At 39.7% G+C, this 134,493-nt stretch overlaps 1 protein-coding gene across 2 annotated transcripts; it reads right to left on the bottom strand.

The window, feature by feature from the left end:
• Nucleotides 1-52,153: 52,153 nt before the first annotated feature.
• TTC39B (tetratricopeptide repeat domain 39B) lies at nt 52,154-127,474 on the bottom strand. 2 transcript variants are annotated; one of them, XM_069880051.1, is made up of 19 exons: nt 127,440-127,474; nt 104,051-104,085; nt 79,930-80,034; nt 77,971-78,102; nt 75,966-76,042; nt 75,030-75,097; nt 73,180-73,244; nt 72,916-73,021; nt 71,474-71,539; nt 67,670-67,778; nt 66,734-66,801; nt 66,587-66,646; nt 66,119-66,280; nt 64,977-65,068; nt 64,544-64,664; nt 62,366-62,477; nt 58,964-59,081; nt 57,126-57,242; nt 52,154-56,047 (listed from the first exon to the last, which is right to left on the bottom strand). In XM_069880051.1, exons 3-19 carry the CDS (start codon nt 80,022-80,024, stop codon nt 55,951-55,953), a joined length of 1,665 nt encoding a protein of 554 aa, XP_069736152.1. In that variant the 5' UTR covers nt 80,025-80,034; nt 104,051-104,085; nt 127,440-127,474; the 3' UTR covers nt 52,154-55,950. The 2 variants fall into 2 exon arrangements, with proteins under 2 accessions (XP_069736152.1, XP_069736155.1); XM_069880054.1 differs by lacking the exons at nt 104,051-104,085; nt 127,440-127,474 and adding an exon at nt 95,247-95,515.
• Nucleotides 127,475-134,493: the final 7,019 nt, after the last annotated feature.

Genomic DNA, 134,493 nt, shown 5'->3' with positions numbered 1-134,493 from the left:
AAAATGCAAAAGCAAAGTCAATAGTATGAAAGAAAAGAAAGACCAGATGTTCCTGTGGCTTGACTTAGTGAGAGATGAAGAAAACAGATGACTGTTAAAAATTAAAATGAACTCAATGCTATACCATGCGTAATACGCTACAACCTCAGCTATATTTGCTCTTGAAAAAAAACAGTAGGCAAACAAAAAATTTCCTTGAGGATACTAGTATCGGAGTGGTATGCTGTCCTGGGTTTCAGACCTGTAGTAATCCTAAGATTCTACCAAATTTCAGAAAAACTTGGAATGAGTATTTATCCACTCTGTGTCGTGTAGGTGGCTGTGGATTATCTTGTGTGTTTGTGTTTGTGCTTGCAGGAACGTAGCTTCTAATTCACCATGATTAATGGTCTGTTTGTATTGTGCGGTAGTCTGGTTAGGATCATCCACATAACTGTACTTACAGGGCGATTTAAGAAGTAGTACCTTATTTTAAAGTATAATGACTGATCCATTAATCCAATGCATAATTGCAAAAGCGGTTTTCAAACAAGTTTGACTACTCAAGCAATGAACTCGGTATCATATTTCTTATTCTACTCCTTAAATACAATTAATTTTTTTAGTCTATCAAGATCACATTACCTAAAAGATAGACTAAAATTGATGAAGTTTTGCCTTGAGAAATGCCAGAGCACTGCAGAGAAGACATGCTTTTTGCACACATATTCACTCTTTTTATTTCAACATTCATCCATAAGGTAAAGAAGAGTTCAGTTTCCCGTGAATGAAACTTAAACATGGTATATGTTCCTTCTTAATTAGTAGCTAAAATTGTGCAATCCAGACTGTTGATACGAAGGTTATCAGTCAAATGTTTTCTGTGAGCTTTCTTTAACAAAGTGTAGACATAATCAGCAACCTTACTTCCAGGCTTTTATTTGGAAAAGAAAAAAATAAGTGTACCTGAGCACACAGCAAGAACAAACACCCCACCATACCCCTGCCACTGCACCTCCCCATCTCTTCTCTTTCATTGCATTGATAAGCAATAGCCTAAACCACACATTTTCTGTCATCTGCACATTCAGTCAACACTCCTGTAAAGAAGATGAGGTTCTTAAAGTAACAAAAGTCTCACGCTCATCCCAAACCTGAAGGCTTTACGTAGGAAGATCTGCTGAACTGTGAGGGAAAAAAGGCAGAATTATTTGCCAAGTATTTACTACATTGCAGAAATTTTATTCTATGAATGACAGCATGTGGATGCAGCAGTTTGCTTTTCAGTCTCTAATGCAAGCTGAGGAAAACAGGATGAAAGATCATATTTAAAAGGGGAAGTATTAAATTTAATTTCTTCTCCTTCCCTGGCTTATATACATTCTGGCATAAAGATTTATTGTTCTTCTGGCTATCACAAATGTGAGAAGGTCCATGAGTGCAATAATTTATGTTCTTCCTAAATATAAATATTCAAGATCAGCAATCCAAGGTCAGACAGTGAACAGTAGAGTAAGGGTAGATATGTTAACAGAGAGCTGATCCTGCAAGAGCTGTCAATCCTCTAGGAGGAGACTTGTCTAGTGATTCCCACGATAATCATGTTCATGCCATCAAAAAAACAGCACACTTTCCATAAAGGAAATAAGGATGATCCGTAACTACCATGTGGCTTGTGGCTGAGGTCACTGCCTGGGGATTCTTTGCATGACTGTGTACCGCCCCCACAATTAAGAGGGTAATGCTGCTGCTCCTGCCCACCACCTTCATCCACAATAACCCAGAGTTTATAAGCAAGAAGTTAATAAGGACACTCATAATGAAACACTCTGCTGGTTATTTCCTCTTTTTATCCAGAAGTATTTTCTGAGCATTGCCAAGCATTATTATCCAAGAAATCCTTTGATTTCTCTCATAGGAGATTGAGGACCTGCTGGTTATCAGGTACAACCTTAGAGTCTGCAGACTCCCTGTAGCATGTGTCCTACATATCCTCACAATTTGGCACATAGTCCTGGGCAGTTTTGCTGACTTTCACAAAGAACCCAATGGTTGGCCTGGCAGCCCTGAGATTCAGACAACACCTACACCCTTACAAGTATGGGCACACCACAAAGCAGCCCCTGAGATACGGTGGTACAGAAGTGTGAGTGAAGAGTATTGGGCTTGGTTATATTTCACAAAACCGTTCTGGTCCTTGGGAAAGAAAAATGCTGAAAATTATATTTTACCAGTGCTAGTGAGTTTTATGTGACAAACATTTAACTCTTCCTGTAATCAACAAAAGGAACGTCAAGGGACACTCCAAACAGTGTGGCAGAGGTTTCTACACTAATGAGTCCAAAATGATAAGGTATTACACTGTTGATGTTTATTTCCTGATAAGCATCAGAAAACATTCTTTTCAAAAGACTATTGTCACAGAAACTTGCCAGCATTTTAAAGAATGCCTCAGAGGTCTAACCTTTAGGGAGATATTTTCAGCTCCAGTGACAAACAATTGACCTCTTAATTTATGAACCGTGACATGGCTGTGCTGTTTGAAAAAAAAACAAAAACTGTGACCTAAAGGGAGTTTTAAACTGCATACACTTCCACTGAAATGATAGAAAGGCAAGCTGTTAATTTTCAGGGAGTATGGGATGTTACCCAGATCCAAACCACTGACAACAGCTACTTACCAAATACAAGGAAGCTTGTATTTACCCAGCTGCAAAGCCTCAAACAAGCAGAAAAATTACTGTTATTTACTTCAGATTGCATTAGAGATTTAGTTTGGATTAAGTACCAAGGAGAATCTCTCTGCAAAAACAGCTGCCCTTCAGCTTACAAGTAACTAACATGGCAGAGACATGCCAGCGTGTCAAAATATTCACTAGATTGAGCATAAAATCTAAATTTAGAAATTCTGGGTACTGGTTTCAGCTAAAAAGCTTTAGTCCAACTTCCTGGAAAGCATTTTATGTCTCAGTTTTCCTGTCAAGCCAAAACTCTTCTCACCCCAGGTCATGTTAAACTGCCCTGATCTATTGATGCCCAAGTTGAATCAAAGCTATTCAAAGGCATGATTGCTCTTTAGGAGTCAAGGTGTATGTTTGTGAAACACTGAGATACTCAACTAGAACAAATTATAGAGAATAACAATACTACTTGTTTCATATATCATGGAAAACGCAATCTTATTTTGCTAAGATTGCTCCCTAAATAAGTGTAGTCATTTGATTAAAACGGTGTAGTCTTTTGGCAAAGAACAAAGGGGAGAAAGAGAGTAAGAACATTAGGTTTTGCCTATGTTACAGCAAATAAAACTTTTTTTTTTTTTAATAAAGTTGGAAATCTAGATGAATCATTCTTTGGGAAAGGCAGCATTTCTACAAAATCTGACTTACATTTGCAAAGCCTTCCTCTCCTAAAATTTCCATAACTGTGTCCTTAACATCTGAAGTTATTAGAGGAAGGATGGTACAGCACGTAACTCATTTTACAGTAAGCCCTGTGGATCAAGTGAGGACGAATCACTTGCTTTTGTGGAGTTTATGCTGAAATTATACACCCTATACCTTAGCACAACTATAATTTCTCCTCATTTGGTGCACATAGGCTCACTAGGAGCAATTTCTGGTTTTGTTTCAAGTCACAGAATCACAGAAAGGTTTGGATTGGAAGGCACTTTCAAAGATCATCTAGTTCAACCTAATATTTACTGTAATAATGATAATGCTCATTGTGAGTGTTAATTCTCACAGACAGTCACTGCAATTGTCCTCATTTTCCAGTTCTCAGCAAAGCAAATTTGAAAACTTTGCTGTGTAGTTCCCTTTGCTCCTGCACAAGTAAAAGGAAGCGTAGCTCTGTAGTGGTGCCCTGCAGGCAAGTCAGCTGGGAATTGTGATCACTCATTAGGTGTTCAGATGCAAAAGGAAAGGGCAAGAGGAGTAAAAATCAAGTGCATACTGAATCTAGGCAGTAACTGACATTACGTTTTAAAACTTCTCTCTTTTCAGTGACTTAAACTCAATATATGCTCCACATATTTGTGAAAAAAAAATTGTCTGGTATTTCAATTAAAAGCAAGCAAAACATTGGTTTACAGATGACAAATAATAGAAATAACTATTAATTGACCCTTAGGTACTGTCAAGGAATGTGTCTAAAAATAATCCACTTCAGGTTTGCATACAGCTCCAGGAAGTAAAGCCAGGTATTGTAATGCGACAAGTATTAGCACTAGAACCTTTATTAATCTCACATAACTTCTAATGAAATTACTCTAATGTATTATTGTCTTACATAGAGCACAGCTGTCAAGAGATCAAACATGCAGTGTCACTGCCAGTTGCTTCACTAAAAAACACATGCAATGTATAATAGCCTTGACCACAATGACAAAATATTAACGATTTTGACTATAGAAGAAATGCTAAACATAAAGTTGAGAATGACATTCTGGAAAAACAAACTAATAAAAAGCCCTACAACAAGGCAGCATGAAAATATTTGGTTTGTGTCAAAAATACAGAATATTGTCTGAAATGGAAGTTTGATGCAAAGGTGAGTAGCATTTTCAGTAAATATGGTGGGTTATGCTCTCAGTCTCTGCAGAGGAATAGTGAGTGGACATCTTTAAGGACTTCAGCATCTTGGCAGGCCCTGCAATCCTTGGCCTGAATACACCTGGAGCTCACCTACACTTCTAAGGTTTCTTCAAATTATAGAATTATAAGGATCAGCATATATACTGCAAATCATGAAAACACCTCTTCATCCCTATAGCTTCCTTTACAGAGATGTGAGAGGGACTAGGCACAGCTGGCCACTCAACAGAAACCTCTCTACATGCCCTTCAGGACAGCCTCACTGCAGGGAGCATGGCCACTGGCTGGACAATGTGACCATCAAAGGTGGCCTGTCCCTCATTGGATCAAGATACTAGAGATACATAACAACATAGTAGGAAGAGAAGCTCAGGGTACCACCATTCTTGCAGAGCACCTTCTGCAGCGTCTAAAGGCATGCTTGCATGTATAAGCTTCATTACAGAATTTCAGTTCTAGAGATCGTAGTTACAAATACTTGTGCTTCCAGCATCTACAAAGGTATCGATTCTTCCCATTTCCTTTCTAGGCTGCTGCTGTACACTGCTTATCTAGGATAAAAAGTAACAGACTGTTTTTTTCAAATATTCAGGTAGCATAGTATGAAATGCTTGGCAGCAGCTAAGACGACTAGCAGCATTTCTAACTTTTGAGGTTGGGGACAGTCTGGCCTGTCACATAGATGCTACAAGCGATGACTAGGATGAACCCTTTTCCACTCCTTCCTGAGACAACCAGTAGGCCTACATGCAGCATAAAGAGGTCTTGATCACTGTAGAAGTAACAACTTCGGCACAGTTTAGACTGGAACTTGATGAAGGAACTGGAGGTTAATTAATAGAGGAAACAGAATTCAACTTGTAAAGAGCTGGACTATTCTTTAATGTACTTAATAAGGGATAGAAAAAGCAAATTTTTTCCCCAGCAAGAAGCACAGGAGAGAAAGGGTAAAATCTCCACATTCAAAATGTAGTCAGACACAACAGGCTACAAAAAAAACCCAACATAGATGAAGAACAGTTGCATGCTGGTAGTCTGTTCACTCCTTGTGATGATGCTCACAACGAGGCTTCAAAATGCATGTTCAAAATGCCCATGTGTTTCCTCTGTTTCCTTAAAGTCTCTTGTGTCTGTTGCAATCATTCCACCAAAGCCCCCAGACTACACAGCCCCATTCATGCAGATGGAGAATTGTTCTCACGGTTTAACTGCTATCCAATTTACTACAAACTGACAGGCTTTGAGGAATATTACTCCATTGCCATTAAAATAATACCAGTGCACTCAGAAAATGTTTCTTAGTTGTTTTAATTGAGATCAATCAAAGTGAACTTAATGAGGCTCTGAACATTTTTGCCCAGTCTTTGAAAACTGAGCCTTTGTGGGGGCAGGGCCTTTATTTCGGCTGACACGCATTTAGACCACAGCTGGAACAACTGGATTTTCATCTCAGTTACTGTTTCTAAGTTTCACTGACTTTCCTTATTTAGTTCATACTGCCACTGACTATTTGAGAACTGCAAAAAAAAAGGTTTCCAAATTATATCACGTATTTTATTTCATTTTCTGCAGAAAGTTACAACTTGTGCAAAGGCAGAATTCTTCTTGGAAGCATAATCAGGTAGGACTAACACATAACTGTTACCCCTCCTGACCTCAACTGGCAGCCCCAGCAAATCCACACATTTTAGAATACTGAAATAATCCAGTGCTTACCCTTGCACACACTACATACAGCATCCAGACTGAAAGCCAAGAATGCTAATCTCCATAAAGAATTCCCCTGCCTTCTGAAGTTTTCATTTTTACTTACAACAATGTTTTAGTAAATGTGATAACATATTCTGAAACCATTGCAATCCCTGTTTGGAAGGTATGCTGAAGTCTTTGAGCACAGGATGGTGCTTTAATCTGCTATAATCCTCTAAAAAGATTATTTTCTGAAGAATTTTCATATTCTGTCATTCAGCCAAGATATTATTAAAATGAGAGTTTAATTAGGGAAAATTGAAGGAGGATTTTGAGATACAGGAAGAAAAGAAACCCAGCTTGTATGAACCTGGAGACTGCTTGGGGAAATCTGCAAAGGTGTGTTATTTGAATTATAACAGCACCAGATCTGATCCTTGCTTGCAATAAATTAAATTATCAACTGGAAAAGTGAAGTTCAGATTTCTCCAGAATATCGCCACTGCACAACGTGAATTCCTGCAATCTTTTTACTTTAACACCAAATCCTCGATGTGGCCCAAACAGTATCCACTGTTGTGTGGACAGATACAGACCTAAGGATCCATCGTAACTATCAAGGAAAGTACAGAGAATGAACAACCTGGGCTCCTTGAAAGATAAAGCCAAGAAGAAAAGAAAAGGAGTGCATAACGAAGACTGCATTAGAAAAGGAGAGCCTGAAACCCAGGCACAAGGCATGGCCCACAGCTCCATCTTGTACAGCCCAGGGTACACGTATATTTTGGTATTTTTAGTGAATAACATGCTAGTGCTAAGATGTGATCTGTTAAGGACAAAAAAACTACTTCCCACACAGATAAAATCCAGCAAGAACTTGACAAGAAATTATGCAAGCAGTACAATTAAGTGAAGTCAGCAGAAGCAAGGAATGATGTTTTCCTCTTTTTTTTTTTAATTTTTATAGTATCTTTTAGGATGACAGTAGACAATACAAAGAGGAGGAGAATATTCTCAAGCAAGAACTTACGAATGCCTGAGAAAGGGTCTTGAAGAAGTGGTCTGAGTTGTATTAATTTTATGATCTTCCACCTCTAGAAAGGGGAATTGTAAAACACACATCACAAAACACCTAGACAACTTACAAAGAGCAGAGATTTTCTAAATCTTCAGCACATAGTCACATATGTAGGTGCTAGTATTTTTTTAAAAATGTAGCCAACTCTTCATTCTCTTTCTATTTTGTTGTTCTTTTTCAAGTTTTTGAATTACTGCTTGTAGCTCTATCTCAGTTCCTCCTAGAAGCACCTAGTTTTTACTATCAGTGTTGGTTTATTTTTAAAGCCATTCCTGAATTTTTATTTTGCAAACTGGTTAGCTAGTATCTTCATTTCCTAAACCTCTGTGTTAATTTTGGATACTTAGATGCTTTCTGCTGGAGTTGAATTAACATCTCCTGCTAGTTATGGTTTCATTTTTAGTTGCTCTTTTTCAAAACTTCAACAACACAGGGAGTTAAAAGTCATTCAGCTTCCCTCCTGCACTGGCCAGAGGGTCTAGTCAGTTAGAAAAACACTTAAAGGAAATAAATCTACCTAATTGAAAACCTCTTCCCAGCTGAGGTTCTTTACAAGGTACCAGTCAATTATAGACTGGTGCATCTCTTCACTTGGAAATTTGTCCAAACGCAATTTGAAATTAGCCAGACTAGGTTTGAGTAAAAATGCACAAAGGATCTCCCTGAGAACTGCCGCGTGCTGGCCAGAAACACTGGTGTTTCTAGAGAGAGGTGAGTGTTGTGGAAGAACAGAAATATGAACAAGTGACAAAGAACATTCTCCCATTTTCTGACTTTCTCCTACCAAAAAGTCAAGGTTACATTCAAATACCAAGAGCACACAATTACAGTAATTGAGAAAGCTGCAAAATTTCAAGGCCACCAACACATCCTAGAATCACAGAACCACAGTATGGTTTAGTTTGGAAGGGACCTTAATTCTGGGAAAGGCAGGTCCTGCCAAACTCACCTGATCACCTTCTATGACAAGGTGACCCGCCTGATGGATGAGGGAAAGGCTGGGGATGTAGTGTACCTGGACTTTAGTAAAACCTTTGACACCATTTCTCACAGTAGTCTGCTTGAGAAACTGGCTACCACTGGCCTGGACAGGTGTCCCCTCTACTGGGTTAAAACTGGTTGGCTGGCCGGGCTCAAAGCGTTGTGGTAAATGGAGCTAAATCCAGCTTGAGGCCAGTCACAAGTGGTGTCTCCCAGGGCTCAGTGCTGGGTCCAGTCCTGTTCAACATCTTTATCAATGACCTGGATAAGGGGATTGAATGTACCCTAAATAAGTTCGCAGATGACACTAAGCTGGAAGAAAGTGTCGATCTGCTGGAAGAAAGTGTCGATCTGCTGGAAGATAGGGAGGCTCTTCACAGGGATGCGAACAGGCTGGATTGATGGGCTGAGGCCAACGGGATGAGGTTTAATGAGGCCAAGTGCAGAGTCCTGCACTTGGGGCACAGCAACTCCAGGCATCGCTACAGACTTGGGGAAGTGTGGCTGGAAAGCTGCCTGGAGGAGAAAGACCTGGGGGTGTTGGTTGACAGATGACTGAACATGTGCCACCAGTGTGCCTGGGTGGCCAAGAAGGCCAATGGCATCTTGGCTTGTATCAGAAACGGCGTGACCAGCAGGTCCAGGGAAGAGATTCTGCCCCTGTACTCGGCATTGGTGAGACTGCACTTTGAATAGTGTGTTCAGTTCTGGGCCCCTCATTACAAGAAAGACAATGAGGCTCTGGAGCGTGTCCGGAGAAGAGTGATGAAGCTGGTGAAGGGGCTGGAGAACAGGTCTTACGAGGAGCAGCTGAGAAACCTGGGGTTGTTTAGCTTAGAGAGGAGAAGGCTGAGCGGAGACATTATCACTGTCTACAACCACCTGAAAGGAGGTTTTAGTTAGGTGGGTAATGGTTTCTTCTCCCAAGTGACAGGTGATAAGACAAGAGGGAATGACCTCACGCTGCATCAGGGGAGGTTCAGATTAGACGTTAGGAAAAATATTTTCACCAAAAGGGTAATCAGGCACTGGAACAGGCTGCCTAGGGAGGTGATTGAGTCCCCATCCCTGGAGGAATTTAAAAGACAGGTAGAAGAAGTGCTTAGGGATATGATTTAGTAGTGAATAGATATGGTTGGACTTGATGATGTCAAAGGTCTTTTCCAACCTAGAAATTCTATGATTATATGATTTAAAGATCATCTGTCCATCCCATCTTCTAGTAGATCAGGTTGTTCCAAGCTTCACCCAACCTTATCTTTGTATGGATTTCACAGGATGGGTTGGGGCCACATCTCAGGTGTCTGTGTTAGACTGAAATATCCAATTACTTTATTCATCCATCCATACAGAGAAAGAGAAGAGGAAGCATCTCCCCCAGAGTCTTGGCAGAGCTATTAAAGACCTACTCAGCCTTAACAGAAGTACAATGTGCAGGAAGCAGCTATGAATGGATGTATGCACCTGAATTTGAGTTGCTCATCCTAGACCTTCACAGCTTTGGCAAATGTCATTTTCCAGACTGCAATCAGAGTCAAACTGAATGATGTCAAAAAAATAATCCACCTGAAGGTCAAGCCTGCTCAGTTATTTAGAGGCATCTGTGTTTGCAAGCCCAAAAGAAGGGTTTTACCTGTGGGCACCATGACACTACGCAAACACTCCCTGGTTGATGCTGAATGAGTTCACTTGGCACCCAGTGGTATGCGGCCATGCCAACATGGAGCTTTGCCCTGGAGGGTAAGCACTGCTTTAAGCAGGCATAATGAGCTGAAGCATTACACTAGCACCCACTGAGAGCTGCAGTTGCATCCATTTGTTCCCACCTCTCAGCAGACTGTGACCACCCTTGTCCAGATGTCACTGGCCCTGAAGCAGGGTTATCAGCGGAAATGGGTTTGGTGCTTCTCAACAATGTCAGCACACAAGATGCAGGCTACTTTCAGATTGCAACCAAAGCAGGTGAGGGTTTAGAACTGAAAACCAACATGAATTTAAGTATTGTGGATACTTAAATCCACAATACCAGAGCTTTGTTCTGACATGATTAAAGCCTTTATCAAAAAGAAAAATATATTGTGAGTAGTGAGAACATAAACTGAATTTTCCAGTGGTTGATTGTTGGTTCATTTCCTGAAAGATTTGCTCTTTAGCCATCCAGACCAAAGACAGTGCCCAGTGAAACTGAAGTTTTGCAAAACTGAACTTTTCATAGATTTTGAGGAGAGAGAATACTTTCCTCTGCAGCTGTCATAATTAACAGCTCTAACTTCCTAACAGTTAAGCCTGTTACAAGCTTTAACAATAGCATTGGATAGTTACGAGACTTTCAAAACTGAAAGTCATTTTGTTGAATACCTTTTTGATTAAAAACATTTTTTAAAGAGTTTTAATATCAAAAAGGTGTAGGCTGCACTTGAAGTTGTTTCAGAAGGTTAGAAATTTAAATGCGCATCACAGGATCATCATTATAGAATGTACCAAACTCCTCTTCACTAATGTTCAAATTTGGAATCAAAGGAAGCCAAAAGCATTACCAGTGGAATTTACCGACCTATTCAGACTTGCAGCCAATAGCTTTATTAAAACCGGCCAATGCAGACTTCAACAAAAACACTTTTAAGAGCCTAGGCAAAAGCTGTAGTTTGATCCTTTTAAATCACAGGCTCAGGTCACATATGTAAATTACATGGAAAGGAATTACACAGGCAATATCAAAGGCCTCATACCTGTGGTGACGGATATCATCTTGGCTCATGGTCTTCATAACATACTGTATTTTACTACTTCGAGGCTCCTGTATTCTGCTAATTGGTCTTGCAACCTAAGAAAAGGTAGAAAGAATTGTGTCTGAAAAAGTAATTGAAGTAAATGAGATTGAAAGCACAACCAAAGCAAAGTTTGTCCTTTTTTTTAATTTCCTTTTTCTTTTGAACCCCCCCCCCCCATTCTGCATTTCTGCATTTCCATGCATTTAACATGATAGATTTGAGACTGGCCACCATACTAAAGAAGGGGCAGATATGTTCAGAAGTGAGGAGTTGGAGCCACTTAAATGGGAACGAAATTTACAGGAAAAGCCATCCAAACTTGCTCAAGCATCTTTCTCTTACTGAGTGTTTAGACTAAACTCATGCATCCAAAACATACATCCTCCTAACATTGACTTCAGAAGGAAGTTAACAGTGTTGTGTGCCACTGCTGGAAGATCCTGGGAATGGCCAGATCATTGCTGCAAGGGCAACACTTCATTCATGCAAACCAGCATTGGACAGACCTATTCTCCCCATGTTTACTGCATTGGCCCCAGACCACATGGCCTGATAGCCAAGTCAAGGTCCACAACACCATGGTGGGAAACTCCTGGCCTTAATTTGGGTGCATAAGAAGCTGAAGCCCAATGGTAGATATGAATATGGTGGGAGCTGGTGGGACCTCAAGGAGCTTCAGCCTTAGCAGATCTGGCCCCTGTGAACATCTGCAAACAGTACTCCTTCCTCAGGAGCAACGTGGGCTGGGCTGGCCTCCCAGTATGAAAGGAAAGCGATCTCCTGTGAACTGAAGGGTTTGGCTGGAGACAGAGTGGAAGATGAAGAAACAGCTGACAGTGTGTTTCTTTCCTTTTACCAAGCCTGCTCCCTTCGTTCACAACCCTGCCACAGCACTTTTACAGAGAATTCAGATGTCAGCTAAACCTCATCCTTCAAACACTTAACTCAGATGTACAAGCAAGCATATGGCATTTTGCTTGTGGCTGAAGAAGGCAGTGACTTACATATGCTGTTATCTTGCTTGTGCATCTGGTCTGAAAAAAAATGCAAATTAGTGTGTCATTTAGAACAAATAAAAACTGTTGGAGGAAGAGGAGGGTTGTTAGTACACATGAGGGAAGCAATAATAACCTGTTAATTACTTTACATTAGCAGATTTTAGAAGGCATCCTTTACACCCTTGATCTCTCTCTACTTTATCTCCCCAACATAGCTAACTTCCTCCCCAAAAGCTTGCAGAAGCAAAGAACTGCTTAGTCACACTTTTCTAGCTTTCAGGGAAGTAATGCAAATTACATTTATAAGCCTCATCTAAAGTTTAAGCCCAGTTCTTAACCAGACCTTAGTGTTCTACTTAAACAAAATGTCTACCCTAGTATTCATTTTAAGCTGCAGTTGGCCAGAAAATGCCCCTTACTTTCCCAACCTGTCTTTCCCTTCTTCCTCCAACACTATGTGGGATACTGACCAACAAGACACCTTACAAAAGACATTGTTTGACTGAGTAGAAACTTTTTTTTTTTCGTTCTCTAATACCGTGCCTTTATTTCCAAAACTGGCCTGGGTTACATGTAGGACAGCTGAGACGATTGATAGGAATGTTATGAACAGAAATGCAGGCAAACTGCAAAACCAGGTTGTGGTCAGGTTTGAGGTGGAAGACCATCTCCACTAAAGCCAGTGAGAGCTCTGAAAGTGATATTAGTGACTTTACCCTTCAGGACCAGGCTTTACTCCGTAGGGTTACAGAATCACAGAATAACCAGGTTGGAAGAGACCCACCGGATCATCAAGTCCAACCGTTCCCATCAAACACTAAACCATATCCCTCAGCACCTCATCCACCCGTGCCTTAAACACCTCCAGGGAAGGTGACTCAACCACCTCCCTGGGCAGCCTGTGCCAGTGCCCAATGACCCTTTCTGTAAAGAATTTTTTCCTAATGTCCAGCCTAAACCTCCCCTGGTGGAGCTTGAGGCCATTCCCTCTTGTCCTGTCCCCTGTCACTTGGGAGAAGAGGCCAGCACCCTCCTCTCTACAACCTCCTTTCAGGTAGTTCTAGAGAGCAATGAGGTCTCCCCTCAGCCTCCTCTTCTCCAGGCTAAACAACCCCAGCTCTCTCAGCCGCTCCTCGTAAGGCCTGTTCTCCAGTCCCTTCACCAGCTTTGTTGCTCTTCTCTGGACTCGTTCCAGAGCCTCAACATCCTTCTTATGGTGAGGGGCCCAGAACTGAACACAGTATTCGAGGAGCGGTCTCACCAGTGCCGAGTACAGAGGGAGGATAACCTCCCTGGACCTGCTGGTCACGCCGTTTCTGATACAAGCCAAGATGCCATTGGCCTTCTTCATAGATTTTGATTGAATGCAGAGGAGCCAATCATATCAACTAGATTAAAGACCCTTTAGCTTAATCACTGTTTTTTGTAAATCTATGTATAAATTAACATCCTTAGCCAAAACATTTTAGAGTTCTACTCTCAGAGTTTTTATTTTGGATAGCCCAAACAGGTTGTGCAAACTGTACTGTGTTTTAAGAAAATTAAAAAAAAAAAAGAGAGGGAGAAGTTATCAAAGAAGATGTAACAACAAAAATTCTTAACACAAACTAATGTCCTATCTCCTCCATATTACCAAGTTCAGCCCATGCTTTCTGATTCCCAGTCTTCATACAAGTCATAGATATAATCCTCTGGACTCCTGTTTCTGTCCATTCTGATCCCACACCCTGACAATTTTTAGCACCTTCCTCTCTGCAGGAGTCCCCAACAGTGAATCCCCCCTCAGTTTCATGAGCACCACAGGGCAAATCCCATATACATGTCAATTTGCATATACATCCTGCATTTGGACATCATCATGAGATACTCTGACTTGCAGAGGTGCTGAGCATTTGACATCTCCCAACTGCAAGCACTAGATGTGAAGGGTTTCAGGTGACAGTGTCATACCAACAGAGATTTGACAACAAGACCAGAGTCAGCATTTTAACAGTCTGCACATTTAAAAACCTTTACTGGCAGTGTGCATTAAAATTAAAATATTTCTGGTTAGAAAACTTCAGTTACCTTAATTCAAAACACTAGTGAAACAGCTGCCTGTCCTACAGGTCAAATGTCCAACCTGTAGTCCTGCAATGAATAATCTTTGTCTTGGTGGATCTTTCCACTTGCATGGAGCCTCACTGAAAAATACCTAGTTCCACCTATTCCGAGTTTATCAGGGGATCCAAGCCTCATATTTATCTACAATTCAACAGAAATATAATTAGCAGTACCTGTTTTGCAAGCAAAGCATAAACCTTCCCAGTGCCACAAACTCAGACAAACAGATTGTTAACTGCATTTAAAAATTACATGCAGCACAGTACTCTCAAACATAAATACTTCTGTTTTGCACCACATGTTGAGGGATCCCTGCAGTGCTATCTAGCATCCAGCCAGGACCCAGCAGTGCAATAGCGTTTCCACTGCTCTCTCATTTTGGAAGGCTGAGTTTGGGCAGGCAAGAACTGAAAACCAGAGGTCATCCATTTCTGAATCTGGTTTATGACAGATGGTAACAATCAGCTTTTACTGGTAAGCACAAATGAACAGTGATGTTTGAATTCTTAGCATCCTCTAGATAACATCTCATGTAAACAGAAGTAATTGCATATAAGAAATGCATTTAACTGTATTTAAAGGGACAACCTCTCTTTCAGCATTCCTTTCTGAAACTGAGATCGTGACTTCTTGAATATCCACAGATCAAGGGGCCCCAAGCTTGCATCCTGCTGGATTAACCAAGCCTGTTCTTGCTAAGAACACTGCCAAATACTGGAGATAACAGGATATGGAGCATGTATATCACCCTCCATAAACAAAGTAACTGCCAGAATAACTATTCATGCTGGCTTTGCACAAAATATTTTGATTCTCTAATGAGAACAATCTCTCTTCGCTCCCTGTAGCAAATATATGCGTAAAATCAGGAGGCCCATGTTACCATCTGTATGACTAATTATCGCGCCATTTCCAGCCTTGCTAAAACGAGATCCTAGTGCACTGAAAACTGTATTTCTGAAAGATGAGGAGTGGGAGGAACAGAACAGGAGAGTTCAAAAAAGTCCCAAACTGCTAATAATTGCATATGTCAACAGAGTTGACACTTGTTACGTCATTTACAGTTTAACAGCAAAATAAATATATTGCTTAGCAAATCAAAATTAACAGTGCTTACTGCAAAGAAACACATTTCTTCTGCTAATGCTGTGCCATAATTCTTTGCTGGTTATGCTGCTGAAGCATTTGCTTACTTTGGAAGAACTTTACCCCTTCCTCATGAGAAAAGTGTTTTCCATATTTTTTGCTATGAGCACAGGGAGCTCAGGGGTAAGGGGCCAGCCCAGAATATTTTTTGTAGGAATGCCAATGTAGTACTTTGCTAGCTTGCAGTTCTATTTCCCCTGCTTCTTTGTTCTCTTCCATCCACTACCATTTCTTTTACAGGAATGTGAAAAAACCAAAAAAGAATAGGAACCTCAAGTGTACAAGAGAGACAGAAACTGGGAATGAAAGAAGTCTACAGCAGCAGAAACTCTTCTCCTCTTTGGTGAGAACACCAGTTCTTGTCCGCTACAAATTGCTTTAAGGTATACAGGGAATTGGCAAAATTATTATCTCACTAGAGTCAAGAAACTGAAGATCCAGGCAAAAGGGGTGTTAAAACAGGCTTTTGGAAACTTTTCAGCTTTTTGCCTAAGCTTTTGATAACAGCTTTTTATCCTGATTTGTAATAATGGTTTGGCTAACACTTTGAAACATCTTCCTGTCAGTCAAAGAAGACATGCTGACAACACAAGTGAGAGCCTTCTCCTGGGCCAGGAAATCCTTCACAAGTTAAAAACTAGCACAGAGCAGGGCAACTACTCCTGATGCTTCTTAGGAAAGAAAAGAACCTCTTAAAAACAGAGAGGTGGGTCAGCTCCTTTTAAAAGCCAGGAAAGTTGAAAAATAGATTAAAAATCTGATTTGAAAGCTCTTTTACAGGTTATATTTTCATAAAAATAATGTAATAATGATAGTATCAAAGCTTCTGTTTTCTATCTAAAACAAATATTTACTACTCAGACTTCACTGCATACACTCCTTTCAGTGCATGGATACTCATGAATACATTAAAACTCACTTGACTGTAAGATTTTTTTTTGGAGCAAGAAGAATGTAGGCTGATAAAATGTCATATTAATAATGACACATGGCAAAGTAAACATGTTTATAGTCCTCCTTTGTACTTCTGAGAAGTGAATGCACCTCCTCTCCTGTAGAATAGGAAGGAAAGTTTGTTGATTCAACACAGATGCATAGTAAACTCTTGAAGAGAAAGTACTTGTTAATAGGATATTCAGTTCAAGTTTCTCATGGTCTATCATCCCAAGAATACTCTGCCTTTAAAAAACATTCATTCATTTGTATCTTTTTTAAAAACAGTAGACTTTTTTTTTTTTACCCAGAGCTGAAGGAGTGATCAGACTCAGTTCATTATTTCTACTTGGATATTAAAGCAAAATAATGAGTGGACAGACCTAAGCATAGGCAGAAAAGCACATAACGTTTCACTTACAGCAATGTTATTAATCCTTTTCTGAATCAGCTTCCTGTGATTAGATTGGGTTTCTGATGTACAATAATGATTTTTTCAAATCACACCCAGTTGGTGTGACAGCCATAGCTAGTCCCTTCCAGGACTGCGGTCTCCACACATTATACTGGTTGCAATACATAGCTCTCGTGAGATATCTCCCCAGAAACGAAGTCCGAACAGTGATACTCATGATATCTAGCCTGAGCTAATAAAATTTCTCCATGATAATCACAGCTGTAGACAGCTAGATTTACATAAATTCCACTGAGACCTCACCACAGACTATTTAATAGGCTATAATTATAGTGCATCCTAGGCTATTCTGAAATCACAGCTAGCCATGAAATATCAGTCATGTCTCCCTTAGATCATATCATGATATACTGTAATTGTTTTAGGGAAAACTAGCATTTTTCTCAGGGTTACTGAATGCCCAAAGCATCCAGCATCCAGCACGTGACTTGCCTCTATCATTCATCATTTTCTCCAGAGGCAGATGCGAAGCTATGCTTTTGGTAATGGTGACAAAGAAACAGTGTTAAGACCTCTGGTGTAACTCACGGCATACAGAGGTTTAGGACAGTAAAAAGAATAAAATTCCGTGTTTCTTCTGACAGGTGCCTAAGCCCCCAAGGTAGACAGAAAACATATCAAGTAAAGGCTCCATTAATTATTTCCAGTGCATTGCACTGTATTAATTAAAGTTTTGCCCCAAGCAAGAATTTAAGTGCTTCAAAATGTTACATGTGCGCAGAGTAAAGTTAGAATAAGGCCAACAGTTACTAAAGTAAGCCACTTTCTATGCTCTCAGCTAGACGCTAAGCAGGCAACATTAGCTTGGTCTTTGATCCTATATTAATGATATAATGAAAGGAAGGACAAGCCAACAGTGATTAAAATAACTGCAGGTAATTACTCAGCAACTTAGGGAATACAAATAGGAAAAATGTATGCTAAAGTAAAACACATACCTGTGTAAACTGTTATTTATTAGAAGTAAGTCACAGGTGACAGAGACAAAGCTTCAACCTTAAAGTTGCCAGAAGCTGCTATTTTAGAAATACTGAATGCCAATGTACATGTTATGATGTGATAATACCAGCACTTAGACACTTTCAGCAACAGGATCCTTTGACTGCTTCACCCTACACAGATGATTGTCTCTCTCTCAAACCTCTCTGGTATAATGGCTATTTTCTACTAAATCTACTGCTGTCTCGCTCCTGAAACATAAGGATTTTTAGGCATGCAAGCTTAAGGATTGTTGTTTCAGTCTTAGAACTTTGCTTCCATGTAAATAGTAGAGGCTCCTAGAATGACAGATGCAAGTCCTGGAGTTTGGAACAGAGTCTGGACTTGGAGAAATCCAAAGTTTCTGGAGAAATGCTTGGGGTTCTTGGGGTTCTCCCCACAGCAGACCCTGACTTGCAGGGCGCAGCTTCAGAAAGGCAGCAGAACAGGGAACAAGTTGGCATTCATATCAGTTCCAGATGCACCAGCTGCTTTCTATGCCAGTGGAAAAAATCCATTCACATGCAAAGATTTGCTTTTTATCTCCATGCATCTCATTTTTAGCTCACTACAGCTAAAAGAAGGAGAAAAATACAACAGGAGCTTCTCAGTCATCACTGGAAATATATTGAAGACACTCCAAAACCTGTAAAATCAGACAATATCAATACCAGAGATGTATTTTTAAGTAACTGATATTTTCCTGCCCTGAGGAGATCGCCATGCAGGAGCAAACACAAAGGCCACATTCTGCCAACAAAAGCTGCTAAGATATTTTGCACATGCAAAGTCTCATTGTCTTCAGTGGGTCTCCTATCCAACGGTTTTAAATATTACTACATCCAGTTTTGTCAAATGGTTACAGAAAGTTTCTGCTTGTACAGAAATGGAATTTTTCTTGAAACAAAATTATTGGGATCTTGCCAGATGGAGTTTCAGTCATTCAGTTCATTCTGACCCAGAATTACCTTCTTCTAAAATGGACAGTAACAAATACATCCATTCTAATCCATCAATTCATCACTGTTAAAAGATTTGACACACACTTCTCACTAATAAAAAAACCTCCTGAGTAAGCACTCTAGTACATTCTACATTTAGTAATTCTGAAAGTTATTAAATAAATTGTATGAACTGATGCATTTCATTCCTCTTTTTCACAGAACCAGAATAAACAAAACATTGAGAACATCACAGAGCAAACTCAACCTAGTAGTAGTAAATTGTCTTAAAGGACTGTCTTTTCTTCCCAATTCAGATGAACCTATATACATAGTCACAATCTGAAGCACAGACTATGCAAGAGCATAAAAGTTAAGAGCCACTGCCCACAGCTTGTCTGGTGCAGTGGTAAAGCAATTTGTGCTTTGTCTCTAACAGCGTTCATGGCATTGTGCTGATAAGGGGGCCTAGGATGTGATTTATTCCTGGAACAGATGAAGATGAAATTCCAGCTGTGTTACATGCTCTTTGTTGAACCATCTGTAACTTGGAGTCAGATCCCTACAAGAGGCTGGGAGAAACTGAAAGGATGAAAAAGAAAAGCATCTCCAGAGACACAGCACCTTACAGGCTCTAGGGCACTTGGCAGTCAGATTGGCTTGGCTAATAGTCTTCTGTGTGAGAAAGAACATATGGCTTTCACAGTTAAAAAGTTCTTGGAAAAGCATGTAAGAGAAAGGAAAATTAACCTTAAGGCAGCTTCATTTGGTGAAAGGCAAAGTATGGCAAACAATATCTTACCTGCCAAGAGCTAAAACAACCCCAAAATTTCTTATTGGATCTAGAAACTGAAAATTACAACCAATGAAATAAAAAGTAATTGTAGTGGGCCATATGCTCCCATCCATGGAGAAATTCTTCCAAAGTCATACAGCTGACAGAAAGGAAAAAAAAAAAGGCAGCACCATTCCCTCCACCCCAAACCCCAAGTACCCTTTGGTGGGTTTCCACATCTCCTCAACCTGTTGAATCTGGGAAAAATACACTCCAGGGCATGCAATGATCATCTGTCTAGAAGCAGTAAATGACCACATCGCATTTGGGAGCTGATATACATAAGCTGGAATTCGCAGTTGTCAGCTGTCCATGTACAGTTGCAAACAGACTTGGGCAGAAGCCAGTCTCCACCTCCAATCCAATGCTAAAGAGAGAAACAATGTAGACAATAAGAGAGTTTTAGTTCAAATGTAAACATCAGCCCTAAGAAAACACACTACTGTGATATAACTCCATAACCACGGATAAAGCATACTGATAATATCCTTCTTTAGCAGTTTTTCTCAGAGACATATCAATCAGAGCTTCTCAAAGGAGAAAGTACTGCTAAAACAATGCACTTTTTACCTAAACTCATAAACAGAAATGGCTAAGACAGAGTAGATGGAGCTTACCACACAAATAGAACTTTAGTCCAACTTTGGTAACATTTATCAAAATCAAACTAGGCAGCTAAAATTTGCCAATTGTTTCATTAAAAGATAACAAGGTCCTCTTTTGGATTTTCCTTTTAGTAAATATTGCTAGTAGATAAGTCTGTCATATACATGTAACTCTACACAAACACAATTTTCCACTTGGTCAATACTGTTTTAGACAGTGAAATAACAATTCACATACCAACACAGATTCTGAGAAAATCAGTTTGCTCTATAAGTACATCTGAGAAGAAAAGTCAGCCCCTAGGTATACAGAAACCTCTTCTGGTTCAGGAAGATGTGAATTGGAAGAACCAAAGACTTAGCCAGCATGGAGTGCAGGAAGTGGAACAAAAAAGCTGAAATGTCATGTAGTTGTCTCTCTATTTCTATACTCTCTTCTCAGCATCCACTTTCGGCGTGGAGGGAGGCAACTCTGGGGTGGAGACCCTGCACAGATCCAATGTATAGTCATTGTATTTTTGTAGTATTTTGAAAAATATGGTTATAAGAAGAAAATGAGAAGGAAAATTAACTCCCTTTGAAGCCATTAATAGCAGGTTTTTAGTTTGTTTGTTTGGTTTTTTTCATTAGTACCAGTGTTTACTCTTTTGTAGAAAGAGCAGTTTTAACCACTGTCTTTTCTGAATAAATCTTTTCATTTGCCATGGACATTTTACATCTGGAGATAGTAAATAAAAAAGCATTGTCACATAAACATCTCGTCCAGTTGCAGTGAATTTCCATACAGCACTGAGGAAACTTCTCTGTTCTCTGAAATTAAAATACTTTTTAAAACAAACAAACAAACAAAAACCCCAATTCAATTAAGTTGCAGCTGTATTACTTGAAACAGAAAATACAGCTGTTCTTAGCAGTGTTCATCTGATCACCCCCGTATCCAAGTTATTTTTCGAAAGAAACAACAGTTTCTTTCTCCATTTCTTGTTAATCTGCTTGCATTCTCTCTCAAGGTCTTATTTAGCTTCAAAAGATACCTATTAAAGGTAATTATAAGCAAAAACAAGCTGATAGACAAAAATCACAGCTAAAAATAACTACAGAAAGCTATGCTTTTGCATACTAACCAGAGTACCATGTGTTTTCTCTGTCAATTAGGTGTTGTCTCTGAAGACACGTACATCTGCCAGACCCATGGATGCTGAATCAACGCATCTTCAAAATATGAAGGATGAAGATAGCAACTGAAAGAGAAGATTTTCGGAATGTCAACCCCACCACACTCTTATTCTATGTGTTGTGGGTAGGTCCAGACTTGGCTGTAAATAGAGCTTACTACTAGCTAGGGGTGATATTTTTCTTATAAGTCTCAAACACCCTTGATTTTTGAAGTAAGAAGAAATGTTATTGTCTTAAATATTTCTGAACTTTTTCAGATGGGTACCACAGGCCAGGCTCTGAATAGCAGGTGGTGTGAAATTACCTCCAAAAGTCTAATCTTACATTTGCTCAGAGACAAACAAGAAATTACTACTGGAAATCTTGTACTCCTGAAAGTTTGTGCATGAAAACTCCAGTTGTCATGTTATCTTCTTAAGGCATTAGTGCATAGTGAAACTATCTGCCATGAAAAAGGCACCCATTTGTTACAGACCTTGGAATGTGTTCAACTTGGCTTATAGGTACTATGAATTTTGATAGGCCCAGTAAAAATTTCTCCAAAAGTATCTCCGGTGGAAGGCTAAGTTGCACTATACAGTATGGACTTCATCAGCTGAGGAGTAAATCTAAACAAGATTATAGTGCAGTTGCAGTGCTTGATAGAGGTGCCCAGTGAACAAAGTGAGAACTCTTACAGAGAAGGCAGCAATTCCCACCTAACACTGGAACTGGGAAAATGTGTGAGAGAATAACATCTACGCACTCTAATGAAAGAACAATACCAATGAGACCTCCTCCTCCACTCTACAGACCAAAACATATTCTATTATCTAACCAGCAAGACCTCCAGACAGCGGGAGCTGGGGGAGTGATAGCTGCAAGGTGATGTTGCCGGTCTTCCGGGATAACTGAGTTGCAACTGCTTAATAGAGAATGTAATTATGACAAGAAACCAAAGACTGATGAGTGAACAGGATAAACCCTGGCTAAACACATGGCTCGTAGGCTGTAAATGTTGTCTTTCATATCAGATCCCAGGAAGTTTTAAGGCAACACAATGGTGGTCAAAAAACTATAAACAGTCAAACCCTACAAGGTCTTTATCTTGCTTCTTAAACTGTGGCAACCGGATACATGTTTTTTCTCCATGGCATATTTAGAGTAAAATATACTGGCCAAAATCAGGAAGATGAATAATACTGAAACGTTTTATCTCACAAAGGTGTGCAAGCTAAAAGCTCCAGAGAAGACCTCATATATCAAGTGATAATTTGTGAAACTGCATTTTTGAAGTTTTTTCTTGCAATAACTTCCCAGAATTGAAAGGAAAGCAAGGTAAATTAAATTAATACCACGGTGCACCAACACAAGTCTTGCAATTTCTTCCAGAAAAGGATGTGTTTAAGTCTACATTTTAAGTAGTGACCCCTCATATATTTCTTGTTAGAAATACAGCATTGACTTTGCTCCTCAGGTGTTTCCATGAATAACTGTATATATTTTGAAGAGTTATTTCAAATGGTCTAAATTATCCTGAGAAAGAACACAAGAACTGATGGAGCTGGTGAAGGGGCTGGAGAACAGGTCTTATGAGGAGCGGCTGAGAGAGCTGGGGTTGTTTAGCCTGGAGAAGAGGAGGCTGAGGGGAGACCTCATTGCTCTCTACAGCTACCTGAAAGGAGGTTGTAGAGAGGAGGGTGCTGGCCTCTTCTCCCAAGTGACAGGGGACAGGACAAGAGGGAATGGCCTCAAGCTCCACCAGGGGAGGTTTAGGCTGGACATTAGGAAAAAATTCTTTACAGAAAGGGTCATTGGGCACTGGCACAGGCTGCCCAGGGAGGTGGTTGAGTCACCTTCCCTGGAGGTGTTTAAGGCACAGGTGGATGAGGTGCTGAGGGATATGGTTTAGTGTTTGATGGGAACGGTTGGACTCGATGATCCGGTGGGTCTCTTCCAACCTGGTTATTCTGTGATTCTGTGATTCTGTGAAAGAAGGCTGACAAAGGTGAACACCAGTGAACACAACTCAGCAGTGGAAAACCTATTTTTTTAACAGAGTATGTGTTGAACAAAGCCTTTCCAGAGCAATTATATACAGTTGTTAGGACATCTTTTTCCAGAGGAGGATTTACTGGAATTTATAGGAATATGAATCTATTTAGTGACATTCCTTCTAAACCTCCATAGGATTCCTGGTTACAGATTTTTTTGCAAAGCATCTTTTTCTGGTCTTTGGAGGACAGAATTCAATTACCACATTCTTCAGACAGCTAAAAATGTTGTTTGCCAGCCTTCCAGCTTATAAATGACTGACCTTGTGAATAACTTCATCACCTAAAAGATGCATCTCTTTTACCATTGGATGAGGAGCAGCCAATTGAGCCATGAATAATAACTACAAATCACAAGAGAATTACAACCAGACTAACAAAAAGTTGCTTCAATTGTGTCTTTGTGCTTTAAATTTCAACAACATGGCCAGATCAGATATCCAAGTAAAAGAGGAAACAGGATCATCAAATTCCAAAAACGCCATGGAATAAGGCAGGAGGCATACAAAAATTTCACAAGGAAAATCAGCAATCAGATGATTGTTACACAGAATTTGTAGAGATTGTACAGCTAATATAAGAAATGAAGGATGAGGATTATCAACTAAAAAAAAAAAGGCACAAGAAGCCAAAATAAACATTTCACAGTTTCTGAAAGACATCTAAAATAAGAATATTACTTTCACATACAAAGAAACCAATAGCATGCCTGGTGAAAGGCAGTCACAGGTGAAGGTTTATGAGTACTAACTTCAATTAATTGTCTCAGATGGTAACATATTGCAGAAGAGGAGACTCAGATACCCTGGATACCACTAAGAAACCCATGAAAATACTCATTATTTGCATCACAGTCAGTATTCAGATAACAGATGGGGGCCACAACAGATCAGCTCATCGCAACTGACCACAGTGTACCCCCTCCATCTTGATTGTAGATTTATAATCCTACTGCTGTTCTTGATACTGAGACACAGTGCCACACTTGGGTTGCTGTTGCAAAAAGGTTACAGCACAGCAGCAAGCTGAGGTCACCTCATTTCAAATTTTACATCTGAAAGCAGATGGGGAATCAAGCCCAAGCTGAGGTCTCTGTCAATTAAGACCTATCAAAACCTTATTCCAGCCAGTTTTCATTTCTGTGGTCTCACTGGCTTTTAGGGGGCCCCCACCACTAAGGATGCCCTTTAAATTGCAGTGCTTAGCTCCCTGTGTGGTCTTTTGCTAGAGGCTTGATTAAAAAAACATGGCCAGAATTAACTGTTAGAGAACATGCCTTTGTAAGCTGGGTTTTGGTTCATGAAAGCTGTGGAACATAGTGGGGAACACACAGAATAATACCTTGCAACCTTTTATGTAAGATATAAAGTAATGAAGGTCACATTTTTCATATTTTTAAATTAATTTGCTCTTACATCATGCTGAAACAAAACAACTTGCAAGCAGTGGAGAAGCTTTGCTAAGTATTTTAGCTAAATACATAGGCTGGCTCTCTAGTTTATAGTAGGTACAGCAGCTAGGAGAGATTAAAACAGTGGAACAGTGGCTGAGGTCTGACTGAAGCTGGGAAGCTGTGCTGTTTCTTGGGCATGAATTTGATAAGTTACAGATTTACAGTATGTAAACACTAAATTGCATGAAGAAGACAAAAACACAAGGAGTACCTCACTTTGCTTAAGCTAGTTAGGTTTGATCTGCACTCCTTAACCGTTTGTATTCACTGTGATTGCCCTACTCTGTGGTGCATGCATGAGTATAAAGTAAACACGTCACACTGGCTAGTCAGTCCTAACCAGCTCACCAGCTCACCTCATTTCTTCTTGTACCTCAGTTTCTCCAACTGTGAAGTGGGAAGACTAGTATTTTGCACTACTGTACTTCAGTATCCCCAGAAGAAGAATAAGCAATCCATGACCACTACAACACTGCTAATAACACAGGTTCTTATAAAGCTCAGAGGTTATCTTTTTCACTAGTTACTTATTTTCATTCAAAACTAACTGAGGACATGGGACTTCAACTACCTTGACACATGCTGGAAAAGTAGCACAGCAAGCTTTAGACAGTCCAGGAGACTCCTAGATGCATGGAGGGTAACTTCTTAACCCATGTAATAGACACCCTTCCCCAGTGGGATGCAATACTGGACCTGATGGTCACCAATACAAGTGAGCTCACCAGTAATGTCAAGATTGGAGGCAGACTGGGCTGCAATGATCATGAACTTGTGGAGTTCAAGGACCCAAGGGACATGGCACAGGCAAAGGTTATAGTCAGGACCATAAATTTTACAAAAGCAGACTTCCAGCTCTTCAAGGAGTGAGTCAGCAAGACCCCCTGGGAAAGAGTCCTCAGGAACAAGGGAGCAGAACGGAGTTGGCAAATATTTAAGAATGCTTTCCACGAAACAAAAGGGCACTCAGTCCCCAGATGCAGGAAATTGGGCAGGGAAGGAAAGAGAGCAGCCCTGCAGAGAAGGACTTGGGGGTGCTCATTGATGAGAATTTCAACTTGAGTTGGCAATGTGCACTTTCAGACCAGAAGGCCAACATTATCCTGGGCTGCATCAAAAGAAGCATGGCCAGCACGTTGAGGGAAGGGATCCTCTTCCTCTATTTCACTCTTGTGAAACCCCACCTAGAGTTTCTGGAATCCTCAATACTTCAACAGAAGGGTATGGAACTGTTGGAATGGGTCTAGGGTAGGCCTACAAAATCATCAGAGGGCTGGAGCAGCTCTGCTATGAGGACAAGCTGAGAGAGTTAGAGTTGTTCAGCCTGGAGAAGAGAAGGCTCCGTGGAGACCTTATAGCAATCTTTCAGTACCTGAAGGGGGCTACAAGAAAGCTGAGGAAGAACTTTTTACAAGGGCATCTAGTGATTGGACTAGGGAGAATTGCTTTAAATTGGAAGGGTGAAGATTTAGTTTAAACATTAGGAAGAAATTCTTCACAATGAGGGTGGTGAGACACTAGAACAGGTTGCCCTGGAAGCTGTGAAAGCCACATCCCTGGAGGTGTTCAAAGCCAGGTTGGATGGGACCTTGGGCACCCTGATCTAGTGGGAGGTGTCCCTGCCCATTGCAGGGGGTTGGAACTGGGTGATCTTTAAAGTCCCTTCCAACCTAAACTATTCTATGAGTCTATGATATTTCCTTGTCAGGTTTGGAGATGAGAAGGTGTAAGAGAGAATTCCTAGAAGAAAGAGAAATATCTAGGTTTGAGAATGAGTCATGCACATCTAGGTGTGCACATTTTGATACCAAAACAAGTATCAAAAGCACTAAAATGTGAAACTGGGGGTTAAAAGTCCATGAAATGGACACACTGACTGGGACACCAAACTGAAGCTGCTCCATGACTACTACTATCCCTGAAGTGAGGATAAAGTGAAGGGTTTTGGCAGGGCCAAGCTTTAAACACACTTTGGGTACATTAGAGATTCTGGTCCATACAGTAAAATTCCACTGAAAGCCTGCAAAGGTTTGATGCACTCTAGTACAGGGGTATTTTTCCTATTGCACTAATATCAAGAATTTAAGATATAATAAAATTAAGGAAATAACATGATGCATATAAACACACATTACAAAAATGAAAAAAAATTTATTAATAAAAAGCCATTAATTTCACGTGCATAGCAAGGGTAAGGATTTCAAGAGGAATGTAGTGATGTAACTGATTAGTTGTAAAAGGAAAAAGCCACTCTTAAGCAGTAAGAAAATACATTTTGAAGAGGATTCAGATTAATCAGTACTTTGTGGAACTGAAGCCCATTGAATTATACAAGGGTACAATCATAGTGATGAACCAAAGAATGCATCAGAAGATTTTGAAACGTCTGGAGCCAGGGAGCATTGCTCAGACATTCCAGACAAAATGTTCCACAAAGAGGCAACAGGCTTTTTTTTATGAGCTCTGAAAAGAGCATGTTTGAGCTTTTTTCTACTCCCTAGACTATGATCCTCTTACAGAGCTGAGACATTACTTTTGTTATCAGATATTTTACAGTTCCCACAAAATGAAAAAGAATGGTCAGGGGGAAAGGATTAGAAGAGGGCCAGGCAAAACTTGAAAAAACACATAGAAATTCAGTAGTCAAAGCAGAGAATGACAGTGGAGGTTTCCTTCATGTTTTATACTGCATTTCAGTTTGTTTGCTAATTAAGGAAGGCAATGGTATTGAATGGCACTCATCAATGAGCTTTAGGAAAATGAAGAGGTAGCTAAAAATTAAAGCAGGGGGATATTCTGTCCATAAGATTGACATGATTAAGCATGCAGACACAACTGTGTGAAAAAACTTATGAAAGAAGTACTCATGCAAGCATGTAGGCTGTGCTCTGCAGCTGACAGCTTTGAAAGAAAGCTGATAGCACTGCTATAGAGCCCTGAAATTGAGGGACATGGTTAATTTTGATGCAGTGAAAAGTAGTGAAGACTAAAGACAAAATGTAGAGCAATGTGGTTAGGGTGAGAGAGGATAAGAATGCAACATTTGCAGATGCCAGCTACTGTGATCATCATGGTGATGAAGGAATCAGGAACAATTTTTGAGGTCCAGTCAGTACTTTGATATGCCATAGAACAAAATAAAGAATACAAAGGACAAAAAAGGATGAAGTCAGAAGCCCCTCCTAGTCTAGCAAGACAGAAGATGGTAGATGCTACATTTCTGAAATAAAATTGATCTGGCAGAGCAAGTAGACCCCACGACACAATGGCATATTCACAAGCCTTGCTTCTCTGACTGACAACTTGTAGGCATGCCATGGACCATTGTATTGGAAAGGATGCAATCAGCAGCTGCTCTTCCTGCCTTTGAGCTACCAGATCTTTTACACAGGTACTAGCTTCAAGGGGGGAAACACAGGGCTATGATTTGTACTTACTAGTTCAATTTTAGGATCAGAAATAAATACCAGAATATCAAACAGAACAGACAATGGCTGCAAGATAAGTTGTCAAAGGGAGCAAATAGATGGGAAGAGTGGGCAGGTTTTCTGAAGTACAATTCAACAGTTTAGAGGGGAGTTCTCAGTAAAGCAGAGTCAGTGGTGCACTTTCCGCCTCACTGATGCTGAGAGTCGAGATGTAATCAGACAGGGTGAAATACCGATTCAGTGTTATTACAAGGACAGAAGATTTATGTGGAGGAAAGACTGATACAATCGGGAATAATTTCAGGAACCGGAGGAGACCTCTAAGTACATAAACAATACATGCTTTTTCTACAGATTCCCTTTCTAGTGCATTGAAGTAAGAAAGAAACTGTTAGAAAAAAAAGATTAATTCGGGAGGTACATCAGGGAAAAGGTGAGTTAAAGGGTGGAAGCCCAAGTTCCTGGAAAGATCTTCTTAAGGAGTTCATTCATATTACTTTGTTACTATAGAGAATATTGGAAACCTAAGAAATTACTTCACAGCATGAGAGTTTCTCTGCATTCTGTATTGGGCAACTTTTTATGAAGGTGTTACACAATGAAAAGAAGAAGAAGGTTACATTTCCTTGAGAGGAATCAGTGGCTTCGAATAATATAGTAGTTCACTATGATTTTAGTGAACAGAGCTTAAGACAGGGATAGATCTCTAGATATGAGCGTGGTTGACCTAAACCAAGAAAGTACATGTTTAGTTTGTGTAAAATTTTTCAACAAGTAATATCATAGATGGATTACGTTTATCCCCATTTGGAGACACATAGGAATAGAAAGGTGAGCATTGACTTATGCACGTTCAAACAGTGCATATAGAGAGGCAGAAGGCTTTTGTCTTCAATCATGTGTTTTGTAACTTCCAGATTCTTTTATATCTGGGGAGTTTACTCAAGTCCCTAGAATCTCTGCACTGTACTGAGCCCTAACCATTGAATCTGTAAAACAGCAAGATGGAAGAAATCATCAGGCAAGGTATATGGATTGGATGGATGATGTCTAAAAATACAAATGCACCACTTTTGATCTCTAGAGAAAAGCTTCAGCAGTTTTGCTAGAAGCCGCTTTTCATGGTAGAAATGAGATTGAAAATGCTAGCATCCTCTGCCTCACTTTCTGAGGTCTGATATAGAACCATACAGATTATCCAAGAGAAGATCTAGCACAGCTGCTGTTTTACTGATGCACCAGAAGAACCAAGGAAAATAATCCAAGAATAATCATGACAGGGTGAATTCAACCAAGGTGTAGCTCCATGAGAGGCCAAAGAATGTGCAGTTATGAAAACAGTCCTCATGGGAATGCTGTAGTCATAGAACAAGCCAAACTGGGCTCTGTACCATCTCATTTTTATCTTCTCTGTGCTTCAGACAAATCAGAACAAATTTCTTTTTCTCTCTTTTCACTTGTTTTGATGCAGGATTTGCTGTTTCTGCCATGCTTGAATGTACTGAGTGGTTAAAGCAATGAGCTAATCATCACAAGAAGTTATCAAGGGCTTGCCTTCATCTCACAGATAGGCATTCACGAGCAGTAAAATCCCCTGACTGACTCTGGGATTCCAGAGTCTTTCAGAACACAATTTTATACAACTTCCATTGGACTTAGCACAGTAATGTGCTTCCTCATGGGCACTGCAGACTCAAAATTTGTCCACAATCTTCAAATGCATTCCTCAAATGCAGGTCCTGGAAAATTCATGATTCAGCACATAAAAAGCAGTACAATTCTTCCACTTCAGTTAAGTTTCAGTCTCCACTGTGCAGAACTGCAGGGAGCTGATTCATCTACCTAGCAGGACATGGTTATTTTGTGAAAAGAAGCCTTAAAGAAAGTGATCTTAGCAAGCTGAGTTTTCTCCCTCATTTCTTTCTAAGACTGCAGAGGAACTAACATTTTGCTTTCTGTTTTCATCTTTTCCATTTCATTCCCCTCATATTGCACATCAGGAAGAAGGTGAAGCAATAGCTGGGCTACTTGGCAATCCACTGCCTCCAAAACAATGTTTTTTAAAAGCCAGCAATCAAGATTTCCTGGCAGAAAATTAGAAATGTGAAATGCACTTTCCTTAGGTAAGCTATCTTCATTATTTCTATTCCTAGCTTAACTCTATTCTTACTTATTTTGTCTAGTTCACTGGTGTTATGAGACATCTTAATTACTCCAAAAATTACAGTAGGTATTAGATCTTAAAGTTTGGTTTTACACATGGCCACAGTTAACAATGAATAATCCTGGTTGTCATTGGTACAACATTTCTTCCCACCAGTACTCAACTTCAACACACAGATAACGTTCCCCACAGCAGAGCAACCACTACCTGCAGGCCATCCCAGGAACAGGCAGTAGCTGCAAGTTGGAGCTACAGGCTAGGGTGATTTTGCACGTACTATTAGGACAGATTCTTGTCAACCTTGCATAACTGCTGCATCCTGCAAAGATCTCAGTCAAAAGGGAATTCACATGGCCATTCTAGCAGTAAAGTTGGGTCTTCCTGCAGAAGTTCTTCTCATTCACACAAATCACTGATGCCCAGGAGGAACTGCAGAACCTAGAAGTTTTTTAATAACTCAACACCTAAGTGACTGAATAAGTAAATAAACAATTAGTGAAAATGACCATTAAAAGAAAAGATAAAGCTTAATTTCATACTGCATCTGCTCAAGGTCCTTTTTCTTCTGCAAATCCATACTGATAAAACATTGTAGCAAATGCAAGATAAGCAAACAGTTAATTCAAGGAAGATGTTCTACAAGTTTTAGAAACATTTTTCTATTTTTGTGCCAAAACATGAATTTGTAAACAATTTGCTTCTTCATAATTTCACTGAAGTCATTGCCTTTAACAAGTTTTATTTCTAACGTTACCAAGCATACAGACAAGAAAAGGTTGTCACGCTGGGACTATGAAGAGCTGCAAGTGATGAAAAACCACAAATGACAGTTTGGTAAGGAACTTCAGGAAAGGCACAAAGCAGAATGGGTTTTGGTGGACTTTGCATTTGCCACACTCAGGCTGAGACACGTATGTCAAACACTTTTAAAATTCTTTTAACCTGGACACCTGTTCTGAAAAAAACGTGTGTGACAAAATGCAGCAAGTTCACAGAGACTCAGTGTAGATTACAGTGTTTTTCAACTGTCTGACATAACATACTGCAAACCAGATGGCCACAAGGAAGCAGAGAGTCTCTACTGCACTGTTGTTTGCAATTTTTGTCTTCGGTGTCCATGGAGCCTGCTCTAAGCTTTTCCTTTCTCCAGCGGGGAGCCCATCAGATTGCACAGGACATCTGTAAACACCCCTCTGTTTCTTTCAAAGTTTCTTGCATTTGGTAAACATGCTCATTTAACTAGGGTGGGAGGTAAAGGAAGGAGATCATGACCTATGAGTGCAGTGCAAATTGTTTCAATTTGTTCCACCTACAGGCACAGGTTGGGGAGGTGGAGGAAAGCTGCTATCGATGTTAGCTGTAAAAGTTGACCCAAAGCCTGCGCAACAGGGCATAGGAGGCCCAGTCAAGTCAGCCCCTGGTGAAATACTGGTTCTCTTGGCCACCAGAGCAGATCATGATCTTTATTCTTTTCCTTTTCATTGGTACCGTATATCCATCTCCATGAAAAGTCCTTTAGTGGGACTTTGCACTTTCCTTAAATGTTTACTCGTGTTAAGTTCTTTAGCTTCTTTGTTGTGCACTTAAAATGAAACAGGGAAAAAAGTAATTCTTTTCCTCCTGAGATGTTTTTGACAACGTTACCCATTTGGGAGTTTTTAAAAGCCCTTTTTCTGATCAGGCACTTAATAATCACCTACTTTTTAAAAGCACAGGGTACAGGCAATGCTAGAGATCACAAGGGTCCAGGCTGTGTAACCATGCAAAGAGGTCTGATCTGGAGTCAGACTAGTGATGTACCTGTTTTGGGCTGCAGAAGGAGAAAAACTCATCCTCTCTGTAGCAAAGACAAGAAGAAACTACACCACTTTCAACAAAAGTAATTTTCTGAGAGGATTTTACTTTCTCTCCCCTTTTTTAGACTTTCAAGTTTCCTCAAGCAGCTTTAATGTGAGAGGAGGCAGACCTAAACCTTGGAGCCTGGAGCCCTATGTACCCTTATAGCAGGGCATATGAGACTCAGTGCTGCTGCAGCCTGGATGGGCTGATGCCTCCTGCAGCAACAGTGCAGTGTTGGGAGAACCCAAGGCTGTGGCCTCTGCACCACGCACCTCTCTATGTTCCTGCCCACTGCCCAGTGATGTGCAGACTGGTACAGGCACACGTGGTGATGGTGACTGAGCTTGATAGCCATCTGTGTTGCCAGTCAACAGGTTCTTGCCTCAGCTGTCTCAGAGGGACCCTGGGCCAGGCTTCAGTTTGTGTCAGCAAGGAGCTGAGAGGGAAAGACAAATAAATTTGGTTGGACATCAAAAGCCAGGTAGGTATATTTCAGCTAAACCCTCAGGCAAACATTTTAAGCCATGTTTAGTCTCTCTCCCTCCCACCATCCCCACTAGCTCCTTCCACCCCATAAATCATACTGTATTTCCCAAGACACCCACCACCTGGCCTCCCAAGTGACAAGCTTCTCCTCAGCATGAGTTCCACAATACATACCTTCCTATCAGCATCTTTCTCTGCACCCAGCTCAGCACATGCATGCCAGTCTGCTTCCACCTTTCTCTGAATTTCACCCCAAACAGTTTTTTTGAAACTCTCTGGCTTTGATGGCCTTTTTCTTCACGCCTTTAAGTATCTGCTTAATTTTGCCTGACAATCTGACTGCATTAGCCAGATCAGGGTGACATGGCTCCCTTTCTGCTTTCTTCTCTCTTTTAGGGAATCACTGAAATGGCACAGACTTCCTTCAGGCTTGGTGTCCCAGGTGCTTGCAGACATGCCAAGTCATAATAGGCACTTTGCTCTCCACTTTTCCCCCAGATGGTGAGTTAAAAATCTTGAAGTTCATCTTAGAAGGACAGTCAGAGGCAGACCTTGAGGACCTCGATTTCAAAACCCATCTCTATTGTGTGCTTTGAGCCCCTCTTACTGGTTAGGAGATGCACATTTTCCTCCCAGTGCTACACTGGACTTGTCTGTTTTTCCTTACCAAAACAGGGTCCTATAGTCTCACATTTTAACCCTAATGGGACTAAGACACCTATGCCTACTCAGAAAGGCTATGAGCTCCTACTGTTTTCCTTTGCTTTGGTGGGAGCTAGTTTTCCCTCAGGAATGATGGCAGCCATATCAATAACTGGGGGAATAAATGAAAAAATGGGGAGATGGATGCATGCAAAGAGCAGGTAGGAAAAAAAGAGGACACATCAGGGCCTGAGTACGTAGAGGAAATCTCACCTTAGACCTCATGCGATAATAAGATTAAGAAGAACACAAGTTCAGACAGGCTCAACAAGTTATATAGGGAACAAGCAGAGAGTAGAGGGATAGCAGAAATGAGGAGGTAGGAAACAGGGTATTGTATTGTGAAAATGATCACAACGGGTGATTATGTTAACCAGTTTGCAGGTGGGAAGATGAAGAAATACAATACAGGGCAGAAGGTGCAAAGGAGAGTAAAGATCTGATCCAAGGGTGAGGAGATTAGAAGAGCTCTCCCACAGAAAGCCAAGAGGCTTTCCTCCATCAGAACCCTGCAGGATCGGGCCCTCCGTCTCAAAAGGTAGATGTCAGATTTTAAAACAACTCTTATTATTGTTTGAGGACCTCACAGTCAGCAGTGCAAATAAACAGAGGCACAGAATAAGGAAACAACCTGCCTGCCCCTGGATGTGTAGCTTTTCATCATGCCCACTCAGAAGAGCAAATTCCAGTTCAGACCACAGTGCCTTACCAATCCAACTGTTTTCAGTCTTCCCCCGACTAACACACTTCATTCTTGCTAGTGACCAAGCAATCTTTCTCCTTCACAGGCCCAGCAATGTTCCCACAGATGGCCTACTTGCTGTTGAATAGAAGGGTTTTGTTCTTTGTGAATATTCTGTAAGGCTAAAAGTAAGCCTAATAGCTCCAACTGTAGTTCCAACAGAACTGTCTTCCAAACTTCTGAAATTCTCTTTTCAAATCTTATATTGAAATTTCTCTGTTGCTCCTTATGTTTTTTATCCAGTTTTTTTCACTCTCTCTTCCTATTGTGTGAAACCTACAGAATAAGCATCTGTGCAAAATAATGTACTAATTAAGTGCACGATGTCTCATACTGTAAATGTGATAACAAATACTTATAGATTCTGATAAGAGTCAGGCCAACCTTCCACAGCCCATTATGCTTTAAACTCTTTTCTTAATGTCCTTGTGCATCGACATCCATTTTGTTTACTTCCAAATGCCTTCTGAGACATCAATTCTCTGCAAAGTCCACAAGTGCTTAGTAGAAATGGCACTGGTCCATGAGTGTAAAGAAAACCTGCTGGGATCCCAAGGCAGATCCTGCTCTCTGTATCATCCAGCTACTTATTCTGTATCATTGCTTGAAATTAGGTTACACGGTTGCTGAAATATGGGAGCCCTTTTACCTGTATGCTGGAGGGACCTCTTTGAGCTTCTCAAAGGTCATCTTTGTTTCTGTGGTATGAAGAGTCCCCATGCTTAATAATGGTACCAACCAAACAGCAGCACCAGAGGCTATTTATTATACAGGGGAAAAGTGGCAGTGCTTTTTCTTATGCTAACTAATGATTGTTCTATGGTATGAACAAATCAAGCCTGTGTTTCAGGGACGGAGTTGATGTGAGGTGTTTCCAAAAAGGGACATTTTCCCTGTTGTTTACTCAACAATCTCAAAGAGCTACACTGAAAGTATTACAAATAGTCCATTACAGCAACTACAGCCTTTTCACAGATCAGCCTAGAAAAGAAAATGATCGAATTAGGAGCAATAATGGTTCCTTTTTTGCAAGTGAAAGAAAGCAAATATTATTTGGATGAGGTCCAAGGAAAGTTTTCCCAGCACAGCTATTTTATTTGAGGTATAAAAGCCTGCAGGGAAAAAAAAAAAATCCATCCAGCTACAGTTTGTGAAGTTTGCCACCTACTGAGGAAATCACAGAACAGCAATGCCAGAAAAAAGACGATTTATGCTGGAGCTCTTATATAGTATAGCCATATTCACTCTTGGAAATTATGTCCAGAAAGACTTCTGGACACCTCTAGATAGTTGACAATGGATCAATTAAACAACAGAAATACTCCTCCTCCTCTTCTTTTATAAGCAAAGCCTTAGAGACAGGGATTTATCCCTAATCTGTCCTAGATCTTGCCTTACAAACCTAGAAGTCACTGGGAAAAGAAGTCTCCCAGCTTCTGCACGGAACACATAAATTCCTAGAGATCCAAGGTGTTCAGATGTCCTAAGTCACAAATTGCTAGTAACAAAAAGTCACACTGTAGCTATTTCTAAAAGTATATTAATTTTTATTCACTTCCAAGGCCAATAAGGAGTACTGTTTTAAGAAACTAAGAGTCTGCCTTTGTAAAAGGAGGCACATGAGAAATACTACCTGTTAAAGTTTAGAAATATCTGTTACAGTTTAGAAGACTTTTCAGTGCATGCTTTTGTGTGAAATGTCTAGCATATGCACATCTTCAGAGCAAGGTGTAGAGGTCAGGGACCATGAGGTGGCTGCTTTCACTTCAAATTCACAGAAGTAAATATTTATAAAACTGAAAATGCTATTAAAACCTTTAATGGAGAAAAAAGTTTCAGCCCAACCAAAGCCTAATTGGGTGTTTCTTTGCATGTGGCGACCAGGTTTTAAGTAAACCTTCATCAAAATAGTACTCTCCATGTGCAGATGTGATTGCTGCCTGGCAGCAGAGAGTAGCATCTCAACAGCAGAGCTCACCTCCCTCCCTTTGGAACAGGAATCGTCAGCCCTGGTCACTCCCAGCTGGACTACCATTTGAATTTGGGAAGCTTAAGGACCATCAGAGCTACCAGGGTCACCTTGCACCAAAAGCAATTGCACTACATCTGCAGCAGCTGTGTACCTCTGCCCAATACTACAGCAGTGACCATGTGGTCATCCAGTGGGAGGGATGCTCAGACTCCAGAGCCAGCTGTACTCTCCTGCAATAAATCTCTCTGTGTAAGTGCCTGTGTTACAACTACAGAGGAAGCACTAGCAGGAAAGAAGTGTTCTCCAAGCAGCCAGAAATTCATAGTTCTAAGGATGACATTGTCCTATGAAATTAAGCCTAAGTAGAATAATATTCATTTATTTTAAACAGATGTTTAAATAGCAGATATGCTTACATATATATATGTAATATATATGTAAGCATACAACTTATATATATATATATATATGTAAGCATACAACTGCATATGTAAGCATACAACTACATCTCTACAACTACCTGAAAGGAGGTTGTAGAGAGGAGGGTGCTGGCCTCTTCTCCCAAGTGACAGGGGACAGGACAAGAGGGAATGGCCTCAAGCTCCACCAGGGGAGGTTTAGGCTGGACATTAGGAAAAAATTTTTCACAGAAAGGGTCATTGGGCAGTGGCAGAGGCTGCCCAGGGAGGTGGTTGGGTCACCTTCCCTGGAGGTGTTTAAGGCACGGGTGGACGAGGTGCTAAGGGGCATGGTTTAGTGTTTGATAGGAACGGTTGGACTTGATGAACCGGTGGGTCTCTTCCAACCTGGTGATTCTATGATTCTACGATTCAATATATATATTAATATGTATGTATCTGCAAGAATGCATATGTATATATACTACAGCAACTGGTACCATATAAGTACACATTAATATAGAGCTGTACATGAAGTACACGTACAACAAAGAGGCTGAACAATGACTAAAATCCTGCTGACTGGGTTATGTATTTCAAAAACCTAATATTTGACAGAGATGGTTCTGCAGACCATCACCCACATAGATATATGCACAAACAGATATATTGCATCTTACACAGGCAGAAAATGTCAGTTTGACTGGTGCAACCTAAAAACAACTAAAAACCAAACCTTGGCAAGAAAAAAATCATTATTAATATTGCAAGGTACCAAAAAATGGCATGTGCTACTCTGTTCAAATTAGTGCATACACAGTGTAATTTTAGCTCCATACAAACTTTAATTTTAGCTTTGCATCACTGGTGTCCATAACTGTAAACTGCTGTGTCAGCACCTTCAGAGCTCCTCACCGGTGCTCACTGAGTGCTGTGCAGAGCCAGCAGGGTCAGCAGTGCAAGGTACCAGTCAGCTCTGACACATAGAAGGTGACTGTGCTCCACTCCCCTAAGCTGTAGCGGAAACAGGTAATCACTGCTTTTCCTCTATACAGGTTGAGAGAGTGGCTGGCTAGGTGAGTAGGTTTCGTTTTCAGGAGGTAAACTGAATCCCCTGTTGAGATACTCCTGGTCAATCAAATAGCAAAGCTGATATACTCACTCTATGCTGTGATTAAAAGAGCAGTGTCTTCTAGCAAACTTGTCCTGAGAAAATCCTATCATATTGGCCTCTAATCTAATAGGGATGACTTTTAAAAATATCATAATAAATGCAAGATAACAAAACAGATTTGTACACTCTATACATCTTTGGCTTTCTTCCTGGTGGAATAAATTAAGTTGAGGGAAAATTTCTTGTTTCTAAAGTTCATTAACAAACTTTGTTTACAATCGATAGTAACTTGTCTCAGACCATCCCATTAAATCAGCTGCATGCCCATCTGGTCCTGGTGCTTTATTATCTAACAATTCTTGCAGGTCTTTTTTATTTCTTTCATATCACAGTCTTGTTACCTCTCTTGGCTCTTGTGCAAGGTAGCAAGCAAAGCAAAGTGCTGGCAGTCAGAAGTAGCCTCTCTGAGTTCTGCTGTGCTCCCCATCGCAGCCTGACACGCACAGCTATATTACGAATAGACCCTGGTTTACATTCCTTTCTCAGCTGGACACATACCTGGAGTTCTGTGGTAGGAAAATGACAGATTTTCAAAGTTTTCTAATGCTTTCTACCTCTCCTGTGAGTGGAGCAGGACATCAGTTTATCAGGTTCTTAAGTCCAGTCCTTGGCATCTGGCTCAGAGCCTACATACCCACCTCAGTTCTGCTCCTACTCTGCTCCAGGAATGGGCACAGAACCTAAGTATGAACTGCATGAGAGCCAAATAAGCAATGCACAAGACAGTCTGAGAAGCCTGAAAACAATTCACCTGTCTCAATCATTCCCTCTGATGTAGTTTCAGATACACTGTTACACTTGACCATAAACTTCCACAGAAATTTCTCCAGCCCTTTATGGCAGCTGTATGCTTTGGATCTGCCACACACCACGTCTACAGAGCTTCGTGTCAAACTGTCCTTTCAGCTGGTATTTTGGCTGTCCCCCTTATTATTTCCTTGTGTGTCTGCAGCCAACGCTGCCAAGAAGGCAATGACCAGTTTACAGCTGTGAACCCATGACACCCATTTTTAAGAAGGTTTTATCTTCATGATCCTGATAGGAGTTCCATTATGCCTTTAGTCTCAAGGTCTTGCTTTCTTCTTTAGAGACTGCTGTCTCCTTTGTGAATGCCATTTCTCTATAATCTCTAACTGTCTGCATTCAGTCCTCCAACTGCTTCTCCAATGACAAGAACATAGTCCTTAATAACATTGTTCACATTTCTCAGCTTCTGTTAATCTTGTTAGGGCTACAGCCATTTCTTTCATATCCTGAGAAACAACTCTCACAGCATCTTGTATTCCCAACTTCAATTAGCTGCTGTAAAGAGCTGTTTTTTCTCTGCAATTTCAGAGTTCTTCTTTGTTGTTTGTGTTGATAAGGGTGAGGATAGTTCCTGGAAGCCATTGCTCTCCCTGAGGAGCAGAGTCTCCATTCTGGGAAGCACTGATCTGGTCATTGAGGTTATTTACTTGACATGAGATAAAGACAGTAGAGGGGATGACCTGAGAAGAGGGAAAGAAAAAGGAAATGTGAGAGGTGGCAAAGGACATAATTGGTGTTATTCCAGGGACCCTGCCCAAGAGCTGCTGCCCAGTCACTGCAGTTTGGGATAGTACAATAAGCTTGTAGTTTCTGTTGCACTCATGTTGGATTTGCCTCTGTTGTGGTCAGGGAGGCCTCAGTCAGATGTTTTCCCTGGCATTAGTGAGAACTGTGTCCCTGGGCAGCACCTTCCTGGCCCTGGCAGGGGACCAGCTGTTGGGTACCACCTGACACCACCTCTTTCCCAGCATCCTGCAGCAGCAGCAGGAGCTTATTCAGTTTTTGTCCTATAACTGTCCTAAAGTCCCTCTGGATCAAAATGCTTCCTTCTTTTTAGAAATATATTCTTGATGTGTTTTCTTCTCTCTGTCCAATAACAATACATCATTGCTATAAAACTTAGAAGAAATTATTTAATTGCTGTTTTGGGGTTGCCTTCCCATGCAAGGCCTAACCTTTGGTAAAGACGCAACTATCCACACCTCTATTGTAGGTAAACCAATCTCCACCATCCATTATTTTTTCCTGGTGACTGGCTGGAAATAAGAGCAATTTCAAGACTAATATCAGCCTCATTCCTAATCAGCCCTATTTCACTGTCTGTATCTGTCACTGGGAAAGTACCACATTACCCAGAAGCCCTACCAGGTATGCTTACTGTGCAGTTCTTTCAAGTAGGAAAATTTAAAGTTGTAGCTTTCTTTACATCTTCTACTTTGTTTAATTTCCTTGTTCAGTAAGTGTAGGGTGGCATCCATACCATTTATATGAAGAATGCCTGCAGCACGTTCAGAGGTCTGGAAATGCATGGAAAAGACTCAAGACTCCATTTTTGCACACACAGTGAGTGTGCTTATCAATTTTGCATTAGCAAGAGTAAACAATCTGATCACTACCAGCTCTACCTGCATATATTCGTATCAGCTTTGAACAAGTCATATGATATAAAATAGAGAAATTACAAATATTAAAGAACAAAGGAGGTGTAGGGAAAAGCATGAAAAAGTTAAATTCTGAAATCCTAAGACCCTGGCTAACAAACAGGTGCATTCTTAAACAAGACAGAAATTAAACATGGGCCAACACAGTTTGAAATCCAACTGAAAACACTAAAATCCAAATTTGAGGTGATGTGAAAAGCTGTACTGTAAGTCTCATTATGTCAAAGAGTGGACCAGTGAGATCGTTAACAGGACATGATTCCAGCAATGCAAGCAAGGAAGGAAGGAATAGATTTATTTTTTCCTAACTCAAAAGAACAGTTCTTAATTAAAGCTGCATTTTGTGTCACCTTTTTTTTAAATTTGAAGATTCATGCTCATACTTCTAGCTGTTCATTCTACTGTTTTGAATTGCTGAGATGGGACAAAGCCTCAAGTAAGCCAAGTGCATGTCTGCTTTTACCATGAAAATGGGGCACACCCTGTTCTGAAATGTCCAGCCTCTAAGTTTTATAATCATATTTCCCTCATCTAACACTCTCTAACAACATTGCAGCTTACTAAAATGTAGCTTGTACAAGCTATTAAAAACATCAGCTGAAAGGAAGAAATATAGTTTAAACTGGGTATGTTTCCAGAATACTGGCAACAAAAAAAAATCTGATGCTGCAACAAAACAATCTATTTTCTTTCAAACAAAGTAAAGAGTTCAATATCCTTCCATCTGGCTTCCATCAAAAGCATATCCTTTGACAAATCAGCTACTTACTGAGTTAAGAGATTGAACAGACCTTCCAAAAAGCCTGAAGTATAAACAAACTTGAGCTCAGATAATCAGGTTTTGATTGATTGTCATGTGGTTTTATGCCAGAAAATGTTTTCTTGATTATTCTCCAATGTCTAGAAATGGGTATTTCAGGGTAGCTGTGGCTTCATATTTCTTAACTGGAATTGTCCCACAAAGCCTTCTGAACTACGTCTCAGAAACAGTTTCATTCAGGCTCTGTAAAAGAAATGTTCACCCCTCATGCCTCACAGAAACACTAAACAAAGTGGAGAGATTAATGAGAAAATATTTCTACTTCTTGAACCACCAGCAGATTTTCATGCCTTAAAAATTTCAGCCTTTTGTCACTGAAACTGCCTCTGGTATCACTAGTTGCCAGCTCACCTGGAAGCCCAGTTCTCCAGAAAGATTTGAGAGATGATGGGGGAAAGGTGGTGGTTTTGTTTTTAAAAACAATACTGTTTGAGCTAAGTTGATCTAAACAAGCTTTTGCTGGTGGTATATTGTTTTGTAGTGCCTGAGGTGTATGTTAGTAGCCAACACAAGGTACTTCAAAAGTGTCAGCATGGTGCTACCGTAGGCGATTAAAAACTAGCCCCAAAGCCCCTGGTATATATCACGCAGCAGACTTCTGGTTTCTTTACAAGGTGTTGCAAGATATTTTTCAAGCCTCTTCAGTAATGTAAACCACAGAAGGCTACAGCAGTGGCTGGCCACATAGACTAAGTAGTATGATCAGATAGTCATGTCACACCCAGCACACTGGAATCTATATGGACACACTGGGTGGATAACAGTGCATTTTTCTTAATTTGAATTAGGAATAACAGTGCAAAGTTTTTCATCTGAGATCTAGCAATGCTACTGCCCAGGCTGCTGCCATGCAATTTGGGTAGCAGATACCAATGTTTAGGTAGGGCAGTTTAAATGTTACCTGAATGTTCACCCAGAAAAAGCTGGAGAAAAGCCACCAGCTACCTTTATCTAAGCAATTTATTTTATGAGAAACAATGTTTTTAATTATAATAATTAACAGTATGACAGAATCATGCCCAGGAAACTCCTGCACATGCCTGCTGTAAACTACCCCGACATACCAGCTGAGTCCTTGCAGTTTTGCAGTCAGCCTGTTAAAACTGTTACTTAGCCTAGCAGTATTGCAGCAGTAAAAGGGATTAACAAAGGCTTATGCTAATCCTATTAACTTCTCATTCAAAAGTGTACTGGAACATCTTCTTTTGTCTTTTTGTACTTGTGAAAATTCACTGAACACAATTCTAATTATAAACATAGAAAGATGTGTTACTTGACTTGTTCCTAGCTATAACACTATTTGAGTACTCCATTCATCCAGGTTACCTTAACTGCATGTTTATGACAACCTTAGGGAAGTATGCAAGTTATAAAACACAGAATGTGCATAGGCTAGGGAAACAAGACAGCAGAATAGGATACTGAAGAGATGCTTGGTTTACAGATGAACATATTTCATTCTTCAAGTGGTGGATCAGGTCTTATGTCAAGTCTCTCAGCACTGCTTCTGGTTCAGCTCAGAAACAACACAGCAGACACACTCTGGTAGGGTACTGGATTTTAAATAGAATAGTCCAATCTCACTTAGCCTTTTAACAAAAATCATCAGCTCCTTTCATGGTGTCACAGCAACATGTCAACTGAAAAAATGCCCCCAATCTGTTATTTGAGTGTTATAATTTAATCACATTTTAAATTGGTCAAAACAATGTTTTTCTATTCCAAATTAATTCCAAATTCAGACTTAAGATTTTGCTTGAAGGCCCTCCTGTCTTTCCCCGTAAACCTCACTGTTAAGGTAATGTATGTATTCAGATCTTGTGACTGACAGTTGAGAAGTCAGAGAGTTAAAAACTGTGCATGTAAGCAGATAGTTCATGAAAGTCTAATTGATTTAATGATTGCTAAAAGTTTTCACCTACTGGCAGAGCTGTCAGATCCACATCACAAAAATGATCTTGTAATTTAAGAAGTTTCAGATGAAAGACTTATACTTCTTACAAAAATACTACAAGCTACAATTAAAACTTAGAACAGGATGAGATGTATTTGCATACATGTTCTTCACAAAAAACTTCAAATTCACGAGGCAGTATGTTACTGCACACATCCAGATTTCTTCTTGCCAGGATTACTAGTCCATAGTATGGCTCTCTCCAGGTGTACCTTTTCATGCATTGCATTTTAAAATACTTCTCAGGAGGGGGCAGGGATTGTGCTCCAAACAACTCAAAGAAGTGCACAGAAAAAATAATTAATAAGAATACAGTTTTCATGTTGCCTGTCAAATGGTGATTACTTCCACTAGCACTTTTCACTCTGGTCCTTATCAGCGTTTTCTTTAGAGTTTTGTTTGAAGAAACTATACAAATGATAACTTTCTACCCCTTTTAACTGTATTACTGCTTTCAAAGAACAAATAACCTCATTAACAGACAGAACTGAAAAGAAAGATACCCACTCTCCACTCCTTCAGCACACACATGCTGGTCAATCACAAATTTATCAGGCGAATTATTATAGAAAGAAAAATTTGTGGTTGGCATTCCTCTCCATCCTGTCATGCCCCATCTAGGGAAACTAAGCAGGTACCCCAATGGACATACTCATCCCTCCCAGGCCACTGTCTTGGCATATCAGCATTAGGTATTCAGGGAATTTGAATGCTAGAGAATTCAGTTAACTTTATAAAGTAGTTGGCCGTGTAACATAATCATTATGTTGTTTATATTTGTATGATTTTGTTGTCAGAAATGCTTAGCCATTTTGTTCTCCTCCACAATGTTTCACTGATGGTTTAAAATAAAAGAACCCAATTCAAAAATCATCCAGGTCATAGAATCATAGAATGGTTTAGGTTGGAAAGGACCTTAAAGATCATCTAGTTTCAACACGCTTTTCGCATGTCCACTGCTGTGGTTTCCCCACCACAGAAAGTCACTAGGTTGGTCAGGCAGAACTTGCCCCTCATGAAGACATAGTGGCTGTCTTGAATCACCTCCTGTCATCCAGATGCTTTAGCATAGCTTCTAGGAGGATCTGTTCCATGATCTTCCCAGGCACAGAGGTGAGGCTGACAGGTCGGTAGTTTCCAGGGTTGTCTTTTTCTACCCTCTTCAAATATGTGCACAATGTTGCCTTTCTTCCAGTCACCAGGAACCTCTCCCAACTGCCATGACTTTTCAAATATCATGGAGAGTGGCTTGCAAATCACATCAGCCAATTCTCTCGGGAATCTGGGATGCATCTCATCAAGTCACATAGACTTACATAAGTTCAGGTTCCTTAGGTGGTCACAAACCTTATCCTCACCTACAGTCAGAGAGGCTACACCCTCCTCGTCCACCTCTTGTTGTCCATTGGCCTAGGAAGGGTGAGGAGAGCAGCTGACAGTGAAGACTGAAGCAAATTGTTGTCGAATACCTCAACCTTCTCCTCGTCTGTTGATAAGAAGTCACCATATTCATTCATCATTTGGGGTCCGCTTCCTTTAGCCTTCCTTTTCTGGTTGACATGTCTGTAGAAGCCCTTCTTGTTAGTCCTTCTTCCCTTGACAAGTTCAGGTCCAGCTGCACTTTGGCCTTCCTGGCCCCATCCCTATACAAGCAGGCAGCATCCCTAGACTCTTCACAGGATACCTGTCACAGTAAGTGCGTTAGCATAAGTAAGCTCTCTAGAAGTCAACTGGCAAAATATAAACATATTTATAGAAAGAGTTCAAACTCTTCCTCAGTGGCTTATGGTATCCCAATACTTTGACAACTGCCCCAAGCCAGGAAAACACAAGGGATTAAAGCACCTTCTTAGCCTGCAAAAAAGGACAGTTTCTTTGGCTGCATCGTATTGGTAAATCATCCCCCTCAAAGTGCCACACAGTCACCTCTAAACAGATAACACACTTTTTTTTTAAAAAAACTATTTATTATGTATTGAAAAAATACAATTGTCATAGTCGTATCAGCTTCTGTGTCAAATCTCCCTTGCCCCCCAATAAAGCACACAGTGTAAAGGTCCACAAACATTAAAGACTGCACAGGAAATTCAATAACAAGAGCTTACAGGACCATTTACAGAACTTTAAGCAAAATAGCTGTTTAAAAATTTGGAAAAGAATAATTATAATTCTGAAAAAAAAAGCTGTAATCTAATATCAACTCAATTCTAGCCTTTTCTACTAGGATGTCAGGCTCTATTTTCTATTGCCTCTATGCAAATTGTTGCTGCTATTAATTCATTATATGATTTATTTATTTTTTTAATCCCCTCAAAATGAGGGCAGGCATTACACTGTGCTATAATGGAGAACAGACAGTTGCTATGAAGTCTATAAGAACCGCGTTTCAAGAACAAGTATTCTTGGCAAAGATGCTTATCCTAGGAACACTGTGCACTGGCCCTGACTACAGCTGGTATTCATAACACAAGTGGACATGGCTAAGAAGTTTTTCAGAATGTAAAGAATGTCTGTAGTCATCATCAACTCATTTGTACTAGGATCCGAAGCTGAAGCATCTTTAAGGGGAAAGAGGCAGACAGGTGCCAGCCCCAACCTCTAATTTTAAACTGAAGGTGACACAATAACAATTTAAGACTAATTGTTTTCATTTTATTTGTTCTAATTTAGCCATTTAATCTGATCAGTATTGATCCTCATTTGAGAAATCTGCCCTAAACTTTTCTCCTGGAGGTCCTCTGAAGAAAGCTATGATAGATGCACAAAGTTCAGACACATACACGAATCCCTCTTCACATCTCTATGTAAAGAACTGTCTGGTTCTATCCCAGAATGAACACAATGAATTTTAAACAAAGTTTTGCCAAGTTATTCAGCAATTCATACAGATAAAGGCAGAATCTCTCCATTTAACTTAGAAAAAAATCGAAAACCATAGAAAGTTTAAGTTCTGGCATTACAAAACTTCCATGTTTCTTCCACAACTTAGCTGTTTTTTCTAGATATCTGTCATCTTAAGAAATGACCATTAGCTATAATTCTGCAAGGTTTTCACACAGTCACAGAATCCTGTTCAGGCTGTGCTGATGACAGAGACAAAGCCTTCACACAGGAATTCAAAACACCCTTTCACTGCAGTTGTCAACAGGGAACTCCAACTACACAAAACTGGCAACCGTCCAGATGTCACCCAGGCTTAGGGATTGAAGTACTTCAAAATAACTACTGTGAATCAACTTTTGTTTGCACTTTGTACATCACTTACTTGAATACAGTCCCTGTAAAAGCAAAATTCGTTCTCCACAGGGGCACAGGTACTTCTCCTGAATTCAGCCTGACAGAAGGTCTCTCCTCACCATCTCTTTTGTTAACCAGAAAAAAAAATGTTTTGTTCTGCATTACCCCTGAATCACGTTGCCTCCTTTTAGCCAGCAAGTGATTATTCTGCACTATAATTTTTTCATAATTGGCACCTTTCTATCACAAACCCATTTGCTTTATCCTTTCATATTATTCTATTTGTTCCCACAGTGTAACGTGATGTCAATGGTTTGGGTGCTACAGAAATGCCTATCTAATATATACCTACTTGTGGCCCACTCTTACCCTTCACACCTAAATTTCTTCTGGCTATCCTCTTTCCTGTCGGAACATAGGCAACTGCTACAGCTAGCTAAGATGAGCAGATATCTTGGTTCTGCATTATTACAGATACTAATGGCAGACAAAATAGTTTTCTTCAGAGGCTCTGCTACCACTTTCAGACAGTCAGGCAGACAGGTGAGAACAGCATTTCAACTGAGCTGTCCCAGGCAAGTAATGAAAAACTCAAGAAAGAAAAATAAAAGCAAAATGATGGCTCTGTTTTCCCTGTTACCTTCGGAATGTCCAAATGGGTTTCACACACTAGGAACACTGAGGCTATAACATATTCAAAGTCCACTCAGACAAAATTTCCACACGACACACTGGAGGGCGTTCAGACTGGTAGATCTAATCTCATTTAGGTACATAGGTAAGATTCCTGAAGTTAAGCAAAACTCGCTTGTATCAGAAAGCAGAAGTTAATTTCCAATTTTTATACCTCCAGTGTCAGTCAGTAAAATTTAAATTCAGTTTTGCAGTTAACTCAAAAAGATAGAAAGTGGAACATTCATAATATTAAGTCCACCAAGCCACACTGAAGATTATCCACTGGAACTGCTTAGACAAGAAAATAAGCAATGTGATTTTATTAGACTGCACGACTCCAGAAATTTCAGAGATATCAATGCAGTGATTTTTCACCTACGACATGTGACCAGAATGTGAAGCTAGCTTATTTGGCTCTTCTTCAAATTTCCTTAAAAAAGGGCGACTTATTCAATAAGCAAGATTACTTAACAGCATGCAGTAATCCAGTTGCAGATTGCAATTTTCAGGCAAGATTTGTTCACTTCCTTCTGCTTAAACTATTACAAACCTTAGTTAGAAGAAAACCAGCCACAGCATATTCTGTAAATTGTTTCATATTCACTAGATGCAATTCAATATAATATAAAATAAAATATAATATAAAATATTATTCAATGATAATACACACGTATTATCATTGGTGTCCAAAGCATACTGCTTTTTAAGTAGCATCCTGTTTAACTGTTAATCTTTTATAGAGACCTTAAACTATGCAAAATGCATTCCCCTTTCAGCCCTCTTCCTTTTCTTTCGACCTACAAGAATCCAATTTAAAGCAGCTACCACTTCAAAGATTCATTATGCAACAGACACAATGATAATTGTAGTACTTGTATTATTTACTGGAATAAATTAAATAAATTGCTTCCACAGAATATGGACAGTCTAGAAGTCATGTAAAACACAGGACGAATACTCTCCATTTGTGTTGTGAAAACAATCTTGAACTTTTTTTGTATTAGATACACAAGTGTAAATTTTCTTCAATTTGCCTTACATCCAAGTATATAGAATAGTTAATAGTAGGTAAAAAAACACCTAATATTTTCTAATAGAGTGCTGTTAGTGGATGATGGAAGTTTTGAATGTTCCTATATAGAAACTAATGCAAATGTGACTGTACAGTTTGGAAAGAGATTTAAGGCAAGGGTCTTGTTAAAGTAAAGCTTGTGCATGCACATTCTAAATCTTATAAAATTTTAAGCTACGGCTGGATTTCTCCATAAAATATTGTTTAAGTAGGTTCACCAATCATGCAGTACAGAAGCTGTCTTAAAAGAGAGAAAAATAATCCAATCAAAGTGGGTTGGGTGTTTGGGATGGAAGTTTTATACTTATACCTCAGCATATTTAGAAAATGAGTTTTGCCTGGATATAATCTCTAACCCCTTGAGTAAATCTGTATTAAAAAATAAAACCATACTTAAATTCATACTACCCTTTTTACTACACCAAGTTTAACTCTGAAAATCTCCTAATGCTCTGAAACAAATTAAGCCTAACATAAGCTATATAAGTAGCATTAACCTAATTTTACATAAACCTCCACTCCTAGTTTAGATACTGAAAGACGAGCAGGTCATTTAAGCATCTCAGAAAAACTTATCTTAATATAGTATTACACTCATTTCACAATAAGGAAATTAAGGTTAGAGATCCACATTTACATGCTCAATTATATAAGGATACTAAACTTGCAAATGGGATTTCAGTAGAACCTCAGTTTTCTCACACAGTGGCATGTCATCAGCACTGAGCATTCTTCATTCTGTGGCTTCAGATGAGGTAGGCACTGAATGCAGTCAACTCAGCTTGGATGCTCTAACTACAATTTTCACGGTACAGGAGTACAGACGGCAGCCACCCACTGCTGCTGCAATATTTGAAGAAGTTATCTCTTCAAACAAGTGACTAAATCTAGGAGGCCTAGCTGTGATTACCAGTTGACATGTGCTTTCCCGTAGACTGGAACTGCGTGCTTGCGCTTCCACACAAAGGAGAACATTTAATTTTGCATTCATTTAACATTTGAACTTTCTGTGCTAACCATAGGCTTTGATTTTTTTCATGCAATCATAGAATTGTTAGGGTTGGAAGGGAGCTTAAAAATCATCTAGTGCCAACCCCCCTGCCAGAGGCAGGGGCACCTCCCCCTAGACCAGGCTGCCCAAGGCTCCATCCAGCCGAGCCTTGAACACCTCCAGGGATGGGGCATCTACAACTTTCCTTGGTGACCTGTTCCAGTGTCTCACCACTCTCATAGTGAAGAATTTCTTCCTAATGTCTAGTCTAAATCCGTCCCTCTCCAGTTTATACCCATTCCCTCTTGTCCTACCACCACAAGCCTTTATGAATAGTCCCACTCCAGCTTCCTTGTAGCCACTTACACATACTGGAAGGTCGCTATAGGGTATCCTTCGAGCCTTCTCTTCTCCAGGCTGAACAACCCTAACTCTCTCTGCCTGTCTTCATAGCAGAGGTGCTCCAGCCCTCTGATCATCCTTGTAGCCCTCCTCTGGACCCATTCCAACAGCTCCATATCCTTCTTATGATAAGGATTCCAGAACTGGACACAATACACCAGATGGGGTCTCACAACAGTGGAACAGAGCAGGAGAATCCCCTCCCTCAACCTGCTGGTCACACTTCTTTTCATGCAGCCCAGGATACAGCTGGCCTTCTGGGCTGTGAGCGCACATTGCCGACTTCTGTCAAGCTTCTATCAATGAGCACCCCCAAGCCTTTCACAGTGCTGCTCTCAATCATCCTCCTCCTGTATTGAAACCACTTATCACCCCAACCCAGGTGTAGGACATGGCACTTGGCCTTGTTGAACCTCACGAGGCTCACACAGGCCCACTTCTCCAGCTCATCCAGATCCCTCTGAATGACATCCCATCCTTCTGGTATGAGAACTGTACCACTCAGCTTGGTCTCATCTGCAAACTTGCTGAGGGTGCACTTGATCTCACTGTCTGTGTCATTGATGAAGACATTAAACAGCATTGGTCCCAGTACAGACCCCTGAGGGACACCGCTTATCATGGATCTTCATCTGGACATCAAGCCATTAGCCACTACTCTGTGAATATGACCCTCCAACCAATTTCTTACCCACTGTACCGTCCACCCATCAAATCCATACCTCTCCAATTTAGAGAGAAGGATGTTGTGGGAGACCATGTCAAAGTCTTTACAGAAATCTAGAAAGATCACATCCGTCCGTTTACCCGTGTCCCTCTATGGTCACCCTATCATAGAAAGTCACTAAGTTGGTCATACAGGACTTGCCCCTGGTGAAGCCGTGCTGGCTGCCATTAATCAGCCTCCCTGTCCTCCATGTGCTTTAGCGTAAATTCTAGGAGGATCTGCTCCAGGATCTTCCCGGGCACGGAAGTAAGGCTGACCGGTCAGCAGTTCCCAGGGTCATCTTTTCTGCCCTTTTTAAAAATGGGCACAATGTTCCCTTCTTCCAGTCACCAGGGACTTCTCCTGATTGCCATGACTTTTCAAGTATCATGGAAATTAGCTTGGCAACCACATCTGCCAATTACCTAAGGACTCCAGGATGCATCTCATCTGGTCCCATAGACTTATAAATGTTCAGGTTCCTCAGGTAGTCACAAACCTGATTCCCCTCTACTGAGGGAGGGGGTTTATCCCCCTGGTCACCATCTTGCTGTCCCATGACCCAGGAGGGGTGAGGAGAGCGGTTATCAGTAAAGACCAAGGCAAAAAAGTTGTTAAGTACCTCAGCCTTCTCCTCATCTGTTGATACGAGGTCACCATTCCCAACGTTCTCTTTGACCTTCCTCTTTCGATTGATGTACCTGTACAAGGCCCTTCTTGTTAGTCTTTACTTCCCTTACCAAGTTCAGCTCCAGCTGTGCCTTGCCCTTCCTGACCTCATCCATTACACAGCAGTGTCTGGGCAGTGTCCCTATAGATGTTCCAGGCTCCCTGTCTCTGCTTGCACTGCCTGTGCAGTTCCCTCTTCTTCTTTAGTTTAACCAGCAGGTCTTGATTCAGCCACACTGGTCTCTTCCCTTTCCTGCCTGATTTTCTACATATGGGGAGTGAGCACTCTTGCGCATTATGGAAAACATCCTTAAATATTTGCCAGCTCTGTTCTGCTCCCTTGTCCCCAAGGACCATGTCCCAGAGGGTCCTACTGAGTAATTACTTGAAGAGTCAGAAGTCTGCTTTCTTGAAATTTAGGGTCCTGAGGAGCCTTCCCAGAGGCTATTCTTCTACAAAGTTCAGAGCTAAAATGCTTTCTTTAAGAAGTTGTCCAACAGGATTTATTAAAAATGAGTAAATGACAAGACTATATTTAAAAATCAAAACAAAATAAAACAAATAAAGTTCCAGCACCACTGATACCTTTTCCCTGGCTGGAATGCATGAAGACCAAGTGTTGAGCTGATGAGGTGACTATAACTGAGATTTATAAACATATCACAACTTCTGCCAAATGCTTGCATGAGTGCAGATGTAGCTCCTAAAAGGAGTTCTTTTTCTTCCTCTGTTTAATGTACTTCCGTAGCCAATAACCTGCAAGCACTCTAAATCTAGCTAAAAAGGTTTCATTCTGGACTACAGTAAGTCAAATAATTGAGAGTAAATTAGTGTCTTACAGATACCAATAAACATACAAGAGCATCTCCATTCTCTTGCCTTCCTGTGAGCTAAGTTATCTATTATCTCAGGTCTTACGATAATCATAATCACTATTCTTATCATTCAAACTACTGTAATTAAATTGACCTGTTTGCTCGGAAGTATCAGGTAAAACTACATGCAACAATGGAAATGGTTAACCATGCTACACTAAATAAATATTACTAAAACCAAGTCCTGCACAAATGTAAAATGACAGTTTTCAACCCATTTGTAATGTTGGGATTTTACAAGAATCCAAGTAGTACATTATGTCTAGTCTTCACTGAATTTAATAACATACCTGATAACAGAACGAATAAATTATTAATCAATGCTGGTTTTAAAACATTCAAAGGTAATATTTGATCTCTGGTGAGAACTTAAGACAAAAATGGTTCATTTTATAGTTGCTCTCTACATTCAGGAAGACCATTTATTCTCTCCCAGACCTTGGTAACATTGTACAGCCTTGCAGCCTAGGTTATATAAAGAGCTATAAGCCCAAGATAGCACATTCTAAACTTGAGAACTGGCCTCTTTTGTTCATAATGTTTTGATAAATATCAGTAAAATGTTCTTTATGCATAACTACAATACATGTCAAATACAGTACTCAGTAGCACAAGCATAAAAAGTGATTTATTCCTCTGAAGTGATAATCCATTCCGATGCAACACAATGAACATCTCTACAGGCTCTTAAAACCAGAATGGACTTCATCATCCCTCTTCCTCCATTATTCTGACCTTGGTCTTACTCAAGTACCAGATATGAACATGTGCAAACCTCAGTAGTTTAGAAGCAAATAAACTGCACCACCAGTGCAAATATAAACATACTTTGTTGAACTATTCAGTATAAGAACACAGAGAAACAGAAGGACACGAAACATTAAGATTATAAAATAATGGCAAAGTCCAAGTAGGATTTGTTACAAGAAATTACTTCACTTATATGTAAGTTAGCAAGATGTTTTAGAAACATAAGAGGATCTGATCACTGTATATTTTTCTGATTGTAAGGTGCTAAATACAGCCACTATCCATGTATATTAGAAGAGATATAAAACAATCTTTATTGAGCTTTCTTTTAACATGTATTTTCTTTTGGTTTGTTAACAAACAGTGAGCTTGGACTTCAAAACCACAATAAAACAATCTTTCACTAACCGACTAAACATTTGAATGACACACACAGACAAGAAGTTTTCTGTAATATTTTCTAAGTAGGCAATTCTTAACAAAGAAGAGCTTTGTCTTATAAACTAGGCTATTTTATTATTCCTCACCTTAAAAAAATATGCATCTATTATCAGAAAGATCAGAACGATCTTTTGTCATAACATACAGTATTTAAGTTTAGCCTTGCTTGCTTAAACTAAGGACTTTGTTTTGCTTTTATATATATAATTCCTACTATCATCAATAGATGTTTTAGAAACATAGACTAAATCAGACTTGTATTTAAGGCCCAGTACAGTATGCATCAGGCAAAAAAGAAAAAGGAAAAAAGCAGCCATGGGCTTACTGCCCAGACTCTTAGCCATGTATCACTTAATGTGCTAAATAATACTGCGTCAACAACGTGTGTCAGGGAGACACACGCTTCTTCAGCAGCATTTGGAAGACAAAGCATCTCTACAGCACTACTGAGACCTGCCTTGAGTGAAGGGTTACAATCACTCCCACACATTTATATTTCCACTGTTACTAAATTGGAAGAAAGTCCAGAACAAAGCTAAGACTCTTGATCAATCAGGCTTTTTAACAAACAAGTTTGGTACAGCTGCACAGAAAAGAAGACAAGCTGTAAATAGCACTTACACTGGGGACCTCAGGACATCAAAACACTAGAGATGGTATTGCAAATACGCTGGTTCTCTGCATGAGCACAGAAAGGCAGATCCCAACAGAGACAAAGTGTAACATATACAGGGCATTAATATTGATTTTGGAAGGCTGAACTGAGGAAAACAGAATTCTCCTTTACTCTCTCTGCAGTCAGTATAATTATTCATGAAAGAAGTGCACTGCTACATGAGACTTTGTACTAAAATTTCAATGAATCAGCTTCTAAGGAAGGTCATTGCTTACTTCTTGTTAATTTTTATTTCCTTTCCAAATCACCCATAAAATACTAACGGTAAGACACTCTCACAAAAACAGGAAATCAGAGACTACTTCATGCTCATTCTTGAGAATCTGTAGTCCCAGTTCTAACTCTTCTGCAGAGTGAACTACCATTTGACCATTTTGAAAGCACAAGTTTTATTAGCAGCTGTTTTCACCACCTTTCATGAGAAAATGATGTGGTCCCATTTGATTGCTACCATCCAATAATCAGATTAAACCAAAATAATCCTAAACTGATCATGTAAATATGCAGAGAGGTATTCAAAGTATTGTTTGAAAATAAGATGTAGAGAATTTCATTTTTGCTTCCTACAGTTTATAAGCAGATATGTATAAATGGGCAAGTAATTAGAGCAGTTGATAGCATATGCTAATTTCTGTTGACAGACACAATTAAGTTCTTACTTTAACTACAGTCAAGAGGATATATTATAAGATTAGCATGCCGCAATTTATCGGTAATTCAGTGTCTCGGGTATCTAGGTGTCAAAACTACAGGTTTATAATTTTACACAACAATTTAGTTACACATTTACAACAGGCACGAATCCAGACCACTGAAGACAACAGACTTTGGATCAGGTTTCCACATTGAAAAACCCACTGTGTTTATTTAGCTAATATTTTTAAACTCTTACCTCCCCTGTAAGTGTATCATTTACAGATTGTTACACCTACAGCGTATTGCAGATTTATATCCAATTAAATGACTCAGTTATTTATGAAGCCATAAAAGAAAGCTGTGCTCTCAGTCACCTGAGAATAACAACTAATGACAGAATTTTCATTATATTGACTGTTTAATTAGAAACTTTTCAGTTACTTATTTACTGAAGACACATATTTTACCTTCTTCTCTTGTTCTCTGTTTTCTTGGGTGGGAGGTAAGGGCAGAGAATCACAGAGGAACATAGTATGAATTTATCATGCATGAGTAAATATACTGGCATTAATAAAATATGGAAATGGACAAGTTTTGCAATAATTAATAAAAGAACAGTTATTTTTAAGAATAGACAGCTACTAGAATGCAAATATGATGAACAGGAAAACTCAATTTGATACTACTGTTCACATAAAAAGAAAACTACAGGTACTTATAAATGAATCTCAACTACACATTTTTGGGAGAAAGTAAAAAGTTGTGATTATAAGATAGACATTTTTTTAACACCAGTTCAAAAATGGATACATTTTTGGATGCACAAAACTTGGATTAATAAGTGTTATTCCTATTATTAGGAAAATAAATACATTCTGCAATTTTTTATTTGTTTTGGTTGGAATCCAAGAACAGAGAATACCAACAAGGAATCAGTCTTCAAATATTAGAAGACTGCTTCAAAAAAAGGAGAACAACAGTCATTTCTCCAGATCCATGACCCAGGAGATGGGAAGCAATCAGTTTCAGTTGTGCCAAGAATTATTTGGGGAAGACAACAGGAAAGAATTTGTCATTTCCCACTCGGATAAACATCCTGTGTTAAGTCACAAAATCTCTCTCAGTGCAATTTTTTATTTTTTTTTTTTTTTAAATGCCAGGTTAAACAAGTAGCTGTCAGGAAAGACATAAGACTGTTGATTCTGCTTTAGGGCAAGAACGCAGAATAAATCTTTTCTGGATGGCCCTATTAGCCCTGCTTTTCTATGACTGAAAAATATACCCTGTAACCACTTATTTTGAGTGAAACAGACTTGCAAAGACATTACACCTGTAGCCCTGCTTAACTTTATCTACTGTAAAATAAATTGCACTTCAGAAAGGTTCATTTTGTTCCCAAAATGAAATTAAGATGATAATTTTTTTATCCCTGGAACACAAATTTCAGAATATGGTACTCCAAATGTGGGTAAAGGTTATCTGCAGACATTTCATTTTTGTTCCAGAGGCAAAGAGGTCTCAAGCACACTGCAGAAATTCAAACCATTACAAAACACAGAAATTATCAGCAGTTCCACTGCATAACCAGCATCTCTTTTCATATAAAAAAATAAAGTGTTTACATTAAACTTTATTGCACCATCAATTTTTTTAATATCCCCCATTCAAAGTGAAATATTAAATTATACTTATCAAACAAAATATAAGGTCTTTTTAAAGTCTCAAGTATATATAGCATATATGCTATACAGATAAAGAACAGTCTAAAGGAACGAAATACATCAAATCAGAGATGACAGAAAACAATCACTAGGTTGTTTATTTTCCATTAATAAAAAAATGATTGCTAAAAGATTGCGTAGGCTACTGTATGCATTGTATGCATGAAAAGCATCCCTCCTCATTCAAGGTGTTGAAGCTGGTGACACCTTCAAACTGTCAAGTGCTGCATGGATTCTGAAGTGCAACCTGGACTCCATAGAGTATTCTTTGTAGTTGTTTCTGCAAACAATAAAGTTATTTTGAGAAAAACATTTTTGGCCTACTTCAGACATGCACTGAAGTACCAAAGTTAACAGCCTTCATTCTTTCAAAATGAAACAGGTTGATACACAGATGAGTTATAAGACATTTAAAGCTACCTCCACAAACTGAGCAGAGACTTACACTAGTACTAATGATTATATGTGCCAATAAACCTAATCCACATTGTTAACATCTCTTTCACTTCTTTTGATCCTTTCAACAGCCCTCCCAATTACTGAAAGCTGCTGTGAAAACATAAGCCAGAAGACTATAGAAAAGAAAAATTGTTAGCTGAAAGTGTATGCTGAGCTTTAAAACACAACTCAAGAGTAATTTAAAAATAGAGGGAGATCACATTTTGCAATCCAAACAAAAAGGCAAAAAATAACCATGTTTCTAAAAAAGGTTTTAGGAGATTGTTTCTCACTCACTTTTACAACACTATTGCATGACTGGTATACTTCTCTTTACACACAAGGGGAAAATTCTACCCCACAGTACAATCTACAGATGAAGCTAACGTGCAGCTCTGCAGTAAATTCAGCTGCCTAATGCTCTTCAGTGACACAATGTGAAAGAGTAAAGGGAGGTGGTTGGAAGTGTACTGGCTTTTAACCTCCTCCCACTAACACCTTTACGGCAGCAGATGTAAGCTCCCCAGCTGTTCTCTGGGACAGAGGTGTTATAGATCCTTTCTCTGGACTCTCAAGCTCCATCCCATGCATGGATTGGAGCCACACACCCCAATAAAAAGGAGACATTTTTCCTTCATACGCTGTCTTGTTTGACATTGTCTACTCCACTGAATTTGAAGAACAGTTTCTTGAAACTGTAAAATTTAACTATTATCAGACAACTTTTTCAAGTCAATAACATAGATATATATATTTTTTTATATATATATACACATACATACACACACACACACTATATACACACAATTCTTGTATTTTGCGAAGAGGCTGGCAGGAAGAAAAACAAATAGCTTCATTCCTAAAGTTACTCAGATGTTCTTAATCTACTGGCTGATGCAAACAAAAAAAAATCCACTCACTTTGCAGTTTCTATGTATCTTACTGCTTTTTCTCTGTCATCCTGTTGTTTGTACAGAAGACCCAACTCATATAGGGTGAATGGCACCAAATAAGTATCGTATTTTATGTGCTTCTCACTGGAAAAAAAACCCAGAAAAATACAGAAATGGTTAATTACAACCTTTCCTCAAGTGATCAGTTAATGCAATCACTGCCTGTAAGAGCACATAGCGAGAGAAAACACTTTGGAACCTTCTTCTTGATTAAGTCTGTACATGTTAATTATATCTCTAAAGAGTGGACATAAAAATACTATTAGCATGACCATCTAGAATGAAAAATGAATTCTTTTTTACTTCATATTTGTATTATGGTATGTTATCCAAGCTACCATGAACACAGTTCCAAGACTGGGACCCTATTGTGTGACTTACAGTTCAAAAAACCCAACCATCCCAAAAAGCTACTTGAGACAAAACCAATGTCTACTAGGTTAGGCAGTATTACACAGATACTTCTTTCCCACACACAGAATTGAGATGCCCTTACACTAGCTTGCCTGAACAAATCAGCAGAGAAGTAAGAAAATTCAACTTTTCCTCAATATAAAAAAATCTCAGAATCAGTATCATTGGAAGGCACTTCCAGAGTTCCTCTAGTCCAATCCCCTGCTCAAAGCAAGGTCAATGGCAACAAACAGTCTGTGTCCACTCAGTTTTCAAATTACAGCAGGTTAGGTTTCCACTACAGGGCAAGGTGAAGAAGGCACTTCATGTCTTTTTTTTTTTCAGCCTTTCCTGTCTCTTTTATAATCAACTCTTTTTCATTCTTGTCTGGGTAGAATAATATAAACCAATATTGCAGTGAAGAAAGTTTACAAGAAGCTCTGCAAAATCTCTTAGCATTCAGAAAGGAACACTTCCAAAGAGGAATTTTATCCACCAAGATAAGCCTTGACACACAGGAAGTATCTTAAAGCAGACTGTAATGCACTGTGGCAGCCCAAGCAATGTATACAATAAAGCTGACCAGAATGTAGACACTTAATTTATCAGAAAACTCCTCCTTCTTATGCATAATATCCACTTTATGAAAAAGTACTGTCTGAAGATTTTCAAGATGTCTCAGCTCTAAAAGCCTCCACTCTGTCAACTACCCAACTCACTTACGGTCTTAGAAACAGCAAAAGAAGGCAAGATGGCAAGAAATCAACAACAAGCAATAGAATTATATGTAACAAATTCTTCTAAAATACTAATTTTTCTAAATTATTTATTGAAATTATTTATTGAAAATTCACGTGTAAAACAGCTTTTCAGCCTAATTACTCAAAAAATTCTAAAAAGCTTACAACTGCAATCACAACATGACTCGAAAGAAGCTATTGCAGTAGATATAGATCTGAAACCTAAAGCATTTGACCGTCCTGTGTTATGGTTTTATTAAGTTTTCAACTGAAACAGGTAACAACAATTTCTCACCTACAGAGAGAAGTACTAAATCCTGAAAAAAAAACCCAAACAAGAAATCCATTTTTACTTATATTGATAGTTCTGCAAATACAAAACCATTATAACAATAATTCTGAATGTATTTAGATAAATTCATTACCTGTCAGTCTGATTTATTTCATCTAAAACCACACATTTATATAAAGTTACATAATGTTAAATTGCTACAGAAAAATACTAGCAAAGCTGTGTGGTTTCTGAACTACTTTCAAAGATTCCAGCTCCTTAAAAAAATGTTGAAGTTTAATTATTCAAAATTCTAACACGACGGCTTCTACAGTGGTATCAGAAATTTCACTCAAAGCTACAAAATATAAAACTGAGAAGTCTGTTTATGTTACTTTTACCTTTGAATTACTTTACTGAAACACAGTTCAGCTTGCATGAGTCTTCCCAAGTGTTTCAGGCAAAGGCCCTTCAGTAACTGCAACATGCATACATCATCTGTATAGTATTCATTGTGATCTAAAAGTGAAATTATGACACATCAAGTAATCCGAATACATTATGAAAAGGAAAACTAGAATATGTATTTAGACTCAGGACCTTGCTTCTCAGATTTTATACTTCAAAACATACATATCTTCCAGGCACAGTTTTAAATACAGTCTACTAAAGAAGACATGTTTATAACTCTATATCTTTCTCTTTAAAGACACAGGCCAAAATGATATAAGAAGAAATTGCAACAGTAAGATATTGCCCAATCTTCTCTTTCTGGAAGTCAGTACAAAGAAGGCATAAACAGGCACCAGTTAAAGATTTCTGTTCTTGTAACATTTAAAACAGTAAGTAAAACCTACAGTGAGACTGAAACCTCCTTCACACTACATTATCTTAATAGCTTCTTCCCCTGTTGCAGAGAGCTGGCAGACCTCCAATAACACCAGTAATGTGAAAAGCACAAGACCACACTAAGACTGTGTCCTGTGGAACATTTCTGAAGCATTATTTGGCAGCACAAATTCAAGGAACCATGGTTATTTGTATTACTACCATCTCTAAGGATTAAGAAGCTTCACTAGCAGTGTATAACATTTGGAGAATTCAACGAAGTTTTAAGCTCAATACCACTAAAAATACGAGATGAAAGAGCCTTAATGAAGTGATTCAGAAATGCAACCTTAAAAAGTATGGTTCTTTCTTGTTGCCTTGGTTTATAGCATTTGCTAGGTGCAGGGAAGGAAGAGAAAGAAAACACATACGGATAGACAGATGGTGGCACATACATTAACAATTCAGGAAGCAAAACACCTTCCCTTCAGATCATGTTGTTTACAACTAATTACCAGCTCTCTAAGGTCACATTAATTTTTTTCTTAATAGTCTGCCAAAAAAATCCTATGTAAACAGTTCTGAAATATGCAAGACTACAGCATCCTAGGATTCAGCAAAGTGCTTTGCCGCTACATTCATGCTTACTTCTGTCTGTGTTTAAACCTCAAAAGTCTTGATAGATAATAACTGACAGACTGTACATTTAGTGACAGGTAGAATTGCACTGAGTAAGTATTTTGCGTTCTCTCTAGCCTGTTTCACCAGGCTAAGGTATTGGATTCATGTGACTGTCTCCTAAAGGACTCATACATTGAAATTAAATGAAAGGGGTAAGCACTGATGTCAGTACAAGCTGGCTAGACTTAAATAATTTCAACTAGTATTCCCCTGATATTTCACACAGAAAGAAAAGCTATTACGCCAAAACACTGACAGTAAACGACAGTAAATGCACAGGCAAATTTAATACAGACAACCATGCAATAAATGTGGGAGAACCATCTTCCTGCAGTCATCTGTATCAGAAGAAATACCATTAACAGGACTAGAAAACATACAAGAAAATATTTTTTTTCTTGAAGTTACAAATTCCTTTTTATATCTTGGAGACGACATAAATGTGCAAAAATAAGATTTCCAGAAATCCTGAGGGAGAAAAAAAAATATCCAATATCTCTCATCTCTTCCTTCTACTACCTCTATTCTCAGCTTTACACAACATAAAACCACTTACAGGCCTTGACAGATTCCTTGCTGTGCCTCTTCACTTGAACCAAATGAAGTATCAACAGCTCTATGCAGTCTCAGTCCCTAAATAAACCGTATGAATAACTAGCACACTTTTCTGCATCACCTTAGCAGTTCTTTAAAGTTACCTAGTACTGATAGCTGGCTCTTAAAATTTTCCTTGTATCCTTGACACACTCTGCTAATACCATTAATCACTTTCTTTGGGTCTCAATTCATCAGCAATTCTGTAATCAGTCTTTGCCTTGTCTGAATCCACATATTTAAAAGCAAATCAGGCTCACAGAAGTAAACTCCAGAATAAATCTACATTCAACTGCAGTTATTACTAAAAAAAATACACAGAAACCATCAAACCCAAATATGCTTCCAGATTACATCCTATTCATAAACTGCACATTTCCATAAGAAAAACATATTAGTTTAATTTCTGTTCCTTTTATTTTGGTGCTTTGTGCGCCTCTTCTTAGGAATTTGACAGGAAATTTACTTCACTATTACAAATGATTAGCACTTATAGTACAAGCCTCTGCATGATACAGCACCAGATTCTCAGTAGCTTCTGCCAGAACCGTCAGCACAGAATGCACAGGAATACTACTTTACTGCAGATGTCTTGTGTATTGCTACATTTTAGTTTCAATATGACAACAAAATAAGGAAAAACACTAGAGATTTAAGAGGCACGGTACTGATTCTGCAGATACGTGAAGAATGCCATAAAAAAAAAATTAAGAGAAGCAACTCAGTCCTGGCCTTGCAAGTTACTCTCATTTAGTTTATTACACCATCCAAATTTTACCTCTATGCATTTCTTGTATGTCTTTGCATAACTTCTGATGCATCACGTCAGTTTATATGTAAATCATAATTACATGTACTTTTACATTTCATAATTAATGTTTCAATCATTTGGAAAAGCTAGCTTTTCCTAAATTGTTCGTGTGATTAAAACCTGGGTTTATTATAAATTATTTCTAGTGAATTACTGTTTAAATAGTTTCATGTGCAAAAAGATAATATTTATTCATTCTAGAATAGCTCAAAAGAGAAGTCTACAGAGAAGTTCACCTGATAAAACCTAAAAAACCCAGGTACTTCCGCAGTAAACCTGCTGTAATAATGGAACTTAAGCTCCTTTAAGAATAAGTTAGGGACTGGCTCTCTAAATACTACCCTGAATATCTATGCTTCAAATACATCAAGATCTAAACCCATGGACAAAGATTACTTTTTAAAAGTATTTTATTTTATACTAGCAAACTTATTTTATTTTGTCAGAAAGTAAAAAAAAAACCAAACCACTCATGCATAGTACTTATGACTGTACTTAGTCATATTCCGCTCGGTATATGAACTCAGTAGTAAAGTTGACGTGTGTTATAAATTGGTTCAAAGTATTTTTCAGACATTTAAGAAACTTGCAGATTACACGCCAAGAATGCTTTCAGGGATTGTAATGTCTTTGTAAGAATCAGTTAAGTTCTGTAACTAATAACCTCATGTGCTAGAGTTTTCTGTATTCTGCTGCAGCATTAGTCAAGCTAGATAAAGAAGGTATTGAGGAACCACCGCTAATTTTCATGCAGCTCCAAAATTTTAGTAGATTTAATAGGATATTGCCTGAATGAACACTTACCTCACAATACATTAATAGACAGAAGTAAAGAAAAATGTCAGCATTTCTTACCAGCTTATTAATTACATCTTAACTGATCACTTACTGGTTTCATTTTGTAAAGCCATTTCTTCTTTTTCAATTGTTACCAATAAGTTTTCAGTGAGGTCTGCTCTTTTGCCCACAACTGCAAAGCCATTCCAGACATACATCATTTCCTGACCAAAAAAAAAAGAATAAATGAAACAAACTCATGGAATTACGTAAATATTTAACTAAAGAGTATCCTTTGGAAGGCTGTTATGGAACGTTTTGAGCACATAAAAATACTGCCTACGAAATCTTGTTTTAAACAACATGAAAGGTTTCAAAGCCAAAACACCTACTGTGGAGAAGCCCATGAATAGAAGTATCTGTACAACCTCAAATAACCACCCACAATGAGTACAGGACATGCAGTCAGTTCATGCAAGTTTACAAAGACAATCACATTTGCCTTAACAATAATTTAAAACTGCAGGAGAGCATCTATGCATAGGGGAGCCAAAATGACACTGAACACGTATGGGCAAAGCTAACCTGGGTTTCTAAGTTTTCAATGTTTTGACACCTTTTTAATGGATTCTATCATGCAGTTTCATACATCTTTAAAAACTAAACTGAACAGATTTTATCACGATAGTTCACCATCATCCATGTAACACCAGCTAAACTGTGTATTTCAGGATCTAGTGGCCTCTGCCATGTGAATTACAGAAGCACATTAAAGTAGCCACATTCTACAGGATTTTAGATCAATTTCTGTGCGTATCTGTGGGTGTGTGCATACATATACACCATAAATACATATGCATACACTCCACAGTGTGTGTTTTTATATATAGATGCTATAATCTGTAGGCTGTTTCCTTCCATATAGAGCAACAGTGGAAAGAGGTAAAACTTTCTGGACGAATCTGTGGTTCCCATACACACAATTTTTTTAAAAAATCAAGGCAAATACTGGCACAAAGGTTCCCAGATGCTTCAGTACAATAATAAGTATTATGTTTGTTTTGATTCATTAAATAGTATCACATTCTAGCACACAGAGAATAAGAGAATACCTATACAGAGTTAATGTTAACTAATAACTTTGCTAATATCCTTACTGAATCATCACAAACACAAGAGCATAACGCATAACTTGTTCTACTGTATTTGACTTGTAATTACACTTCTGAAATACGAAGCCCGATGTCTGAAGCCTGATTCTGAAGCTGATGCAACAGATTATGTGTATTTTCAGGAGAAAAAAATGGTTCTACCGAAATCTGAAATAGTGTTATTGACACTATTAACTACATTATGCTAGATCCATTCCAGTTCTGTAGTCCTATCTTATTTACACTTGCAGCAGTATCACCATACATTATGTTCATTTTGACTTAACTCACAGTGGAAAAATTCTTCAATTAAAAGATATTTAAGCTGACAGCAAGTCCAAAGACGTATACTTACAACAGAATAACACTGTGCTATACATGCCCCAAACAACCTTATCATTTATGTCTTTACACATAATAAGTATACAATGAATTTTAAAACTGATGGATTATGAGGACTCTTCCTTCTGCATAAATGAGCTTTAACAGAAGAAACTCCTTCTCAAATTATGCTTTTCATCTTGAATTGTTGCTAAATCATCCATGTGCAAAAATTTTAGCATATACATAAGTATCATTGCTGTGCACACATAGACAGTGTAGTACAAACACCTTCAAAGTTAAAAGCATGGGAAATCAGAATAACATTAGTAAAGCATCACTAACTTCTGCACATTTTACTCAAAATCAATCTAAGAAAAAACACCCCACCACCCTTCATGTTCACCAGAAGAACAGAAAGTGCTGAAGTACTCCCTAACTTCCTAATGAGCCTAGAAGACAAGGACTGAAATTCTGCCAAACTGAAGTACGTGAACATATATGCTAGAAACCCATGCAGGTTTCCAGGCGAAACATGACTTTCAGCCTCATGTGGCAACAGCGATCATTGTATATCTGAACTTCGACGTGAAAAATCTGGTTCTGGTTTTGGACTTCTGCTACTCAGTAATATGATCCAGCCCCTAGTACATTTCACAAAAATCCCCTTGCATGAATTCAATAATTCTTTTAAAACAGAATTTTAAAAACACAGAGAAAAATGCTACCTGACAATATTATTCTTAGCCTGTATAACAAAACATACCCTTTTTTTCCTTCTTATTTGAAAAGGGTGAAAAGAAAGCAAACATAAATACCAAAGCAGGCAATATCAGCTTCACTGGTTGAGAACTCGCATAGCGTCGAGCTTTCCTTACTGCAAACTTCTCGGTTGGGATAGATTTTCCTGCAATTCTCTGTTTTAGACCATCCACCTGTCTACAAGGAAGGAAAATGGAAAACAGAAATTGTTTTATCTAATTTTTTTTACTCTTATTTCATTTATGAAGATTTGCTGTTCAACTCTGAAGTATAACATCTTAAATTGTTTTCATGCTACTGAGACCACAGTTGCAGTATGTGCGTTTGCTGATAAAAGCATCATTTTAAATGAGGCTAAAATGCAAGACAAAAACTGAAAAGCTTGATGGTTATAAGTAGGAACCAAGTCATACAAGGCAGAGATACTCAATTCAAAAACTTTTACATGGGAAAACAGGCTGCTCATATAGTTGCTTTATAAATGCTTACCTGAATAAAGATACAATGTTTTCACCAGTCCTTTTCAAATCATCCTCTGGAAGCATACATAGAATTGCTGCTTTCTGGAATACATATATTGCCTGTTTTTTAAAAAAAGAAACAGCAACATATTACCACAACTAATTTGCAGTGTTCAGTCAATACCCTAAGGACTCTAATCTCACTCCGTTTGCTGTAGCAATGGGTTTCCATTAATTCTCAGGCAAGTGGAACAACGGAAACTTAACATTTCACTTGTAGCATAATATATGCTGTAGTTTTATTTTCAACATACTTACTGATATTCTAAATAAGTTATTCAGAATGTTAAATGTGTCTCCGGCAAAGAACAGAAATATTTATTATGCAAATAAGGTTACATAACAGACCTACTCTACAGTTCATTACATCGCTATATAATTGCTACATTTAGATACATGCCTGAAAAAACAGAAGAAAATATCTGAGTACAAATTCAAGGGAAGTTCAATAACTGGACTTTACAGTAAAAAAAAGAAATACCCGTATTTGTATTCAAGACATTTATACTTCATGTTGAATATATTATCTTCCTCTTCTGCCAAAAAATTGGATGTATGCCTTTTCCACTAAGCGTACTAACAGACTAATGTAGAAAGAAACACACAAAAATGATGTATCAAACTTGCAGCTTGTGCTTGGTTCATACTTAGAGAAACATCTTTACAACAACAAGGCAGATACCCCAGCTTTTCTCATGAGACCCTGTCTCCAGCAGCCTTCTCATTTCATGCTGCAAATCATCTGCTGAGGAGGTGTGCTCTCATCAGTTAATAATTAACTAAAAAAACACAGTTTCTTCTGCCAAGTTTTATTAGTAAGTGTTAGAACTTGGCTTGAGATGCAAGTTAACAGTTTTCCTCTCACTTTCAAAACTCTGGTAAGTATCTCTGTTTTCACAGGGTCTGCAGCACTGTTAGTTATGGCTCTGGTGCTTCAGAATCTGAAATAAAAATTCCTCCTTAACCATCCAGTTAAACCTACCAGTTTGGTACAACTGTGTCTGCTTATGGGCTTCAGAAGCAAAATTACACTTATTTGCAAATTGAAATGCAAATTCAACTGCAGAGAAGCTACTGGTATATCATAACAACATCCACCTGGCCATTTACCTTAGACCACCTGCTTTCTTTGCTGAGTTGGTCTGCATATCGATATGCTTGAAGCCAGTTCTGCTGGAAGGTGTGGCACCACATCAGTTCCCAGTAACAGAGATGATGAATCTGCTTCCACTCTTGCTGGGCTGCTATGCATTCTTGGAACCTCAGCTGCGCCTGTGACATCATTAAGTAAGAATGATTAAAACTGACTCAATTACAGTTCCACATGAGAACTATGTCTAATTACAGAGCAAATTCTTTCCTAGCACCCAAGTGGAGAACACTTGACTAGTAAAACAAAATAAGCTTCCTTTCCAAGCCTCACTTAGAGAGAGAGAAGTTGGAATCAAAATTGACGATGAACAACGAACAGGGATACAAGCATAATTATCAGCCTAACTCAAATAAGTTACTCAAATAAGTATTTTTCCCCCAAGGTACTGAACAAACAAATACCTTAAAAAGAAAAAAATTATTTACCTTTTCAAAATTTCCTTTCAGTATATCTATTCTGGCAGCATAAAATAAAATAATGGAACCCTTGAAAGGAGATGAGAAAAATACTCAGTTACTATTTTAAGGTCAGAGAAGTACATCTCTGTTATTAACTTTTTTGAGAATACACACATTTGGAAACTTCTGGAGATAGGGTTCCAGGAGACTATCTGCTTCCTGAAGGTTGGCTTCCCCAGTACCTAGAAAACATAACACACCAACCTCAATGACTTAAAAACCTGAATTCCATAGGTTAAGATTTTGGGTTCTAAATTCTATTGTGGCTTGAAGAGATTAATGAATGACTGCTTTTATGCAAATGCAGAATTATTTCATCATACTGTGTTTCTATAAAAATGTGTTACTGCCCTGAAGGTACTAAGTGATTTTAAGACAGTCAATGTCTGTAAGTAAAAACAAAAGAGAATATATGAATATTCTCTAAAGAATTCCATTATAAATACTAGTAATATTTTTAAATCCCTGTAATTGCTTTAGCAAATTATGAAAACATTTCTCAGCTACCTCCACTCCTAATTTTAAGCTCAGTAATGACATACAGGTGATACTGAAAGAAATGAAGTTCTCCTTAATTTCCTGATGAGCCTGAGGGACAGGGATTAAAACACTTCCAAACTAAAGAACGTGAAAATACGTCAAAGACACATACAGAATTAATGGTGGCTTTTAGCCCCATGTGCCAAAGCCAATTAATTCACAACACGTTTCAACTTCCAAGTAAATTGTTTGGGAGTACAAACTTCTTTCTGGCGATAGTTTTCACAATATCTGACGTTAATTTCTGAATAAGGACTTGTCTGAACTTAAGTGTTTTGTGATATTTAGCTGCTGCATGTTGAGACGGCCCTCCAAATGGAACAAGATGTTGGTATAATGGTATCTACCCTCACTATTTCTGCAGAGACAGCTTTGTCAGAGATCATAATTAAATATTCAGCAATCTCTTGTTACAAATCTAAATGGCCACAGTTTCAAAATTCAGTTAAAATAACCACAATATCTACCATAATGTGTAGCATAACTGAGCAGCTACACAGTGGGTCTCACCAAGGATTAAGGAGACGTAAGTATGATAAACCAACAGGGTGAAAGTACACAGAATGGCCCTCAAACTGCTGCCAGATGCGCCTTCCCGTAGTTGACAGAGGCCCAACTCCTAAGAAACATCACAAACACATGCAGAATTAACTATCAGTACACAGAGTTACTATGAATAGTTTCTGGCTTCCCCATATCCAGTTTTCCTTTCAATTATAAGAATTTCATAATCCAGCACTTTATTACCTCATGTCCAACACACCCTTCTACCAAAACAGTTCTGCTACAGATGACAGCACTAGCAAGGAAAAGATTAAGTTAAAGTGGAATAAAATTACTCATGCATTTGAGTGCTCTGGTGAAATGGGAACACCACACAGACCATGCAGACACGCAGGTTTACGTCCCTTCCCCACCATTTTCTGGCTATGAGCCTTTCAGAACAATGTCTTAGAATTTGTGTTTGATGAGAACCTCTCTCAACTGTTCCAGGGCTACCTGTCAACAGGAGTTTTCCTTCACAGAAATCCCTGGTCTATTACATCAAGTCACTCACTATTTTGATATTCTTATCAAAATATCAGCTCTGCTGACACATCAGCTTCTAGACACTGTTTCCAGAAGCTGCAATGGAATTTGTGTGCACTGAGGGGAAAGAAAAAAAAAAAAGTGCAAGAGCTCTCAATCTCCCGCTGAGAGAAATCATGAAAGGAAGGCAAGAGACCAGCATGGATAAGTCAAGATCTGCTGTTCACACTAGAGGGTAAGGATATGGACAGGGAGTAGAAGCAGGGACAGATGACTTGGGAAGAGTATAGGGACACTGCCCGGTTGTTTAGGGATTGGGTCAGGAAGACCAAGGCGCAGCTGGAGCTGAACTTGGCAAGGGGTACAAAGAACAATGAGAAGGGCTTCTATAGGTATGTCAACCAGAAAAGGAAGGACAAAGAAAGAATACACTTCTCGATGAACAAGACTGGAAAACTGATAACAATAGACAAGGAGAAGGCTGAGAAACTCAAAAACTTTCTAGTCTCCCTCTTCCCCGGTAACATCTTCTCTCACACCTCTCCAGCAGATGAACTACAGGATGGGAACTGGGGGAGCAAAGTCCCTCCCACTGTAAGAGAAAACCAGGTTTGTGACCACCTGAGGAATCCGAATATATTCAAGTCTGAGATCTGACATGACGCATCCCAGAGTCCTGAGGGAATTAGATGATGTGGTTTCCAAGCCACTTTGCACGCTATCTGAAAAGTCATGGCAGTCAGGTGACGTCCCTAATGACTGGAAAAACAGGAACATTGCACACATTTTTAAAAAGGGCAGAAAGGAGGACCCTGGGAACTACTGACTTGTCAGCCTCACCTCTGTGCCTGGGAAGATCATGGAACAGATCCATCTACAAGCTACGCTATAGCACATGGAGGGCCAGGAGCTAATTTGAGACAGCCAGCATGACTTCAGCCTTGTCTGACCAACCTAGTGACCTTCTATGATGGACTAACTACATCAGAGGACAAGAGAAAAGCAATAGATGTCATCTATTTGGCTTCTATAAGGCTCTGACACGGTCCCCCACAACATCCTTCTCTCTAAATTGGAGAGATAGTGATTTGATGAGTGAACTGTTCAGTGGACAAAGAATTACTTGGATGGTCACAAACAGAGGGTAGTAGTCAATGGTTCAATGTCCAGATGGAGGTCTGTGACAACTGACGTCACTCAGTGGCCCACATGGGGACCAGCATTGTCTAACATCTTCATCAGTGATACAGACGGTGGGATTGAGTGCACCCTCAGCAAGTTTGCAGATGACACCAAGCTGAGCAGTGCAGCTGACATACTTGAAAGGTGGGCTTGCCATCTATATGGACACAGGCAAGCTTGAGAAACGGGTCTGTGTGATCCTCAAGAGGCTCAACAAGGCCAAGCGCAAGGTCCTGCACCTGGGTCAGGCCAACACTTGGTATCAATACAGGACAGGGAATGAAGGGAACAAGAGCAGCCCAGCAGACAAAGAGTGCAGGGTACCGGGGAATGAAAAGCTAGACATGAGCCAGTAATGTGTTCTTGCAGCCCAGAAGGCCAACCATATCCTGGGCCACATCAAAAGAAGCATGGCCAGCCGGTCGAGGGAGGTGACTCTGCCCCTCTACTTCACTCTGATGAGACCTCACGTGGGTGGGGAGTGGAGACCCCAGCTCTGGAGCCCTCAGCACAAAAAAGATATGGACCCGTTGGAATGGGTTAAGATGAAGGTCACAAAAATTATCCAAGGGATGGATCACCTTTCCTATGAGGCCAGGCTAAGAGATTTGGTGATGTTCACTCTGGAGAAGAGGTGGCTCAAAGGACACCCTATTGTAGCCTTTCAATACTTAAAGGTGAGCCTATAAGTATGATGGGGACAAACTTTTTATCAGGGCCTGTTGCGCTAGGACAAGGGGTAACAGTTTTAAACTAAAACAGAGCAGACTTAGACTAGCTATAAAGAAGAAATCTTTTACCAAGAAGGTGGTGAAACATTGGAACAAGCTGCCCAGAGAGGTGGTATAAGGCTCACCCCTGGACACAGTCAACGTCAGGTAGGGCCAGCCTCTGATCAACTGATCTAGTTGACTGTGTCCTGCTTATTGCAGTGAGGTTAGACTTGATGACCTTTAAAGGCCCCTTTCAACCCAAATCATTCTGTGATTCTGTAGGAAAAGGAATCCAGATTCATGAAGACTAATTCAGCTCTTAACACATGAACCTTCTTCCCATTCTTTCCAGTTTATGCCCATTACAGGATAGCTTGACTGCTTGGGGGATTGTTGAGATGAGCTCCGAGCTTTCCTGTTCACAACCAGTGGCTCCTCAAAAACCTATCAGAGGTTAACAGTGCTTCCTCAAAACAAGCATTAACTTAACAGGAGTTTCATTGCATGGCAGATTGATGAGTTTAGGGAGAGTTCAAGCACCACATAAAAAATAGGGTGAGACTCCAAAATTGTTTGTTCTTGTTCTTTTCAGCTTTTATTATCTTTTTAGTCAGGGCAAAAATCTGTATTACAGAAGACCTTTAGCACGAACCAGGTCTTTCACAGGAATAAACCAAATGAAACCGTCTCTGCTGAAGTCTAATTTTACATAAGCAGGACCACATTTGTGGACAAACAGCAGTAAGAGCATATGGTGACTCTTAGTCTCATTAATAAGTTGAAGTTTGGTTATATATAATTCTATGGGCTGCTTTATTTGGTTCTAGTGGATGCTAAAAAGTGTTTTAAAGGGCTGTAAGATACTTGTATAATAAGGCTATGCTTTTAAAAACAAGGCTGTGATTACAACTACTGTCCTCATCCATGAGAAAATGATGTCCTGAGATTCCACAGTGACTTAAAATATTCAAAAATACCTTCTCCTGAAGACAGGGGCTAGAATTGTGGATAGAAAACTGCAGAACTGTGTCTCCTCCCTAAGCTACTCTTTTAAGGAACATTAATTTCTGATTTCATAGGCTGGAAGAGAAAGATGATATCTTCTCCTTAAAGATCAGAAAAGATAAAGGAAACTGAAATCTGAAAAACTCTTCTGAAGCAGACTAGTCATGTCCCATTTTTCTTCAAGCTTAGGGTATCAACATATATGCTTTTATGCCTGTGACACCTAGCCTACTTATCTTTTTAACAATACTGTAATACTGACAAACAATACAGAACATTATATTTTCAGTATGAAATATATTATGTTAAATCAATCAAGTCTTTATCTGAGGAGAGATATTTCAAATAACAAATATTTGAAAAAAACAAATATTAGATCCAATACCCTATTGCCAGAAAATCCAATAAATTCTAAAAGTCGGAGGATCCTTCCTGGTAAAAGTGACAGCATCTGAAATAAATTTCAAACAATAATAAGATAAATAACAACTTATATACATTTTTTTAAAAAAGTAAAACCATTATAACCTTGAGCCTAAAACGCCAGGTACTATGTTAAATGCTATTACATGTTAAAGAAAAAGTGAAACACAAAAGAACTCAAAAAGAGGCACACATGATCAACAATCAGTCTTGCACCTCCAAGGAAACTCAGACTTTTGATGATCATCCAGTGTGGAAACAGCACAACAGAGTCCAGCTGTGCTTCTTCAGATAACGAAAGACTTTCTTGTGTCCAGCTGATTAGCACTGTTTGAAAATTGTGGGTTATCTTCAACAAAATTCTATCTATTTTGCTGGTACTTACAACCTACAGCTGTCATCTTTACTCCAAAACAAACTACACAATCTTATCACAAAAGTTCTAGTTGTTTGTACTGAATGTGCAGACCAGCAAACATACTTGTTTTAGAAATACTAGCTATTGTTATCTTCCCTTAGCCCTCTATTACATGCACTTTTTGTTTCCCTTATAACTGCATTTTCCACATCCTACACAACAGAAAACTTACAACTACCTTTTCAACAAGCATTACCAGAAACTCTATTTGAAAGTCAGTTTTTGAAAGCTTCATTCACCATTTTGCCCAGCAAAGGCTTTTTCTGTTAAGCTTCCTAAGTATGTTTCTTAAAGAGTAAGAAAGGTCAAAGAATCTAGGAACACAGACATCTACCAGTTTCTTGGCTTCTAAAGACTGGTAGCTGCAGACAGACCTGAGCTCTTCTGAGCGTACTCAGAACTGACCAGCCCCAGTCTGGAATGATACAGAAATTAACATAACAGCAGAAATCAACTCTCATTGTTGCCATTAAACATGTGACTAGGCAACTGTAGTAAAGATAAATCTAGTGGGTGTACCCCATTTTCTTTTGCACAAACTCAATAAACTACTGCTCATTCTTCTGAATTTGCAGTTATTTATGACAACCTATAGAATGCTCTGAAGCAAAATAATCATAGAATCATAGAACAGTATACATTGGGGTAGTAGAACAAAAGCAGGCTCTCCAGGTGTCCTGTAACCAACAGCATAAGCATCTTAAATATTCCTGCTACACACAGCTAGATGTAGCTGCTTTTTCTTTTACGAAATACATACTGAAATTACTCTAAGAGAATTAAACACGAGTCAGAATAAATCAGTAGAAAGATTCTAGGGGTATGCATGCAAAGAGCCACTGCTGTTTTCATATTACATAAAACTTCAAAGCCTGTATCTCCATTTTAAAATTATGTATATTTTAAAACAAGATTGTAGTACTGTATCTGCAAAGAATCCTAAAGAATTATCCCAGTGGCCTTTATGTAGTATGTAAAAGTCATACCAAGTTGAATGCTCCAATTCCAAGTTTTACTCCTCCTTCAAACTGGTAATAAGTATCAATTTTGCTTTTGTTCCCCTGAGTCATCTGTAGCACCTGATGACATTCTCTTTTGATGCAGGAAAGAAAGGAGGGAAGGGGAAACATGACTGAGAAATATACGAAGTATAATAATTATATCTGCTATAAAAACATTTCTTTGTATTTTGAAAGCATTAATGCAAATGCACCTGCTTGTTTGAATCTGAGTGTTTTCTAATGGCTTACTTGTATATTTGGTAACTTGTCCTGATTTTGAGGCCACCTTTGATAAAGTTGATCATATTTTCATCCTGGAAGAAAAAAAATTTCATTATACAAAATTGTGCGTTCACTTATTACATACAACACATGCATAAACATCTTCCAACTACATTTACAATTGTTTATACTAGAAATACTAGAAATGTTTTTCAGTTATTAGGCTCGGCTCTAATACTGAAGTTAACACCTGCTTTAAGTTGTCAGGGAAACATTTCTCTGGTGCGTGTCACCAAATTTAAAACTTTAGAAAAACAGTCAATTACTTTTAAACGAATTCCCAATGCATACATATGAAACAAGAAAGCTCTCCACCAGATGGTGCTGTAGGAGCTTTTTAGAAAGCGTTGACATTCCGACTCTGACACACATTAGAGAGCCCAGAAGCTGGCAGAAGACAAACCAAAGAATCCCCTGAACAGAAAAATTCCCACTGCCAATCAACAGTAACAACATGTACTACCCAAAACATGTTCTTATTAACCTCTAGAAAAATCAAAGTAAAGCCACAATGCACCAGCCATAAAAAATAAATTCCTGAGAAGCAAGAGGGTTAACAGTTTAACAGGATAGAATTTTTTCTCTTAGAATTGTCACACAAGGGGATCGTGTGCGGGCAATTCAGAAATGCAAATTTAAATACTAAGGAACATATATGATGAGGAAATGAAAAAGAAAAAACATTAAAAAAGCCTCAGAATCATCAATCACACTGGCTTCCATAAAAGGGCCACCATTTCAAAAGGCCTCACTTGGTTTGTTTGCAAGACTGAAGAGCCAAACATGAATGTTTCGACACAAGTATTCTCACTATCTCCTTCTGAATGGTTACATTTTCATTATCATCCTCAGATGAATCAAGGTCAGTCAAGGATAAAAAATATGGGTCATGACAGCAGTCAGCAGAGCGGGATATTATACTCAACAGCAGTAGATCTCTGACATGATGCATAGTGAGGTGCTACTGCAGGGAAAGTATACCCATACGGTTTCTGTCACTTTGTATAGTTCTAAACTCACCTCCTTCAATAACTACCTAAAAATTCTATTCCTCCTTTAAAAAACTTCACTCACAAAACAAAAAAAGAGGGTTGGTTCCATTCAGGTAGTAAAGGAGAAAGGCAGTTATAGGAAAGACTGGCATTCCATTAATAATATTTCCTGACACTTCAAGCCAAAGTACTGCTTTAAGTGGTTTGTAAATCTTTGTCAAATTAACTTTTCAGGTCCACCTGATCTTATAATCTTTATGCCTTGTTTCTCCTTCATAATTTAGATCTGAAGGGATTATTCATTAAACATTCATTAAACGTTTGTAAGAAACACACACACACACGTTAAAACAGTATGACTGACAACTCCTGTTGTTGAGAGTGATACTGAATGGGAGACAAGCGTGGATCAGTTCAAGTCTTGTTAATAACGAAACATTCTATCCTTTTTGTGTGGAAAAAAAAAAAGACCTATACTTTTAAACAAGATATTTCCTCATACTTTAACATCTTTTTAAACAGGGGCTGTATATTGTCAGATGTGATGCAAGTAATTTAAACACACCCTCTGTATAAGACTGGAATACACCTTAGGTTTTTGATTCCTGAGTAACATCTTTGGTTATTCATACAAAGTAAGAGAAGACTTTGTTGGGTAGCATAGCATTTACCATACTTCCAAACACTGCCATGAAATAACATTCATTCTCCAGGAAAAGTGTGTTTTTAAAATAGCATATCTATCGTGGGAGCAATGTTTTACAAGTACTAACATCTTTCCATTTAACTGCTACACAGAGATATGAAATAAACAATTGACTTTACCTGTACAAAGGTGAGAGCTGCTTTCTGTAGTAAGCATTCAGCATAACAGATTTCAGCATGCATCTCCTCTATAAAAGAAAGAAAAGTTCTTTACTTTCAGCAAAGCTATTGTTAAAATTCTCTTTTTGGGGTCAATGGATCAAATAAAATGCTGCCAACAAAAGAAAAAAAAGCAAGATTCTGCTGTTGCTGTTTTGATAACAACTGAATTATAGCTGTAACACACAAATCCCAATAGAAGTCTTATATTTCACTTCTTGGACAAAAACTTCGATCTTGCCAGAGCTGAGTTCAGCCTGGGACAAAAGCTACTTGTCATTCTGGTGGATGATCTGTACTTTCCATTAATCCTAAGTTTAACTATCAGGCTACAGCAACTAGATCTTCCAACCTTCCTTAAATGTCTTAGAAAAAACTTTTACAGATGGTAACACTCACTATGGCTCAGACATTTCCAAAGTGCAGTAAGGCATTATGAATAGGGTTTCACCAAGTCATACTCAACAAACAGAAAGCCCCAGGCAGACTTTCTGTCCTCATTTGGCACTGAAGTACATTTGACTTAACATACGTGATAAAAGTTACGCTGTACCCATGCTGCAAGACCAGCCACATGCACAAGGCTTCTGTATGTATAGTGTATGCGTGGTGAGTTTCATGTGTCCACTATTAAAGAGGATTCTTTTGTGTCAGATTAGGAAAAAAGACATAGTTGATTCTGCCCAAATCAGAAACAGGAGATCAGCATTTTCAGAGCCATGAATGTACTGATACCATTTCCCAAAATAACTTAAGGCAAACAAGACAAGCACAAAAGTCTTACTTTTACTGTAAGACACTAGTCAAGTTACAGAATTAAGCATATTCATACTGATTGACAGGATGTTTTTGAGCTTTTTTTACTTTGTAGTTTAAATTGTATTATAAACCACTTACCTTCACTCAACTGGTCCACTGACTGTTTAGAAACTAGATTGGACAAGGATTCCACCACTGTGCTTCTTTTACGGAATCTAAATCAGTCATATGTGGAAGAAAAGACGACCACACAGCATGAGTGACATTTCAACAGAAAAATTAACTTAAATGATAATTCTTAACCATTAATTTATAATTCTTAACCACTTCCAACCACAATTTATAGGCATTCTTAGTAAACTGAAGATTTTCCAATATCTGCAATTCTTTCAGTAGTTCAATCATGGCCACTGATGTGCATTTATGCTCAGAAGCCTATCCAAACTTACTCCAATTTAATCTACTTTAACTGTACAAGAGCTTCCACTCCACTTCCACCACCAGCTGCAAGAGGTCTCTTCAAACCCAGGCAAGCCACCTGAACTGGGCTTGAAAGTTTTATGGATTACTTTTTTCCATTTCTTAAGATTGCACTCAGAATTAGATTGAAAAATCAAAAGCTGTTTTCAACATAGTGAAAACATAAATACTTCAGTATTTTATGCTAGATATGACTCCAAAACCACCACATATTTTACTTTCAACAGATCTCAACTATCTGTGTTATAAATTGCCATTGCTAGTTTATTTTAGTATGGTATTCAAATAATGAATTCATTACTATTTATAAACAACTTAGATTTATAAAGAAGCTAAGGAAACAATTCTACATCCAGAAAAGGAATGTACTTTGTAAGCCAGGAAATCATTATTTCTAAATACTGAGTACTAGCTTATCATTTGCTTACACTATTCTGCACATTGAAAAGCACAGGATCCCGACAATGAGATTATGCAACTACAGGTTAACATAACGCATACAAAAAAATTGAGTCAATGAAGGCACATGTAGTTCTGGCAATTCTTCACCCACTGAGTGTCTGTCTTGCATTTTTAGGAGCTTTGTGACAGACTAGACGAGAGAACTTAGGCAGGAAAGTTTGCATCCAGCAGAAAAGGAGGCCCATGTTGAAACCACCTGAAGTACAAAGAGGAACCTAACTTTCAGACATACTAAACAACATAGTTCAGAAGAAATCATGAATCAAAAGCACTCCTGAAAAAGAGGCAGAAACTGCTGACCCTTTATTTTTTTCAAGTTGTATCTGATCATTTTGTACCCTTCCTCTTTCTTTCTTTCTTGTCCTTCCCTTTTCCCTTCCTCTTGTTTGTTACTGCTAAGGATGTGATATTAAATGTCTAAAATAACAATATTTGGTGACCATTCATGATAAATTACAGCCTAACCAATATGATGAAGAACCAGCACAGCAGATTAAAGCATTCATTTCTTATTTTGTCAGATGTGTTAAGCACTTAAGCTTTGACAACCGATTTTCTACATTTGTTTTTTTTTAATTAGAAAAATAAAGGTCACTAATAACTACGATTTTCTACTCTATTTCATTGTGTTCCAAGCAGGACCAGAAGCAAAAGATTTAGAATGTTCTTGACCAGAATATTAGCCTTTTAATTTTAAGGTAAGCTAAACACCTTTGTAACAATAATAAAAATATTGGTTTGGTTTTAGAGGAAATCTTAGCACAAGCTTAATCTGATTAGACTACTGGGTCCACCTTTGCAAATAACTTTTTAAATAAGAATATTTTCATGATAAAAGGAAAATTCAAAATATGGAGCTTTTAAATTGTTGGTCACTATCAAAAACAAAAAGTCACAGGTTGAAATATCTCGGGCAGTTCAATCACGTAGTGTCAGCTTACGTGGTCTACACAGCTAACCAATCATTTAACTAACATTACAGGCTACATATGCCCAGACCTGACAAGTCTGTTGTTTCTGCAATTGTAGGAAACATATCCTTACTAATAATAGCGCAATAGTGAGACTTACGCCACCTTTCCAAATTTAAATCACTATCATATTGGCACAAGAGCCTGCTTTGCAAGCATACAGACAGCTGGTGTATCTTACGAAGAACACAGGATTGAGTACCTCATAAATGTCCATTGCTTGGGCTTACCTTTGGCAGGTTTGCAAAGCTTCTTTCATTGTAGAGATTCCCATTTGTATATCCTGCTGTTCAAAGGTCATAGCAGCTTGCATAACTAAAATAGTGCTGTATCCAAGGGCATGGTACATACTATCTTTAGACCTAGAGCAAACATATAAATCCTGTGTATTTAAGCGAAACTTTAAATTACAATATAAAATTAAATGCTCAGACGCTTACATTAATTTGCAAAAAGACAGAAAAATAAAGCAGGGAAGTAATGGATGTGAGAAAATAACTTAGCAAATACCATCTTCACTGGGTGCTACTTGTGAGCCCCCACAAGATACTGTCACAGCAAGTTCCAGAAGATATCCAAATTGGGTTACACAAACATTTGCACTTCACTATGTGCCATTTATAGTCCACTGATACATCTATTTAACTTAGCTAATCAAGCCTTGACATAAATACTCTTACTTCTGCTTTCACTTAACATAAGATGAAAGGACATCCTTCTAACATTACTACTTGATCCAAAGACACAAAAATCTGCATTTGTATAATAGAGAAGTCAGTATACACATGCTCAGTCCAGCGTAAAAGGCTACATTGAACCACCCTGGGTTTCACAACATAATTACATAATCTAAAACATAAGAAGTTGAAGGAAAGCGGCTACAGGAGGTCATATGCTCAAACATACTATTGCCAACATTATGTCAGGCAAACTCACGTTTTATCTAACCAAGTTTCAAGAGATTCAAGACAATTAAGGCTGCATAGTTTCCTGGCAGCCTCTCTGGTACGCTACAATCAACATACTTTTTTCTAACACACAATTGAACGTCCTAAGCCCTAAGCCACAACTTGTGGTAACTGCCTTTTGGTTTACCATCCTCCACTATGGGAAGGATACCTTTGTCTTTGAAACTTCCCCATAACATGTCCTGACCACTATTAGATTAACACCCAAGTCTCCTTTTGTCAAACTAAAACAAACCCAGCATTCAAAATCTTAATGAGTCAGATGTTCTAGTCTTCTTGTCACACTGCTAGCTCTCCGTTGGATCCTCCCCTTTGTCCTCAACATTTTTTCCTTCTGCTTAAAACAGGAAGCTACTTGCCAAAGATATTTTTGAAGACAGAAAATTTCAGTGGAGTCCAGGAAGACAGACCTATGGTGCAAGTGTTTATTTCTTAAATATATCAATAATTGCCCTTAAACTTTTACATTATTAAAGGACTCAAGTCTAACTCCTATTTCTCAGAAAACAATTGTTTTTTTTCTTTTAAAAAGGTTTATAATTGTTTCCTTGTTAGGCTGGGTGCTCCTTTGTAGATTAGATTAATATGCTACATAATAAACTCAAAGTCTATTAGCTACCAGAGACTCAGAGCACCAAATCCACGGAGATTAGACTTTTTTTTTCATAGAAGACATCAACTAAAACAAATACTTCATGGTATATAAAACCACTGTTTTATGAAACAAAGTCTTCTGGTTTACAATGCAAAATGAAATACATATGAAACAGATATTAAAAAAGGCTAAGGTATGTATTCAGCAATACACGCATGCACAATCCTTTCATGTAAAACTAGTATTCTGCAATACTACTCAAAAGGTATTTTGGAATACAGAAGTGCAAGCGGACATTCTCAGAGAATTGCTCTGTTACAAATAACTACAAAAAACTCAGAGAAGACAGCACAGCTAATTTAAAGAGGTGTTAGTGCTGCCTATCTCCTCCAGATTTGAGCTCTCCATACCACTAAAATCAAATACATGACAGCCATATTTTGTGATGGTCTTAAGTAGAAACAAGTGCACTGCTACAACCCAAGGATACTGAAAAAACTTTAAAACAAAAAGGAATAAATGAAAACTACTATCTTTGGGGGCCATAAATTAATCTTCAGCTACCGGAGAGCATACTTGACACTATCTGTTTACAGTAACTTCAGCAAATAATAACAGGACCTCACCATGGACGAAGCAGTTCCAAGGCTTCAGAGAACTTATTGTTTAGAAATAAGTTCAGTGCCATTGAACATTCTTCCAGAGCACACTTGAGATCCATCTTGGATGCCCTAAAAAAAAATCTAGTTTAGTCAAACTGTAAATACAAACACAAAATCAGAAGATTTTTTTTTTCCTTATATAATACGGGTCTTTTATAGCAACTTTGTTCCTTGTTCTTAAAATCTAGCTATATAAAAACAAGTCATAGGTGTAACAGTTTATCCCTGCTACATGTATGTGCCTTCTTTGATTATTTAAGTGCTGCTTATGGCTTTGTCTTCCTTTTTGTACCAGTCAATATGCAACAGAGTAATTTTTACTGCTACCTGTTTAACACAAATACTCAAAACTTATGACTATGCCCAAGAATCATAGAATAACCAGGTTGGAAAAGACCCACCAGATCATTGAGTCCAACCATTCCTATCAAACACTAAACCATGCCCCTTAGCACCTCATCCACCTGTGCCTTAAACACCTCCAGGGAAGGTGAATCAACCACCTCCCTGGGCAGCCTCTGCCACTGCCCAATGAACCTTTCTGTGAAATTTTTTTTCCTAATGTCCAGCCTAAACCTCCCCTGGCGGAGCTTGAGGCCATTCCCTCTTGTCCTGTCCCCTCTCACTTGGGAGAAGAGGCCAGCACCCTCCTCTCTACAACCTCCCTTCAGGTAGTTCTAGAGAGCAATGAGGTCTCCCCTCAGCCTCCTCTTCTCCAGGCTAAACAACCCCAGCTCTCTCAGCCGCTCCTCATAAGGCCTGTTCTCCAGCCCCTTCACCAGCTTCGTTGCTCTTCTCTGGACTCGCTCCAGAGCCTCAACATCCTTCTTGTGGTGAGGGGCCCAGAACTGAACACAGGATTCGAGGTGCGGTCTCACCAGTGCTGAGTACAGAAGGAGAATAACCTCCTGGACCTGCTGGTCACACCGTTTCTGTTACAAGCCAAGATGCCATTGGCCTTCTTGGCCACCTGGGCACACTGCTGGCTCATGTTCAGTCGCTGTCAACCAACACCCCCAGGTCCCTCTCCTCCAGGCAGCTTTCCAGCCAGACTTCTCCTAGTCTGTAGCACTGCACAGGGTTGTTGTGCCCCACGTGCAGGACCCCGCACTTGGCCTTGTTAAACCTCATGTCATTAGACTCTGCCCAGCAGTCCAGCCTGCTCAGATCCCTTTGCAGAGCCTCCCTACCCTCCAGCAGATCCACACTTCCACCCAGCTTAGTGTCATCCGTAAACTTGCTGAGGGTGCACTCAATGCCTTCATCCAGGTCATTGACAAAGACATTGAACAGGGCCGGACCCAGCACTGAGCCCTGGGGAACCCCACTTGTAACTGGCCTCCAGCTGGATTTAACACCATTTACCACCACTCTCTGGGCCTGGCCAAGCTCTCAATTTCCCCATCAGTATAAACGTTGTTGCTGATTCTGTATTCAGACCTAGATCTCGAGAGAGATGACAAAATAGTAATTTCAAATCCATGAAAGCAGTAAACAGACATTCACTATGCTGAAACACATAGCTATGTCAAAACTTGCCCTGTCAGAAGACTCCAGCTACGCCAAAAACTTCCATTCTTCCTAATTCACTTCAAGTATAATCACTTGCTCTTGGTTAAGAGGAAGCTATCTAACATAACCACTACTTTGGCTGGTTTTGTCTGAAAGACCCAGGAACACTTGCAAATTGCTCCCTGGTCAGAACTCATGACAAACTGGACATTCATGGTAGTGATAAGAAGCTAGAATCTACACAGCCTTCAACGTGCACAGCTGGATCTGGAAAAGATAATCTGTCTACAGCTTTAAAACAACAGGTTTAGGCTCTGTAATGGGCTTTATCCAAGTAAGGTTAAGCAGTGGTAAGCAACAGATCATTTCAATGAGATAAATATTTAAGCACTGCCCAGAAGAGAAGAATCCTGAAGGAGGAATTTAAGAAGAGAAACAACAGAGGGGTGCAGCTGCTCTAAATCTGACAGAAACACACATTCTCAAAAGCTTTAGAAATATTTTTTCTGGTTTTTGTACCCCTTCTATAGGGCAGAAAATTGGGCTAAGACTAGATAGCAATCCCAATTCTTAGTGGCATTTATTTTCCACTAGAAAAGTTCACCTCCTGCAGAAAAATAAAATCTCTAACTCAATACTTGACAACTACTAGATATTTATTATCAAACATATCAGGAGGCAAATCCTGCCTTTCATCATAAAGTAGTGAATTGCCCAGCAGCTGAAATCCGGTGGTTTTACCATCAGACTGCTACCCACAATTCTGAATATAACTTAAATAACTTTATTTTCCCCCATACTGGGATTCAACTTGATTATTATGTATACAATTTTAAGATCTATGTAATTTTATCTAGCAAAAAACTACTGTTCCTAAAAGCTGAAAGGTTTGCAGCTCTGCTCAACTGTTACCCTCAGCCACTTGCTAAGTTTCATGTCCTCTGGCTGCTTAAAACATAGCAGGAATGGTCATATTCTCATACAACCTGCAGCTCTGATCTCCAGCTGTCCGACAAACACACCGCCAGCAGAGAAGAGGCATTGCAGTGACCCAATCAAACAGAACCAGCTTTACCAGCAAAGCAGCCCCCCACTTTCCCACGTGCAAGCACATCACACCCCAGGTTTCATCCTAACATTTAGTCCTAGGTGAGAGCCTAGGGAACGAGCACTGCAACACTGCCCACATTTGCTCTGGTATATAGTGTATAGTAACAGGCACCAAAGTATTTATTAGCCTATACTGATTACTAGTGTATAGCTACTGGAGAGCACAGCTACATTTGTGCTCTCTTTCTTGCTGGCCTTTGCCATCACCAAAAAACTGTCCCATTGCCACTGTTAGTTTGTGTTCTCTTACCTAAATACTCTTAAGATAGATACCTCAATTACTTTCTAGTAAGAAGTATTTCAAGGAAGTTACCATACAGCAGGTTTACTTAGGTCTATGTATAAATACACAAGCCCCAGTAACAAATAAAAACCCTTCAGATAAACAATGGCAGCATCTTTTGCATTGCTGCAGGGAAATAAAACAAAGCAACAAAGCCATCATTTTTTTGTTTGTTTATATACAACTCTTCATACTCTAGACTACACTGGGAAACACAGAATATAGAGGTACAATTTATAATTCAGACCACACTGGCTAATCTTACGTATCCTACTATGTAGACATCCATTTTTTCCAGGCTGTTCCATTAATTATAAGAAGATATTATGGTCTTTTTTTTTTCCTGAAAGTTTTACGTTGTGTATTTACATATAAGTGCACTGGGTTTATTATAAACCTTAATTTTGACACTAGTTTAATTGAAGGCTACAACTGAACAGTAAAAAAGTGGGTGGGTTTACGTTTTTTATTTTCAAAGTCCGAAATCTTCTCATAAGTAAACCTGTGTAATTCAGCTTTGCAAGTAAGTTGATAATCAAGTCTGCTCAATGACAGAAGTGTATTTGAGCAAATCCATAGGTTTATTCTTAACTTTCCCCCCGCTATACATACTACATCAAAAGTTTCTGAAATATACCTCTCATAAAAAATTAAGAAAGGGAAAAAAAATTGTATTAGCATTGTTCAAAGATGGTTACAAAATGAGACACCATTTTCACTATGAACTCAACTGGATCATGCACAATTGTTGGTTCCCCCCTTTAATACAGTTTACTTAGTATCTTTGATCTTTTTGTACTTTCTCATCTGTCTTCCAAACACCCTGATTGATTATTTGCACTTGGCTCCTCCTTATTGAGGGGAAAAGGAAAGTGTCAGGTATTAGAATTTTATCAGAAATTAGCAATTTGCTGTAGGCCACATGGGGGTTTAAGAACTTCCTGTTTCAGCAGACACAGTTCTTTACATTTATGATGCTTCTTGCACTGAAATTACAGGGGGCTTTGCAGTTCTTAGAACTAACTTGAACAATCTTTGAAAAACTACAGCATCAGACATTAAATTGTAAGTGCAAATAATCACTTTATTCACATCTTGCATGGATTTACAGGCCAAAATTTAAATTTTATTACAATTCTAACTCAGTGACACCTTCTACCATCCTTTCCGGAAAGCCATGTTAGGAGATACACATCACAAATTCATACCTTCTATATTTCAGTTTAGGAAAAAGACCCTCAACCCATGACAGCTATTGCAAGCTCATTCTGTATTTTGTACATTCTAGCCTCTTAAATCCAGAAAATAAAATAACCAGGCTGAACATTTAGTATGAATAACTGCTGAAGCCTCAGCCTGTATCACCTCTTAATAGTCCCTAATTAAAGTTCTTTCCAAAGCCTGAAACAAGAGAAGATCCACAGACTCTACATTAAGAAGCATCCCACCTATTTGATAGAAGAACGGTTCTAAGTTTCCATGCTAAATCTACTCAGCTGGTTAGTTTTCAACTAACAAAAACATCAGAAATAAGAATGCTTAAAATCCTACCCTTCCTACTCAGTAAAGCAGAATTAAAATGTTTATCAAACAAATATGAAGAAAGAAATTGCATTCTAGTGCATTCAGACTGAATATGTAAGTAAATCTGTCTAAATTAAAATATCTATCCAAACAGTAGAGAAATGTACACATTCACAGGTCCTCTTCAAATGACTTCTTCAAATGACTCTTCTGAGTATGCCCTCAAAGAACAGTGTTAAGAAATAAAAAAGGACTAATTTCCAATGACTGAAAGTTTTGTAAAACACTCAAATTTATTAGATAATTCCAAGAATACCATCTGCTAAGAAACAACTTTCAAAGACCTAATTTCAGCTAGATTTAGATGCTGGGTTTTTATCTGATACACAAGCAAAGGACCTGAGTTAGACTCTCAATAACATGCCATCACCACCATGTGTTGCCATGCATGTATAGTCAAATTTCACATCTGCTTTTTAGGAAACTGTGTTTCACTCTTTTCATGCCTGGTCGTCTTCCAGACTACAGAGGACAGATGGATCTTCTGGTCCCATTCCCTCAGAGCACATTTGCTAACCTTAAGGTGGACAAAGAAGTCTCTGAACGACTGGTACAGAAGAACCCAACAGTAGGTGATGACATGCTACATAGGGTCTAGAGGAACCATGAACAGTCATCTGAAGTAAGAGAGGGTAGATGACCACATGTAAGATATGTATAATCACATAGTTCATGCAAAAATCTGAGGGCAGGGTGGATCATTCATTACAGCAGGCAATTTAACAACTGCTCACTAATTTATTCATTTAGTTGTAAAACGTTTGGGTTCAGCACAGAAAGAGCAAGAAAGTTTCCTATAACTTCACTAGAAAAGTAATACCAGACATACCACTGTACCGGTCTTCTGAAAGGATTGGGATGCACAATTCCCTATTTCCACTGCTTCACTAAGCCTCACCCCAGTGAAAAGAAACACATTTTCTGCATTTATATGCTGTAAATCTGCACACTTCATACCCTGCAATCAGCAACCGCTGTGACATCCTTTGGAAGGAAAATCTAATCTTTGTTTTGTTTAATGTACGCATGGGCATGGTGAATCTTCAGCTGTTGTGAGAGAGGACTGTTAGCCACTAGGCTCCCAGACACCACCATAGCACCAACTCTAGCACCACCAGAGTACGTATCAATATTTGTAAAACAATTCCATTAACCAACTTCCTTAGAAGAACAGAGCCCTGGCACCCTGTAAAAAGTATTTTTTTCCTATTAAGTGTAGATCTTAAGCAGTAGATCTCTCCGGCATGTTGCTGTCATGTTCTTTTTCTGTATTACAGAAAAGTTCCCACTCTGCTGCTTTTATGTGTGACCAAAGCCTGCAGACAATTCAAACCATTTTCTTTACATTTACCATTCCTTCCATCAAGTAAGCTAAGGAAATTATTCTGCCATTTCAGATACAAAACTTTGGAAGCCAGTTCCTTCAGACTCCTATTTCTTATAAGTCAATGATATGCTCTACGAGTCTCACTCCTGTTCAATTCCTCTTAACATATACTTTCCAATGTTTTCCTACATCCTGCAGCAGAGGAACATAACCAGAAGGATACACTCCAACCCAGACTCATAACCTGATACCAGAACAGTCAGAAGAAAGAAACGTACTGACTCAGGAGTAACCTGGCTATCTTTGCTGGCAAACCAGCAATACTTCTATGCAAAAGCTCAGAAAAATCACATTTCTTTCTCTTCTTACAAACATGACAAATCAATTTCTACAGCAGTTAGCAAATCGATGAACAGTTCAGTCAGCAATGCTGATTCAAACTCTCTTTCTGACTCACATTCTTCTCCTTCTGACTCAAGTCTTATTTTGGCAATCTCACTTTTTTTTCCCCATTTCCATATACAGTTTCCTAGAATTGACAGAAACTTAACACATTTTATCACCACAGATAAGCATATGCTTTAACTTATACTACAGTAGGCTAAATTAACACTACTTCAGTGAAATTACTATTGATTTTACCCAGTGAATAAAGTTCACTTCTAAGCAAAAACAGAAAAATATGTGCTGTACCAGGTGTTACACAAAGATAATGCCACGATACAAGGAGAATAAAACACCACTGTGTTACTGTCTAGGTACTTTAAGGATACCTTTTCTCACCACACAACATTTTTTTAAGTTCTCCTCTCACTACTATTTCAAACTTCCTTTATGAAAAAAAAAAGAATAAATGTTTTGAATTACAGCAACAGCTTATGCATCATGGGCCTGGTGCTGAGCTACTCATGAAATACAGTGGGAATATCCTGCCCGTAAGGAAGTTATTGGCAGCTTTAATTGGGTTCTTCTAGTCAACTACATGGAGCTGCAATAGAAACAAAGAATACTGACTTGAAAACCCTAAGATGTTTTGGAATATGCACTCTTAGGATGACAATTCTCAGGATGTACACAAAGCAAAAGCATTAGTAATTTAAAATGTCAAAACAGTTGGCAGCGTATTAAGCTGCTTTCCTTTTTTCCCTAGAGACTAATTAAAAAAGGACTGTAACTACTACGCTAAAACAAATTAAAAAGTCATTGATATAGTATTTGAAATTAAGTTATTTAAACGCGTAATGAGTTAGGCAATAACACCTATCTCTCTACACCAGGGCTTAATGTAAGAGTATTTCTGAAAGGTAATCATATAGCTAAAGTTGAGCATTAATTCCGTACATTTATTTGTATCTGAAAGAGATTTGGTAAGCTCGTACACTTATATATCAACTATTCTCTTGAAAGGGGATTCAGGAGTTAGAAACAGGAGAACTGCAGAAAAGTTCACCCTTAATCTAAGTACATTTTTCATATTTAAAACCATATATTTAGGACTGAATTCCACACTTCATTGATATTATTTGGACTTAAATGTGCAAGCAGTACTTTGTATGCTTCGAGATTGCACAATTTAGTTTTTGAACTTCTAAAAAACTATTTGTTGGCTCCTTTAAAACACAGCCAAAATAATCAGCTGCATCTGATAAACAACATCTAATTACCAGCAATTTGGTTTTGTACAGCTACTGTTCTCACTAACAAAAGTCTCACTGGGCTATAGTTACTGAAAATATCTGAAATTTTTAGTTGGACTAAAGCAAAATTTCTCCAGAGGGGAAAAAAAAACCTCACACAAAGATGAAACTAGCAGTAACAACTTAGTTTTAAGATACCCACATTAAGAAGCACATCTGACATAAACAAAAGGAATAAAAATAAGGTCGTCTAAAAATTAAGGCAGAGGGGACAGAGAGGACACTATTTTGATGGTAAACTTAAAGAAGCTTCTTCAGAGGAAGAACCTTTTAGAAGTATTTGTTTGCTTAAACTCAAAAGAAAAATATTCTGGTTGTCAACCACAGAACCAGCAGGTGTAGTAGCAAGAAACTACCAGCTTCAGCGCTCAAGTAACATATAGGCAGGCATCTGCTAGAGCACTTATTGCCAAAGTTAATGATGGAAAACAGCATTAAAATTTATTGCACATAGGTGGTTCTTGTCCTCTGCAGGAAGATGATAAGTCAAATAGTCCTAACATACTGTCAAAATCTGATACTCATCATCACTATTCAGAATGTTCCTATACTTTCCGAAGCAGGTCCTTCCCTTTGTAGTAATGAATATCTTAAATCAGAAAACTCAATATTTAACTATATTTAACTGCTGATGTCTTATCATGTCAAAAAGATTAACTATCCTGTCATGCATCTTAAAGCCAGGACACAACTTCTTAACACAGCAGCTGATCATCACCAGAGTCTACTCAATAGCTCCATTTTCTTTGCTAGGGGGCTCAAGGTATTTTTGAATGATGCTCTACCTTAAATGCATTGATCCTTTGTGATGTCCGAGAATAGCGGTGATTCTTATGCTTTTTTGCTAATGGGATCCATCTTCCCCTCCATCCCTTATCGAGTGGACTTACTGTGCTGACACGCCACGCTTCTTCCACATATTCATGGTACCAAGCTCTGCGCCAATGTGTACTGCCATATGTGCTTAGTATAAGATAAACTCAAGCCTTCAACAGAGTCCTGGGGTGCTGGAACCCACTGTCTTCCTGGAATATTTTCTCCCAGTCAAGATCAAAAACCACATTCAAACTACAGGTCACAGTTTACAGCTCACAGAGATACCATTAAATCATCACGTCACGTTCACATCTTGCGTGGCATTACCTGCCAAAATGTACTTGGCACCCTCTTGGCAGGACTTATTATTTATCAGTAATCTAAAACATTTAAAACCTCCTACCACCACATCACTGATCACCTCGTAAACACAAATGACCCAGTCACACAGTGTTACTGCAGCATGAAGGCTTTCTGGCATCCCTCTTTTTGCTGTTTTTAATTTTGAACGATGCCTCAGATAAGCAGCACGTCACTAGAACAAAGGTAGAATCACAGAATCACTATGTTGGAAAAGACCCACTGGATCATCAAGTCCAACCATTCCTATTAACCACTAAACCGTGGCCCTCAGCACCTCCTCCACCCACCCTTTAGACACCTCCACGGAAGGTGACTCAACCACCTCCCTGGGCAGCCTCTGCCACTGCCCAATGAACCTTTCCATAAAAAAATTTTTCCTGATGTCCAGCCTAAACCTCCCGTGGTGAAGCTCGAGGCCATTCCCTCTCGTCCTGTCCCCTGTCACTTGGGAGAAGAGGCCAGCACCCTCCTCTCTACAACCTCCTTTCAGGTAGCTCTAGAGAGGAATAAGATCTCCCCTCAGCCTTCTCTTCTCCAGGCTAAACAACCCCAGCTCCGTCAGCCACTCCTCACAAGGCCTGTTTTCCAGCCCCTTCACCAGCTTCGTTGCTCTTCTCTGGACTCAATCCAGAGCCTCAACACCCTTCTTGTAGCAAGACGCCCAGAACTGAACATAGGATTCAAGGAGCGTTCTCACCAGTGCCGAGTACAGAGGGAGAATAACCTCCCTGGACCTGCTGGTCACGCCATTTCTGATACAAGCTAAGATGCCATTGGCCTTCTTGGCCACCTGGGCACACCTGGGTACTTCCATTCTTAATTATGCAATATTCAATAATACTGCTTTAAGAATGAGGAAACTTGCAACGAACAGGTTCTTAGCTCTTGATCCCTACCAGTAATTTTCTATTCAAGCATAGGAAGTCCTGTTGTAATAATCTACTACTCCGCTTTTTTCTGTCTTGGTGACGGAAAACCAGTCATCATTTACCCTGATAAAGACACTTTCTTCTTGCCTAGCCCTATAAAATAACAATACAGAAAATAAAATTCTTACTTTCTTCAATCATTTTGTCTAACAACGACTCTCAGCACCTACTTAATGTTCCTTCAAATAGACTATGGTCTCCTATCTCTGTGCAATGTTTCCAGGATTGCTCATCACCTTATTAAACATTTCTGTATATTTATGTCCTTGAAAATTCTATTACAGAACTGTATGTGGCTTTTCTTCTATCCGTGCAACTAGCAACTGCACAGATTTGCAATCTCCAACAGAAACTGCTTTCACATTAACAGTACCATACATCCATGTATATCCATCATTCCTAAGGTAGCATGTGAAAAACCCAGCTATTACTTCTGCCATCTGGAAATAGCTCTTCAAATAATTTTCTTCATATTTTGAAAGCATAGTACCCCTCACCATTAAATTAGCCATCACAGAAGTATTTTTAATCTTATCCTTCTCATCCATCACTCATACATAGCCAAAAGTAACACTTCACTATTGTACTCAGCTACATGCCAAAATCTGGTTTGGATCATTCCCTAAGGGACAATGTTACTCTCTATCACTTTGACCAATTCCTTTGCACAGACTTCAGGCTGCAACACAAGTATAAATCTTATCAGATAAATAGTGAGACATTTTTTAGGAGCATTACCTATCCATCACTGCGCAGCAGGTACCACCACTCCTCATGACAAATACATACCAACTTGGACATGAAGCAAAGGCTAACATAGAATAAGCTTATTGCCCAATCCTACTGAGATATTCTGTTAGGTCTGCATTTTATGTGCAGGATAGTTCAGCAAAGGGTCACTGAAGGCTTACATGGTCCTTAGCAGTAAAATCCACAGAGCTGCATACAGTGAACATAAGGAAATGTTCATATAAGCAAAGAGACTAGTTTTCTAGTTATGCTGGATTTTCTTCTTATTGCAGACGACTAATCCTAAGACTTACAAGCATGAAGCTTCTGTTTGTTTTTGTTTAGTAGGTTTGTTTTTAATAAATACAAACAACACCTTCAGGAACAATTTCTGTATCAGGACTGAATCTAAGGAACCCTCATGAAAGCAGAGTATGTATCAATTTTTTTGAGGATTATTGACCTGAATAAGAAACTGCACACACTCCTTGCACTCACATTATGCTAGTGCATGTCTTTCAGTAACTTGCTCTGAAAAGTGAGGTATATCAGGCAAGCCCCAATGAGGCTGCATTTTCTTCTTCTATCACATGCTATGAATTCCTTCCATTGGGAGAACAATTCAGAAAGGCAGAATCAAACTGAAGTAATCTTTCTCACACTTAGATGCCTCTTGCAGCTAAGAAACTAAAGCATGTCAAATCCTTTATATTAAAAGGATCACAGTAGTTTTAACGGCCAATCACTTTCAGTCTGAGAACAAAAAGGATTCTTCACCTGATGTGTTAGTTTAAAAATAGTAAGAGAAAGATGTAAGACCGTGTGATCAACAGTTTTTTTCTATCACAAACAAAAAAAATTTCACAAACCGTTTCACAACCCAGACTTCAATGCCACTATAATCACATAATGGAACATTCTTAAACCATAAACGTAAAGGTTCAAAATTATTTCAAATGTATAAAAATCACTTCCCATCCTAGGCTATTATCATCGTTAATGTAGAAAGGCTACAAACTACAGCTATCTTATCAGTATAGCAAACGCTAACTTTTTTAACCCATATAGTACATTCACTAGTCATATTTTACCTCCACAGCTAATTCTGCACTGATAATGCACATCCCCCTTTTTTCGAGAAGCATGAAATTCAGATAAGTAAAATTGTGTAGTTTACATATTCAATGGAAATGTTACCAGCTTATGAAAACTATTGAAAAAAAATTCATGCTGATGCAAGACAGACTTGATAAAATCATTCCTTTGAAGGCGTAGTGTCTTCACTGTTTCAGAATTTCACCAACGCATACTGTAGTGTGTGTGCTAAACATTCAGTTAGGAAACCCAACTGGCAGCAAAACTATCCAATGCTGCTTTAGCCAAATTTGGAAACAGACAGAAACTATTATAGAAGCTTAAATAATACAAATCATTCCAAAACAGACAGGTTTTTAATAACAAATAAAGAACCAAAAAAACCCACCTGAAAACACACAACAGACACACATACCCCCTAACAATGGTAATTTAGTTTAAATTATAGTGGTTTACACATTTTGGCAAAACTGTTAGGGTAACACACTTATTTTCACTTTTACCTCCTGTGGGACTTTGTTGCACGCTGTATTTAAAATCATTTTCTGCAGCAAAACAAGCAAACAGCCTCTGTTCTTACTCAAGCCCTTACTGGGTAGTAGTTTTCACTTGAATTTTGGAGACATCTATCCACCTACAGAACTGATAACAGCAGAGGATGGAAACACCACGCTACAAGGCAATTAAATTCAGTGAGGTTGCACCTTCCTCCTCAATGCCACCTCACTATGAGATAGTAGCATTTAGCCAGTTATTTGTAAATCTGTATCAGTGAATTCCTGGATTGTTGTCACACTAACAAGGGATCTGACTATTCTATCCTTTGCATGACCAAGCACTGTCATTACCACAGCATTCTTCTTTTCGTTAATAGCCTGAGGGGTTTTGTTTGATTGGTTTTGGGGGAATTGTTTATTGTTGGGTTTGGTTTGTGTTTTTTTCTAAATTAAATTTTCTTCTCTCTTGTCTTACAGCTATGGCAGAAATGCTGATGCAGAGAGTAGAGTAGCTAGCTGATATTACAGATTTATATACAGAATAAAATAAAGAGAAAGTCTCTGAAAGACAGACACAGTAAGAAAGGAAGAGGTTACTGAGTGAGAAAAAGTTGCCCCTGTGGAAAATCAAGAATTATTAAAATGATACCCACGAAAATAAGATGAGAATGACTGCACAATTTTGATCTCCACCTTAACACTGTGAAAGAAAGTTCAAACTGACAGCTTTTCATAGATCACTGGAATTTCAATAAGAGAGCTTTTCAATAGATCAGTCAATTATACCTTACCATGAATGAAATGAAATGAAACATGAGACAGACAGAAGGCAAATGACGCTCTATTCCTAACAGATCAGAAGCTGGGGGTGGGACCGCTGCTACAGATATGTATTTAGCTAGAGGATACAACTGTTTTATTTTAGGAATTATTACCACTCATAACAGTAGAAATATTTGTAACACAGTCTTATGAATTAAATGCATTTAAAAACCCTCTAAATATACCAAAAACTTTATAGACAAACACAAATTTCTTCTTAAAAGACTCATCTGACCTTATATTTCAGATATTAGACCACCACCTATCAGGAGACCTATAATGTTTTTTGTTATACGTTCTGCATGTAAGTTTTACTTGTGATCTTTCAGAAGAATCTCGTAACGGAATACAAGACAGCAATCAAAAGGTTTTGCTTCCAAACATTTACTTTACGTCCATGACTGAAGAGTCAGGAAGGGGTGATGAGATAAAGGGAACTTTCTTGGTGGCGATTTTAATTGAAAAAGTGGGATTTGCTTATCTATATATTTGTTATCAAGTAGTATCTGAATACCACAAGAAAACACTGATTGTTGTCTCTTTGTGTATTATAACTACTCTACAGATGCAACAAAGCAACTGAAGAAGCACAAAGCAAGAAAACCAAGGTAAAGATGATCTTCTGCTTAAGTCTCAGGTGCCACAAGAAACAGAGCCAAAACAAAACTCATCATACTGGCAGACCAGCATCCGCCATTGCCAACATTACAGTTCATCCCTGTGAAAAACACAAGAAAACAAGGTACATTTCTAGAATTTTTTTTTTTTTTTTAAATAGAAGGAACATGAAAATTCACCAATGTCTCAGTTTTGGACTGACTACAAATCAATTCATTGCAAGTCTGGTGCTTTTACAGCCTAAAGGGAAAAAGAAACATAGAATCATAGAATAGTCTGGGTTGGAAGGGACCTTAAAGATCATCTAGCTCCAACCCCCACCAGCAGCTTTATCCGACACTAAGTTTTTTAAGTTCAACAGTGAACTGCACTGCACATGCACAGTAAGCATGACACAAATTTTCCATAATGAATCAGCCATATTGCAGGAGCAAGACACATGACAGCTACCTGGGTTACCCATGTGCATACACAGAAACAGTTTATCTGATCACTAAAATGATTGTGAAATAATCCTATTCAAGTCTATCAAGCTGCACCAGCATGCATTTGACACAGCACTGCAAAATAAACATAATACTGAGAACAGTCAGCAAAACAATCAGACTACAGGTATTTAAACGGGACTGCAGTTTGTCAGACAGGAAAGAAAAAACACAGCAGTGTCAGTTTGCAGGTAGGAGAAAAATCTGCTCTATGTTGTTTTGCGATACATTAATGGAAATGCACAGTACTATTAAAGGTTGTTATCAGATTTATCTAACAGAACTCAAAACTTCAACAGTATTTTTAGTTGTATGCTTTCATGAGATCTTTGCAAGTAAACTGAGAATTTACAATGTTTGAATGCATCTTACCAGACTAATATTTCATATGAAACAATCAACCTAAGGTCAACACAGACAATATAATGTAGAAGAATAAGCATCTGAATATGCCAGAGAGCAAGACTGCCAAAACTTAATATACAATATGTAGATAAATAGAAAGAAATTCACCAAAGAAATTAAATTAAATCTGTTCAATATCTAAATAAGACATGTTGACAAGAAAATAGGTTGAAAATTATTCTCCTGAAAGAGCTTGCATATATAAAAGACAGCTTACCAAGAGTTTTACACAAAATTAATAAAAATTCCATTTATCTTGCTATGGAAAAAACAAAGAAATACATCATGCAGCAAGCAGGACACCAGATCAAGCCAGATGTCTATGGGACTAACACTGCGTCATATAAATACTGGCTCAGATCCAAAGAGAAAATTATGACAGTGTGATCCTAGTAACTCTTCCTAAACTTCAAACCAATTTACTGGAATTTATTACACAGTGAACTTACAGATAATGTCGGAGACCCTGTATTACTAAAATCTCTAAAAGCACACTGTATTATCTTAAAATTATGTACTTAGCACAGAACTGCATACCATTAAATGAATTATTTATATTCAAGTCAAAATTATATAACCTCAAATGGTTAAATCAGGACAGCCACCAAGAGTAAAAGACATACCCTATAAATGGATAAAACAACTACAAGTTAACAGTGTCCTTATATTAACATATTTTGAAGAATGGCGTCCTAAAATACACACCTTGCAGTGTTCTACAACCCGCAGCATCCAAGCTGATTAAGCACTGACATAAGCAGAGAAGCTTCTGCTCTTTAAAAGCATTGTTCACCACTGCAAAGTGCAGAGGGAAAACAATTCTTTCATAAAACCATTCTGAATATATCACTTTTCCCTCCTCTTCAAGGAAATCCATCTAAATATTTTTATTTTGTAGTTTAAGTGTTCACCATACCTGCCAAAGTAAATTTTCACAGATAACACCCCATAAATCTGACTACCATATTCATTATTTCAGAGATGAGGTAGGCAGAGACAACATACTTACAGGATTAATTGAGTTAACTTCAGGTATATAAATATAATCCTTATGCAAAAAGAACTGCTGCTTCTTTCACTCTGTTCTTTTTCTACCACATGCACAGAAAAAAAAAAAAAAAACAACACAGAAGAAAAGCATGAAGAGAAAACTGATTCTGGTTTATTTTTCTATATCCATGAAGTTTCATTAATGAGCTATCAAGCAAAAAGCATAAAAGCATAGAAGTTCAGAAGCCAGCAGCTGGCTTCACAGACACTCTCCATAGCCGAATTCAAAAGAAATGTCAGTTAGAGTGGCAGCAGCTACAGTCAATGCTAGAAGCTGATGCCTCTGCGGGAAAAGGATGCTGGGAGATTTTCCCAATCTGTGCTGCAGCCTAATTCTAATCCATCACTGGATAACTGCAAGGAGAAAATGGAGACATGAGGAATGCAGACCAATTTATATTTAAAGGCAAAAGGGGCAGTTATTTCATTCTTTTCTGAGTAAAAAAAAAAAAAAAAGATGCTACAATTAAAGTCAGGCAGAAAAGGAAAAGAATACTAATGCAACTGCAGTAAAAATATATCAATAATAATAATAGTTGGTAGTAACCAGCCCTGAAGAATATTAACTCATATTTGGTTCTCATTATTTGACAATACTCAAACAAAAGAACATAATTTTTTTTTATTAACCCTTTGACACTTTTTACCCCAGAAATCCGAAATTTTATCTAGAGTCCCATAACAAAAACAAATTAACAGCACAGACGCAGCTAATAAATTGTTAACTTCATGAATATCAGCAGCAATGAGAGAAAGCAGGAATTTGATGCAAAGCAGCTGCAACAGAGACAGTTTCATCTCCTTGGTCTAATTTCTCCAGATGAGATATGGGAAAGCTCAGCACATAGGAGCCAAGCAGGAAAAAAATTAAACTGTCCTCCACAGTTACCTTTGAAAAGTGGTTTTAAAGCTGTACATCCTGGGCAAATAGGACCTATTCTTATATATGTTTACTGTCATGAACTGAGATTCATTCACAAACATGCCTCAAAGCAAGCCTTTAAAACACAACGCTGGAAACTATAGATCTGCATTTACTCATTTCAGTTGAGTGTTAAGTAATAAAAGTAATACCAATCTATTTAAACAATTTATTTCTGAAGGAGTGCAACAACCTAAGAAAGAGTTGCACAGTACTGCCTAGAACACCTAAGGAAACCAAGGGCTATAATGAGGTAAGACGGGCTTTGCAGGACAGATATAAGATGGATAGCTTTAAGTTATGGACAACAGCACCTTTAAAGTCAGGATATTTCTACCTTTTCCCTGAAATTCTGCCCAATAGTGCTACGGACCAAGGAACTGAGTGATATCAGAGTTCTCCACCATGTGACTTGGAAGTAATGCTTACATGTATTGTCACTTCTTATATTAGCATTATTTGGGGAAAGGAGAGTCAAAATGCCAGCATGTCTCTCATCTTGACTGCATGTGAAAGGTAAACTAGTTTTGAGTCAAGGTCAAGCAGTCACATAAAAACTGAAGTCAGTTCACACACAAAACACACAATGCCCCGTCTTTAACTCAGCTCAAGTAGTAGACAGTCTACGCCTGAAAGATTCAGGAGCACAAGTCCACAAAACTGACAAAAGTAAGCTTTCTGTCTACACATATCAACACACACTCAAAAGACATTCCCTGGACTGTCTAAAAGAAAAACGTACTAATACACAGCCAAGTGCCCTTCTACTCAGATTGTTGCCCAAAATGCTCTGAGACGGCTTTCAGTCATGAAGGCAGAGGGAACCAAACCAACAAAACAACAAAAACACAACATTATTAAAGACCAGAAAGGCTTTTGTTTGTTTGATAGTTTAAAATAAAGAATATAGCAAATCTGGTTTTCAATCCTTCTAAAAGCAATCCTCTTTGATTTCTGTTTATCACAGCCTACAAGTTTTAGTTTTTTTCATCTATCAGTGCTCATATTTTCATTTTCTTACCTAAAGTATTAATGACTTAAAGATTGCACTACCAATTCAAAACATTAAGAGTCCACATCCATTTCTAAGTCTCTGAAGTTTTTCACAGAAGGCAATTCTTGAGTTGCATGACTGCAAATAGCATTAAGCAGCCTTTATTAAAGCATAGGATAAAAATTAATTTCTTTAAACGCATGTAAAAAAGAAAACACAGATGTGACTGGTAGATCATGCCTTTCAACACAACATCAAGATACCAATGTGATAATTAATTGACTCCAGAAGCCTCCAGGGTCCACCACCCCAAAACTATTATGTGATTACATTGCCACAATGCTCATCTATTTCTTACAGAAGATCAAGTCACGAGCAGCAACCCAAATATTTAGGGTCAATGAAGATAAACTTCTTTTGGCACAAGCTGTGGTACCTTTCTGTGTGCCAGCCTTTCAATGAAGGCTTGCAAGAAAGTAGCATGGTGTGGAAGAGATGCAGGGGTTTGGGCAGTTCTGTGTAGAATAACCCTCAGATGTTCTGTTTAGTTTTTGTGTGTCCTCCTCACCCTCCTTTTGCGCCTCCTCTTGCTTTCTAAGAAGCTATGGACACAAGTGGAATTGCACTTTTCAAAGTCAACAAAAGGTACCAAAATAAAAATTTGCACAATGTGACCTGAAGAGCTCTACTGAAATACAAATACAGAGAGAAATCTTACACCAAAGGCAAAAGGTGTAGTTGCAACAACTATGGAAGAGTTAGAAATTACTTAATTATTGTCCAATCAAAAACCCTCAAGCTTAAAACAAGTTACAATCCAAGAACTGTCTGGGGAAGAGAAGGATTAGTGAGATAAGGCTGGTGCCTCACTACCGATGCTCCAAATCTTGTCACTGATAATATAAAGCAACTACTGTGTCATATTTATACAGCTATGAAAATTTTATTTACTGTATTAAAAAATGAATAACCTTGACTGTACTTTTTTCCCTTGATCTTGAGGACCAAACAAAGGAAATAAAATTCTGATCAAATTGTCTCAGCCATCTGTCACCATATTAAGACAATGTCAAAATCTGAGTTCAAGTGTATGGAAACAAGCACTACTCCTAGAAGTTTTTGGCTAACTGAATTCAAAGTTGAATTTAGAGCCATTTCCTCAGCCGTCAGATTTCATCCATTGACAAAACACACACGTATGCAGGTATAACTGAAATCTTAACTACATTTCTGAGATTACAAGGATAACCTGCTCTAACTTCCTTAAACACTTCTGGTCCTTAATCTATCACCCTAGTAATACCACACAGAGCTGCTTTGGCAGGATCAAGGATTAACAGTATCCAGCTTTGGGTAACAAAAAGAAAGAGGAATTATAATATAGCAATGAAACATGCCTCTTCCTGCTGGAATTGATAAAGATAGGAAACCTTAAAAATTCCACTACTAATCAAAAATAATCTGTCTGCTTTTCTACAGAATTCTGGCTTCCATGCTTTCACTGTTCCATTTTTTAAATGTGTTTAAATGAGTTCTCACTGTTTCTCCACTGATTTCTGCACAAATAGCACAACATGAAGGCTTGCTCTGTCTACAAACTGTTACCAGCATGTAGGCAGAATACCATGTTTTTTCCAAAAGACAACTACAAAGCATCTTTTATAAACATACCTAGGCTATTACCACAATGCAATTACTCTAAATGTTGTTATACTGTTGCATAAGCCTCTGATACTGGCCATTACCTCAAAGAAAAAGATTGGAAGCCAACCAGTATCATGGAAAAGCATAATAACTTGGTGGTAACTTATTCCTGTCATAAAGAGATGTCATTTTAAAGAATAGTAAGTAAAATCAGATGGGAGGAAATCCAAATAAAATTAAAATTAAGCCAACAAGCTGATCTGACAGAATTTGAATGAGCTCTGATCTCATAAATAAACATCAATAACCTTCGTAGACAACTCTCTACAAAAAAGGTTCATTTTAGTAATATTCAGTGCAATAAGCCACTCCAACCAATGTCAGATGTATCATCACAGAGCTGTAACAATACCACTTTCTTATCTGAAATAAAAGAGATTGTAACACTCATACATACAAAAATTTTAAGACAAATATTATCAACAACACAACCAAAATAAAATACAACTTCCCAAAAGACTGAACTTCTGGTGATTCATTGTTTCACTGTAGTTATGTTTCCGAATTTCTACTACTGTATTATTAGTAGAAAAAAAACCCAATCATTAATTCTAGACAGGGACAGGGCACTACCAGTGTGTCACTAGATTTTGGGAAAGGCTTCTATCAGTGCCACTTGAAAACTAAAACCAAAGAGTTTCAATGAAGAAAAGATTCAAGACTTCCACAAGTCCCAAGGGTTTTTTCTCAGTTCCTTAGGCACTTATTAAAAATAGTTCTACCTTCTGAATAATCTAAGAGAGGAAAGATTCTAATCAAGTGAAGATTTCTGCCCAGATACAGAAGAATACACACATTTCTATAGCATATCCGTAACTTCAGAGTTACTAATTATCTAAACACAGAGGAAATTATCAGTAGGATGCATTCCAACTGAGATCATCCTTCTTTTATTGCTGAAATACTCAAACTGAACTGCTCTTCTATGAACTTCATATTCAAAGGAAACAACATACAAAACTATGCCAACTCTCCACAGTTGACTCACAATAAAATTAAAATCAATATCTAGACAGTGCAGAAATACCTGAATTTTATATACACTGACTGTGTTCACATAGGGAACTTCTGTTTGAAAAATCAAGCTACCTGCTCACCATTCATGAGTAAGGAGGACAGAGGTGCAGCTAAGGGAAAAGAGGTAAGTAGATCATGAGGACACATGTAAGGAAAGCTTGAATCATGTGGTGAGCGAACGTATAGGTTCGTAAGACAATAATCTCTGTGAAATGAAGCTCAATTAGTTCAGTGTTCATGGTATGTTCTTCTACCAACTACAGTACATACAGGGAATCCAAAATAATAGGCCAGCAGAAATACTCAAAACTTACTGTAGCCACCAATAATAGAAGTATTTAATTAAAACAAGAAGATGACGTTGTCAGTCATTAATGTTCTTGAGAATCTTGCAAAGCTTTCTCAGTAAGAAACTTCCTTTTTTTATCTCTGCTATCTAGGATGGTTAAGAATTTACAGATGTTTTATAAAGCTGACTAACCAAAGCCTAGGATAACCTCCCTACCTGAAAAATATTTGATACAAGCTACTCAAGGCCAGTAACATTGTGTGAAAGTAACAAAGGTCCCTCATATCACAAATTTTTTTAGCCCTAAAATACACTCCAAATCCCATTTTCCACAGTACAACAGTGGAACAAAAATTTCCAAGAAGCTAAACTGAAAAATTCAAAACCGTTTAGAAGAATGGTGCTCTTCAGATGCATATTCCTAATATCTTCTGCCAGTTGAATGCAACCAGATAATTCAAATTGGACAAGATGTAAATCAAAACCACTAAAATGGAGCTCCAAGTTTCTCTTCTGAAGAGGAAGAAAGAATTATAATTCAAAAACCTTCAGCATTTCACAGCAATTTCTAAACTCATATATTGTAAAGGTCAGAATAATGGTAGAGATTTTAGAAATAAAGCAGAGAAAACTACATGTATTCCCTGAACATTACTAGTGTGTTTATTCATACTGTAATTCAGTCTAAAAAAATTTAGTATTCATATATATATTCAAAATGAGAAAGTATTCAGAGTCTGATGCTGGGAAACTCACATGCTTGTTCTTTCCCTTATGTATATCTCACTGAGTTTAAGAGGCTTAATACTTTCCTTCTACGAACCAAGTAATATTAAAGCATCTCATTTCTGCAGTATTACTTAGATGGCCAGCTGCTTTGGGGAGTTATCACCAGGTACACCTGAGAAGGGTGCGTGAAGTCATTTTTGAGTCTGAACATTCAACATAACATTAAAGTAACCTGCATTTTAGTACATAAAACACCACCCTAACAATTACAGAAAGTGAGATACCTTTCTTCTTTCTTTCAGTAGCCTGCCACTGAAGAACAGCGAGGTTAATCCTTAAACTATTTCAAAGTTAAAGCCAGTGACTTACATTCATATTATTCAAATAACTAAATAATTAGGGGAGACGCTCTGTGAAGAGCATTTAGCACACAGTACATCATGATAGGTCAAAGTACTAGGGTGCTAGCAGGTAACAGATACTGCCTTCTCCATCTATGCAAATTACACTACATTTAGTGCAGCCCATTAACATGCAATTGTTAGTTCAAATCTCACGGGTCTTTTCAGACAACATTCTCATGGATCTCATGTAATGCAAGTTAGTGGGGTTTTTTGATGTAGCTGTTCCATAAACTAAAACAGTACATGAGACATGAAAATTAATTTGTGTATTTATTTTCCACACGAAAAACTGAAGTAATCAGATTCATTATAGCCACAGAGTATTTTAGAAAAATGAGTAGCAGCTCACATGGACTGCACTTAGTCACACTGTGCTCTTTCCTAGGCTTGTGCAGGACCACCCGAAAAAAGGACTCTGGATGGTCCTATATTACTGAAACAGGCCGAACTAAAGGCTGCAAAACTTGAACAGATGGAAAGTTAGTTTTAGAATACACATACAACAGAATAATTCAATAATTAAATACTGCCGGCATAGTACTTCTGACTAGTGGGTGTGGACAGCAACCACGGTGTCAACTAGAAACATTAAGTAACAATAATTTCTGATCCATTAATATTCCATCCATCATCCATACTTACTATTCTATATAGTGATTATTACCAACAGAAGGAACACCAGTGAGAATAAAATAATATCCATCTAACTTTTACTCTGTATAAAAAGTGTCTCTGTATTACAGCTATTAACACAGAAGAGAGACTAAGATCAAAGCTCTACATAGAATCACAGAATCATAGAATAGTTTAGGTTGGAAGGGACCTTAAAGATCATCTAGTTCCAACCTCCCTGCCATGAGCAGGGACATCTCACTGGATCAGGCTGCCCGAGGCCCCATCCAACCTGGCCCTAAACACATCCAGGGATGGGGCATCCACAACTTCCCTGAGCAACCTGTTCACCACCCTCATGGTGAAGAGATTCTTCCTTATGTCTAGTCTAAATCTGCCCCTCTCTGGTTTATACCCATCGCCCCATGTCCCATCACTACAAGCCTTTGTAAACAGTCCCTCCCAGCTTTCTTGTAGCCCCTTCAGGTACTGGAAGGTCACTTTAAGGTCTCCTCAAAGCCTTCTCTTCTCCAGGCTGAACAACCCCAACTCTCTCAGCCTGTCCTTGTATGGGAGGTGCTGCAGCCCTTGGATCATCTTTATAGCCCTCCTCTGGACCTGTTCCAACAGTTCCATATCCTTCTTATATTGAGGATTCCAGAACTGGACACAGTACTCCAGATGATGTCTCGCAAGAGAGACCTCACATGCTCAGGAACGAGTCCAGAGAAGAGCAATGAAGCTGGTGAGGGGGCTGGAGAACAGGTCTTACGAGGAGCAGCTGAGAGAGCTGGGGTTGTTCAGCCTGGAGAAGAGGAGGCTGAGGGGAGACCTCATTGCTCTCTACAACTACCTGAAGGGAGGTTGTAGAGAGGAGGGTGCTGGCCTCTTCTCCCAAGTGACAGGGGACAGGACAAGAGGGAATGGCCTCAAGCTCCGCCAGGGGAGATTTAGGCTGGACATTAGGAAAAAATTCTTCACAGAAAGGGTCATTGGGCACTGGAACAGGCTGCCCAGGGAGGTGGTTGAGTCACCTTCCCTGGAGGTGTTTAAGGCACGGGTGGACGAGGTGCTAAGGGGAATGGTTTAGTGGTTGATAGGAATGGTGGGACTTGATGATCCGGTGGGTCTCTTCCAACCTGGTTATTCTATGATTCTGTGCCAATAATAAACATACATGCCCAGTTCAGATACCAATAAAAACAGCAAAACAATTTCTCACAGAAGGAATGAGTGTTGTGTAACTAGTATCATAGAGTAAATATTGCAGAGCCACTTTCCTCCCTCTCCTGAGGGATGCGAGGGTCTGAGAGAGAAGTTACTTTATCATACAGCAGCCTCTAGGGAGCCAAAGGAAGAAAAAGCGATCACTAACATGAAAAGCTCTCAACACAAATATACCAGATTCTTATCTCCTTCCTTCTGAGTCTGCATACACCATCTTTATTTTAATTAAAGATTTACATAAAGATCAGACCTTACTACTCTAGGTAAGACACCAACAGATTATCTGGCAAATCTGCAAAGTATAATTTGCCAAGGTCATGGAAATTTGGGCAATTACATTCAGTCCAAAGGTACTGTTCCTGTGTCTAGAAGTGTTTTAGCAATGTGAGAATATCTCTGGAAGTCCTTCAGCACGAAATCTAATACCAGAGAAGTAATTGTATCTTGCTTCATTCAGGAAGAACATCTGTGCAGCAGTACCTTATGAGTAACAGGAATGGCCAGCTGAAAATCTTGCTTAGATGGTCTTAAATTAACATGATTTGAAGTTTTTTCACTAATGCAAAGCTATCGTTTTTTCGCCATGCAGAAATGTCCAGAGCCATTGGTATGTAACTAAAACTTAAGTAATTTGCAATTTTTAAGTCTTTACAACTTTCACATTTGTTCACAAATAATTCATCACATATTTCAACCTAATTACACTTCTGTTTCCCAATTCTTGGAGACTTTAACTGACCTGGAAAACGTGAACATAGTCAATGCACATAAAATTATTTTCCCTGGAATGGTGCACGTGCAGTATTTCATTGCTGTATAAACAGTTTTAATAAAATCACACACATTTTAAAAAAATTCTACTTACACAGGGATATTTTCAAAGGCATCTTCAAAATTTTCCTGCAAAAGAAAAAAAAAACTGTTTCAATCAAATGTGCATGAGTTTTGGAACTCTATCTGTAACACAGCAGAAAGTTACCATTGCCAGACAGCACTTAATCCGGCAACATAATCAGAATATTCACAGCCTACTGACTTTTTGTTATGCTTTCAGTACAAATCATTACCCAAACAAATACATTTCGTATGGGCCTACTACATCAGACTATAACATAAATTAAACCAAAGACCTCTTCCTTTTCAGATTCTCAAACATCTACCATGTAAATCACAGAAGGCAGACAGATTTACGCCTCAGGTGTTTGTACAGCACAGGCAGACTGAGGTTGACGCATGCCTTCATTCATTTCCTTCACCTGACCCGGGTCCATCCTGCAGCAAGTCCCAAAGGTCATGCTTCAGTACATCCTTATTATAGCAGCCACACACATTCAGCAGAAATCTTCAGGAAACGCAAACTGCCGATAAACCCACAAAAAGTGCGACACTGGTACTCTATTCAGAATAAGTGTATTAGCACTTAAGTCAATATCAGGAGAAACTGACCAGTTTCTCTTTACGTAGTCCTGGCTAGTGCTTCAGTCCCCAGATTTTTATTGCACCTTTTCCTGAGAACACGTCGATCCAAGAACTTTAAACACGTGAATGTAAATAAAACTGCCACTAGGTGGCATGACAAAAACTGATCCAGACTTTCCCACAAACTTCGGAAAAGAATTGGCGTAAGATTTGACAAAAAAAAGGTGTCTCGAAATGATTTTTCTTGAAAACCTTCAGGGTTTTTCTGGTTTATTATTGTACAATTTCACATCTTTTTGATGTATCATTTTCATGACACGAATAGGTTTGAAAAGAATTAAATTTACATATATTAAAAATACTCATTTTTTGCAAATCCAAGAAGGTCAAAGTCAGACAGAGATATAAACGGATGCAGTGTATTAATGTAGAAAAACTGACCAGAGCTCCTGTATTCTTTAGCTATGAGAGCAGAGACCATTCACAGCAGACCATAATTCACCTAAAAAGCCTCATGAAAAAATATGTACAAATTAGACCTTTAAACTACTATACTACATTTCTCAGTGACTGTACTTTTGTTCTAAAAGCCTGGAACCAAGTGGAAACTGCTTGCCTTGATTATTACAGGAATTTTCACAAAGGTGAACTCACCTTTCTTCCACACTCATCGTAAGTCATTTAACTTTAACCAGCTTCTAGGCTATAATTTGTGACTCTTTGTAAATCATTGTCTTAAGTTTGCAAGTATTTTGTCAAGCTAAGTGTACACCTGCTCTTTTCAGAGTGAAGTAGGCAAACTTGCTCAATCTAAACTATTCCTTAAAAGTCAGATATATAACAAGATATAAGGTATTAACCACCTAGATTCTCACCACTGGTAACAACATAACTTCAGAAAACAAAGTCCAGTAGTATCTAGGTAGGAACACTGGCCTCTATTTGGAGTCCATGTTAGATTGGGCATGGGCATGGAAGGAAGCCTTACTTCAAAAATATAAATATAACATGAATAAGGCTATACAATGAGTGAAGAGACAAATGAAACCACTTAAGATAACAGTGAAATATTACTAGTCATAATTTAACACTGCTGCTAAACCACATTCACCTGCCTAGTTGCAGCTTTATTTTGTAGGTACTAAATAGATCACAATCCTAAGAAAATACTTGAAAAAACATAAACTTAACAATAACTCCCGTGCCTGGAAAGCCCACACATTAAAATATTGCAAACCATGGGAATCTATGAAGACAGTTATGTATTTATCAAACACATACAATTTGACATGCTTTTAGCCCTGATGCTTTCATCCAAATTTCTATTCAAGTATGAGTACACCTAATTATTTTTGTCCTCTTTTTGTCTTCTGTAATTCAGCCCCATACCATCCTACCTCTCAAACAAAATATCAAGGTTAAGTGAAAATTATGTACAGCAAATCCAGCCTCTGTTAACAGGCATGCAGTCCTGCTTTGTGGCTCTGCCTTCCTGTGGGAAGCACAAAAGTTAGTGACTGGATTCTACCTAAAGAGCAAGAGGCTTCACTGAGAGGTCTAAACTTTCTCAGTCTAATAGGAAGGGTTGATAAATTTATATAGATGTAGATACTACTATGTTTTATTAATACATATATGTAAGGCAGTGCTCAATGAGACAGAGCATTCCAAATGATGGAGCGGAATGATTATTTTCAAGACTACGGGTGTGAGGGGCTTTATTTGCTGGGGCCTCACCATCATATTGAGCCCTTCATAATTTAAAATCAGGACCCTAGAAAAAAGAATATGTATTTTTAGTAGAGTCAAGAGCAGAGAGGACAAGCATTGTAAAGATTCCAGAAGGGTATAAAACAGGAAGACATACAACTCATGTAGTCAGAATAAAGGAGAAGGATTCCCGGCCCAAATTGTAGAAGTAATGATCCAAGGAAACAACAGATTATGGCCGATTTGGTAGTGAAACCAGGAATAAATTTGCAAGGGAGAGACTTTCAGATTCCACTGGGAATTGGGATAGTCCCAAAGGATAATAACATGGTAGTCCAGCTATTTAAATTAACAACCAAAGACAAGAAGGAGATAGACCCAGTAGTCTGGGTCGCAGAGGGTAATAGGGGATATACCCCCTTCGTAGGTGGAATTAAAGAAGGAAAGCCAACCTATGCGTGTCAAGCAATACCCTGTATCGTTAGAAGGAAGGACTCCAACCTGTAAATGAAGGGTTAGTGAAGGATGGTCCCTCAGAATCATGTACATCCCCCTATAATACGCCTATTTCACCAGTTAAAAAGTCAGATGGGAATTGTAAGTTAGTACAGGATTTAAGGGGACATAACAAAATAGTTTAGGCTTGCCACCTAGTTGTGCCCAGTCCCTACACATTAAGTAAAATCTCCCACGGTCATAACTGGTTCAGTGTGGTGGATCTTAAAGCCCTTTGGCATTATAAAGTCAAGACCTGTTTGCCTTTGAATGGGAAGACCCCATGACAGGGAGAAAACAATAGTTTTGTTGGACTGCTTTGCCCCAAGGATTTACCACATCCCCCAGTCTCTTTGGACAAGTCTTGGAAAAAGTCCTTGAGAAAATTGCCTTTTCTCCTGGAATCAAATTGCTGCAGTACATAGATGGTCTGTAAGCATCAGGGGAGAACAAAGCAGAAGTTTGATCTGCCACCATTTAGCTTCTAAACTTTCCAGGGGAAAAAGGACTCCAAGTATCAAAAACTAAGTTACAGTATGCGGAAAAAGATGTAAAATATTTGGGTCATCTGATTAGCAAAGGGAAGAGGAGAATAAATCCAGAACGAATCTCCGGCATCATAGCACTCACCGTTCCAAAAAGTAAGAAAAATATATGAGAAAAATGACCAGTGGCTTACCTGTACAAACTACTAGACCCGGTTTCACAAGGCTGGCCAACTTGTGTGCAGGCAGTAGCAGCTACAGTCTTGCTGGTAGATGAGAGTAGAAAGCTGACCTTTAGAGGAGCACTTATTGTGTCTATTCCTCATGTATTCAGGACAATTTTGAGCCAGAAGTCTGGAAGGTGGCTGACCGACTCTAGAGTTTTAAAATACCAAGCCATCCTAATGGAGAAAGGTGATTTGATCTTGCCTACAGATAAAAGCCTCAATCCTTCCCGATATCTATACGGAGAAACTACAAAAGGAATGCCAGAACACAACTGTTTAGACATCATAAGAGTATCAGACTAAAGTATGACATGATCTGAGAGAGGAAACATTACCTGAAGGAGAGAAAGTCTTTATAGATGGGTCATTGTGATGCATAAACGGAAAATGTCACAGTGGGTTTGCAATAACAGATGGCATACAGAATAGTGTAGTGGAAAAAGAAAGACTCCCTGACTTTTGGTCAGCTCAGATGTGCGAGTTATATGACCCTAAACGAGTCCTAGAGTTATTGGAAGGGAAAAATGGAACAATATATACAGATTCTAGATATGATTTCAGTGGTCCACACCTTTGGTAAAATATGGAAAAAATGGGGATTGGTTACTTCCAGGGTAAAGGAACTAGTACAGGAACAATTAATATTGGAGGTACTAGAAGCCCTGAGTAAGCTGGAGGAGACTGCAGTAGTGCATGTAACTGGACATCAAAAAAGGAATACGTTCGAAGCTAGAGGGAATAGGCTAGCTGACAAGCAGGCAGAAGAAGCTCCACTTGAAGGAGGGAATGTTAAAATGCAGATGTTGATACCTGGTAAAAAAATGCCAGTCAAGCTGAAGAAGAGAAATCTCTCCAGAAGATGGGATGTGTAAAACCCAGGAAGGCAAGTGGGTCCTGCTAGACAGGAGACAAATGTTTAACAAAGCAGTTACCAGGGAAATACTGCCCAGACTACATTTAGAAACTCACTGGGGAATTCAAGCTCTGTGCAACCAGTTTTTAAGAACTTACAGCTGCTTAGGAGTACATATGGTAGCTAAACAACTAACATATCGATGTCTGGTTTGCTAGAAAATTAACAAAAGGTGATGAGGAAAAATATGGAATAGTAGAAAGAATAGAATCTGACAGGGGAATGCATTTTACTTCAAAGGCACTGCAATTTCAATGTGCAGCCTTGGAAATACAATGGGACTTCCACACCTCTTGGCATCCTCAGAGCTCTGGTAGGGTTGAAAGGACGAATGCAACCCTGAAAACACACCCAAGCTAATGGTAGAAATGATACTAACATGGACCAAGTGGCTGGTTTTAGCCTTATTACACATCAGGACTGCCTCAAGAAAAGACCTGGGGGTGTCTCTGTGTGAAATGTTGTTCAGCCTCCCATATTTAGAAAGATAAGAGGGTGTGCCAATCCCCAAAATCAATTATATGTATGTTAAAAAATATTTGCATGGAGTAACTCAACCTCTAGCAGACTTAAGAAAGCATGGATTGCTGCCCCAAACAGCTCCCCTGGATTTCAGCCTACACCAGGTACAACCTAGAGACTGAGTACTAGTGAAATCCTGGGAAGAGAATACTCTTGTCCCAGTGTGGGAACGACCCTTCCTGGTAGTCCTGACAATGGAAGCAGCCATAAGGACTAAAGAGAACTGGTGGACCCGTGCAAGGGGTAGAAGGGCCAGCGGCCCTGCCTCCCAGAGAATGGACTGTGAAACCAAGAGGTGACCCTTTGAAGTTAACATTTAGGCAATAAGTTGGGATAAGTCAATGGCTAGCAAAATTGATTACAGAAAACTATTAAGAAACCTTTTACAAAGAGGATCGCAAGTGGCATTGACTATTTGCAATATCTGTAAAGACTAAAACTAAACACCTACAAGGGAGACTGGTGGTACTCTGGAGTGTGTTGGAAGTGGCAACCTTTTAACAACCTCAAAGGTGACTTCAGGTATACGATATGCACTAAGCCAAGGGCAAGACTGGATTAGCCTCTATATTTGCCACCAAGAAGAATCTGAACTCTGCTGTTGGCTGCAATCCAAAAGGTGTTGGGTGACAGAAATATATGCTACACCAGACCTTGGCTTATGATGGCTGCCTGGACTCTGCTACTTTGGGTTGTGCTCACCTCCAGCTATACCCCAAGTTCTCTGAATGCGTGTTCTAAAGGTTATCAAAGTCTACGTGCTAGGGGGTGTTCCAGGCTTAGCTGCCACACTCACATAAACAGGCAAGTAAGTTTAACGACTTGTAACTTGGGGCAAATACAGTTATGGGTGGTAAGAAACTTGGGAAAAGGAGGACCAAGATTGGGAATAGGGTGCCCTAAGGGAGAAAAGTGGATATGGTTTACCAAGGAAGGACACTGGGACATATCAAATGGTGGGGCCATCCAAGATCGTTATAAAGAACAGTTAGAAAAGAAAATTACACAGCAATTAGCAAACTCTGTCCAGTTGGGGAAACCAAAAGACAGTAATCAATTATATAATGAAATCTGAGGAAAAACTGTGAAAGCAACTGGGATTCCCCACTTTGGGAAAGGATTTATTTGCAGAGACAGCCAAAAGAATAGCCAAGGAACTACATGCGTCTGGTTGTTGGGTATGTGGAGGTCCTTTAATGAATGAAGAATTGCCCTGGAAAGGAACCAGTCTAGATCCTCTCCAAATATAAAAATGGAATCATTCAATCAGTTCAGAAGAAAAGACCACTAGGGTGGGTCCTAAGTAATTGGTATATAATGCATAAGTCATACGAGATTTGGAAAGTGGGTTGGAGAGACCCCCTGTAAACACGTGTATACCTACAATGGCACTCATGGGACCTGCTGGCCTGAAGAACCCCTATGGTATTGGTCCAAATATAATATCAATTCTACCAATGCCACTAAGGAAGGAATTTGTAATTGTGAGAGAGTGAGATGGCCCAGAAGATTATGTGTTGAAGAAAAGAGATAGGAAAAAAGAAAAACAAGAGGGGAAGCTGCAACTAATACTGTGTAATTTACATCCAAGTTACGGGCTTTGGCAAAAATGTAATAAATAAAAAGGGGTAGATTGTGAGAATGGATTCATAAATTTTGCTTCAGCCATTTTGAATGTTTAACTATTTTGTAAGATGCAGCTGTTTTGCATCAGGAGGTGACATGCAGACAAGAAATCACTCTCCAGACATGTTGACACAAATTAGATAACCTGAAAGAATGAATGCTCTCTTAAGAGGAAAGGAAAACAAATTAACATCTACAGTAAGGCAACCAATCGCATAACAATTTGAGCTCCAGCCAATGAGAAATGGGGACAGGGAAGATGTATCCAGCCAACATGCACCTGTTCGTAGTTGCCTTTCAGTTTAGACTTGCATGGCAGTCAGTTATTGTCTATTGAAGTTGATTAAGAACAGTGGCATATGCAATCTCCACAGAGATTTTCAATAGGAGCACTTTTCTGCACTTGTACTGAACTGGGAACTCCTGGTTAAGAGCATGGTTTGTTTGTTCTATTGTGGGGGGTTTTTGGTTTTTTGTGTTTTTTTTCCTAGTGCCACTCAGGAAAAAAAAAAAAAGCCTATACCATACTCCTTTGGACTCAATGGAGGGCGAGTATGTGAAAAAGAAAGGAAAGATGGTCAACTAATTTAAAAAATAAGAAAAAGGTTTTATTGCAGCAATGAAGTTCTATGCTGCTGCCCTATTCCTCTGCCTTTTAGAAATGCTTTGTGCAAAAACAACCACAGGTCAAACTCTCAACTGCAGGTCAAACAGCAGGAAGGTGCCAGTGTAAACAGTAAGGGAAGCCAGCCTGGTATTCAGCCAACTTGAACTGAAACTGTACTCTTGCTTTTACGTGCAAAATGTTGGATATGAATCTGAGCATGAATAACTGTTGACAGCAGCCATTTACATGTCAATTAAAGTGAAGTATACTGTGATCTTTTACTTGCTGGAAGTGTAAGTGAACCTGTTTCTTTCCGCTACTCAGCCACTTATGTTTAGAACAAAAGAGACTGCTGTCACCATACAAGGTATGACTGCATCATGCCCTGTCTGTGGAAGCAGGTTCAGAAAAGCTTTTATCTTGTTACACATAGCCCCTGGTATGTAACTGCTTTACCCCCAGCGACTGACATCTCTGAATGCAATTCCTTCAGGTGACATTCATTCTCAGCCATGACCTGGTTTATACTGTACAGCTGGTATGCTGTTTAAGAATTGTCCAGCTTGTATGCAGCTGAAGGCAGAGTAGGAATTGTCCACTTTTCAAAAAACATATTGATTACTTCCACTTAATTATGTCAGCAGCTTTCACTGTAAACATCTGTTCTCTGTAAAAAATGGAGGGTGGATCTTTTAAGACTCATGTTTCATGTGTCTTCTGGTAGTTTTAGGGTGATCAGCTGCATCAAAAGGACACTGCTTGCCAGACTGTAATGGAGAAACTTGTCTTCTTGTCGGTACTGTCATCTAATTTTTGAGCCAAGTGACAAAAAAGTTTGATTGCTTTGCTAACTGTCCAGCAACACTTTACTTTAGTCAATAAAATTTCTAGTAAAGCTGGGTTCTACCTCTTGACAGGCTGAGAGAGTTGGGGCTGTTCAGCCTGGAGAAGAGAAGGCTCGGAGAAGACCTTAAAGCGACCTTCCAGTACCTGAAAGGGGCCTACAAGAAAGCTGAGGAGGGACTATTCATAAAGGCTTGTAGTGATAGGATAAGGGGGAATGGGTGTAAACTGGAGGGGGGCAGATTTAGACCAGAGATTAGGAAGAATTTCTTCACTGTGAAAGTGGTGAGAAACTAGTACACATTGCCCAGGGAAGCTGTGGATGCCCCATCCCTGGTGGTGTTCAGGGCCAGGTTGGATGGGGCCTTGGGCAGCCTGATCAAGTGGGATCTCCCTGCCCATGGTAGGGGGGTTGGAACTAGATGATCTTTAAAGTCCCTTCCAACCCAAACTATTCTCTTATTCTATGAATTTGTTTTCTTTTTGGGGTGTGGTGGGCTTATTTTTCTTTAAAGCATGACACCCAATCAAGTTGCACAGATTAATAAAGATCTTGAATGTGTCATACAGTTTTACATGGATGAGATTGAACCACTCTGTTAGCTTTGAAAGGTCGTGGAGAACAGAAGAGGTGCCCAAGTACTGGAGAAAAGTCAGTGCCACTCCAGTCTTCATAAAGGGCAAGAAGAAGGATCCAAGAAACTACAGGCCAGTCAGCCTCACCTCCATCCCTGGGAAGGTGATGGAACAGCTCATTCTGGATGTCATCTCCAAGCGTCTGGAGGAAAAGAAGGTTATTGGGTGCAGTCAACATGGATTCACCAAGGGAAAATCATGCTTGACCAGTCTGGTAGACTTCTACGGTGGCGTAATTGGCTGGGTTGATGAGAGGAGAGCCGTGGACGTTGTCTATCTCAACTTCAGCAAGGCTTTTGACCCTGTCTCCCACAACATCCCGTAGTTAAGCTTAGGAACTATGGGTTAGATGAGTGGACAGTGAGATAGATTGAGAATGGGCTGGACAGCACAGCTCAGAAGGTTGTGATCAGTAGCACGGAGTCTAGTTGGAGGCTTGTAGCTAGCGATGTTCCCTAAGGGTCAGTTCCATGCCCAGTCTTGTTTAACATATCCATCAATGATCTGGATGAGGGGATGGAGTGTACTCTAAGCGAGTTTGCTGATGACACAAAACTCTGAGGAGTGGCTGATAGACCAGGAGGCTGTGCTGCCATCCATTGAGACGTGGACAGGATAGAGAACTGGGTGGAAAGGAACCTGATGAAGTTTAACAAAGACAAGTATGGAATCCTGCACCCAGGGAAGAATAACCCCCTGCATCAGTACAGGTTAGGGGTTGGCCTGCTGGGAAGCAGCTCTGTGGAGAAGGACCTCTGAGTCCTGGTGGACAACAACCTAACCATGAGCCAGCAATGTGCCCTTGTGCCCAACAAGGCCAATGGTATTCCATGGTGCATTAAGAACAGTGTGGCCAGCTGGTCGCGGGAGCTTAATCTCTTCTTCTACCCTGCCCTAGTGAAGCCAAATCTGTAATTCTGTGTCCAGTTTTGGGCACCCCAGCTCAAGGAAGATGAACTACCGGAGAGAGTCCAACGCTGGGTCATGAAGATGACTAGAGGACTGAAGCACCTCTCTTACGAAGCTTTCTAAAAATCCAATTTAAATGCAACTTGAGTCATTATACCTCCACAGACTTCCTCATATCATTCACATAACAATGTGCTTGATGGGTTTCAAAAAAAAAAACATGCACAGATTAGTCCAACCAGGAAAATTAGAAATGCTGACATCACAGCTGTACTGCAATCACTGTAAAAAAAGACTGCGTGATCAGCATAAGTGAGCGCTGGTGCTAGAGCATGCACGTACTTCACAGACAGGTTGTATTATTGTTGCTTGGTATTTGGTACAATGGGAAAAAGTTTAAAACACAGAATTCAAATAACTCCTTTTTAATTAAACTTCCAGTTTTATCATAAGTGCTGTGACATGGAGCAGGTGATCTTGAGTGCTATCATGAAGCACATGCAAGAGAACTGGGTGATCAGGCCCAGTCAACACGGGTTCATGAAAGGCAGGTCTTGCCAAACTAACCTGATCGCCTTCTATGACAAAGTGACTCGACTGCTGGATGAGGGAAAGGCTGTGGATGTATCTTCTTGGACTTCAGTAAAGCCTTTGACATAGTTTCTCACAGCGTTCTGCTTGAGAAACTGTCAGCCTCTGGCCTGGACAGGCGCACACTCTCCTGGGTGGAAAACTGGTTGGATGGCCGGGCCCAGAGAGTGGTGGGAAATGGTGTGAAATCCAGCTGGAGGCCAGTGACAAGTGGGGTTCCCCAGGGCTCAGTGCTGGGTCCAGCCCTGTTCAGGGTCTTTATCAATGACCTGGATGAAGGCATTGAGTGCACCCTCAGCAAGTTTGCAGACGACACTAAGCTGGGTGGAAGTGTTGATCTTCTGGAGGGTAGGGAGGCTCTGCAAAGGGATCTGAACAGGCTAGACCAATGGGCTGAGACCAATGGCATGAGGTTTAACAAGGCCAAATGCCGGGTCCTGCACTTGGGGCACAACAACCCTGTGCAGTGCTGCAGACTAGGAGAAGTCTGTCTAGAAAGCTGCCTGGAGGAGAGGGACCTGGGGGTGTTGGTTGACAGCGACTGAACATGAGCCAGCAGTGTGCCCAGGTGGCCAAGAAGGCCAATGGCATCTTGACTTGTATCAGAAACGGTGTGACCAGCAGGTCCAGGGAGGTTATCCTCCCTCTGTACTCAGCACTGGGGAGACCGCTCCTCAAATACTGTGTTCAGTTCTGGGCCCCTCACCACAAGAAAGATGTTGAGGCTCTGGAGCAAGTCCAGAGAAGAGCAATGAAGCTGGTGAAGGGACTGGAGAACAGGTCTTACGAGGAGCAGCTGAGAGAGCTGGGGTTGTTCAGCCTGGAGAAGAGGAGGCTGAGGGGAGACCTCATTGCACTCTATAACTACCTGAAGGGAGGTTGTAGAGAGGCGGGTGCTGGCCTCTTCTCCCAAGTGACAAGGGACAGGACAAGAGGGAACGGCCTCAAGCTCCGCCAGGGGAGGTTTAGGCTGGACATTAGGAAAAATTCTTCACAGAAAGGGTCATTGGGCACTGGAACAGGCTGCCCAGGGAGGTGGTTGAGTCACCTTCCCTGGAGGTGTTTAAGGCACGGGTGGACGAGGTACTAAGGGGCATGGTTTAGTGTTTGATAGGAATAGTTGGACTCAATGATCCGATGGGTCTCTTCCAACCTGGTTATTCTATGATTCTATGACATCAACCCCACATCTGAAAAGAATGTAAGATCTCTGAAGCAAAACATCTACTATGCTCATTGGAGAGAAATAGTCACCTATGAAAGTGCAAGCAAGAGGAGCATTAGTGCTTTCCCTCAGTTGATCATTAGGTAAAATTTTTAAAATGTATCAGAATTACTAATAATATGCTCTTATCATTACAAGAGTTAGTATTCAGTTCTGTCAGTCCTGGGTATAAGAGGTTTGCCACTGTTTGCTGGCGGTTTTTTAGGAAAAAAACTATGCTAAAAAGTATTTGTAATTAAGATTTACATGCATTTAGTAGTTTTCCAAGCCCTTCTTCAGCGAAGGTCTCTTGTTAGCACACAACAGTTTCTAAGCTTTGATGAGGTCTCCAATTCCACAATCAACTTCATGTTGAACATGGGCAGCTTTCAGCAGGAAGAGTAAAACTTCAGTTCAAGTCTCCGTCCTCATCCCACAGCAAAAAAACCCACCACATAACTTTGTAATTTTTTGAAAAAGAAGAATCTCACATATATCAAGTTGGATCAAACACAAAGGCACAGTCTAATTGAAGCTGCAATTACAAATTGAGTCAGTCTTGAATCATCATAAGGAAGAAGTAGACACAGTGAATGCTACCTCTCACTAAAAGGGCAAAATACAAACAGCTAAGAGGAAGAGCATATTATGTTGTCCAGAACTTCACTAGGCAATTTCAAATAAAGATGCTCACTGCTACCAAAAAAAATCCTAATTACATAACAGGTTCACGGTACACTTACTACAGGCTCACCCAGACAAAAGCCTCTTCTCTTACAAATCACAGTGCCCCTGGGAGGATAACTTGACAGCATTCCAGAATGCTTACCAACTACAACATAATCAACATTCCTAAGTAAGTCTCATTACAGAGGTACCACCTCGGAATTGCCAATAACATTTTTCAGAGATGACCCCAAACTGGAGAACAAACATGTCTACCTTGTATATTAAAGATGATTCTGCACCAGCACTGCCTACATCAAATAAAAAAAAAAAATATATAGAAGGGACATTAATATGAGCATCTTGGGTATTAAGCTCCCCATCTGCCTAGGTTAAATGCCTTCTCAACTGAACAGCTGATTACTCATTTATATAGAATGCAACAGCAGTTGTTGCATATTCACCACCACAAAGTTCTGCATTATAGCATAAAGCAATTTAATTTAAGTGATTTTTCTTAACTGGTTTATTTCCTTTAAAAGAAGGTCTCACTGCAATAACAGTAATTCCAACAACCCTGTTTACAATAATGTTGTTTTCATAACACAATCTGAAAGTCTCTATGGATATCTTCTGATCCACCAGCAGTACTAACTGTAATAACGCTAGAGCTTTAGAAGCCAGCATTATCTTCAGTTAGAAGTGTCTGTAATATAAGACCAATGCAATTACTTTTGTCCAGAGCACAGCTTGTTCCCCAGTGCAAGACAGAGATAGGCCACCATCTCCCCCTCCTAGAAACTATCAGAGCTTTTTCATTAATAGAAAAGAATTCTCTTAAGGATACAGCAACATAACCTCACTGCTAGTATAAAACTAACGATTAGCTGATTTGTACAAGTGTTCTAGAAAGTTTCTCATCTTTGCAACAGAAAGTGAGACACAAACACCCAACAGAAATAAAACGTTACATTCAGACCAAGTGCCACATTGAATTACACTAAGCAGAATCAGATCTTGACTTAACCAGTCAGTGGCCAGAGTGTTAGTTCTTCCAAGACTACTTACAGGCAAGCACAAACAGAACACCTTTTCATCTAAAGTAATAAGGATTAAAAAAATCACAAGTAACACACTATATGTTAATAAAATTAGATGATATAAGAGTTAAAACTATTAATGTCTCCCTCAAGTTTGTTAATGTGTTAAGTGTCTATGGATTCCCTTCTTCAGTTGAGACTCCCTCTATTTTAACTCTTCATCCAGTCTACTCCCAAGTAGTGCACAGTATTTCATCAGACTGTGCAGGACAGCTGCAGAATCCAGAAAAGAGACTTGGAATAAAGCACACAGGCTACACGGGTGCACTGCACACAGCATGTGTTTTTCCGTATAGAAGTCATATAATTTACTTGTGTATTGAAGCCTGTCATAAAGGCACAGTTCCCCCCACCAACACATGTACACTCTCCATACAGCTCAATGATGTAATGAGGAATTTATAGCCTTTGGAAGTTCTAGTTGGACTGCAATAACAAGGACACAGTGAATATGCAGTTGTTACTAGATTCGTCACTTCTTCTGCCCACAGGGTCACTTTACCACAAACGTAACGTTATAGCATGTTAATGCCTCTAGGCAACTGGCAACTGTTCATGCACACACTCCCCCTCCTCCTCCTGAGAGGGGGAGCCCTGTTTTGGCGCTTGTTGCATTGCATACTCACAGGCAATCAGACCATTGGTTCCTTTACACCAAGACACACTGCATCAAGTGTCAGGTGAATTGGCTGGCTGTCACGACTTGCGCTGTGCAAAAGGAAATCCCACATGACCACATGGTCCAATCTAAAGCACTGAACCACTGAACACCACTTCCGTCAACACCCAGAGACACAAAACCAGAGAAGCCAAGCATCTGCGGAAGGAAAAATATCAGCCAGACAATTATTCCAGGCTGGCAGCGAAGTATTTGCATCACAACTATCTAAGCTCACTGCTGGTATCCGTATCCATTTCACGTCAGGCCACAATCAGTATATAGTAGAAAGTTTTTATTAATTTGTGGAGGCTGTTGCAAAATTTTTTTAAATCACACATGACTTCTTAATTACTTCTTCATGCCAAGCAAAATACACTTAGCAACAGGTGAGATTTCAAAGTAAAGGATACAATTTAAACTAACTTCTGCTGCTATTAAGACTTAAGTTCAGTAGTTTACAGAACTCATCTATGTATTCTAAAGAGACTGACTGCTACTGTAAGGTATGATCTACGCAGACATAAGACAACACTCAACATTTACCTCCCCAGCATAAAACTGCATGCTTGATTGCCCCTACAGCACAGAACAAAGCTGAAACAAACACAGAAGACCAAACACAAAACTCTGTGTCTGACTTCAGTCAAGGACAGGAGGACTGTGCTTCAGAGACATCTGAGAAGGCAAGCCCTGTAACCTGGGTTGCCATCAAAAGATGTAACCCAAGCTTGCCCTTCTGGCATTCTACCCATCCTTTTAACAGCAAAGGACTTCCACAAATACAAAGAAACACACACCAGGAAAGTGATGCAGGTTCAAAAAAAAACCCAAAACAAAAAAACCCAAAAACTGAAAAACAACCCATATTAACAACACTGCAGAAGTCAGCTCTTTCAGGGATCTAAGTTCCCTTCTCTGCTCCACTGGAGGGACATGCACACACAAACTGACAGAATTGCAAGACAACTGCAAATACCATTGGACAAGGGGAGCAGCTTTCTCTAGAGGAACTAGATAAAATGGACCATATACTACATCCCATGGTCTCAAACCACTTAGAGAAAGCACACAAGCCCCTTCCTACCACCCAACCTCTAGTCCTTGTCCTTGTGCTATTTTATTACTGCTACTTCATTTGTGCCAGGGCAGTTACCCTTCTTTGGTGACACACCTGTAAGCCAAACAGCTTAGTTCACTCAGCATGAAATCCCAAAAGTAAGCCACTGTGGACACAGAGCTGTACAGTGTCTCCAGTAACTACTTGCTTACTTTCCCTTAGAGACACAGATATGCTCCTCTTCACACAGGCACATCAACACTTAAAGCTGCAAGCTCACTTTTTGACTACTCCAAAGTACAAACTCACAACAAGTATCAATTCAGAAAGCAATTAGAGGAGTTCCTGGTGGAACTCTGAACTACAGAAGAATAAATGCATAATAAAAAGAGCATGAGTTCTAGGAGAATCTTCCATCTGCAACCTGATTTGTGACACTGGCATGAATCTATGCTTCCATTTCCAGTTCCAAGTACAAAGTTGGGACACATCGCATTTACTTTGCACATCTGCTCTGAACAAATCACTTAACTGACTCAAATGGAAGGTAAAAATCCCACTATTCAAATAAACGAAATGGCCCACCATTTTTTTTTTTTCCACTTGGACCATAACACTACTTCAGCATTCACTCACTGGGAAATACATTCACTTTGAAGCTTAACTACACAATGTATGCCATCCCTTCTACATAGTTCACATTTAGCAGAAGTCACAGCACTTTGGCAAAGTATCAGACTAACCATTCCATCTTCTAGGAGTGACTGGCTATGAGCTACCCCTTATTTTCCACTGTCAGAGGGAGCTATAGCCATATATAGTTCTTTAATCCAAATTACATTACAAGACACAGGCAATGAGGTGCTGCCGAATCTCCGTTTTCCAAGATTTTAAAGACACTTTGCTTAAGATCAGTAGAATGCAGCTTAATAGAGACAGCTACTTCAGTACTGCCAAGTAGCAGTACACAGGCAGATATATTTAACTGGATTTTCCAGAGTTGCATACAGCTTTCATGCTAAGATGTGGACATGGCACAGATTTACAGTCTTTAATACTGAGTCTTAGCTTAAATTTCTTCCTTTGGTCCAAGTCATGCACTTAGATTTAGCTAAACTGCTTTGTCTCCAGAGTTTAGTTCCTACACTTTGCATCCTTCCCTTGTCAAAGACCATAACCATTTACATGATTAATATATATGATAAAGATGTAAGGATATGATAATATATTAGAAAAAAAATGGCTCAAACACACCCTACCCTCCTCCATTCTTCTTCAACACAGCTAATAGGATTACTTTTCAAACTATTTTTCTTGCTGAGAACACCCTAAGAAACTGTAATTTCCTCCAGCCTTAAAGTCTACCAAGTTTGCAGAAAAGAAGAAAAACTTGACAGACAGCAAGTTTAACTATCTGCCCCACTGGACAGGGTACTACTAACAGTTCTGAGGGAGAGAGCCCAGATAAAACATCATCTTCCTAGTCCATTATTTCCCAGTGAAAATAACAGCCAGTGTGACATATTCTACCTTTATAATCATACTTCCCTCAACTAAAGCTAATAGGAGTATTCTTTCTTTCCTTTGGCCCCCTACCACTAGTGACAGTCAAGTACTACACTCACTTATTAAACACTACACTTCTTAGAACCACTAGTACTGCTAACAGGTGCCAGACACAGAAATTACTGTCTTCAGAAACAGGTTTCCTCCAGTCCTCCTCTCTGTTTTGATGACAGCCTGTTCTTGTACCTCGTTCAATAACAGGATTTCTGGAGAGCAGAAGCACACGTGACACTGGCCCCTAGGGATAAGAAGAAATCAAAGCAGTGCTGCACACCAAGCACTGGCTTTCAAAGTTTGTTTACTACTCTACTGCAGTGTGAATGTATAAGAGAGGAGGAATAAAAACATAATACACTCACTGCATCCTAACAAAAAACACCACCACTACTAGGGCCTGAGGTATTAGATTATTTCCCCTTACTATATGGTAACAGTGTTGTTCTTTACTCCACAATACCATTACAGAAATTCTTGCTAAGAAAATCTCACTTTTAGCATTTAGTGTTTGGATTGAAGTCCACAGGTCTGTGCTCTTTACTTACTACTGGCTTAGGTGAAATGGATTTCGAACCTGAGAGGTCTTAAAAAAGCACGAGAAATGTTTAGTATTCACACAAAAACTCTTTCTCACACTTCTGACCATTCAACCAGACACCTGGCTACCTACAGTACAAAGGTCTTGGACATTTCCAGGCTCTAACTAGAACATACATCAGGAGCAGCACAGATCCACCTTTGAGAACTGAATCTTGGGTCTTCAGTTGCATGATTTTGCTCTCTTTTCCAAACTAGAGCAGCAATCCACCATTCCCGCTGCCTCAAGCATAGTATTGTTTCTATTAATTGAAAAGAAATAGCATGTGTGAAAATCACTGGTGGATGTCAGGGCTGTATGCCTGTCATCCTATTGCCAGCAGCTATGATTTTATCTCTGCTTTCCGTGCTGGTGCTATGCAGGAAGAAAAAGTCCTATTACTTATTTGGAATTTTCCTTGCTATTCCAAGGCCTTTTGGTTAGGTAAGCTACAGAAGACGTACTGAACAAGACAGAAGGCATAAGATCATACATGCTTATAATCTACTCACATGTTGAGTCATTCTGGTCCATGCTGCTATGTAACACATGGTCTGCCAAGAAGCAATTAAGTTCCTCTTCTCTTTCAAGATGTAACCCGTTTTACAAAACAAGAGCCCAACAAGAACCTTTATCCAAGACAAGTCATTGACCTCTAGCACTTCCATCAAGCCTACAGGTTTTTTCCAAGCACGCCAGCATCAAAACATCAACAAAGGAAGAACATGCATTTGCAGAACCAAACACTTCGACAAAGCCATAATTATCACAGAGGTTTACTAGAACTACAAGGAGCCTATCCTCCTTTAAGCTTTTGTATGATGTAGTACTGCTTTTCCCTATAGTGGATGGTAAACTTTTAGGTACAATTACCAAGACAGCTGTACCCAACCTACTGCTCAAAGTAAAGGCTTCATCAAAAGACCTTAGATTCTGCTTTCCACAATAGAAGAGCAACAGCTCAAAGCAAAAAGAAAAAACATAACCTCAAAAAAAAAGCAGAGTCTTCCATTCTTTTTTGTCCATCTATACATGAAATAAATATCACCACCTCACCCTCCCCACCCCGCAACAAAAAAACACAGAGAGAAGTAAAGGCAAACTGTAACAAACAAATTCACTTCATAGTTACATGGCGCTCAGAATTTTTTCTGTCAGCTCTGCCTCCCTAAGAGGCATCTGGTGCTCCCCACTGTAACCACACCTTTCCCCCTATCCTCTACATCTTTTATCACCTTCAAAAGGAACAGCACACTGATTCACCAAAGTTAACATTAAATAATAAAGCTTAATTGGAACACATTACATAAATTTCCTTTTCCCCTCCAGAAAACCAATAACAACTTAAGCCGCACTTTTTTCGTCTTCCTGGCTTTCAAATTTGGTCACAGTCAATCAAGAGGCTCAAATGGATGAACGAAACAAGCTCTAGGAAGCCAAATAAGAAGTGGGAAAATGTGAATGATGAAAATTAGCCATCTTGGAATAGTAAAAGTAATATAAAATTGGAGTACATATCCTTATCTTGAACTGGTGGTCGAAAGAAAAGAAGTCGACCTCTCAAGAGGTACATTCATGGGTAAAATAAAGTTATATTTGAAACAAAGATCCTCAAAAGCAGAGCCAGCAACCTGATTTTATTAAATAAAGAAGACATTATTAGTCATGCTTAGTTTTCTTGTAGTTCTTTTCTAACCTGTGCTGGAATAGCTTACCCCTTATCTTAGGGGCAGATGTGCTCTGACAGTAGGAGAGGTCAAAATAGGAACAGGAAAAAATAAGAGCTAGGTGTCAAAGTACAAGTCCTTGGAATAAACTGACAAAAAGAGTCCAAATTTTATGTTGTTCAGTTAAGCAAGATCTACTACTCAAATCCGGTGGGTCTCTCCCAACCTGGTTATTCTATAATTCTATGAAATTAGGATGCTATAAAAACAATCACGCTTCATGAGAGGAAGTGCCCTCACTACTCCTTCCTAACTCCATATTCCAAACATACTTTTCACTTTTAAGGTGAAAAAGGCACTATAGTGGCTTGTTTGCAGTCTCTCAAAGGAAGTGCAGCTGCCGTCATTTCCCACCACTGAGACTCTTCTTCCAGGCTGGAATTGCCAAACAAAACTGCTGAAGAGTCTTCAGCATAAACATGAATGAGAGAATGGCCAGTGCTGGATGGTTAAATAATTTATTCTGAAGTACATTATTATATTAAGCCACTAGTGGACAGAAGCATGCCACTAGCAAGTTCTTTGAACGTAAGTGCAGCACCTGCTGCAGCAGTGGATAAAAACCTTGAGTCCTTTAACAGAGTACTACCGGTACTAAACAGCTTTTGAGTGAAAGATGACACTGGTTTCTTTGAAACTAGCTCCAAGGTAAACTGTCTAGGCTGATAAAGCCAGCCTATATACTGCTCGTCTCTGCTCAGGCAGTTCAGTATAGTACAGCACGCTTCATCAGATTCTCATTACCTAAATTTTGCTTAATTGGTTAGTTTAGAGCCTAAGACAAAGATTGGCTGAATTGGCCAAGCTGTCCTTAACATAAGCCTTAGAGTTAACAACAGCAAGGGCACCAAATCACTTTCAGATCTGTGCATAATCCTTAAGTCTGGCTGACTGTGGCCAAACGAGGCATTTTTTTTAGCTTGTAGATACTTCTTGATCATGACCCTTTCTGTCCGGCCACAACCCTCACATGCACAAAGGCCAACGTTGGGTCTGGTTTTTTTTTAATGGATAGGGAATCCCCAAGTAACCAATTAAGCTGGCTTTATGACTTTGAAAAACCAGGGCAGCACAGAGTGAACTTGATTGGAAGCAGATCTGGTCCACTATTTTAAGTAATCTTTACACTGTAGGGGGGGCAGGGGATGAAGGCTTAAAGTTTTGCTTGAAGCCTCTGCATTGCCTGGGAGTGATATTTTGCCCTTAAGGTTAAGCACATCTGTCCTAGATTTGCAGCCTGTTCAAAAGAATACTAGTGTGAGTACTTTCAGCAGGTGAATTGATGCCATGCAGGGGTTTAAGTGCCAATGGCATACCACATTCCAAGACCACAACTGGGCGCAGCACCGATGGGCACATTCACTGTGATCACGTAGAATCCAGGAAACTGTTTCACAGTAGAGGACGACCACAGGCACTTTAACACCCACAAAGCAACACTGCAAAGGAAAATCCCAAGTTTAATAACCATTTGTTTTCCCATATGAGCATACTCATAAAACTACCTCATTAATACAGCCTCTTAGGTTGTGTCTTGAATTTCTGTTAGTGGTTTGGGTTTGGCTTTGTTTTAAAAATAAACATCAGACTACTACACGTCAGCTGGGGGAAAAAAAAAAATATATCCTTTTACACGCCATACCACTTCTTTGCCATGCCCACTGGAAAGTCACAGCTGCATGACAATGAAGCATAAATCAGCAAAAAACATTACATACAGATAAACACAGAATCTGCCACTTCCTTGAACTGCAAGAAACATAAGGAAAACCATTATATTCATCAGGGACTACAGCAGGGGACAGCTACGTGCCACCTTAAGCTTGATCTTTATAAGCAGAGTTACTGTCAGTCAACATCACGTTTTTTCCTGTAGGAATAAACATCAAGGTTTAGTTTAAGATATCTTTCTTCAAAGCTTCAGGAAAGAAGAAGTATTCAGAAGCCCCTGCAAACCAAAATTCTATGCTAAAAGCTATGTTCATATAGCACTGAGCATGTACACTTAAATCAGAAAGAAGAGCCTTCGTCTGCCTTATTTCATCTAAACTACACTAATCAGATGCATGCAGCTTTTAAGAACATAGCTAATAGTAACGTTTCCCAGCATCATAATTACAGCCAACACTTAAAAAAAAAAGAAAAAAGAAACAGCTAAGACAGTTATAAGCAACTATTTCATGCATCAAGTGCTAAAATCATATCTACCTCAATCATATCTAACTCACTAGTACAGGTCAAGGTGCACCTGAAGGCAAAGGCAGCCTACAGTGGTCTAGACAACTTCTTTTAGAGAAGCAGTGACTTTCCCCAAGATCAAGCCACCGTCTGCCCTCCCTTCCAGAGCCCTAGGATCTCACCAGGAAAAAATCAAACACTCGCTCCACTACGGGTTCTGGTCTGCTTCAGACTCCAAAGAATCAACCAACAAGCCTCTGTAAAAAGCATGAGGTCTTTCGAGCTCATCTGGAGAAAGCTTTGCACTTTTTGGAGACAATTGCTCAAATACAGCTCTTTCCAGTTGCTTTTATACCTACCTTTCCATTTGTTTGCATGGCAGCATCTCTTGCTTAGCAGCAAACTCTGTGAAGAACATTCCTCCACATTGTTCACTCAGTACAACTGGGCTACAACTAAGCTGCTAAATACCTGTTTTAAAAAACGGAAATTCCAACTACTTGCTTGCTGAGAGCAGAAAGTGTTTGTTCAATAACTTGTTCTCACTTGGCACTGGTTTCCTTGTGCTGGAAGCCAAACTCAGCTCCACAAAAATCACTCTATGATTTTGCAGTGATTCACTCAAGCACACAATGAGATTTGAGCATTTCACATCCTCGTCACATTGTGCCTCCACACTATAACCTTAGAAAGAGGCAGCTTTTATAGCACACTCTGAAATACAGACATTATATATCCCCACCTTCCAAATTAGAAAAAGCTGGGGCTTATCATCTCTTCCAAGAACGGCTTCTGCAACTGCCAAATACAAAACATGAGGACTCAACTGAACTACGCAGCATAACTGAGTCCTACTTATACATTTACCAGCTGCCCTGCTGTACGACATGCTGCCCTGCCTCAGAACAGGGCATTGGTTACGCGCCTGTTTTCAAAATCCACCCTAACAACATTTAAAAAAAGAAAAAATACAAACAGAAAACCCCAACCATTAGGTAATGGTATGGTTCAGAAGTTTACTTCAGCAAAGTTAAGCTGGATGCATGCCTCACAACTCTTTCCGAAGAAGCCGCCAAAGGTTCACCATGCTAAAATCGTTCATTTTAGACCGCGTAGTCAGAAATTGAGTCAATATACCCACACACACGTGCCAGGTGGGAATCTGTAAAAACACCCTCCAGTTAAAACTGCCTCGGTTCAGCAGAATCCTCAAAAGCTGGTCTAGGAGATCCCTTACCACCAGCTCTCTGAGAGGTGTTATCAACGATTCCGCTATTCCATTTTTCTGGACTGAGAATATACAAAGGAAAGCCGAATGTTCAGGTGATCATTTTAAGGGATGTGCATTTGGGCTGTATAAAAAAGGACTTTTAGCCAAAACAACAGGAAGTTACACAGCCCAGTCTGTTAAGCGTCTCTTCCACTACAAGTTCTGTCTGATCTCACTTCCCAGCCACAAAAACTGCCCGTGGGCAGCAACGAGGCCCCCCCACATCCCCCCATGGCAGGCGGCAAAGTGCAAAATGCGTGGACCCTGGCAGGGGATGTGAGGCGAAACTGGGGGGGGGGGGGTGTGGAGCTGCGAGGCGAAACTGGGGGGGGGGGGGGGGAGCTGCGAGGCGAAACTGGGGGGGGGGGGGGGGAGCTGCGAGGCGAAACTGGGGGGGGGGGGGAGCTGCGAGGCGAAACTGGGGGGGGGGGGAGCTGCGAGGCGAAACTGGGGGGGGGGGAGCTGCGAGGCGAAACTGGGGGGGGGGGAGCTGCGAGGCGAAACTGGGGGGGGGGGGGAGCTGCGAGGCGAAACTGGGGGGGGGGGGGAGCTGCGAGGCGAAACTGGGGGGGGGGGGGGAGCTGCGAGGCGAAACTGGGGGGGGGGGGAGCTGCGAGGCGAAACTGGGGGGGGGGGGAGCTGCGAGGCGAAACTGGGGGGGGGGGAGCTGCGAGGCGAAACTGGGGGGGGGGAGCTGCGAGGCGAAACTGGGGGGGGGGGGAGCTGCGAGGCGAAACTGGGGGGGGGGGGAGCTGCGAGGCGAAACTGGGGGGGGGGGGGGAGCTGCGAGGCGAAACTGGGGGGGGGGGGAGCTGCGAGGCGAAACTGGGGGGGGGGGGAGCTGCGAGGCGAAACTGGGGGGGGGGGGATGCCCGGGGAAACTGGGGGGGGGGGTGCCCGGAGAAATTGGGGGGGGGGGTGCCCGGAGAAATTGGGGGGCTGCGCGGGGGTCTCGCCAGGGTAGCACGGGAGGAGGAGGGGAATGCGCGGAGGAGGGATGCGGGGACGGGGGTCGCGGTGGAGGGGGGTCGGGGGTGATGCGGGGAGGATGATGCGGGGAGGGGGGGGTCGCGCGGCACAGGGAGGGAGGCGTCAAACCGGCGCGGAGCCCGGCTTCAACGACTTAAAAGAAAAGAAAATAAAACGAGACCCAGAAACATAAATAAATAGAAAAATAAACCGGAGGGGCGGGAGGCACCGGCCGCCGGGACAACTTTGCGCGAGTCCCGCGGCGCTCGGCGCGGAGCCGCGACCCCGGGCGCCGGTACCTCCTCGCCGCCGCCCTCCGTGCCGTTCCTGACGCTCGCCATGTTCCCGCTGCTCCCTCCGCCGCCGCCGCCGCGCCCGGTCCCACGCCGCTCCCCGCGCTCCCGGCCGCCCCCCTCCGGCCCCGCCGCCTCCCGCCGGGCCCGCGCGCACCGCCCCGCGCCCCCTGCTTTGCATCGCGGCCCCGCCCCGCGCCGCCGCCGCCCGCGCGCGGCCTCACCTGCCCCGCCCCCGCACACCTGGGCCCGGGCGAGCGCACCTGCGCCGAGACCGGCACACCTGGGCGGTGCCCAGGGCACCTGCATCGCCCCGGCCCGTCTGGGCCCATGTGAGTGCACCTGCACCGCCCCGGTGCACCTGCGCCAAGCCCGGCACACCTGAACGGAGCCCAGCACGCCTGGACCAGTGCGAATGTACCTGCACTGTGCCCAGCGCACCCACACCATGTCCAGCACACCTGAACAGTTCCCAGTACGCCTGCACAGAGCCCAGCACACCTGAGTGATGCCCAGGGCACCTGCATCGAGACCAGCACACCTGAACTGTGCCCAATGCACCTGTACTGAGACCGGCAGACCTACACTGAGCCCAGCACACCTGGACCAGTGCAAGTATACCTGCACCATGCCCAGTACACCTACACCATGCCCAGTACACCTGAATGGTGCCCAGTACACCTGAATGGTGCCCAGTACACAAGAACCAGTGCCCAGTATACCTAAATGGTGCCCAGTACACCTGAACGGTGCCCAGTACACCTGAACGGTGCCCAGTAAACAAGAACCAGTGCCCAGTATACCTAAATGGTGCCCAGTAAACAAGAACCAGTGCCCAGTATACCTGAATGGTGCCCAGTACACCTGAACGGTGCCCAGTACACAAGAACCAGTGCCCAGTACACCTAAATGGTGCCCAGTACACCTAAATGGTGCCCAGTACACCTGAAGAACGCCCAGTACACCTGAACTGTGCCCTGCACACCTGCACTGTGCCCAGTACACCTGAACCAGTGCCCTGGGACTGATGTTTCCATGCCGCATCACCACCAGCCTCCTAACTGCCTCACCATGGTGTCCAGGTGGCGGCTGTGCCGCTGTGTTCACTTTGGAGCTCATGCGAAGGGACTTCGGGCAGCACCGCGTGCAAGCAGACCATCCCAGGAGTCTGCTGCTTTCTTCCTGTCCTGGGATTCACTGCCTCAAGTAGAGGCGAAACTTTGGGCCCTGGAACAGCTGCTTCACCACCACAGTGAGTCTCACGCAAGATGAAAGTTATCAGAGCAGCTCTCTGCAAGGACTGCTGGATTCGTCCACCCTGCCTCGTCCTGTTACTAGGTCAGAGTACCACAATGCTCTTTGCTAAATGTCTACCAGCTTCGTAGCCTGCCAGCTGAGGACAAGTTCTGCTAAAAAGTGGGTAGCGTGATACCCACCTCCACTTTCTACACATCACTTCTCTGTCATAGCCCCTGTTAAAAATACATGTAGTTTTGGTACACTAGCTTTCATTAGAAACGGAGACAGAAGGAGAGAGAAAAAGAACTGAACAGATTCAGCTGACCAATAGGCAGATAAAGCCTAAAAGCTTTTTTGCAAGATTTGGGATTACAGTCGCAAGATAAGCATGATCCTTCAGTCTGAGAAGAGGCAGAAGTACAGGCTTTCAATGTGGTCTAGCAACTTAAGTGTCCCCATCAGTCTCACTTAGACTGTGCTGCTGTATCTGCTCTGCCATTTTTACCCAGCTGAGCTAAGTAGAATGGCGAGAGGAACCTAAATTGAATACGTTCATCTGTCCTGCAAGCTTGCACTCTTCTCAGTTAAGATGTCACTGACACACTGCCTTCCCATACTCCGATTGCCTCCCATACTCCTATTGCACTATGTTTCTTCACTGGCAACTTGTGATACTAATTTAATTCTCCAGCACCGATGTGGAGTGCATGAAACACACCAGTAATGCCAATCCAGTAGATTGGCCCATTTGTGCTTTGTATTTGACTCACGGCATAGTCATGTCTGCCCACATCAGCTCCACCTGAAACTTACATCACCATTACATAAGAATTTTATAGTGCTCACCAGAACTACACATGTTATCATACTCTGTTGAAGACATGACTCCCTTTCTATTTTTCAGCTCCAAGGACAATCCCTTCGAGATGGCCTTTTGCTTGGAGCAGCAGACCACCTTCATTTCAAAAACACTTTTTAACCAGTATTATTCTGTAGCAGAATACTGTGGGGCACACAATACGGGAGTAGGACAGCTAACGCATAAAGTGTTCAAGTCCTAGAAATACAGTCCTTAAAGATGAGAACCAGTTATACCATTCTGTAGGAGCCACATACCTAGGCAGTCACGCACCCACAAACCCGGGAAGTTATGCACTGCCAGTTCTAGCTACAGAGAATAAAAACTGAACCCCATTCCTTACATTCTTTTAGAAACTGTTAATGGACTATAGCACTGGTGTTCTTAGAGTTAAGCTGGGGAAATCACTGAAATGTGGAGAATCTGTACTCTATGCGTAGGAGACATAACTGTATGAATCAGAGGTTCATTTATTACTCAGCAAGTTCAAGACCAAGGTCTAGTTCAACATTACTTTGTCATGTTTAGCTCTTGATAGGCTTAATTTATATTGTTGTATTCTTTGCTCCTCACCAAATTCCTTAGCTTATTTATATAGACTTCTGGGCACCTTCAAGGCTGTGTCTGTCAGTGACCTTTCTCTGGTAGGAGCAAAGATTCATGCTAAGATAATCATGGTAGAGATAACTACATCAAGAATTTCTTCACGACGAGAGTGGTGAGGCACTGGCATAGGTTCCCAGGGAAGTTGTGGATGCCCCACCGCTGGAGGTATTCAAGGCCAGGTTGGATGGGACCTTGGACAGCCTGATCTAGTGGGATGTCCCTGCCCATGGCAAGGGGGTTGGAACTGTATGATCTTTACTGTCCCTTCCAACCCAAACTATTCTGTGATTCTATGATGGCATCATTCCTGACCCAGGTACCTAAGGCATGAAAATTTCTAGTCAAGTCTGAGTACAGGCCCTGTGAATGCCAGAGTCATTGCTGAGTTTTGGTTGGTCTACGGCTGGCTGCCACTCCCATTTAAGTCATTGTAATAATAGTCAAAAGGGCGTTCCAAAGCCACCACACCCTGCCTTTGGCTTTAATTAGTTTAATTACTCTTCCCCTTCTCCCTTGAAATTGACACATTAAAGAAGAGCTCTGTAAAGTCCTCTTCCTATTACAGTTTTCCACATATGAAACCCCAAACAAAACAAAACCCACAGCTTCTGAAGGCATATGGACAAGCATTAACAAATTTTAATCTTCTGAGAAAAGAAGCCTGCTGCATTTCCCAGCCAGGTCTAGTTTCTATCCCTCTGAATGTAGTTATCTTCATAGCAAGAATTAGGAAGATTATGAGCTGATTACTCATCTTTGAGAGTATTCAAAGATCATTTCAGTGACTGCGTTGAGAGGATTTTGCGGAGGTCTGACAAAGGAGGGAAGACCCTTCCCCTCTGGCTGGCATAGCTATATAGTATTCCCAACCACAAAAGCTTACCTACATTTTCCCCTATCTTCAGAGCCATTGCCTGCGTGCTGATGTGTTAACGCTACCTGTATATTTGATGTTTCCTTCTGCAGTATAACCTTTCACTGGAAATTTGCATTGTTATTAGAATTCACAAGGCAATGAGGAAGAAGAAATATGGTTTTGGGCTTCTGTAATCAAACACAGATCCAACAAGGATGAAAAGTCCTGTAGTGCCCCTCATGATCAGATAATACAGGAGAGTAGAATCAACTTCAGTACAAACACTTCATACTGATCTAGTTTTTCTGAGGTCTACAAAATAGTTTTGAGGATAGGCCGGCTGTGAAAGAAGCGTAGGAAATTTCCTTAGCACTCCTGCAGCTACTTTCCAGTAGGATTAGGTTGTCTAAGACTCACCCAAACAGAACTGGAGATAACAATCACTAAACAATTAGAATATTCCCTAACGGAGGTAGGGCAAGTAAGCAAGACAGAAACCGAGTCCCGCCTAGTTCCAGAAGCTACCAAGTTCCATAAACTACCTTGTAGAATGAGTACTCTGAGCAGTACAAACTGCACGTGAATCTACCCACATAAATACACGAATACACTGTGAAAGACTTGCTGAGAGAGTAAGAATCACCACTCTTGAGGAATGCCTATCAAGACCAAGAGACGGATATTTTTTTGCTGCTGTAGTGAGTTAAAAGCCCGCTAAGTGGAAAAATATTGCTGTAAATTAGGAAAGATAAAAGATACTAAGTCACAAAAAAACTGTGTAACAAAAGCAACAAAAACAAGATGTAAGAGGCAAGAGGGGAAAAAATAGGAGGGTGTACTTCCTTATGGATTGTAACAGCCATGGCGTAACCTCTAGGCAATTATTTTTTTTTACCTAGCACTAATTTTGCCAATTAAGATGAAGCAATGCCTCTTCCTGACAGCGACCAGTATCAAAGTGTCATTTCTTCACACAAGCTGTGCTACTCTGTGGCTCAAAAGCAGTATTTCAGAGATTACTATAGCAACAGCAGTAACCCCTTTAGAGTTAAAACACATGAGAGTGCATTGATGAATGCATGTAGTTGTATAAGAAGACTAAGTTAGATTATAAGATTATTTTCTTATCAACTCCCCTTCCTGCAGACACGCACACGCAGTCCTTTGCCACTATCCAGCCCTACAACAAGTCTCAGATTTTACCTTAGTCACTGAAAGGAATATTAACTGTCAATTCCAGCACCTGTTTTCTCACACCCAGCTGTAAAGGGAGATTAGCAAGCCACAGAGCAGCTCACCTGGTCAAGTTAATGTAACAGTTAGTCACTAAAAAAAAGAAAATCAGGTGTCCTCAAAAAATGTTCTTTGGCCTCAGACCCCAGTAAAAGGGAGTAAGGAACTAAGCCAAGCACACCAATATACACTTCTTCTGAAAGACATAAAAGATAACAGCCTCTCAAAGACACCGCTTGGCATGCATGGAGGCAGTACTATGGCACAGAGTATTCGTGTACTGCAGAGCTGAGAGATACAGACATCAAATAGACTCTGAAGTACTGGGCTGTACAGTTAGAACTGAATGTTTTCTACACTCAGTAAGCAGCTTCATCTAAATCCTGTTTGTTAGACCTCTCAAGAATTTTATTTGGAAATTAAGAACCTAGGCATTATTTCTATGACAAATATATTGACGCAATATTTTATGTCTGACTACCTTGACTTTCAACCTCTGTTAGGCACTTTGAGAGAGCCACAGTGGTTTCAAACTCCCAGATCATGTCTCCATGTTTAAAAGTGTTTAGCCGTTTTGGAAGTAGAGCCACCATAGCTTGTAGTCAGAGCCATATTTCCCCTCACTTGCCATACTAGCACGTAGCAAAAATTGTAGTTGTGAAAAGACATACAGACCTGCTAGTTCATATGCCTGAAACTAAAAGAGGGATGAAGAAGCAGTTAGCAGACCTTTGAGCATAAACAGAATCTTGAACAATACCCATAAGAAAGCTTCCTCTACTTAGGGAAGCCCTGCCTTTTTCTCAAAGACTGGGAAAGGACAATAATAAACTTTGAACAAGGTGCGGTGGTTTACCTTCATTACCACGTGACTTGTTTCTGCGTGCCTAGGACAGGTTGTATAAGTGACCCTTGGTGAAAGCATAATGCAATTAGTGCACCTAGCTTTCAGTCAGCCTTTAGTGCTTTTGCCATCTACAGAGATGTTATTTGCACATCAGATTCTATCAACACTTCTACAGGTGCCACTTACAATTTATGGGGTATGTTTGGATTATTTTGTCTATCCCCTTATCACCTTCTTAAGGAAGAACCCTAAAAGATGTCACTCAGAATGCCTAGTTAAATTTTTTACTCCTAGAAACAGTTATACCTCCCTCATATTCCACATCTTCCTTCTCCAGGTGGAATCAAGCTATTTTTAGGCTGACACTATTTGATGTGTAGCTGCAGTCAGTCCACAACATTTCACAACAGTGTGATAAGTTAAGTCATCGAACACCTCCAGTTTTAAGTGACATCCAGAGGTCATCTGATCCTCCCACTGCTGAAAGCACAGCCAGGCTGAAGGTTAGGGCTGTTTGCTTACACTGTGTTATGCGTGTGCCTTAACAGAGAACACCTAATAATACATTGTGCAAATACAGACCTCCAGCATCAGAGTATGGAGTCACACTCAATAGGATGATACATCACGCAATGAGGAGCCGTGCAAAGTAAAAAACATTAATAAACCGAACAAACCAAACGGAAAAAAAAGCCAAACCCCACAACCCTACAAAACACCACAGCATTTATTATCTCTTGGGAAGAGATTTTCTGTGATTCTAGACTACAAAGCCAAAGACTTCACTACATTTGGAAGCGCAGGTAGGCGTCCCATCACCTAAATTCCTTCTCTTCATTGTAACTCTACTGATCCACGTTCTCTTCTCAACACGTATATCCTATCCTACCCCACTCTCTGACGTGACATGACATGACATTCACTCTCCCCCTACCTCCCCCACCCCCTCCCAAAGATAAAGGGAAAATTCCTTTAGGGTTTTTATCTCCTCCTCTGCTCAGTCTTCTAATAAGGGGCAATTTCTTCACAGTGCTTAAGGTGCTTCTCCCAGTTTTATCTCTAAGCTTCTTCCTGTTTATCATTACATATAATCTTATTTATTTTCATTGGAATGTTTTCGATGTTCCTTCTCCTAGCCTTTTATCATAGTGCATGTTTCAGAGAATTATAGAGTAATAAAGGTTAGAAATGACCTCTGCAGCCATTCTCATCCAACCCTCCACTTTTTTTAAGATATCAAAATCCACACTAAGCTATGGTATTTGTTTGGAAAAAAAACACTTTAATGTACCACCACTTCTGCTACTAGCATGATGCTTGATGGTTGTATGGTATATTGTGAATGACTGATGAGTATCTTGCTAAATAAATCCTTAAGGATGTTGGTGCTTTGCTGCCATTTAATAGAGTTAATTTTTAA

The sequence above is a fragment of the Phaenicophaeus curvirostris genome, chromosome Z (assembly GCF_032191515.1).
Source record: "Phaenicophaeus curvirostris isolate KB17595 chromosome Z, BPBGC_Pcur_1.0, whole genome shotgun sequence".
Classification (NCBI taxonomy): Eukaryota; Metazoa; Chordata; class Aves; order Cuculiformes; family Cuculidae; genus Phaenicophaeus; species Phaenicophaeus curvirostris.
This window is presented reverse-complemented; position numbering and strand designations above follow the sequence as displayed.

Excerpts from the sequence above, each read along its gene's own strand:
- TTC39B (XM_069880051.1), bottom strand. The coding sequence starts at position 80,024 with ATGGATCTCAAGTGTGCTCTGGAAGAATGTTCAATGGCACTGAACTTA. Across the intron at positions 66,647-66,733 it reads ATCTCCAGAAGTTTCCAAAT|GGTTCCATTATTTTATTTTA; the intron begins GTGTGTATTCTC and ends TCTCCTTTCAAG. Across the intron at positions 64,665-64,976 it reads AACATTGTATCTTTATTCAG|ACAGGTGGATGGTCTAAAAC; the intron begins GTAAGCATTTAT and ends CCTTCCTTGTAG.